The 123,284-nt window shown below is 42.2% G+C and overlaps 2 protein-coding genes across 3 annotated transcripts; both read right to left on the minus strand.

The window, feature by feature from the left end:
• Positions 1-11,219: 11,219 nt before the first annotated feature.
• Positions 11,220-58,565, minus strand: FAM83B (family with sequence similarity 83 member B). The gene is made up of 5 exons (XM_082218265.1): positions 58,405-58,565; positions 44,543-45,046; positions 19,076-19,240; positions 16,741-16,865; positions 11,220-13,975 (listed from the first exon to the last, which is right to left on the minus strand). The coding sequence occupies exons 2-5, from the start codon at positions 44,984-44,986 to the stop codon at positions 11,548-11,550; spliced, it is 3,162 nt and encodes a 1,053-aa protein (XP_082074391.1). The 5' UTR covers positions 44,987-45,046; positions 58,405-58,565; the 3' UTR covers positions 11,220-11,547.
• Positions 58,566-92,025: 33,460 nt separating this feature from the next.
• TINAG (tubulointerstitial nephritis antigen) lies at positions 92,026-118,155 on the minus strand. Of its 2 annotated transcripts, none has more exons than XM_082218341.1 (11): positions 117,701-118,155; positions 114,037-114,100; positions 111,914-111,993; positions 109,683-109,801; positions 108,485-108,608; positions 106,482-106,632; positions 97,789-97,966; positions 96,911-96,956; positions 96,190-96,313; positions 93,806-93,851; positions 92,026-92,448 (listed from the first exon to the last, which is right to left on the minus strand). In XM_082218341.1, exons 1-11 carry the CDS (start codon positions 118,029-118,031, stop codon positions 92,332-92,334), a joined length of 1,380 nt encoding a protein of 459 aa, XP_082074467.1. In that variant the 5' UTR covers positions 118,032-118,155; the 3' UTR covers positions 92,026-92,331. The 2 variants fall into 2 exon arrangements, with proteins under 2 accessions (XP_082074467.1, XP_082074466.1); XM_082218340.1 differs by having other exon boundaries at positions 92,137-92,448; positions 109,683-109,797; positions 111,904-111,993.
• Between the last annotated feature and the right edge of the window lie 5,129 nt (positions 118,156-123,284).

Here is a 123,284-nt window from a genome sequence, read left to right on the forward strand (position 1 = left end):
CTTCAGGCATGCTCTATATGCAAAGAATCAGAGTTGCAATAATAAAGCAATATCCATGTCTTTTGCTTCAGCTGACTAAACTGACTAAATTATTTGCATTTCTAATTACTAAGCTAAATATAGGAAGCTTAGTAATTGCTCACCTAGGACCTTGGAGGCAAAGGTTCAAATCCACACTCAGCCATGAAGCTCACTGGGAGACTTTTGGACCAGTCACTCTCTCTCAGCCTAACCTTTCTCACAAGGTCGTTGTGAGGATAAAATACAGGGGAAGGGTGGGGGAGAGCTATATATACCACCTTGAGCTCTTTGGAAGAAAGGTGGGATATAATATATAAGGAGAAACAAAGAAAAATGAATTCTGAGGTTGTGGAGAGCTCTATAATGTTATGTGGGGTTGTAGGGGTAAAGGTAAAGGGACCCCTAACCATTAGGTCCAGTTGTGGCTGACTCTGGGTTTGCAGTGCTCATCTCGCTTTATTGACCAAGGGAGCTGGCGTACAGCTTCCGGGTCATGTGGTCAGCATGACTAAGCCGCTTCTGGTGAACCAGAGAAGCGCATGGAAACGCCGTTTACCCTCCCGCCGGAGTGGTACCTATTTATCTGCTTGCACTTTGACGTGCTTTCAAACTGCTAGGTTGGCAGGAGCAGAGACTGAGCAACGGGAGCTCACCCAGTCGCGGGGATTCGAACCGCCAACCTTCTGATCGGCAACTCCTAGCACCACCCACGTCCCATGGGGTTGTAGATGAAATCGCCTCAAATTGCCTCCCCTCTGGTAGGAACCTTTGCTAGATCTTGGTCCCTCCTGTGAACAAAATGAAATGGGCTACTGGCTCCAATCCAATATTTTTATTGTGTTGCCTCAACAAACTCATGTTCCCAGAAGGCATTTGCTAATGGAATGAGAACATGGGGGCAGAGAAAGGAAGGGGTGAATTGCCTTGTAACATGTAATTCTGCCATTAAGTGTTGCAAGGTCTGAAAACTTTAAAGATCGTAGTGCCCGTATCAGGAAAGAATGTCATTCTGAAGCGTTCTGCGTCTTGTACTGATGTGTTCAGTACGAAGGTTAAACTAAAAGTATGCTCCCGGGATTACTCTAATCTATACCTGTTGTCCAGACATAGTTGTGCAACTTCCTTGCGCTTCCCTGTGGGATGAGAAAAGGGAAGCTTAGCTTGTACTGTAGGACCAGTTAACATTCTGGGGAGCCCAAGCAAACTCTTGGGATTTTGCAAGTTGCGTTTTCCGATGACTCAGCAGGGAGTTTCCTCAGCTTTATGTAGTCATGCCTGTAAACAGGAGCCTTGGTTCATTGGAGTCTTAGCTGCAAAGGGTGTGGTGTTACAAAAGCCCTTTTGAACAGGGTGGGGATAATGTGGCTTTATATTTCACCACCTTGCAGAGGATACTAACTCTTTTTACGGTATTTGGTCAGTCACGCACAATAGTGCTGGAAAGCTGACTTTAGCTTTTAGGGAACAATCCTAACTCCCACCCACCCCTGCCAGAAACCACATTCCCTCTCTGCCCTTGGACTTTGTGCTGTTCCCTACCAACAACAAATACTGTCGGGGGAAGGACTCCTCCACCTAATCCAACACACACACACCAACGCTGAATAAGCAAGGTTTGATTGTTCTGCCTGTCTCTGCCTGTATCTCTATGTGTATTTGTACTATTATTAATTATTACTGGTTTTCTATCCAACAGCAGATGTCTGTCCCACCCTTCTTCCTGTAGGAGCCCAGGCTGGCACACAGCAGTTACAAAACACAAGCGCAATTAAATGACCGTTAAAATAGTAACTAAAACCTGTATAAAAACTCAAAAACATGTAGTACCATGCACACAGTAATACTTGAGAAGGTTAGGTAAAGGTAAAGGGACCCCTGACTATTAGGTCCAGTCGTGGCCGACTCTGGGGTTGTGGCGCTCATCTCGCTTTATTGGCCGAGGGAGCCGGCGTACAGCTTCCAGGTCATGTGGCCAGCATGACTAAGCTGCTTCTGGTGAACGAGAGCATTGCACGGAAATGCCATTTACCTTCCTGCCAGAGCAGTACCTATTTATCTACTTGCACTTTGCCGTGCTTTCGAACTACTAGGTTGGCAGGAGCAGGGACCGAGTAACGGGAGCTCACCCCGTCACGGGATTCGAACCGCCAACCTCCTGAATGGCAAGTCCTAGGCTCTGTGGTTTAACCCACAGCGTCAACCATGTCCCTTTGAGAAGGTTAAAGGTAAAGGTAAAGGTACCCCTGCCTGTACGGGCCAGTCTTGACAGACTCTAGGGTTGTGCGCCCATCTCACTCAAGAGGCCGGGGGCCAGCGCTGTCCGGAGACACTTCCGGGTCACGTGGCCAGCGTGACATCGCTGCTCTGGCGAGCCAGAGCCGCACACGGAAACGCCGTTTACCTTCCCGCTAGTAAGCGGTCCCTATTTATCTACTTGCACCCGGGAGTGCTTTCGAACTGCTAGGTTGGCAGGCGCTGGGACCGAACGACGGGAGCACACCCCGCCGCGGGGATTCGAACCGCCGACCTTTCGATCGGCAAGCCCTAGGCGCTGAGGCTTTTACCCACAGCGCCACCCGCGTTAGAGCAGGCTAAAAGGTGCACCATCCCATGTGAAAATTTATTCAGCCAATCCCAATACTAGTCAGTAATACATCTACATGAAAATGGGTGAAAATCTACGATCCTGCACAAATGTAACTCTACTTGCACAGAGATCACGTTGAAATGGAGAACTGTAGGATGTGAAATGAGCCTCAGTCGATACACCTGCAATTTCCCAGCAGGAATTTCATTGGGTTGCAGGCTGGTAGTAAGAGGAGTTCTGCTCATGCTGGAGGAATTTTTTGGCAATTTCCCCCCTGTGATCCATTGAAAAGCAGCAGTGGAGAGTTTGGGGACACCCCACAGCAGCACAGGATGTTGCACTGTAGGATGGAGAGGGGTGGGAATGGGAATCAGTAAACATTACCTACCCCACCACTTCTTCCAGTGGGAAACATCTGCTGGATCCTGGATCCCTGTGCAAATGGAAGGATCCCTTCTAGAGCCATCTTGTTATATAGAACAGATGAAAAAAACAGGTTGGAGCAATCCTGGATATAACTGCTGTTTCCCTGGAGAATGTGTGTGTTATACACCATGAAACTGATCGACATCACATTAAGGACAGGGAAGCAAAAATTTCATACAAGGCCTAATGAAACGTATGGGATTCGGTGCTGCTGGCTACTACTACTACTAATAATAATAATAATAATTTATCATTTATACCCTGCCCATCTGGCTTGGTTTCCCCAGCTACTGTGGGCGGCTTCCAACGAAGTATTAAAATACAGTGGTCTGTTAAACATTAAAAGCTTCCCTAAACAGGCTGCCTTCAGATAACTTAGATACTCTGATGGTCTCTAGCTTATGTGGCTTTGAAGCAGGATTAGATTACATCAGTGGAGGATAAGTCTGTCTGTGAACAAATGTGAAATAAAATGGGAACCTACTGTTTCAGAGGCAGTTTGCCAATGAACACCAGTTGTGGGGAGCATAAGGCTACCTCTGGCTACTAACCATGATGGTTATGTTCTGCTTCCACTGTCATAGACAATAGCCTTCTCAATCCAAGTTGCTGGAGACCACAGTAGAGGCAAATGCTGTTGCACTCATGCTTCTGTTTTCAGGCTTCCCATGAGCATCTGGCTGGTCACTGTGAGAACAGGAAGCTTGACTAGATGGGCCCTTGGTCTAATCCAGCAGGGCTCTTCTTATGTTCTTGTGACTATCAGGGAAAACAGTAGCCTTCATGCTCTACTTGTGGGCTTCCTGGCCACCATGTGAAAGAAGATAGTTGCCTTTGGCCTAATTCCAAAGGTCTGTGCTTCTGTTCTTACGGTATATTTCGCTGCACAAGGGCAGTCATTAGACCCATCTCCTGGAGCTCTTTTCCAACATCTGAACCCATCTTAGGAAAACAGGCAAAATTTCCACATGAATAGCTAAAGGCTCACCTAACCCAAACTGGAATAAACAAATACCGTAAGTACTTTCCTGGGCCTCCCATAGTGACTCTGTACTTGAGAGGGAAGATTGCACATGAAGGCATTGAGAAAGATTCTCATTTGCACAAATAGCCTCCGAGATTATTTTGGGTGTTTACGCTAAGGACCTAAAGCCGACTTTTATAACTAGTAAATTGGTATTATTAAGTTGCTGTTGTATGTATAGGGAGGGCTTGCCTACTCCAAGGATTAGAGTTGTCTGAATTGGAGGCAGCCTTGAGATGTCTTTATTTATTTGCATTTCTATCTCACCTTTTCCTCCAAGTACACGGAGCTGGAGCACGTGGCCTCCCTTTTCTCATTTAATCCCGACAACAACCCTCAAAGTAGGCTAGGCTGGATGACCAAGATTACCCAGCGAGCTTCGTGGCTGAATAGGTATTTGAACTGGGGTCTCCCAGGTCCTCGTCCATCACTCGAACCACTATCCCACATGGGGTCCCTTTCACTTGCTTCACAGCCACTGCCAGGATTTTGTGGGCAGTTGGTGGCGGCGGCAGCAACTCTTCAGGACATAACATCACTTTAAAAAATACTTTTATTACATTTATGCCCTGGATTTCTTCTGCAATGGAACCCAAGGCAGCATACATGTGGTTCCTAGGCAGTCACCCGTCTACAGAACCAAACCTGCTTAGCTTCAGCAAGGTGGTGGCCTCATATGACCCACATAGAGGATGTCCTGGGAGAGCTGGAGGCTGGCAGTCACTGCACAGTAGCTGTTGAGAAGAGTTGCTGCCACCATCTGTGAACCATTTCCCCAATTTCCCCAAAAGAATCCGAGCCACCCAGTGGCAGGGGTGGATGGCAGTCTTTTCCTCGACAAGACAGAAAGCTGCCTTATACCAGGTCAATTTACTTGTACAGTGGTACCTCGGGTTACATACGCTTCAGGTTACATACGCTTCAGGTTACAGACTCCACTAACCCAGAAATAGTACCTCGGGTTAAGAACTTTGCTTCAGGATGAGAACAGAAATCGTGTGGCGGTGGCACGGCAGCAGCGGGAGGCCCCATTAACTAAAGTGATGCTTCAGGTTAAGAACAGTTTGAGGTTAAGAACGGACCTCCGGAACGAATTAAGTTCGTAACCAGAGGTACCACTGTATATCTAGGCCAGCACTGTCTACTCTGACTTGCAAGGGGTCTCCAGAGCCTTGAGTGGAGCTCTTATCCATCACCTGCAACCTGATTACTTTAGCTGGAGATGCCCAGGGATTGAACCTGAGACCTTCTGCATGCAAAAACATTTGTTCAACTACTAAACTGTGGTCTCTCCTCTAACAGGGTCAGATCTATATCTATAAGAACCTGGTTCTGCTGCATCATATCTAGTCACTCATGGCCCTTAGACACTTCCTACTAGAGGTCAAGGTTGCCACCATTCAAGATGGCAGGTGGCATGTCCCCTGTACAAGTAGGGCGGAATGAGTAGTGGAACAACAGGCTGGTTGTGAACACCTCCTAATCATGGATATCTGATCTTTGTTTTAATAGTTTCATTTGGAGTTGGAAAACAGTTTCGGTCATCATTAGAGTCATGCCTTGCATTGCATAGGATGCATGTTTTAAGAGCGGATATGACAGATGCAAACACAAATCCCCAGGGACTTGGAAGGGGAGGAGCAAGACAATTAGCTGATAATGATACACAAGAGAACCAGAGATAAAGACCTCAAGAAAAGGCAACCAGCCTTGCAAGCTCCCCTCCAGCTTCCTGCAAAGAAGCCTTCTTCCAGAAGTCAGAGCCTGGTTTACTCTTTGCTACTTTTTATATGATGGATACAGTGCCGGGGGAGAGAACATCTTTCAGCCTGATGGCTGTATTCCCTCATGAGCAACCATTCCAGTGATGGGTAGGACAAGAGGCAAAAGTAGGCATGGTCAGATGCAGAAGGGGACACGGCTACAAATGGAACTCTTAACTTTGTACAGTTGGCTACCTTCCAGCCATGCAAAATCCAGAGTTTTCTGTACCCCTGAATCTCTCCATCCAGGCAAGCAAAAGGCATTGTCACTGTCCACCCAGGGCTTTGGAGCAGGGGCAATGAGGAATGTGACCTGGGGAAGAGTCTGGAGGACTGAACAGAGAGGGCTGGATGGCTGCTTTCAGCCCCTATGGTTTGAGTTTCCTGGCACTTGGTGTAATGTGTAGCAAGGCTCTGGGGTATAAAATCCATGATTTGATTAGTGAAACAGTGAATCATTTTCTTGCTTTTGATCTGGAGAGCTCTGGATTTGTTTACTGTTTTCTTTCACAGCCCACTTCCCTGCTTCAGCAGCAGGCATTGAAAGAAACACGGCATCCAATAGGGAGAGGGAAAACAAAAGCATGAAGTTGAATTTACATCCTTGCTCTCCTGTGCTCCTGTGTTGCAGAGGGTTGGACCAGATGACCTTTGGGATCCTTTCCAATTCTATGAATTCAGTGAGGATCTACATCACTGGAAGCTGCTTCAACCCTCAGTTAAATCACAGGCCTCACCCTTGCAAATTTTCATATTGTCTGCATCTTTAAGTTAGTATACTAACAGCGCATTAGAGAGGCAAGATGAAGAGTAAATCTGTTCAGTGTTACATTTTCTTTAGTCTATAAACTGGACCAATGTGCTCAAAGAACCTAGTAGAGTGTGTGTGCATTTATTTCTTTTTAAAAAATTGAAGTGAATGCACCTTCTCCTATTTATTTGCAATCCATGTATATTAGAAACAAACAATGAATGGGCAAACCAGCACTGGGAAAAATCATAACGCCATGTGGAAGGAAAACTCCAGAGCTCTAAACAGCAGAGCTATAAGCAGAGTCTCCACTGTGAACACTGAAGAAAAACGGCAAATTAGAGGGTTAAAAGAGAGAAATGAATTGAATATGACAACAATGAAAATTAAACGTCAGGCTGTCAGAAGCGAAACGGCAAATGGAATGATTTTCTTTTCAATTGTACATCTCTATAATCTAGAGTTTATTGGTCCTAGTTTGGAAAAAGCCATTAGCACTTAAGTCCTATTGAAACATATCAAAGGGAAAATTAGTCACAACTAACTGAAGTCCGATTGATTTACACAGCATGATCAATTTGAGAGATTGTTTAGTTGGAACATTAGACTTTGCTTTGTTTGAATTTCATTAAAATTGTGTTGTATGCTTTTATGATTTTATGTAGGCTGCTTTGTGAAGTGTTTTTGCCTTGAAAACTAGCTTACAACTGAATAATGAATAAACAAATGGATGTGATCCAAGCATAACTAACTTTCCATTTTCTTTACAATATCCATGCCATCTCTTTGGCTGTATACGCACCATACATTTAAAGCACCCCCTCAAGAATCCTGGGAATTGTAGTTTGTTAAGGCTGGCAGGAACAGTGGGGACAAACTACAGTTCCCATGATTCTTTGGTGGTGTGCTTCAAATACATGGCACGTACAAAACCTATAAGGTTTGTTGAAGGAATGAATTTTTAACTCAATTAACGGTACAGTACAAATCACAAATTTGAACTCTTGCCCAATCATGAAGCTCACATCTGGACTGGGCAACACACTGCAAACGTCTGCGGTTAGTGATATGCAGAAAACCTTTCCTGAACACTTGGGATTTAGATGTGGAAGACATTGAATAAGTTGATAGCAATGTAACCTTTTATTTTGATCTACTACTTCAGGGATAGCTCTTTCAAATGAATAATAAAATGGACTGCTCCTGGGTCTAAGCAATTAGACTTAGCTTGCAAACTTGCTTTTAACCACCTGGAATAATTTCGCTCATTTATTTTCATTACGATTGGCCTTTGGAATGTTTTGATTACACATTTCAATCGAGATGCTTAATTATGGAGAGTTGTTTTGATTGGTTCTTTTAAAATGTGACATTTAAAGGATGGAACACACTCCTTCAGAACGGCAACAGAACAGTTTGTGAGTCACCCACCAAACCTCATGCAGCTCACCAGGATGGCCTGTCAATTACGGGATACACCAAATGACCAGCAAAAACAGGAACTGCAATGATAGGGCTGCATCTAGTCTATTCATCAGACAAATTAATTGAAAGCCTTTTTATTAATTAAAAAGTGGTCTTAATTAATTGGGTAACAGTTTTTTTAAAAAAATGGGGGGATGAGAAAAATGGTTTTTTTAAAAAAAAATAGAAGTGGCAAGTGACATCTTAGGAGAAACATATCCCTTTTTTCTTATACAGAAAATAAAATTCCCTTAGGGCTCAGATTCATGGCATGCAGTCACAAGGAGTTGTGATCCAGTACTGGTGACCCAATTTTGTGGCACCCATTCCTGTTGAACGTCTTGTATTTAACTGAATTCTATTTCATTCCAGCACAACTTTTAATCAAATTCTGGTTTTATAGTTTTAACTCATTTTCAGTTTTGCTAAACTATACCGGGTCACCTGCACACTGCTTAGAAATGCCCCTGATTATCTATATCTATATATATGGGCTGAAATAAAGATGAAATGAAATATATAACATGGTACCCACTCTCTAAAAACAAAGAATGATCTCCCTTCCTTAGTGGCTTTCATCGTTTCTCTGGAAATGCCATCCTTTGTCTCCCCTCATTTTACAGACATCCCAACAACATTGTTGTCATTCCAATGCATCCTCCATGTTCATAGAATCATAAAGTTGGAAGGGGTGGGGGGCATCTGGTCCAACCCCCCTATACTTTTCTATACCTGAGTTATATCTTTGTGTAACATACAGGGTGTCTAGCGTAATCAGGCAAAGCACTGTTTGAGCTCTTAAGGGCTTTAAGTTAAACACACCCTGTGAGCAAATTCAGCCACTGAGTGGCTTCTTGATTAGTGTGTGGAATCAAAGAAGTGGCAAGCAGGAAAAGGTTAAACACAGAGAAACACCACATCTCTGCTTCACACACACACACCCGGAGAATTTTCCCCACTTGGGAAAGGCAGGTGCTCATTTTTTGTTGCATACATTTGTGTGCAATGGGTAGTTAAGCCCTGATAACTACGGAGCTCTCCTCCTCTCTACCCTGTCTGGAGCCAGCCATGACCAATCACTTTGTCCACATAAGCTGAAAATTGGTCTTTGTGACACTAAACCATGGTGCATGAGCCTAAACAAACTCTGGTAGGTTTCAGAAGAAGCCAACTTCTAATCATGAGCTGTTGGTGCTGGCTTGTTAACCAGAGTTTGTTCTAAACCAGGATCCCTAGTTTGAACATAACACCAAGTTGGGGTTCTTCTAAAGTGAAGCTATGCTGTACCAAAATCCTCCCAGTCACATAGTGGGAGGAGAGCAGGAAGGAGTATGCAATCCCAAGTCCCTCATAGTTTAATGCTAAACTATGGTTATGCCAAACTATGGTTTAGCACTGTGTGTGAGCATGACCATTATTGCTTACCCCGTGGAGGGAAACAAGGAAGAGCCACTAATTAGTGTGCACATTATGGGATGCTAGCACATGTTCATCACACACTAACAGTCAAAGCTAGAAAGTATTAAAATCATTTAATAAAAAGCTTCTAAGCCTCTTTGTCACTATGCAATCTAAATTGTCATGTCTAGGAGATGGATGTCGGCTTTCTATTATCTAACAAAACTCAGAAATAAAGTTCACTTTATAAAGCACAAAAATACTTTGATGTCTCATTCATAATGTAAGGCTCCCCTTCCCTCCTTTTTGGAGCTGAAAAATCACAAGTGGATTAAGGATGTAAACCAAATGATTGCTACTAAAACCTTTATATCACCGAACTATGAACAAAACTTCACTTTAATGGCATGGCTTTAAAATTTATTGCTGCATAGTTATGCAAGATGTTAATGGTCTTATTTTTCACATCTCTTTAAAAAAAAATGCTGAAGGCCATAAAATACAATTTTATGACAAAGCAAGTTGGGGCTTTTTAAGGCCAGCAAGCTCTTGCCTATAAATTCTCATTCTCTAAAGTCTGCCTCCCCTCATCTTTAGATATATACAGCAAACAGTAATAACTTAATGGTTTGTTAAACATAAGAATACAGTATAATAAAGCAAGTATGAGAATGGGCAGACTGAAATACAGTTGTTCTCTGCTTCCATAAATGAGCACAATCATCATTTTGAAGCAGCTACTATATTAAAAAAGACAGTGATATGTGGGTTTTCTGATCCAGAGACTGTTGCCTGAAGCAAGATCCGAACACGCTAATAATGTATGTGAGCATCTCCTGCACTGAATAGATAGTGGTTGCAATTGTCTTTGAAGGTGAGGCGTATGGCTTAGGAAAAAGATCCAAAGGCCAATCAGAGAAGCCTGCATTTGGCCCTTAGAGCTGAGGTTCCCCTCTCCTGTGTTATGGATGTTTATACTCTCTGACTCTCTAATTTCCTGTTTCTTTCCCTTAGCCACATTTTGATGCGATGTCTCAACTGGCCAGCCATAGCTAATGACTTGCCTTTAAACTGTATTTTGAAACCATGGTTTGAATTGGGTGGGATCAAACAGTAACAGGGAGTTTGTTTTTATATATTTCATAAAAATCATAATGCTTGATTGTTTTTTTGCTTTTAAAAAAACAAAAAACCTCCTCATACCGGCTTACATAACAATAAAACAATAGTTGCCAATTGGGATGTGATGACAAAATATGGTTAGAGAAAACTTGGGGGGGGGGGCGCTCATGTGTGAGAAAGGAGGAATGGTGAATTTACCACATTTTTGCGAGCTTCAAGGCACTGTTGGAAAAATCAGGTTTGCGATATTTCAACTGTGCCAATAAAGCATATTTACATCCTATTGATTTTGATCCAGATTTACCTATCCGCTAGATTGGTCATGTTAACTTAAGCTCATTCTTTTGCACTTTTTAAAGGATAGGCTTTTAGATTAATAGCGCCAACTCAAATACTGCACTTGTGTTATGGACAACTGCAATTGCAGTCTTCTCCAGTCACGTGTTACTTTGGCGTATGCATATTACTATCACTGAATGTGACAATATACCTGTACATGTAGCTGCTGCTGAAAATGGAAGCCTAGTAGATATTGTAATGGAGGGGAGCAGCATTGCTTCTTTTGTTTACAAAAATATAGCAAGTCCAGCATTCAGAAAACAGTATATTCCCCCAACAGAAGCACAACCTTGAGAGTAGACATGCAGACTGCATGTAAAAAGATTAGTAACCAATGAGCATTTATTGTGCATGAAAGCAATTTTATGGAAAGAGTGGCTCCACCTTGCATGTTTTGGCAGGGTTTATAAAAGAATGTTTATTGCCAGCACTGAGGTGAGTTACACCTCAAACGACATAAAAACACAAATACGTATCAACAAGTCGGATTCCGAAACCTATGCTGAACCAAAGTTATATACATGTATAGCAGTGTTCTAACTCCTGTAGTGATTTGAGTTAAGCTTTACAAAAGCTGTCCAGCAGTCTGTACTTAAGTATTTACAGCAGGTATGTTTTAAAAAATAAAATAAAAAAATTCCATAAGTAGGTTTCATTTATTTTTGTATATAAAATTCCCAAACTTTTGCATAATTCCTCGCAACTTGTTTTCATTGGGGTGCAATGGGTGGTAGACACCAGGGTTGTAATTCGCCACCTGGTTGCTCCTTCCATAATTATTCCTAGAAGCCTTGCTATTTGTCTCTGGATAGTGAGAGCTGTTTTTCTGGGTGCTGCTTGCTTGCTGAGTTCCTGTTGGCTGAGCAGAGCTTTCCACTTTGCAAAACGGCTCAAAGCGACTGTAAATACGCCTATCGCTCAAGCGAGGTCTTATTAGCTCATCGTTTGGCTTGGTGCTCGATAGACGAGGTGCCGCTGCACTGACCCTGTGCGGAGGAATAGCGGCAGCAGATTGTGGGGGGACCCGATCCCGGCCTGCATTTCCACGCAGCTCCCTGACATCCTGGTACTGAATTTGCTCGGTGTTGAATCTGGGAGCAGATGGGTCGCCTGGAGGTACTTCCAAGAGCATATTTTCTATTGGTTTCACAACAGGCCCCCTTTTCATGTTTTCTTCTGATGGAGGTTTCAGAGATTTTTGAGACTTTGGTGATTTTGGAGACTTGGGGGACTTGGGAGATTTTGGAGATTTGGGGGACTTTGGGCTGACAGTAATGTCCTCTTTACTCTTATGTAGGCTCCCCTGTGAATTAGATGAGGAGTTTCTTTTTTTCCTGGGAGAACATTCCACCTTTATTTCTGCCACTTTGGGTCTTTGATTTTCTTCACCTTCTGACACCAGAGTGTCAGAACTGCTACACATTCTGTAAAAAGCAGGCGCTTTGTTTTTGGACAGGCTCTCTTTCTTCTCCGGTGTGAGGTTCAGCAACGACCTCAGTTTCTGCGACCCCTTCTTCAGGAAACTTGGGGAATTCTTGTTCTCTTTCTTCGGCGAGGCATCTTTCCCAGGGTCATCTTTGATCGATTCAGCTAGTGCAGCCACAGAAATGGACTTCGGGGTGGTGGGAGACCTGGCCTGTTCACTTTTCAGCTTATTACTGTCAGGTGATAGATGATTGGCAACATCGTACAAGCTTTTAGAGTTTTGTAGGTCCTCCTCTAGCGGTGGCTTTAGAGCAGCCGGTTGTCTAAGTCTATTCCTATTTAGTGTGCTGTAGACGTAGCTGGCTGCCTCTTTGTTATTCCCAAGATCCAAAGCAGATTTTGAATTGTCAAACATTGGAAAACTTCGCCTTTTCAGTATGCTTTCATTCTTGAGAAATTCTACTGGTCTGCTTGTGCTCAGAGTTGAATATAGGTAGGTAGGCTTCTCTTGACTAACTGGCGGAGTTACACTAGGTTTCTTATCTTCTGAAATCGGCAGGTTGTTGTTTTTGACTACCTCAGGTTCCAGTGGGACGTGTGTGCTTGATTCTGCCTCAATGTCATCAGCTCCATCTTCTGGCTTGGGAACATGGTTGGGCGTTCCTTTGGGCGTCACACTGCCATCTGAACCAATGATAGTCGAATTAGAAGAACTGGCACAGCTGTTTACTTCTTTCTGCTCTGGCAAAGTTGGCTTAAAGACAAAGGAGGAGCGCAGGCGAGAGTGAGCATAAAGGGCATGGGCCTTGATATTTTCCGCTGCATCAAAGCCCTCACACCTATCACCTATCCCTGAGCTATTTGAGTCTGCTGGAAAATCCGACTGGTCATTTAAATACGATTCAATGCGCCAGTTGCGCAGGAAAGATTTTGTGGTACGTTCAAGGGTCGGCATTCTCTGCTGTAGGTAGCGGATGTGACTGTCAGTTCCATTGAAAGATCTCCGTACAATTGAGTTCCTGTCTGCAATATTCAGCTTCGGCTGTGGAAGCCGATCAACCAGACTCTGTTGAGGCACATTGAGGTTTTTGTAACTTCCGTGCAACGAAGATACAACGCTGAGACTGTCAGATGGCACCTGCCAACCATGCGGTTGATTATTTGCCCGGTTCATTGCCCTGTTGAGCATCATGTATGGAGTCCTTTCTGGTTTCTCCCCTGCATAGCTGTGCCTTTTCCAATGTTCATTTACTTCGTTGGGCTGGTACTGCTGGATTCTACTCTGCATATGAAAACCTGGTGCAAACTGTGGTTTCTGAAAGATGTGGTTTCTAGGATTGAATGTGTCATTGTCATTTATTCCATATCTGCCTTGTTTCTTCAGAAAGCTGGTGTCTAAGTTGTGGGTTTTGTTGGCCCTCCCAAAAGGGTTACGCAGGCTAGAAGCTGAAGCTAAGGAAGACTGTGAATGCTGGTAGGTATCGTTCTCCCAGAGTGTTCGGCGGCTATTAATTCTAACTAATTCTGGAGCAAATGAGCTGGGAACAGAAGAACGGGCATACAGTGTCCTAAACTCTTCATCAAAAGATTCAACCAGTTGTCCTGTGATAACCTGGACCATGCTGAGGTTTGCTTTCTCAAAGGACCACATAAAGCTGAAAGATGAAGAAATGACAATTAGTAATCCAAACCAGGAACAGGCAAACACTTGTTAACTAGTGGTCAAGTTACATAGTGACAGGTTTCTGTATAAGAAAAGAAATCTGTTCTCCTCAGAAATGTGCACAGGGACCGTATGATCAATCAGATTTTTTTTAGTGATGAGTCGCTGATGATTAAAGCTGGAGAAGCATATTGAGAATGATACCTATTTTTACCAACACAAGCTATAAGTAGAGGTAGGTAGCACCTGCTATCATCTCTGACAACTGGCCATTCTGGCTAAGGCTTAAAGGAGGTGGAGTGCAAAACATTTGAAGGCCACCGTGTTGGGGAAGGCAGACACACACACACACACACACACACACACACACACACACACAGTGTTAGCTAATAGCAGGCATGGAACCACTTTTTCACTAGTGGGGTGTGTGTGTGTGTGTGTGTGTGTGTGTGTAACACGTGTTGACAATTGTAAGCATTCTATCTTGCAGACATGTGTCTTTCTGCTTGATAAGGAGCACCACACAGGAGGCAAAAGCCCTAAACTGAGGGTTATGAAGTAGCTCCCCAAATAACTCAATGGAAAATTTCTTCAAGGAGAGTCCCAGTAGCCAAACACAATCCCTGATAAATTGAGAGAAGCTGAAATGAATTTTAGACACAATATCATCATGAGTAAATAATTTCATGAATGGGAAAAAAGTAATTTTCAATCACACAGTTAACCAGAATAGTATTTTATATTTGTATACTTACAGGTGTACCATAAACTGAAACCATGCAAATGTATTTTACATTAATTTTCATAGTTATTTGCCATGAGCCTGTAGGATAGGTATTTACAGATATCAACACCACCTTACTAATATTTTCACATAGCCATGCTGCTCAAACATAGCAGTTCTGACTATCATGTTTTAAAATATTGTGTTTTGCTGGGATGCGTCTAACCAAAGACAATCCCTTGCATTCACATAATTTAACAAATACATATATTGGTCAAGCACTTCTAGAAACAACTTATTTGGAAAACACATCCCTAGAAATCACTGCTTTGCCAGGAATCTTCAGTAAAGTATGCATTGCATCCCCAAATGGTCATCTGTTTACAATCCATCTTATGCCAAAGTACAATCTGCAGAAGAATCTGAGGGTAAGAAAACGTAATTTACCTTACCTCCTCTGTCACATCTGAATGTAACAAAAAGAAGAAGCAAATTAAGAATCATGGATCTCAAGGGCTATTGCGAATATAATGATGTAAGACATTATTTTTTTAAAAAAAATCTGTCCATTAAGTAATTATTCCAACAATAAACTAGATTCAGTGAGAATGAACTATTCTTATAAACCATGGGATGGCACTGAATATCATTATTTTCAATAACAACTATTATTATTATTTCTTCCAAAATCACTCCAGATGGCAGGCATGGGATTATCCAATAGGTCTGGTGAATGAGCTGGGAGCACCCAATGCTACAATGCTGTTTAGGCAAAGCAGATGTGGACTTAATCCAATTCTGCGTAACAGACTATGGTAAGTTCTAGGTTAGCCACTATGAGTTTTCTTAGAAGATGCTGCTGCTACTGATATTTGGTTCTCATAATAATCATGCATGCTCCCCCAAAGAACCCATGTTGACAGTATATTGTAAGCTGGAGCCAAAAGGAAAAAGAGGGACTGAAATCTTTCTGTGAAGACATAAATTTCTCTGGCTACTTCATCCAAGCACTCTATGGTTTAAGAGCTCGGTCTTAAAGTGACAGATACCAATGGGTTGCTTCAAATGTCTCCTCCTCTCAGTGTGCTATAAAAAATGCTTCTGTTTCTGGTGCTCCCGCGTAGAAGCTGTAAGTTCAGAAACCACCGTCCCAATTATGCACATGGATACCCTTATGAGTTACACATTTCACACAAAGTACCCATGGCAACAAAATGTACCATCCTTCTAACAATGTACATCAGAGCCTTTGGTCTGCTCTGACAACATTCCTCTTGTTCTTAGGCTAACGGGACCCGAAGGGCTTCTTTTCCCACAAAACAAAAAACCACAGATTTCCAAAGGTAAATCAGCCCCTGTATTGAGGTTGTTCTTGGGATTCATAGATTCCTCCAGGAAAACAGCCTTTGTTCTTGCTCCATTTGAGCTATGTAAAAATCTGTGCCTTAACGTCTTTTTTTAAAAAAACCCTGACTTCTCTCCCTTCTTTTAGATTACCTATGTTTTCTCTCAGCCAAATGTTAGTTCCTCTTATCTGCCACACACAACCTTCATCTCTTCATATTTGTAACCCAATATGTACTCTCCAGCTTTCTTACATAGGGCAAGGACATTGATTATGCTTGACCAGGCATAGGCAAATTCGGCCCTCCAGATGTTTTGGGACTACAACTCCCATCATCCCTGACCACTGGTCCTGTTAGCTAGGGATGATAGGAGTTGTAGTCCCAAAACACCTGGAGGGCCACGTTTGCCTTTGCCTGTGCTTGACTCATCTATCTCCATCCCCTCTATAGAGTTGGTCTCACAGTTGCTGGTCTCTGTAAATAATCTTTCACTCCTGTAATAACCCTGAACCTGGCTCTTCATTCCATTGCTAACCCCCTTACTGGAAAGGTTCAGTTGTCCCCATGGCACACCATGTCTCTTGGCCCAAGACCTCCCTAGCACATGTTCCTCCTGTGGACAAGAACACACAGCAACATTACACTGAAGATATATAAATTATATCTAACATGTGCATAGCTTCTTACCTATAGGTACCGTACATGACTTTCTTACAGTCAACGAGAAGAAATTTTTGTTCCATTTTCCCATGGAATTTCGCCCCTGACTTGGAGTAATAATCTTGTCCTTTTACTGTACGCACCCTCATGTTCTGGGAAAAAAAAATAGAGAAATTGTATGAAAAAGTCGGAATGCATTAATATAAACAAATACAGAACAATTTACAAGCCGGTCTTATGCCTATTTTCCAGTTTTGAGTAAAATCAAAAGGAGGTTTAGCCCCAAGCAAGGGTACAGAGAAATGCAGCTTTAAACACTGCCTGTGCTGAGAAATCCAAAGCATGTTAATGCAGGGGGGGAAACCTAGTTTGTTTAATTGGATTAACTATCTAGTAATTGGATTTAAAACACTTCACAGTTCTTATTACATGTAGAAGGAACCCTAATCTCTTTAATCCAGACAACAACACAGAAAGAGGTTTCCATATCCATATTAGTTAAGATGGGACCATAAAATAGTGTCTGAGAGAGAAAGATTGGGAGAGAGAAAGTGAGAGAGTGTGTCTGTCTACCCAGCGATTTTTTTTTTGGGGGGGGGTACGCAGGGGTACGCATATCCCTAAACATTTTGTGAATCTTTGTAGTTTTGTCCATTAACTGTATTTATTCCCCCGAACTATAAAATGGTGGTTTTCTTGAGTCAAAATGAGAGTACCCCTAAACATTTTTTTTAGAAAAAACCCACTGTGCTTTTCCTGGTTAATCACCTCATTATACAGCATATTTTTGATAGGCAAAACATATTTGCTCTTTTGGTTACCATAGTCTTTTGATAAAATGAAGGGATCTTGCTGATGGAAGAGGACTTGCCACTTTTGCCAATTCCTTCCTTCCTCAGCAGCTCCAGATAGCACCTCTGACGCGGTCCCAGAGAGTTTCTTAACCTTCTGAGATAGATTTTCAGAGAGTGCAAAAGGATGATAATCCCCCCCCCTTTTCTATTTTTATTTTCTTTGTAAACCACCCTGGAACTGTGGTATGTAATTTTTTGCAGCATAAAATAAAAATGAAAATATTATTTTACTAAGGTTTGCATCATTGCTAAGGAGCTTCACACAGTAGCTGGCGTTGCTTCATGGGTTCCACCCAAATAATTGGTCAACTACAAGCCAGCCTAAGTCACCCTGATACATTATAATTGCGTACAATTTGCTACAAGAGGCGCAACACAAGTGGCTTATAGGAGTAAAACCAACACAGCAGTGTGTGTGGGGAAAACAGGAACCTATTAAAAAAAACAAAACAGGAACACCCTCAGTTAAGGGCAGTTGGGTCAGATCAGTGCAATGATACCATAATAGCCAATTAAAATTTGCAGGCATAGAGATACAGCCTGTTTATCGTTTTGCCAGTATAAAACCTGTATTTGTGAAATGTCCTTGTGGCAGCTTGAAGCTGGAATCCTAGGGATTCCTCCATTTGAAGATCGTAAAACATTTCTTTTTTAAAATCAGAGAGCCAATAGAACATGCAATTGCTGTTCTAAAAACACAGCACTGGATTCTGGTTGCCAAAGTTCTTTAAGGAAGGAAATACCTTCTGCGTGTCTTCAAAAGAATGGATGCAAATGGATGGAAGGGGGCAAAAAAAACCCCCACCTCCCGTTCTCCTTGCTATTCTCACCCACGCTATTGACTCCAGCTTTTGTTTGGCTCTTGGGCAAGATATCTTTAGGATGGTAGCCCTAGCTCTACTTCATTGCTGTTTCTCCTGCCCAATCATTTGCTGTTTCCCTCTGGGCTAAACACACACTACTTCCAGGAGGAGATGAAAGCCCGTGGTTCCTTCTTTTTGCTCCCATCATTGATCACTTCCTTGCATCAACAGTTTTAAGCAGCTCGCTCCCTGGAGATCCTGGGGTGCACTGTCTGCACGTCCCAGATAAAGCCCATCAGATTGCACGCAATTACAGCTGCACACCTTTATCCTGCCCATGCTTGCTCAGAAAGAAATCCAATTAATTTCAATGGAATTTACTAATGAGCACTTGAGAAAGGGTGTCAGGTCACACTCCTTAACCCACTTATTGGAGGGTAAAGCTCCAGTGTGACTTACTCCCAAGTAAACACAGATAGGATTGTGCTATTAGAAAAATCTCACTCTCAGGTCAGTATCACTGCAAAGGCAGCTTTTAAGGTGCAGTAGGATATTTGCAAGACCATAGAAAGATTTTCCTTACAGACATTGCTCAATGTTCATACACTGCTGCTATATTCAGTTTTTGCAACTAACATGTCAATTTATTATTTTGGAGCACTTGAGTGCTAAATATTTTCCACTCTCACTGAACAAATGACTTACCCTGAGCCTTTGAACTTGACAGCCTTGTTTCTCTGTCATCTTCAGAAAGTGGTTGAAGTTAGATTCATCAAGTAGAAGGTACACTGAAATTCCCCTAGTAGATGCTTCTACAATTTCTTTAAAAATATCCACATCTGTAAACATATCCATAACGATGGCAACAACCTGCGGATAGCAAAAAGTGTTGCTAGTATTTAATGTACTGATGATGATAGCCGTTATGAAACATTACAGAATTTAAAATGTCTACCCTACACATAGTGTTGCTGATGACATCTGCAATGAACCATAAGCTCTATGTACTGAACATTTCTTTCTTCCTCATACAGGAAAATGGAAACTGGTTATTTTATAAATTCTTGTGCTTAAATGTCATTCACAAGCAGTGCTTTTTTTCAGCCGGAACTTGCTGGAACTCAGTTCTTGCACCTCTCAGGTGGGTGCCATTGCCATTATAAGAGAACAAGGGAGGCATTTGTGGTGAGTTCTGGCACCTCTTTTCTAGAAAAATAGCACCGTAAAGTATACGTTTAATTAAGTCATAGGACTTTAAACCCCCTCATACTTATTCCAAGCAAGTCCCACAGAACTCAGAAGGGCTGACTTATAAAGAAAGACATAAGCATTGCACTGCACACCTAACTGGTGAGTTGATGTATTGTGGCACCTTAAAACATTAGCACATTTATTGTGGCAACTGTAGTTTTAAGGTTTCACAAGACTCTCTTTTTGTTTTGTTTTGCTGCAATAAAATAGTGCAGCCAATCTTCTGAAGCAAATTGTACTGGTGTTGTAAAATTTTCTTTGGAAGACTGAGCTGAGAAAACTTGACATTAGGGAGTTTTTGCTGTTCACAGCCACCAGGTGGTGATGATTGTGGGGAAATGGTCAATGCAGGAGTTTACAGAAAGAAGCACTAGTGAATTCTCTCTCACACATACAACAATAATACACAGTATAGTTGCTATGGAGAGGGTGGAAGATTTGGAGTGGAGGTCAGTTTTCCACTTACTGCAAGATACACAACCCAAAGAAGGCAAGAAGGTAGATTGCTCCTAAAACCATTAGTTTCTATTTAAAAAAGGACTAACGTTGGCAAAAGCCAAGGACTTTGGCTGTGAACAAATCTTATTCAAGGTATTTTTTTCAGGAACTGAGTGGGCAACCCACTTTAGCAAAGGTTGGGTGACGCACCTCTCAAAGTTAGATAAAAATTAGATGTCTAGACTTGGTTGTGTCTAAGGATGTAGATTACTGTATTGAGGTTGGAACAATGGGGCTTGGCAACAAATATGGGTGAGGATCATGACAATAAGTTGGGGGTCCTGCAAAGAATTTGACATTGGTTGCCTATAATGGTACATTTAAAGTGTCCCTCCCACCCCCCAAAACCCAACAACCCTAGGAATTGTAGTTTGTAGCTCTGTGAAGGTTAATTACACTTGCCAAGATTCTTGGGGTATGTTGTTGTTTAGTCGTTTAGTCATGTCCGACTCTTCGTGACCCCATGGACCAGAGCACGCCAGGCACTCCTGTCTTCATTCTTGGGGTATGGTGGTGTGCTTTTGATACGCTTAAAATGTATAGCATGTACACACAGTGGCACCTCTGGTTAAGATTTGTTCTGGAAGTCCGTTCTTAACCTGAAACTGTTCTTAACCTGAGGTACCATTTTAGCAAATGGGGCCTCCCGCTGCCGCAATGAACCAATGCCGCCACCTTGCGATTTCTGTTCTCATCCTGAAGCAAAGTTTTTAACCTGAGGTACTATTTCTGGGTTAGTGAAGTCTGTAACCTGAAGCGTCTGTAACCCAGGGTACCACTGTACAATACACTGTCAACACATTCAATGCCCAAATTTTGACCAATGAAAACAGGTTCCGTTTGCCTTTGGCTTTCTTGGAAGAGTGCTATGCACACTATTTTCCTTTCTCTGCACCCACTCACACCACAACACATAAATATGAGAGAGAAGCTCTACTGGGTACAGGAGGCAGAAGATATTCAGTAAGTGAGGCAGAGAAATCTGCTATTAATTTATTAATCCATATGGTATTGCCCACTAACCCCGCTCTGTCTGCTAGCCAGGCCTTTCAGATAGACCAATCATAATCATGGACCAAGTAGGAACAGACAATCTAGAAATCCTCTGAAAAAGAATACTTCAGTGGCTCGCAACTTGTTTGTGCAGACATAGACAAAATACTTTGGCAGAGGACGCTGAGCAGACCATCCTGCCAAATGGAGAGCCCTACTGCTGTCCTGGCTCTAGCTGTGCTTTGACGCCACTGAGTCACCTGGCTGAAGTAGCAACTTTATTGCTTTGCTGAGGAATGCTTTTTGAAAATCCACTGCAAGGCCAGTTTATCGGTAAGCTTATCTCATTTCAAAGGTATTTTTCAGATAAGCGGCCTGGAAACCTTGTGTGCCTCAGTCTGTTTGGCCTAGTCGATGTCAGCCTGGGAGCCTCTCCCAGCTTATGCTGTGCTTGCCAGCTGCTGTAAACTGAGAGGAGACGGGTTGGAGGAGGAGAGATGAGGAACCTGGAAGCCCTGAAGGAAGAGTTGGGGCCTGTCCTGTGATATTTTTCTAAACTGAGAGAGAATGGGCAGTGACTCATCACTGTAAGAACATAGCAGAACCAAGGCTCAGCAAGATGACCCTCATGGGCGTTGCATAAATACATGCCAGATGGCAGAGGTGAACAATAGCCCGGGATAGAACAAGCACAAGTCAGGGTCTGTGTCTGACACAATGATACAGGGATGTTTTTAGTCAGGAAGGGGAAGGAGTGGTTACCTTGCTCTTTCTTTACTCAGATGTATGCCCTCCACCACAGAGCCTATAAATATCCAAAGAATAATACCACATGATGTCTGGAGCTACCCTGATGGCAGTCAATACTGAAAGACTGCACTGTGGGCCCAAGTGACTGCAGCATAAAATGAACAGGCATATCCCACCAGCAGAGTTGTATTTAACAGGCAATCTTGGTGAAAACTGGAAAAGCGAAGTGTTTGAGAGGTATCAATTTTGGCAGCACTAATTTGATGAATCAGCAGGAATAGGTAAGATAGCTTTCAGGATGATCCAATGGCCCTTGTATTGGTGTGTCGCTGAGTTTCGATCTTCATTGCTGCAAGGGCCACTGGATTGTCTTATTTGTTACTGCATAGTCAATAAGAACGACTGACTCCTGTGTAGAAACCGCCACTGATACAGGGTGCAAGCAAGGAGCAAAGAACACTTTGTGTTAATTTGGCTTTGGGTTTTTTTCAATGTGGGGCGATGGATGGGGAATTTGTGAAGCTGGAAAATCCACTTTAAAAACTCTGTTGAAGCCTCTCTGGAACTAATGGAGCTTGTTCTTAATCATTTGAAAATCACAACCAGCTAACACAGCATAGATTATTAGTCCGACTTCTGACTGGTTGTTTGTAAACAGCAGGAAGCATATCTGAATGGTCCCCTTCTGCATGAGTTTGCAATATAAGTCTGCGTGGAGGAGTGAGAGAGCAATAAAGCAAAAGATTCAAGCGCTATTCATTTATTTGTGTAATTATATCCCTCCAAGGATTAGAGCAAGATTTTAGCTTCATGTCAACCTGAGGTATAAACTGAGAAAATGACTTGGGTGAAGCAGTTCAGCAAACCCCATTCTTCAAATATGATCAGCAACCTTGCACCATATAGATAGATTATAGATAGATAGATGATAGTGCATCTCAGGAAACATGTCATGACAAACCAGGAAGGAAACAAATGAGAGATTAGGGATAATTAAGACTACACTGAATGATTTGCAGAGTAACAACATCTCAGCACCCTAGATTTGTCTCTTCATAGCTCCTTGTGGAAATATGTAAAAATAAACAAAACAAAAACCAATGCTATTGCTTTGAGTCTGGGTGAACAAAATGTTTATGCATCAAGCTCTAAAATATACAAAGTATTTTGTTAAAAGTTTTTAAGATGAACATTTTTCATTACACCCCCCTCCCGAGTAGAAACACCAGAACATTCATTGACAGTAATAGTTATATCTTAAGGAACTTAAACAAGAAAAATATATACAGCGACTTCTGTTCATAGAGTTCAGCTCTGGTTCGTATAGGATAGTTCCATTTTACTCATATCTTTGTCATACACAAACAACAAACCACTTTATATTCCTCCTGTACCAGGTGTGGGAAGCCTTTGGTCCTCCAGATGTTGCTGAACTATAATATCAAGCATGGCCAATGGCCAGGGATGATGGGAGTTATGGTTCAGCAACATCTGGAAGGTCCAGTGTTCCTCACCCCTGGCCTATACAGTGAACACACAAAGTACAATGACATTTGGTCCCAGGGAAGCAGCAGATCAGACCCAGGAAAGATGCATCCATTTTTGTCACATTATGGACTCACCAACCGAAGCTTCCATATATGATGGCAATCATTCTCAATGGGAGGTAAGGTCATTTGGTGTCCTATTTTCATCATTCGATGATACTGAGTGTCAGAACATTGGTTTATTGATCCCAGTATTGCCTACCCCAACTGGCAGCAATTGTCTGTGGTCTCAGATAGGCTTCTTGGGAGCCAGTCCTTGGAAATGCCAGGGACTGAACTTGAGAACTTGCACATGTAAAGCTTCTCCTGGACTTTTCCTCCATGATATTTATTTTGAGAAGGGTCTGATACAAGGTAGAATGGACCTTCCTACAGCTTTAACACCTTTGGTCATGATCAGCTGATTGCAAATAATAACCACGGCACATGTGTAAGAGGTTGGAATTCTTTGCCTGTGTGTGTCTATAACTATGCAGCATCAATGTAATTGTTCTTGTACTAGCAATAATTCTTGCCGTTACTGTGCTTAGCTGTAGAGCAGCCTTCTTTCCCCTCTTTGACATTACAGACATTACAACAATAAGGTGTGATTTGCAATTACCAACTGTAGGTTCTAACCACATTCATTTGCTTCTTATTTTCGGGAAACCAGCAGGAAAAAGACTTGTAAACAAAACTTGTAAACAGCTGCAACATTTAACAGGAAAGACTGTAACCTCGAAACACGAAAATAATCTTCTGTCAAACGGCAAAAAAGTTCTGGTGTTTCTGCCCTCTAAAAGCAGAACACAATTCTGCAGTGTGGTTCTGCCAAATACAATGACAGACCCTCCCCCAAGTGTCCCTATTTTCCAGGGAAAGTCCTGGGTTCACAGAAGCCATACCAGTTTCTTGTTTGATCGCTGAATGTCCTGCTTTTCCTTAGGACGTCCCTATTTTCATTAGAGAAATGTTGGTGGGTATGGAGTCATGCAACCCCTGAGCCAAGGAGATATATAACTATACAGTGGTACCTCGGGTTAAGTACTTAATTCGTTCCGGAGGTCCGTTCTTAACCTGAAACTGTTCTTAACCTGAACCACCACTTTAGCTAATGGGGCCTCCTGCTGCCGCTGCACCGCCGGAGCACGATTTCTGTTCTCATCCTGAAGCAAAGTTCTTAACCCGAGGTACTATTTCTGGGTTAGTGGAGTTTGTAACCTGAAGCGTATGTAACCTGAAGCATATGTAACCTGAGGTACCACTGTACAACCTTTAGAAGACATCTGAAGGCAGTGCTGTACCTATAGGGAAGTTTAAAAAAATGTATATATATATATGTATGCAGGTTTTGGTGTCTTCGGGTGTCTTCCCGTGTAAGAGTCGGGGTGTCTGTGCGACGTTTCGACGAGGTCTCACTCGTCATCTTCAGGCTGGTGCTTTCGGCTTCTTGTTACTGGAACAGAGCAGAGTCTGGTGTTTGAGTTCCTATAAATACTGTTGAGGGGTGTGGTGTATAGCCTCCAACGTTCTGGGCAAAGAGGAAGTTCCTAGATTAGTGTGCCTTTTCTTCTTTTGTTCCTTAATTACTTGAGGGATATCTTGGGTGATTTCATGAGTGATATTCAGAATATCACTGGGTGGGTCATTAAGTGTAGATTAGTTGCTAAAGCTTTCGTGTCTTGACCTCTTGAGCTTGTGAAGAGTTTTTCTGAGAAGATGGCTGTGCTGCATTTAGTTGTGCTCTGGCTTGGCTTCGTGTATAGGGGCGAGCTATGGTTTTGTGCCTTGTGCCAGCCAGATCTGTGTAGGGATTGCAGGGGGGTGCAGCATCCGGAGGTGCCACTATAGTTTGGCTACTGGATGGAGTCTGTAATATGTCTGTGGAGAGGGTCTGGGTTTGGGTCTGGTGTGGTTGATTGGTGACGGCGTTCTGTGTGCCTCTGGTTCTGGTGTCGGTTTTTGTGGGGAGGGCTAATTTCCAGATGTCTGGCAGGCGGGACGTGTCGTCACGCTTGTTCATGTTGTGAGGGTGTTTCTCTATCTCGATGGCTTCCATGATTATTCTCTTGTGGTGATGTTCCATGTTAAAGAGCAATTTGGAATCTGCAAAATTAATTTCATGTCCTGTTTCTTTCATGTGTTGGAAAAGAGAGGAAGTTTTTTCTTCTTTTTTGACGGCATTCTTGTGTTCTGCGATACGTGCATTTATTCGTCTGTTTGTTTGTCCAATGTACGTGGCTGGGCAGACTTTGCAGGGTATTTCATAGACCCCTTGGTTTTCCAGCTGGATTTTGTCTTTTGGGTTTCTGAGGATATTGGCTATTTTTTGGTTGGTGTAGAAGGCTGTTTTGATATTGTGTTTATGGAGGATTTTGCTGATTTTGTCTGTAGTGCCCTTGATATAAGGAAGGAGGGCCATGCCATTGTTTTCTTCTGTGTCTTGGTTTTTGGGGGGTGTTTCTTTTTGGATTAGCTTCGTAACCCTGTTTTTCTGGTATCCATTGGCGATTAACACATTTGAGAGATTCTGTAACTCAGTTGTCAAGTGGTCTGCCAGACTCTGCTCTGTTCCAGTAACAAGAAACCGAAAGCACCAGCCTGAAGATGACGAGTGAGACCTCGTCGAAACGTCGCACAGACACCCCGACTCTTACACGGGAAGACACCCGAAGACACCAAAACCTGCATTCCTGTACCCGTGAAAATCTACGAAAGCAAATATATATGTATGTATATACACACACACATGTTGGAAGCCACCCAGAGTAGCTGGGACAACCCAGTCAGATGGGATATAAATAATAAAATTACTACTGCTGCTGCTGCTGCTACTACTACTACTACTACGGAAGGAATAGTACATCCTTGTTTTCATCAGAGAAATGTTGGAGGGTATGCAATGCCTTCTGCTATATCACTTCCATTGAGGGTTTAAGTCCTGCTTGCTACTTCATTAGACTTCTATTTAGTTTGGAGGGATAGTTTGAATACAAGGTACAGAGCAGTGAGTCAGGTCACCTGTATTGCTCCCTGGGTTTGCCACCATGTCCCCCACAGACCCCTCCTTAAGGGGTGCAGGAGATTGTGATCCTCAGGAGATCCACAGCCCACCAGTTCTGGATCCCTGGTTGAATGTAAATTATCATTGCTTTCCATTTTGGACTATAAATGTACTATTACTCTAGTAACAGACTGCAAGGGAACTGCAGAGAGCTGCTTTACTTAGATCCTTGGAACACAGCAGAAAAAGTGTTTAGTGCCAGCGGGAAAGATATGCATCAAAATGAAAAGGGGCACCAGGAGTGCCAGTCAAGTTACTTAAAACAAAAACAAACAAACAAACAAACAAACAAACAAACAAACCAATAAAGGAATCCTGAACCTCAACACACAGTTATTTATGCTGATGGGAACTCTGTTGTTACAGATGATTTTAAAACTCAACACTTTCTAAAATAGGCATTAGGCTTACTGAAATAGGCATTGCTTGTTACATTGCTATTACCAGTGCCCCCCCCCCCCGCCTAGAAAAAGAGAACTCACTATATTCTCTTAGAATGGCAACAGCGCCCACCTGAGAGGTGGTTCCGGCTGAAAAAAAAGCCCTGGCTATTGCCCTGTGCTAGCCGTGATTTTATAAACATTTTGCCAATCCACCCCACCTTCACTGTTGCACCTTTAGAGCTGCAGGCTTCCTATGACTCACTTATTTTACAAGAGATATAAATACAATTCCTGACATCCGTATCAACTTTTGCTTAAAAAGTCCCCCACCCACCCTTACATTTCTACAGTACCGTATGTTGTCACTACTGCTCCCCACCCCCCATGGGTTGCCTCCTCTTCACAAGAAGACTGATGCTTTCAGGGTCTGGGGATGAAGGTGGGATCACCCTTAGAAACCAGTTCTCTGCCCTAAGTACAGTGGTACCACAGGTTACATACACTTCAGGTTACATACGCTTCAGGTTACAGACTCTGCTAACTCAGAAATATTACCTCGGGTTAAGAACTTTGCTTCAGGATGAGAACAGAAATCGCGAGGTGGCAGCAGGAGGCCCCATTAGCTAAAGTGGTACTTCAGGTTAAGAACAGTTTCAGGTTAAGAACAGACCTCCGGAACGAATTAAGTTCTTAACCCGAGGTACCACTGTATTCTAAACACAGTTTGGGGCGAGGGATATACTTTTTCATAAGCAAAACAAATACCCTGTCCAATTAAAAACAAACAAACCAGTAATGTTTTGTCATTATTGCTAGTAAATACAAACGGGCTTCTTTGGGAGAAAGGGTGGAATATTGAACGAATATTAAGACAAACAATAAATGTTTAATTTATTGAAGAAAAGGGGAGGAGAAATCCACAAGTCCACATCCTGATTCTCCCCAATTGTAAACAAATCATGCCCACCCCAACAGCCTTCTATTGTAAAGCAAGGGAAAAGAAAGTGCTGTAAAGTAAGTGTTCAATCACTTTTAACTAATTAATGGTGTTCTGGGCACTGTACAGATTTAACATGTAAGTTTTATTTATATTTCTATTTTATTGGGAAAAAAATCAGTAGAGAAATCAGGTGGAAAAGGTGAAGAAAAATCAAAAAGAAACAAAAAGAAAAATGTGTTTGAAACTGATACAGTACAAAATATGGGTACTGTATATAAGTAGCATGATTATTCTAGCGGGTATAACATTATTAACAAGTCATTGTGCTTTTTATAAATGAATTCCAAATATCATTATATTTAGCCAGGGGTAGTCAACCTTTTTATACCTACCGCCCACTAATGCATCTTTCTTGATGGTAAAATTTCCTTACCGCCCACCAGTGCTCAATGGAAGGAGGATTCAGTTTGTGCCGTAGAACCCCCTATTGCCCACCTAGAATCCTGAAACGCCCACTAGTGGGCGGTAGGGACCAGGTTGACAACCCCTGATATTTAGCCATATACAATCTACACCTAAAAGCAATCCGTCTGTATGCTGCAAGAGTTGTCACATCTTCTACCCATCGTTCAAAGGGGGCCATGGTGTTATTTTTAAATATCAGTCTTTTGGCAGAAGTAGGGGCACAAAGAGACCATTTATATTGACCCTCTGTCAAACCACATATAGTTGGTATGTGGTGTAGGATAATATTATCATCTGACAATTTAATCTCCCGCAACGTACAGTGGTACCTCTAGTTACCATTTCGGGGTGACATTCTCACCCCAAAAAGTGCAAAACTAGAGCACCTCTTCTGCACATGTGTGTGGCGTGATCGAGTGCTTCTGTGCATGCATGAAGTGTGCAGATCGCTACTGCACAAGTGGCAAACCCGGAAGTAACCCGCGTTCGTACCTTGAAAGTCCGTAACTAGAGCAGAACGCAACACGAGGTATGACTGTAGTATTTCTACATCTTAATACATTCCTCCAAAAATCTGTGAGCATCGGACATTGCATAAACTTATGTTTCAAAGAAGCATTTTCTGTGTACATAAAGGGAAAAAAGATAAGTATAGTATAGGGGGGAAAACTTATTTATAGAACAGGACAGGACATTCACGGAAAAGAGATCTGAATGCAGCAGCTCAGTATTATTGAAAAATGAAAAAGAAAACCTTGGCATGTATGAGTGAACTTTTGCCACTATTCAAAAAGAAATCCAGCATTTTCGAACACTGCAATCTTTCTTTTAAAAAATAAAATAAAATAACTTGAACACAATATTGTGTATACACTGTTCAGAAAAGTTCCAAAGTTCATAGAAGGCATCAAGTGAAAAAACATAAAATTCCTGTCTTTTACTTTTATTGGCATTCTGGTGTAGGCTTTGCATTGTCTAGAACTGTGCACATCACACAACAGAAAGTTTAAAAAGAAACCCTATGATCACTTATGCCTTATTCAAAACAAACTGTGAAATTTCATTAAATGCCCTAAATGTGTTAGCATCCCTACATATGATGAGTCAGTAGCGGTTGCTGCATGGCTCCGCCCTTACTGTGAATGTACTATCTGTAGATCTAGGGCAACCAGGAAGGCCTCACTGAGATAGAGAGCATTCACAGTGTGTGTTTTTCCTATGAAGTCACCTTCACAGTGCTCTGACCCAGGAAGAAGCCAAGCTGCAAAGGTAAAAACAGTGGTTGCCGCCAGAGCCAATCCCATCAGTAGGAGCAGATTTAGCACATGATTTAGCACATTGCCAATGATACGCAATGGCAGTCCTTGTCCAGCAACATGGGGTGGGGCAGAGGTACCCCACACATTTTTTTTGGGGGGGAGTGCTACTCCATACTGTGAAACAGTCCTGCAGAGCTACTACCTACCAGGCTGGGGCAGAGATACTTCTCCTCTCCAAGGAGTGGAGTACAGGAGAAAGGAATGCTTCCTAGGGACCCAGACACAGAGCCAGGCACGCTACCACGTTCAACACATCTTGGTATTTAATATGCAAAGAAATGCAAAAGAGGAAATGCAAAGAGTAGCAGTTGAATTGCCTGCCAGTTATCAGGATAAGAGCAGGAAGTGGGCAGGTGGGTTAACTTTTCCTCTCCTGGAACTATTTCATTGGGAAATGTCTGGGCATTGTGATTATTTTATAATTAAGAAGTAAAAGTTGATTGTTCACTGTATTAATGCATACTGCCCTTCTGGCAACATACTCAAGGTGGCTTACAATTTTTAGGTTGTGAACTGCCCTGAGATCTTTGGGTGAAGGGTAGTATATAAATTTAAGAAATAATAATAATAATGAATAATATTACCCTTCATTGGTGCCAGTGAGAGACTTCTTCCAATGTAAATAGGCTCTGCAAGGGAGCAATATTCATAAGGGCCACAGGAGCGGCGAAGGGATTAAACTCGCCCCCCCCAACTGGCTGCAATCCAAATATACCCACTCCCCAGCAGCTATTTGTATTTTTTAAAATATGTTAATTTTAAATACAAAGAAACATTTAACACTGTTTTTAAAGGTAAAGGTAAACCATTAGGTCCAGTCATGGCCAACTCTGGGGTTGCGGCGCTCATCTCGCTTTATTGGCCAAGGGAGCCGGCATACAGTTTCCGGGTCATGTGGCCAGCATGACTAAGCTGCTTCTGGCGAACCAGAGTAGCGCACGGAAAGCCGTTTACCTTCACGCTGGAGTGGTACCTATTTATCTACTTGCACTTTGACGTGCTTTCGAACTGCTAGGTTGGCAGGAGCAGGAACCAAGCCACAGGAGCTCACCCCGTTGCAGGGATTTGAACCGCCGACCTTCTGATCAGCAAGTCCTAGGCTCTGTGGTTTAACCCACAGCACCACCGTTTGGCCCTAATCTATATCACTGGATACGAATCTGATAGCAGTCAAATTTGCTCCTATGAAGTCTTGCCATTATGGTTTAGCTGCCTTAGCTCATGCAGCTAAACCTGGTCAATTTGCTGTCTATCATGCACAGACCAAGGGGACAGAACGGAAACCAATGCCACTTATTTGCAACAACAACAATAATAAGAAAACATTACTGCAAGGTACAAATTTGCTTATGCTCGCAGCTCCTTGGCAAGGTATAATCTATACAAATCACCAGTCATCTCCAAAACGGAAACCAAGGGCCATTTTTTTCAAGATGGTGTCATGAATATGCATGGTGGTTACTAAACTAGCAGGTATTCAATGCCACCTCACCCCTGGCTGGCTTTAAGGAAAAGTACAGTGCATTTCTCAAAGTATTTTCAACAAAGACTAGCTACCAAGCTTAAAGAGAAGCTGCCAGAAAGCGTTTCCCTCCCTAAATAAATATGTGTCCTCAGAGGGACTATATTGCCAGAGGGGAGAGGAAATTGAGTGGATAGGAGCATACGTGCTTAAAATGAAAAACATTTCTGGAAACAATTCACAAAGGTGACAGAAACTGGATTAGGAAAACACACACAGATGCTAAATTGCATGGGTTGGAAATGGGCTGTGCTATTTGAAAAACAGCCAGGGCATGTATCGTCTGTAAATGGAGTACAGGGGCCACCGGCCTGGACTTAATTATTGAAATTCAATAACTCATGGCGTTTTATTCCCCACTGAGCATAAATTACTGCTAACATGAAATCTCAGTGTTTGATACTCATAGGTCACAGAGTTGCAGTGTGGAACTGCTTGGATTGTTATTAGTTTTTAAAAGAAAATGTTCATGGATTACAAAGTAAGATCAAAGTCTTACATTTCTGGACAGTGTATCTGGAAAACAAACAGACTATAATGGTAACAGCATGACAGGTAAGTACGAAATAAAATGTAACTTTTTTTTTAATCAGCATTTTTACTGCCTACTTGTATGTACAGTGGTACATACAAGGGTAAAGGTAAAGGGACCCCTGACCATTAGGTCCAGTCGTGGCTGACTCTGGGGTTGCGGCGCTCATCTCGCTTTATTGGCCGAGGGAGCCGGCGTACATCTTCTGGGTCATGTGGCCAGCATGACTAAGCCACTTCTGGCGAACCAGAGCAGAGCACGGAGATGCCGTTTACCTTCCTGCCGGAGCGGTACCTATTTATCTACTTGCACGTTGACATGCTTTCGAGCTGCTAGGTTGGCAGGAGCAGGGACCGAGCAACAGGAGCTCACCCCGTTGCGGGGATTTGAACCGTCGACCTTCTGATCAGCAAGTCCTAGGCTCTGTGGTTTAACCCACAGTGCCACCCGTGTCCCAACAGTGCCACCCGTGTCCCATAGTGCAACCCGCATCCCACAGCGCCACCCACATCCCATGAACTTAATCCGTTCCGAAAGTCCGTTCTTAAACCAAAACCGTTCTCAAACCGAGGTGCACTTTCCCTAATGAGGCCTCCCGCCGCCAGTGCCCTTCCACCATTCAGATTCCATTCTTAGACTGAGTTCGTAAACCAAATTGTTCTTAAATCGGACTGTTCTTAAACCAAGGTACCACTGTATAGTCAGAAGGTGCCTTGAGTACAGGTCTTGTAATCTACTCAGCCAGAAGAATAGGTGGCTAACTAGAAGTCTAGCCGACCAATCCTAAGTGACATTGCTTTCCACTTATTGTCATTAAAAAATGAACTGGTGCAATCTTTTTTAAAAAAGCATATCTAGGAATTTAAAATCATCAACAGCTGAACAAAACACAATTGGCTAAACAGTGATACCAGGCTTTAGGGGTAATCACAGCAACATGGAACCATCACTGATCAATAGACTGAAGAACTGGGCCCCCGTCAAGCAGTGACAATTAAACTTTTTCCATTTGTTAGTAGCTTAGCTTTGTGTTTAGGCAAGATTTAAGTGACTGGTCCGGTCGTATGTAAGCTGAACACTTGCATATTCTTAAAGTGATGCAAGCTGATCCAAAAACTAACAGAGGATGACTCCTTGGACAATAAGACTGCATAGGTTATCGGTTGTTCAAATCTCGCAGCATTCTTTCCTTGTGTTATCAACACAATCACTGACAAACTCCTGGGAGTGCAGATACATCATTCTCTATGGAATGATGCATTGAAATGGGCTCATTTGCTTTATAAATGTATGTATGTGTATATATTATAAATGCACACGCACACACACACACACACAATTATAAATGTATATATGAAAAGAAAGTAACTTGTATAAATCTCAAAACTTAAAGCAATATAACTCTTTAATTTGAAGTTAATTTGTAAACATTTGGAAACACCCCCCCAAATTATATTGGGGGGCGAAAAACCTTGCAATGAAGGAGAGTCCATTACCTCCCAAGCAAATCCATTCCACTGTTTGCAGGGGGGGGCACTTAAAATACTTCACTAATTTATTTTCAAATATGAAATAACTACACTAGATGAAGACATGTGCCATATTGCTGAACTTGTTCAATTATGTTTATTACTGGTGCATAGAGCAAACGCTAAATTAAATCCCAGAATGCACAAGCACATAATTTTCATATAGTGCGTGAAGAATATTTTGAATTCTGACTATAATTTTAGCATACTCAGATGTCTTCAGTACCGAGGAGGCTCATCTAATTGCAATTTTTATTTTATTTTTTAAAGAGCTAAGCACAGGCTCACTTGAACCTAACCAAGAATGTAACCACCAGCTCCTATCTATTATTCTTGTCTATGGGGATTGTCTAATCTGTTCCCTATGTGTGACAGATGCACATGTTCAGTCCTGTGGATATACAAAGCACTGTACATGCAGGAGCAAGGCCTTTGGCAGCTCTGCGTGCAGAGTAGCATGGACAGGAGGACAAGAGAAGGATACAATGAGGTATTAGCATGGACACCTGCAGGATTTTTTTTCCCAGGGGGGAGGGGTAAATACTGCAAACATGCATCACTAGCATCAGAGAACTGGCCTACCACTGCTGGAAGAAGTGATGACTGAGCTGCAGTGAGGTCTGAGTAGACCTGACCTCTGAGAAACTAGTATTCCAGGTTAGCCCCATCTCCCAGTCTTTTGTTGTTTTTCATTGGGTAGAACTGCTATTCATCTATGGATTGACCTACCTCCTGACACCCTCCAGTCCTTAATTAATTGCCCTGCTGCTAAAATAAACTTAACACCCACAGTGCATTTACCCAGCATCCACACACACCCCAAGATAAACAACGCTGGACTATACTTCATTGTTGACATACACTATTTAAATTCCCCCCTCCACCCAGTTAAATACTCCACAGGGCTGATATAACCTCTCTCAGCCACAAGCCTATCCCTTGCAATATGAGATAATAATGATGGACTTTATCCGCATTGGTGCCAGCAAAGCAATTTTTTAAAATGTTTATGAAGTTGGAGAAATAACCTTTGGGGGGGGGACGTGAAAGAAGATTTGACTTGGAAAGGTAATGAACTCCCACTATTACTGCTACCTTTCAGTTTTGGGAGAGTCACCCACCAGCTCCTTGCTTACCACATTACCAGCAGAATATGGACTCAGCTATACAGCTGCAAATAGAACGTTTTAAGTGCGTTTTAAGTGCACTAGACAAATGTGACTCTAGATGGTGATGGTGAGCTTATGGCAAATTCAATATATCTTTAAAACTTTTTTAAAAGCATTTTCACAGCGGGTTTTTTATATATGTGTCTAGATTCCACATTTGTGTTTGCTTGTTGGGGGGTGGGGGGAGGTCCTCCAGACCAAATCTTTCTGCAGACTCTTTTCTCTCACACATATGAGGGCATCAGTAAATAAACTAGGCTAAGGTGTGTTCTCACAGTTTTGGGTCTACACTTAAGTGATATTCAAGAGAGTTGGCAAAGAATCCTGTTGAGATGATGAAAAAAGTAATTTCTCAATCCAGTCTTCCACACCCATCTCCTGTAATACATTTCCTTCTACATACAAAACATTTCCTTTTGATACAGATGCAGAAATTTACAATGCTTAAATTAAAACCGTATATTTAGTATACACCAGACTTCAGAAAGTTGAATGGCTAGGTCTTGGAAATGCAAAAGGAAATAAGTCCCCCCCCCCAAAAAAAAAAACCCAAGCAGGTTTTGTTTTACTGGCTTGTTATGCTGAAACTTAGATCTGGCTAATTAAATCCAGCTAAATTAAGGCACGCATAAGTAGCTGTGTTTTTGCAAGGGCTTGCATTTCTTTCAAGTCATATCAAACTGACAGTACACAAGTTCTGTCATGACTCCAAAAGCACACATACACATTTATTTTTACAGACAAGTTCAATGCAGGTCCAGCCTATTCACAATCTTCACTAGCAATCAGTGAGATTCTTAGCTGATCAGAGAAAATTTGACCTAGCCTGCTTTTCTCAGCAGCTCGGTGTGTAGAAATAAACAGATGAAAGTTTTCACAGAATGGAGGTAAATGCCGATCTCAGTGTCACTGTTTAAAAAGGATAGCTAAAGGCCAGATAAAATGTTAGCAACCCATTAGCAATTTCATCATGCACAACTGCATTTGAAACAAGAAACAGTATTTTCAGATACTGTTAAGCTGGCTGTCTAATTTAGGCTACAATCCTACACACTTACCCTGGAGTTAAATCCCACTGAACCTAATGGAACTTGCTCTGAAAAAACATTCATAGGATGAAGCAGACCTTGCCAACTTGGGAGATGTATCAATATATCATCCAAACCTGGTTTGAAGTCCATAGAGCGATATCATTTTCATAATTTTTGACCTGGTAATGTATCGTGAATCATGATGTGTGTTAGGACTGGGTGATATATACAAAAATCATGATGTATGAAAAACTGCGAAGCCAGCCAATGCCTCTATCCTTATTTCAGACATCGTGGCATATCATTATATCGTGACGTTTAGCTGGTGACATGCCGCGATGTTGAAAAGTAGATATCGCTCAGCCCTACTGGTGACCTTCAGCTGCTTTGGAATACAACTCCCATCAGTCCCAGGCAGCACAGCAGGAGGGCAGGAGGTTGATTAAGGCTAGGATCATAAGAAAGGTTAGGCTTGGCAGAACTTAAGAGCTTTTCCCATCCGAAGAGGGAAAAACAATGGAGAAAGCAGTTGGGTATCTTTAGGATTTGTGGTCTCTATCTCAAGGAGAATAAAAAAGCTTCTAGCAAAGTAGGGTATGTGAGTGGAGATATGAAGGCTGGATCTGGTCCTTGAGATAGTTTTTTCCTGAGTGCCCAGAGAACCAGGCCTACTTTTAATCAAGATATGGTGAAATGTTTTCACCCAGTTTTCGACTCCTAAGGAGCAGATGGGATATTTAAGTGCGTAAGAGGAACCCTACTAGATCAAGCCAGCATCTAGTCCACCATCCTTCTTTCCCACAGTGGCCAACCTTATACCTCTTAGAAGTCCACAAGACAGATACAAAAATAATAGCCCTTTCTCAGTGTGGTTCCCCAGCTACTAGTATTCAGAAGCATACTGAATATGAATGTTCCCTATGCTCATAATGTCTGATGCTCACTGATAAGCTTATCCTCCAAGGATAGACCCAATCTCTAATAAGCGGCTAAGGAATATTTAACTATTTAATGTTGCATGTCTCTTTGAAGGCTTGTAGGCAAGATGTACATGTGTGTAGGTATGCTATGCCCGAATGGAGGAGCTGCATCATTCCTGGCATGCTGTTATTGCTAAATGGTGCCAATTTTCATCACATGTGAGGTGGCCAGTTTGCAAAGCAGAATTCACTTCCATAGCAGAGCACAGAAGACTGAGAACTTCTGCTGTCCTTGTACCAATCACTGTCTATCACTCAGAGGGAGAGAGAGGGCCAGGGATTCACACTGAAAATTGAAGTTGTCTGGAGGGATCAAGAAAGCTAAACTGATGTGCCTTTGGAAATACTACGTGGTCTGCAAGCCAAATGTGCTGTAACCTTGTAGCAGATATTAAAAGAGACCTCAAGAAGAGAGTCTTTAGGGCAGGCACAGAATCATGAGCAATTTTACAACATTTGTTCTCAAACAAATAGAAGAGAAAATCCCAGTTAGAAGACACAGTGACCTTATTCCAGAATCTGAATTACCGGTACTACAGAGGGGAGCAACAGCAGATGTTTGTACACTTTGTCATAATTACTCCAAGGGGGGGGGGCAGAATTAAAGTTGCAAAGCAAGTGCATCCAGTATTGCACTCCATTGCATGTCTCTTTGAAGGCTTGTAGGCAAGATGTACATGTGTGTAGGTATGCTATGCCCGAATGGAGGAGCCCCAAGGGGCTTGTGAAAATGTGGAGTCAATTTTATAAAGATGACAATACCTGCAATACTACTTCATCTCAGGAGCTGAGTCGAGTCAAGGGCTTATATTGACTTTCATTTTTGTTCTATTGGAACAATTTTCCAGCCACAGTCTCTCATTTATTGGGTATGATTATTATGTCCAGTGGTGCTTTTTAAACATCTTGACATAAAGGGAACACTAGTAAAGGTAAAGGTAAAGGTACCCCTGCCCGAACGGGCCAGTCTTGACAGACTGTGGGGTTTGTGCGCCCATCTCACATTTATTGGCCGGGGGCCAGCGCTGTCCGGGGACACTTCCGGGTCACGTGGCCAGCGTGACATCGCTGCTCTGGCGAGCCAGAGCCGCACACGGAACGCCGTTTACCTTCCCGCTGGTAAGCGGTACCTATTTATCTACTTGCCCCCGGGGGTGCTTTCGAACTGCTAGGTGGGCAGGCGCTGGGACCGAACAGCGGGAGCGCACCCCGCCGCGGGGATTCGAACCGCCGACCTTTCGATCGGCAAGCCCTAGGCGTTGAGGCTTTAGCCCACAGCGCCACCCGCGTCCCCTAAAGGGAACACTACTTATCATTAATTACACACATGCTCTCAAAACCTGCTCTACTGTTTTCTTCCTATAATAGAACATATTTATCATTAGTTGGAAGTTGATTAATGCTTTTTTCCGATCTGAAAGCAGATTTTTATTAAGCTTTGTTGTAATAAAAATAAAGGGGGGGGACAGCCTCTGGTTTTTGAATTAAAAAGAAACATTAGTCCTCCTAAAAACCACTGTATCACCCTACTAACTCTCTGTAATAGCACCCATCTATACCAGACTACAAACTTAATAACTTATCATAGAAGGCATACAGAGGAAATATGGGGGAAACTTGCAACAAACCAAAAGAAACCAACAGAACTCTCTCTTGCTTGGAATTGTCATGGACTCACAAAACAATGTTTGATAGGTGAAAATCTATTGGATACATTCAGGACTTGAGATTCCTACTCTTCAAGCAATAGTTTAAGCACATACCACATTTATTTAGTTGCCATTTTGGTGTTAAGTGTTTTCACTTAGGAGTAAAGAATTCCCCACTCAGAGCTTCCAGTATTTTGTTTAACTTTCATAGCTGCATCAATAGTAACAGCGGCCAAAGCCATCACAAGTTCCTTAAATGATATTGGTCTTAAAAAAAGAGAGAGTCATCTTGTAAAAAAAGAAAACCAGAACAGTTTTTGTGAGCTTGGAGTCACACTGTTCCTTTATATCAGCAGTTTGTGTTGTTCACAGTATGCCTTCATCATATTCCCCATTAGAATATTAATTACTGAACAAACTGGATATAACAGCCCTGATCATGAACGCTGCCATGCTACTACTCATTGTCCACCCACTGTTTTCAGACTTCTCATTAGCTCTAATTCGATTATATGGTGGAAAGACGGCTCAGCCCAACACCTCTCTTTTCACAGTGTGACATGTCTCCATTTTCAAATGATTAATAGATGCCACAATGCTTTTCAGCAAACATACCCACATTCTGAAGATAGGATCTGAATGATTTGTGCATTTGGTGTGACCACAAGCAGAAAGACAGCAGCTTTTGTGAAATTGCAATCAGATATAGTTTTCATAGTCCTATGAATTCAACCTTTATGAGAAGGAATGGTAACCTGTGTTGACCCCCCTGATGTTCTGGGACCCCAACTCTCATCAGCCCCAGTCAAAAATACATTTACAGAACAAGCTAGCATGTTTCAGTAGATGCTCCATGGCTGGGGAATGATCTTCTTAGGTGTGCCTTGAACCCACAGAATATTCACTTCAACAGGTGAAGACACCTCTTACATTAGGCCTTTAGAGATGGAGAGCTGTGATAGGTGAAGTCAGTTTTATGTATGATGCAACTTACTCTGTTATTACTTGACAATTTCATGTGAATCTTTTTTTTAAAATGTTTTGCTGTGTTTTATTTTGTTGTACTCTACCATGTGACTGTTTTTTAAAACTGCTTTTTTATTAAAGGTTTTCTGGGGTTACAAAAGTACATACATAGCCACTATTTTCAGATTGTAAAGTCCTTTCTACAGATCAGTTATATTCAATATGAGACTTTGATGTTTTATACAGTATAAGGTTGGGGGAGAAGAGAGTTGGGGAGACAGCGTGGTGTGGGGAGAGAGAAGGGGGTAGTAAACTTTCATTCTTTTACATGGGATATGTGCCAGGTTTTTGTGTCGGTGTCATGTGGGAAAGGTTCCCTTTCTATTCTTTATTAGTTATCATTGCAACTGAGAGGAGGGGTAGCTGCTTCTGACAGCAGAGAGACTTGGCTTGGGGATAGTATCTACAATATAAAAAACACTGCTCCAGAATCCCACCAAACCTCTCATCTCAATCTAAAAACAATAGGAGCATAGCATAGGCTACAAAATAAACCCTACCCAATGGAACTATGTTCTAAACCTCCCTTTAAACCCACCTCAACCAAAAGAAGGGAATTCACCATGAAACTTATCTTTGGATGGTACCTAACATCCTGTGACTGTTGTGAAGGGTGATATAAAAATATATTTATAAAATAAGTAGTCATCAGTGATAATAGGACTTGTAGTTCAGAAACATTTGTAGGGCCAGTTTTACAATATGCCTATGATGTCCATGTAAGAAGCCAAATATTGCTGCTCTAACCTTCATTAAATTTGCTTTTCTGTCATAAAAAATTTTTTTTGGGGTGTTGTCCAGTGGAATCCTGGTCAATAGTTGCATCCTTTGATGTTACTTTATTGAAAACATGTTGCAATACATTTCACTCGTCCAACATCAAGAGGACCCCATTTGTGAATCATTACCACTATGGAGTTCCAACATGGATAGGCAACAAAGAGAAGCACTGATGGCAACATATTGTCTAATTCTCCTTGAAAATATATTTCAATAAATTCAGTCAAGAACTCTTGAGAATGTATATCTCCTCCACAATCCCTTAGATCTGTGCCATGATATAAGCAATGCACCAAAAAACCCAACAACCTTTGTAGTATAAAACTCTCCACCAGTCAGTACAATATTTTAGTAGCTGCCATCTTCATGGCATTTCCAAGCAAAGGGGTGGTGAAAATGCCTGCACTGGTATAAATTGTTATTTTCCCAGATCAGCAATTAACACTGCTGTTGAAAAGGTTTAAGGAAAGGTTTACCTTGAGGCAGACAGTACTGGCCTTTTCAGAGTGGTCTCTGGTATAACTGTGCTCATTGGTTTTCAATTTATTTGTTATATTGTTTCAAGGTCAGTTTTTCAACTTATTATTTGTTATTGTGTGTCCTTTTCCAAACATGAAAGAACAAAAGTATGCAATTTGTTTCAAGTTAGGAAGTCTAAAATTCTAAACTTGCTTTTTTATACAAAGTACCCTGAGGAGACTGCTGTATATTAATCCCCCCTTTTTTTTCTTGATAGGTGCCATCTCTTTTGGTCAACATTTATATGGAGAAAAGTATCCAATTTAAACTAAAGTCTCTCATAGCTTCATCAAAGGACATGGAGGGGTTCAAGCTTTTCTTGAATACCTTAGGGTTTTTTTAAATCAAAAATGCTATATGCATATACACAATAGGAATGAGACTTGGAGGAAAACTGGGAAAAGAAAATGCAATGATACACAATGGGGGAATAGAATAAATGAAGAGGGGAGAAAGGGTCTTAAAATAAGCCTTTAGGTTGCTGAAGAGAGAAGAATTAAAGGCCTCCTAAGAGCAGGCCTGCATGCTGCTGCTGCTGCTGTGTCAGCTGAAAGAAAACAGAGCAGGATGGTGCTTGCCCTGCTCCTTTAGGTATGTGGGTGAAGACACAAATTCCCCTTAAGGAAATGAGTTCTTTACACAAAATTCAACGGCTTTAGCTTCAGAAAGTTCCAAACATGCCTCTGTGCTGGCACAAAGCCTGTGTTTATAGAATGGGTCAAGAAACTGATATCTGCATTTTAAAGATTTTTTTTTAAAAAAACAGTACTTAAAAGATTTCTAGGGCAGTCTATAGGTCAATGAGCAGCAAGGATGGAATACCAGAACATGATAGGCCAGCATAAAATAACCTCATATGAAAAAACAAACAAACTTAAAGCCAGCAGATTAAAGCCTATATTCCAAAACAGCCGTGACCTAGAAATTACCTCACGTAAAAGCCAACTGTAACAAGTGTAAGTTCAAGGCATTTTTAAAGGTCAGTACTGTATTGATCGCCGAAGGCTGATCGCCGAAGAATTGATGCTTTTGAATTATGGTGCTGGAGGAGACTCTTGAGAGTCCCATGGACTGCAAGAAGATCAAATCTATCCATTCTTAAGGAAATCAGCCCTGAGTGCTCACTGGAAGGACAGATCCTGAAGCAGAGACTCCCATACTTTGGCCACCCCATGAGAAGAAAAGACTCCCTTTGAAAAGACCCTGATGTTGGGAAAGATGGAGGGCAACATGAGGCTGCCAACATGAGTCTGACCAAACTGCAGGAGGCAGTGGAAGACAGGAGTGCCTGGCGTGCTCTGGTCCATGGGGTCACGAAGAGTCGGACACAACTAAACGACTAAACAACAACAAATGTATTGATGGACATCTTAAGGTATAGATCTTGGGGCCACGTAGAAGCTCTAACAGCGTCAATAAAGCAAGGTCGGCCCAAGACATTTTGGCACCTGAGGTAACCCCCAAAATGGTTCCCCTCTCCCTGTCAGGGAGGAAGGGGTAAGTGAAGCTCTACATCATGAACAAGTGGTACTGGGAAAGAGGATAATTGTGTGATTGTACTCAAGCTGATGTTTATTATTGCTTTTACAAAAAGCTTTCTAAATTTTAAATGAAATGCCAATAGCAGCTTCTGAGGAGCAATTTTACTTGAAACCCTGGCAGGGTAAGAGTTAAAATTCCCTCTCCATTATCTTGAGGCAACTCAGCCTTCCCTGCAGTAGCTATTTACAAAACACATAGTTGCATAAATGTAATCCTACATGTATCTAATTCAGCCCAAGTTACAGTTTCTTAAATCATTGAATAAAGCTAGAATGTAGAATGTAGAATAGTGATTGGAGGGGGCTGATCTTATTCCAGTTCTCATTTAAGGTGACACATGAGCTCTTCTGAGCTGGGTTACAAAAAACAGACTTCACTGTTTTAGTTCACCTATAACCATTCACTCATTTGAAGTTCTTCAAAGGGAAGTTTTCTTTACACAGTTTATAACCTGTACAGACACAGTACCCAAAAGAAACTGTAAATCAGAGCAACTGATAATTTCATAGGAAAGTTCTATAATACAAGACTCAAATAAGCCTCTTTCTCCACTTTCAAGTCTGAGCGATTAACTCAGTTGGTCAATCCATCCACACAACATTGACAATGGTCTTAAAGACAATGTTTTTCACTTTGTGTTGTAGTGACTGAGGTATACTGTAGTAGCCAAACAACCTTTGTGCTGTCTCATCTGTAGTCACTTGTCAGCTAGTAATGAGGTCATTAAATAAATTGTCCTCTTAAATCCTACAGAAGCGGCTTAATAAAACAAAGACTTAATCCCGATTTCCATCTGAGTTCAAAAACGTTGCAAGTGCCATTTATTTCACAGGAAAGATCTACCCAGTGGTTCCCACAGTGGGTGGTAGTACCTTCTCAGAGGCACTGGGGTTACTTGGCATTCCACTAAGAGGGAAGGAGGCAGGAGGGGAGTAATGGGGTGTCAATGGCTATCAAACTTTGAAAAGCTGGTATCACTGGATCAAGTGAATCAATGTTGTTGAATTTATTAAGCTAAATGGTTTCAACTGGATTTTGAATAAATGTGGCAATTAATTGCTGTTTTAAAAATGGCTATTGTGTTACCTTAGTGGGTTGGGAAACCTGCTATTCTTAATAATGCTTTTTACAGAATAGAATATGGGGCACCAGGCATTAGTATATGGAACAAAGGTGGTTGTGCCTGAAAATGTTTGGGAACCACTGATCTAACCCATGGTTTGCATCCCAAGGTATCTGGCACAAGCAGAAAATCACTTCTTCACCTCTCCTGGAACAAATAAAAGTTCCCTAGAAGGCACAGGAATGCTAAATAGGCACAAAGCAGCAGAGAAGGAATGAATATGCCCTTAAATTTTAAATCGCCAGGAGGAAAAAGGGAGGTAGCAACAAAAATGCAAAAAGATGACATACAGTGGGGAGGGGAACACACATAAATTTTGCACACATCTGTCAATACTTTGGGTGTTTATGGTGGGAAGAAGCTATAAATGAGTGCGAGTGAGTTAGTAATACCTTTGAGAGAGACATTACACTTTTAGCTAGTTATATTCTGGTATTTCAAGTTTATGTTGCAAAGCCAAACCTGGACAGCCATTGCCTGCAAGGTTATCTGCTACTAATACTACTGCAGAGGGGAGGCTGGTCTAAATACACAAACATTCGTCTCTTCCAAAATTAGTTCACACTGAATTTAAACATACCACAATCAAGGAACAAAAATGTAGATGATTACAAATATGCATGAGCCGTATTGCTTTCCTGCTTCGTACAACTGGTGGTTCTCATGTTCCAAACTTCTGCAACCCATCCAAAGGAAATCACAATTAAATCCCATTGATTTTGCTACAGAAGTGGTAAACATCCTTCACTGAAATCCACCAGCATTAAAAATATGTTTAATAGTTTGAGAAAATAAAGAAACTGGGGCCAAATGCCAAGCTATACTGGAGATCCATTTCTGGAGCTCTGCAACTATTTTTCTCTTTCTAAAGGCACCGATGGGCCCCTCATGTTAGACTGGGGGCACAGTACATGGGACAGTCTAACCATTCCTCTGCTATGTTATCTAGATAGTCTGCAACCACATTGAGCTGCAGTTAGTCACAGCTTACCTATGGAGGGGGAAACTTGTGGGCTTAAACATTTAGATCACACACACCCCAATCTATATCAGAAGCTGCCTTTTCAAAAAGGAAATCGTTTTGAAAGTTTTAACACCAGAGTTGGTGATGTCTTGCCCTAGAGTTTATTTTTCTGCTTGCTTCTCTGTTTCTTGGTTTGCTATATATTTACTACTACATTCCTAATTTATTTTATTGATTTCAACTATTCGTGTGCTGCTTAATCATTGTCATCTCAAAGCAATGTACAGGAGGTCCAGTACAATAACAATAAAATGAATTTCAACTATTAAATCAGAATTAAATTTAAAAGCCCGGCTGAAATTGCAATAAATAAATAAATAAATAAATAAATAAATAAATAAGAGTCTCAATGACCATGTGGCCATGATGGCTACATTCTTATGATTCTTTCACAGAAGTTCAAAATCTGAGTGGAAGCACTTTAAGTAATCTGGCAGATAAAAGTGTCCCTTTGCATTGTTATGAACTTCAGTTTCACATTGATATGAATAATGAAATAAAAATGTCACTTATCTATTATAAATTAGATGCTTAAAAGAGAAACTATAAAAGTTTACCTTTCTTGCTTCTTTTACCATCTTCCTAATAGTTTCCTTTATTGTAAAAGGTTGTATTCGAGGGGGATGGAAGAGCAACTCAATATTTGTACCACCATTAATTCCAGGCATTACATAAGGCCAACCCAAATCAAGATTAGGAGCTTCCACATCTGATTCCATCGGCCAATAAGTTCCTGAGGAAGAGGTATCATCAGCAGCATTGTCAGTAGCACAAACTGTGTTTTGAGGGATTTTCTGAACTGTGTTCAGTATATAATTGATTTCATCATCTGCTAGAAACTCTGCACATCTCTCCTTGGAAAGAAATTCTTGGTAAGCCTCTGAACCACTTTCAATTAACACATCAATGGCAAGCCTGTAACATTCCTTGTAGTGCGGTTCAAGGTAGTTGTCTGATCTACAATCATCATGTAAGGATGACAGCAGAGATGAGGTTTCCATTTTCACAGTAATTTAGGAGCAAGGCTTCTTAAATGCCCATTCATGCACTGTGGGATGTATCTGAGAACAAAACAGAAACAAACAACAGTCAATAGTGTGTGCATCAATATTTACATTATTATAAGCACTGTGCAGATACAATATGAAGTCAAGCGAGAGAAAAGACCTCCCTTGTTTTATCATCACATTTCTTTTTCTTTTTAAATGTTTTTATTAGCAATTTCAACATACCAAAATATCAAAACATATCATATTCATTATTTCCCCCCTTCCCCGCCCATCAAACCCTCCCCCTGAGACTTCCCTCAGCTCCTCTCTCTGATTTTTCAGCACATATTATTCTCTGCTGTTATAAAATTACACAGATCCTTACATTATTTATCTACCATGTTATCAACCAATAAATTTGTGTATGTTTATTCAAAACCTGCCAAGGAGTCCAATTCATTTTGTCTTTTTAAATAATTTATGAAAAGTTTCCATTCTTCCTTAAAGTCACAGTTGTCCTTGTCTCACTGTTTATATGTCAATTTAGCCAGTTCTGCATAGTTCATCAAATTCTCTTGCCACTGTTCTTTGGTCGGGGTTTCCTCATTCTTCCATCCTTGTGCTATTAAGACTCTTGCTGCTGTTGTAGCATACATAAATAAGTTCTTTGTTTTCCTTGGCAGGTCTTGTCCTACAATCCCTAACAAAAATGCTTCTGGTGTTGTTGTTTTTTACAAATGTCATTTTAAACGTTTTCTTCTTTGCACAGTGACTGAGAGGATATCATGGACAGACTGACCATTTTAGTCTCTCACTGATGGCGTTTTTAACACATGCACATTGCAACCATCATTGTTGTCTTATTACGAGTTTATCATCATTTGATTATAATGTTCATCAAGGCCACTTCACAGATCTAAGTTGGTTCCATTACTGTCCTGTCCAGCCTCATCTCCCATCACCCTAAGCACCTGCTTCTTAGAAGACTCGCTTGAAGGCATTCAAACAGTTAGCAATGGCTGCAAGTAATAGTAGATGGCATCCAGTTAATGTCTAGAACTGCAGTGGCACTTGATGCCCATCTGATGAGGCAGGACACAAAATAGACAAGGTGTTTAAGAAATGGTTAATGGAGACAGAGATACAGTGGTGCCTCGCAAGACGAAATTAATTCGTTCCGCGAGTTTTGTTGTCTTGCGATTTTTTTTGTCTTGCGAAGCACAGTGTCGGGAAAGTTTTGGGAAAGCTTCAAAAATCACCAAAGTCTTTAAAAACCTCGAAAAAGGCTACCACACCGCGTTCTATGAGTTGCTCCTCGAAGTCAAGTCGCAACTGTATTAGCGGTGTTAAGAAAAAGGAAACAAACTTGAAAGAAGTTTCCGTCTTGCGAAGCAAGCCCATAGGGAAAATCGTCTTGTGAAGCAACTCAAAAAACAAAAAACCCTTTCGTCTAGCGAGTTTTTTGTCTTGCGAGGCATTCGTCTTGCGAGGTACCACTGTACTTTATTACAAGAGAATGGGTAGGATGGCTGGGAACAAGGAGAACTATATTGCCACCTGCGAGTCTGCAGAATGAGCAATTGCCTTCCAGCTACTGACACACCCAGGTCTCATCAAACTTTCCAGACCTCTACCAGCCTGGTTTGGGGAGTGGTGTGGTCTGAGATGGCGGTGGCTGTCAATCTTAACCTAGAGACTGATAAGGAAGTATAACTGTACCCTTTTGACCCAGTTGTGGCATTTAATGTGGCTGAAATGTTCATGACAGTGTCATGAGACTTCACAGGTATATTGAGAAACATTTGGTGCAGAGATTCCAGAAAATGAAGACAGGGAGGTGCTTGTCGTTAATCCATGATATTCCCTGTGAAGCCCCTCAGGGTTATTGCTGGTCCCTAAACAAAAGGGACGCGGGTGGCGCTGTGGGTTAAAGCCTCAGCGCCTAGGGCTTGCCGATCGAAAGGTCGGCAGTTCGAATCCCCGCGGCGGGGTGCGCTCCCGTCGTTCGGTCCCAGCGCCTGCCAACCTAGCAGTTCGAAAGCACCCCCGGGTGCAAGTAGATAAATAGGTACCGCTTACCAGCGGGAAGGTAAACGGCGTTCCGTGTGCTGCGCTGGCTCGCCAGATGCAGCTTTGTCACGCTGGCCACGTGACCCGGAAGTGTCTCCGGACAGCGCTGGCCCCCGGCCAATAGATGTGAGATGGGCGCACAAACCCCAGAGTCTGTCAAGACTGGCCCGTTCGGGCAGGGGTACCTTTACCTTTACCTTTAAACATTAGATATAGACAGGGCCAGCCAGGACATTTTGCCGTTTGACACCACCAATAAAAGAAGACCAGAGAGCTACAAGTGATATACTCCTCAGTCACCACATCTGCAGCTTGAGGTGACTGACTCATCTTGCCTTATGGGCTGGATTTAAGAGCACCTGAATGTATACTTCTATGTGATTTTATACATAATTGGCTGTTTTTTTAAACAACAACACATATTACTGTTGTTGAATGACACGAACAGTGAGAAGGTAAACCTTCAATGGTTGCAGCTCTACACACATTTATCTGAGAGCAATTCACTGAACTCAACAGAACTTCTACATACAGTACATTTGCACAGAATAGCATTGTAAAAACCCATCCTTGCCTTCTCCTTTTCAAACACTTTCCACCTCTCATGCCTCCTGTACACAGTTTATAGAAAAGAGATACAACTCATCCGCTGCTCCCTAGAACGTGCCCTTGAGTTTACTACATTCCTCTTTCTTTTCCCATGCTGATCTAATCCATTTTCTGCTTGCCTCCACAACAAACCTACATCTCGTCCATGACTAATTAGCAGAGAAACGCTTAAGAACTGCTTTTCTCCCACACCTTGTATCAGACACTGAATCAGCAAGGTGGTTATAGGTATCCACCCTGATTGCTCTCGAAAGCAGCAACATATATATCTGTAGCGATATCAAAACTTGTTCATTAAGTCTTGCATTACAAGCAAAAGCCGCTCAGTATTGCCACAGGAAGAGATACCAATTAGGGTTAAATGTAAAACCTACATTCGTTGCTAATCTTTTATAGAGTTTAAGAAATAGTCTACATTCGTGTGATTTGCCTTTGCAGCAGGGAGAGGAAGTTCTGTTGAACAAGTGCCAACAGGACAACTTTGTTGGCTACAACTTTCCCTCTCTCTCTCTCTCTCTCTCTCTCTCTCCCCCCACACATACCCACACCCACACCCACCCCTTATGATTATGATGACGATACACTTGATATATTAATTGCTGAGAAAGAGAAATGCATAGAAAATAACACTGTGCTACATTTGTTACTAAACATATACAAATCGCTGAACACGCTGCTCTCTTTTGATTTATTTCCTGTATAAATCTTGTATATACCTTTCCGCCAAGGAGTTCAAGGTAGTGTACATGGTTCAGCCCCTCCCCATTTTATCCTCACAACAATCCTTTGAGGTAGGTTTGGCTGAGCTTTTAAATCCAACTGCTAATGATCTGGCACATTAGTAAATGCAGACCTTGGCCATTGGGCATTATCTGATTGGCTACTCTTGTGCACCCATTGAGAATGAGATCCAGCGCTTGTGGAAGACCAATTACCGTAGCTTTGGTAATTTAACAGAGCTGCCATCTTTCAGTGGAATACCAAGATACAGTGGTACCTCGGGTTAAGGACTTAATTCATTCTGGAGGTCCGTTCTTAACCTGAAACTGTTCTTAACCTGAGGTACCACTTTAGCTAATGGGGTCTCCCGCTGCCGCTGCTCAATTTCTGTTCTCATCCTGAAGCAAAGTTCTTAACCTGAGGTACTATTTCTGGGTTAGCGGAGTCTGTAACCTGAAGCGTCTGTAATCCGAGGTACTACTGTATATGCAGGACACTCTCAAGATAGCACTTCCTTCTACCAACATACAAGTAGCCAAGAAGGACTGCTCAAGTCCAATAGTCACTGCAGCAACCACTGGCTTAGAACATTTTCCCCGTGAAGCACCCATGGGACCCAAGAGCAAGCTTTGACTGATTCAAATACTAGGAACTGTTTTGCATATATATAACTCAATCTATAATCTTCGTATTCCCATATTGAAAGGCCCCAGCAGAATTCCCTTATGATTCATTCTCTTATGAACCCTCTTGCCCTGAAAGCATCTTCTTAACGACCATCACTTTCCTCCCTTCTGAGATACATGCAGCCTGCAGTCAAAGCCTAGCCAAACCCTACTCATGTAGAGAATCTCTGTACCACTTGATCAAAGGGTCACTCCAAGAAGGGCACAAATAAAACTGTAAAGAAATTCCACAATCCAATAAAAAGCAAATATCCAATAATATATGTGTCTGGGTAGACTTGGCGGAACAAAAATAAATAAAAAAGAGTGTTCAACAGGCACCTAAAACAATATAGCCAGGATTTCTGGCTGATTTAAATTAGTAGGGAGTTCCAGAACATAGCAATAGATTCCTCAGAAATAGACCTTATGTGGGGTACTTGCAGAAGTGCAAGTTCTGCAGGTTGAAGAAACCAAATTGTTACATGCATGGCAAGCTGAGTGCTTAAATACTAAAGACCCTCTTGTAGAAGACATGGGGTAAAGGTATTTTTTATTAATATGCATTGCCTGGTTAGAATGATCTGAGCACATTGTATTGTATATGACAACTGCTTTTTTTTTTTACTTATTACTATAATTATGCAGGTTGAGTTTTATTTTAATCAACTGCTTGTTCATTCAGCTTTTGAAATTTATTATTATTGTTATTTGCTTTTAGCCTTTATATTGTTTGACATCTTGGGTGGGCTAGGTTCAGAATGGCAGTTTATGAAGATAACTCACCCAGGGAAAAGCTTTAGCTGTAGATTTAAGATCTGCATCCCAATTAACCGGAGAGACTAGCAACAAGCTAAGACTTCAGCACTTTCAATTACAGAAGTGCTGGTTTCTGTAAAGGCCACACAAGATGAGCCATCTCTTCTCCCCAAGCCAAATTTGATGGAGTTTAATGATTCTCTCTCTCTTCCATCTTGTTGTTTTTTTGTTTTTTTTTACAAAGCTGGGAAATATTTTCTACTTAACATGAAACTCTTCTAAAGTCTCTTCTAGCAATAAAACCCAAAAGCAAATGAAGATATTTCTTCCTCAAAGCCAATGTCAGCACATATTTTACACTAATGTCATCTTAAAATGTGTTTAGTATTGGGTACTTAATTTCACTGTTGATATATTAAAACAGGCACCCCCAAACTTCAGATGTTTTTGGGACTACAACTCCCATCATCCCTAGCTAACAGGACCAGTGGTCAGGGATGATGGGAATTGTAGTTGCAAAACATCTGGAGGGCCAAGTTTGGGGATGCCGGTATTAAATAGTGCCTTTCTTTAAAGGCATGTGCAACAACTTTTTAATTGTTACATCAGGAGTTCTTACATATAAGACAAACTGTTTCATTCTATCAGGATCTTCAAAAGATTTGTAATACATAACTAGAAATGTAAAAAATAATTATTATTCAGTTAATTGCTTAAAAACTAGCCTTTCTGGGCCATAAAACTGGCCACAGATGCCCTGCTCACCAGCTCACCATTACAACCCAGTAGGTTTGAGGGGTGAAGTACAAGAGATTGGGCTTTTCAGTAATGGCCCCATCCTTGTGGAATTCTATTGTGTGGCTCCTTCCGTGATTATCTTTCAATGGACCTTGTTTACCTGGCTGTTCCAAGTTGCTTCTAACTGAATAAAACTGGTGCTTTCATTACGGCGTTATGTGGCATGGTTAATTGCTTTATGTTTTAACTTTTTATTATTTAAATTACCCTGAGAGTACCTTTGGCTTTGAAAGACAGTACAAAGATATCTTAAATAAACACAGCCTAACATGGCAGGCACTGTAGTATCACATCATCAGTTTTCTCTGGATTAATTTTCAATTTGTTCACCAGCCACAAAACCTCTAACCACAGTGAGACAGTCCTTTTTCAAAAACAAAATACAAAACATCAAACTGAGAGTTTCTTTTGGTCATTATTCCAGTTCTTTACAGATTCCGTGAGGACACTTGTAGATTAGTTGGAATTTACCTTTTCCCCAATCCTGCTCCCACCTACCAACATGTTTATCTATTAATAATCTGGGAATCACAAGTGGGAATAGTGCTGTTGGACTCAGGTCTTCCCAGCTGGCCTCTCATAGGCATTTGTTTGGCCAATGCGAGAACAGGATGCTAGACTGGATGAACCACTGGCCTGATCTAGTAGGCTCTTCTTATGTTCTTGGTCAATGGCGCAATCAACTATAAGAACACTCAGCTCAGTTTAGTACAGATCCATCTACAACCATGAGTAATAATCTGTGCCCCCCCCCCCCAGGTGCTGCTGGGCTCCAAATCTCATCAGCCTCAGCCAACATGGCCAGTGGGTCAAGGAGGATGGGAAGCGAGCTTGGCAACATTTGGCAGGCCACAGGTACCCCCACCACTGTCCTTAAGAGTGTGCATTTGTAGGAGAGAAGAGCTACTAGTAGTCTCTATGATAGAACTAGGACTGGGCGATATTCTGGTTTTCAACATCACAATATATCACCAGCTAAACATTGCGATATATATCACAATGTCTGAAATATGGATGGAGCTATGTAGAGGCATTGATTGGCTTCACGTTTTTTCTCACATTGTGATTTTTACATAACACACACACACACACACACACAAACTAACTAACATCATGAAACCAATTATCATGATATGGGCTTGAAACCAGATTTGGACGATAATATCACCCAGCTGAAATACACATCATTATTTGCGATGTATTGCCAGGTCCAAAACTCCAAAACCAGTAACACCATATGGACTTCAAACCAGTTTTGGATGATATATTGATATATTGCCCAGCCCTAGACAGAACCTAGTGAGAAAGTGTAGGAAAATAGAATTATTACTTTACCCAGGCTGAAAATTCAGATTTAATACCAGTGTGGTTTTTCAGTGGTTAGAGAGAGTGTAACATAGGGCCTAGACAGATGTGCACTAGGTGGAACTAATTTAAATCTCTGCTCAGCCATGAAGCTTGCTAAAGTAATCCTTGGCCAGTTACACACATTCAAGACTATCCTACTTCAAGGGGGAAATGCCACTCTTATCTTATTGGGGGAAAGTTGTGCTATAAGTGTGAGAAGTAAATGTTTCTTACACAGAATACAGTTCTAGCAAACTTAAATTTCACCTCACTTTGGTTTGGTATAGACTCTATAGAGACCATTACTGACATCAAACAGATCCTCAAAAACATCAGCTTATCTATTAGCAATTGAATACACAAATGTTTTAGCTTATGAACAGATCTGTGCAAACCGATGGCTGTATTTTATGCCTCACACCCCATAATAAGCAATGTGCACAGAATACAAAAAGCAAGCAGATATTAATATAGATGTAAATGAATCACATTTGTATACGTTTAAGGCAGCAATCCCACAAACATTATCTGGTAGGCAGATGTGTTACCCACATTATACTGCATGTGGTTAAAAACTGGGATGTGAAGAAAAATTAATTACATGACAGTTATTAAAATCATGGAATTAAATCCAACAGTTTCCTCATGGATTGGTGTTGGTTATTTATGGATAATTAACTAAATTAGCTGAAGTTTCTACTGCCCAAAACAGTATACAGTACAACAAAAATCCAACAAAATCAAGTTATGCTTAGACCCAATCTACCAGTCATTTCTAAGGCACTCATCAGTACAGGCTCCAGAAGTGTCAATAATGAATGAAATGGAAACTACAGAGCACAGCTGCATTATAAAACAGTTCAATAAAAACATTTGCCACCTCTTTGGGTTCTGGGAGGTGTGTGGAACAGCTGGAAGCAACAGCTAATCAGTGGCCTTAGGCAAGTTACTAGGTCTCAGGCTAGTATCCCATCTGCTTTACGGGAATAATAATAATTAAACCCATACACACACAAACACAAATCCTCTATAGAAAATCAAAATGTTAAATTGCAGTGTCTTTTAACTTTTGGCATTGTAGCTGATCCCTGGAAGAAGCTGAAAGGAACCAATAAGTACTTTTATAGCTGGATCAATGGTCATAGTAAATAAACTTGGACTTTTTCACAGGGTCAGAGACCAACACCATTGTTTTGATCAGAAAACAAATGTATGCATCCCTGTTAAAACTGATTTACAGCACACCTGTTTTGTTCCAAAACCCACACCTTGGAAAATCCCCTCCTATTCTTCACGAAAGACCAAACAAGAAAAGCAGCAGTTGTAAGTGATCCACGCAGATTAGCATGTTCTCAAATCCCCTTCTGAAACATAATACCCCACCCAATTAGGACATTATGAGTCTTGCTAAAACAATGCTTCATTAAGCAACAATAACTGTTCCAGACACTGTTGCACAAGAATGCCATTAATAACACAACAAATAAATGTCTACTAAGACCTACCCACACCTATGGCACTGCTGAGTTAATTACTATATAACACCAATACTAATGTACCACAACTATTAAGTGTTATTTCATCCCTACTGTCTTTCTTCATAATTTGTTATTTAAAAAAGAGAAACAGTTCTTTATAATATAGGTCATTAAAAAATATCTCTAAAACAAAACAAACAGATTAGTAATATCTGTTTAAAGCAGAAGTTTAACTTTTTGAGTCCACGGCTCCCTTGACCAAGTACATTCTTTCTGTGCCCCCCTTGTGGGGCTCAGGAGCCCAATTATGTCACCCCTTGCATGCAAAGCTGCCAGCCTCTCACCCTTTTTCAGACACCCTCCCTTGTGGAGTGTTTCCTCAGCCTCCTCCTCTCTCCTCTCCCCTCTCCTTGGGAGTCCTCTGGGCAGCTGCTGCTGCTGCCCCTGGTCTCTTAGTTGCCCCCCTTTCACCCCAAAGAGAGGTGCCTTCTCACACTGCCCCACAAGGGCCTGGGACTTGTGTGTCCGTTCCCAACAGCAAGAGCTGGCTGGCTGGGCTCCTTCGCCTGCTTGCTTAATAATAATAATAATAATAATAATAATAATAATAATAATAATAATAATAATTTATTATTTGTACCCCGCCCATCTGGCTGGGCTTCCCCAGCCACTCTAGGCGGCTTCCATAGAAACCAAAAAACACTAACATATCATACATTAAAAACTTCCCTGAACCTTAAGATGTCTTCTGAATGTCAGGTAGTTGTTTATCGTTTTGACATCTGATGGGAGGGCGTTCCACAGGGCGGGCGCCACTACCGAAAAGGCCCTCTGCCTGGTTCCCTGTAGCTTTGCTTCTCGCAATGAGGGAACTGCCAGAAGGCCCTCGGCGCTGGACCTCAGCGTCCGGGCAGAACGATGAGGGTTTAGACGCTCCTTCAGGTATACTGGGCCGAGGCCGTTTAGGGCTTTAAAGGTCAACACCAGCACTTTGAATTGTGCTTGGAAACGTACTGGGAGCCAATGTAGGTCTTTCAAGACCGGTGTTATGTGGTCTCAGCAGCCGCCCCCAGTCACCAGTCTAGCTGCCGCATTCTGGATTAGCTGTAGTTTCCGAGTCACCTTCAAAGGTAGCCCCACATAGAGCACATTGCAGTAGTCCAAGCGGGAGATAACTAGAGCATGCACCACTCTGGCGAGACAGTCCGTGGGCAGGTAGGGTCTCAGCCTGCGTACCAGGTGGAGTTGGTAGACAGCTGCCCTGGATACAGAATTGACCTGCGCCTCCATGGACAGCTGTGAGTCCAAAATGACTCCCAGGCTACGCACCTGGTCCTTCAGGGGCACAGTTACCCTATTCAGGACCAGGGAGTCCTCCACACCAGCCCGCCCCCTGTCCCCCAAAAACAGTACTTCTGTCTTGTCAGGATTCAACTTCAATCCATTAGCCGCCATCCATCCTCCAACCGCCTCCAGGCACTCACACAGGACCTTCACCGCCTTCACTGGTTCTGATTTGAAAGAGAGGTAGAGCTGGGTATCATCCGCATACTGATGGACACCCAGTCCAAACCCCCTGATGATCTCTCCCAGCGGCTTCATATAGATGTTAAAAAGCATGGGGGAGAGGACGGAACCCTGAGGCACCCCACAAGTGAGGGCCCAAGGGTCTGAATACTCATCCCCCACCACCACTTTCTGAACATGGCCCAGGAGGAAGGAGCAAAACCACTGTATAACAGTGCCCCCAGCTTCCTTGCTTATTCTGAGGATGCCTCAGCTTATGGCAACCAGCACCCCCTGACCAGCCCCAGAGGCACCATTCGCCTGGGGAGCTTGGAACCAGGGCTGCTGCAACACACAGTCATGCAAGCCTCTGGCATACAGAGTTGTGAGAGGGCAACAGAGGAGAGAGGGAAGGAAAGAGGGACACAGGCCTGTGTTGCCCGCGGGACCCCTGACCATCATTCAAGGCGCCCCAGGGTGCCACGGCACAGTGTTGAAAACCACTGGTTTAAAGCAAGGAAAGTATCAAAAACTCTGATGCAAAAGACCTACTGCCCTATATTTAAACATGTATATTAATACAATATCTACCATTTATACAAAAAGGGAGAACACATGTAATCAGATTTTGTTAGGGACAGGTATCCATATACGTTAAAAGCTTAAAATATTATGGCTTCAATTCTAAGGAGACTTGCTTGAGAATAAACACAGTGGATACAGAGGGACTTCTTTATAAACATGCACAAGAACATGCTTTAAGGCTCCAGTAGGAAGTGGGGCCTACTGAAATCAGTATGACCCACTTCCAAGTAAGCATGCAGAACAGGCTACTGCCTGGTGATCAAGCTGCAAAGACCACTTATAGCAGATGGGAACAAATTCAAAGAAAGAACTGAAATTTAATACGCAACGTTGTTTTATTTGAAGCTTAGGTGTCTAATGGGAATGTATTCTTGAATCAAACTGCTCATGGAGAAGTTGCTCAAGGCATTTGAATTTAATGGAGATCACACTAAGATCACTGTCTTAAACATCCCCCCCCCCCACTGAAGCCATATTAACTTACCTTTTGAATCAGGGATTTCATCTCATTAATACATATAGTTCTTTGATATGAATAATAGAAATTCATTGTTACGGGCTCGATTAGCTACAGGTTAAAAGTGCAAGCAAATATTGTATATGGGAAATATTAAAAGAACCCAGGAGCAAAAAAAGCACAGCACCCAACACTCCCCTAGTTTTTGTGTCTTGCTCAGTGTGGTATAATGTAACACCCAAAAGAGGGTATTTTGGGTACATACTGATGTCCTCCGAACAATTTTTTTTAAAATTTAAATAAATCAGGCCCTTTTGTATAACCATAACAGTGTCATATTGCCTCTGTTCTCTAGGAGGCACTAGACTTAATTGTGCTGGGGTAGAGTCGGGTGGAAAAGAAACAGGATGGAGGTAGAGTTGGGTGTTTCCTGTGGCTGTGTTGTTTTTTGTGTTTGAGAAAAATAACACAGTTCTTGTTTAGCTTCCAGATGACTGTGTCCTCCAAGCATCCATGACATTTGGGACATGTGATTTAAAAGTATGCATGTACATAAATGCCCACGTAAGATGTACAGCCGCCTTGAGAAATGGCTTAAAAGGAGGTATGCAAAACATAAGGCACCTTGAGAAAAAATAAGTGGACTGCAAGTTTGAATGAACAGTATGCCTCTCATCAGCCAGCCTTCGTTTTACATTACTGCTATTTTTCTAAAAACTTTAAGGACACCAGCCCCCCCCCAATTCTAAGCATTCTATTGCTCTACCCATTTGACCTTAAGGGTTTTACTATTGAAGTTAATTTATCCACTATCACACAATATGAAAACAAATTATTATTATTATTATTTCTTTCATCTGTATACCGCCCATCATCTGAAGATCCAGGGTGGTTCACAAAATAAAAATACAAAACAAGAACACAAAATCCATAATAAAACAAAAACAAAGCAATTACACCCCCCCCCCAAAAAAATAGCCCAACACATTTAAGAGGTCATGCAATGTTAATCCGCCAAAGCCTGGTTATAGATGAACAAATGATGTGTTGCAAAATTAGATGGCTGTTAGCATGCTAGCAACCAAGTAAAGATTTTTTGGGTTGATTAATTGTGTGGTTTTTAATTATCTAAACCTCAATAAAAGTGCCTTCGTGAGACTATTGATTTAACAGAGGTTGAACTCTGCGACTAATTCTGCTTCTGCTCCTGTCGTGCGGCTGGTGGATGAATCTGATTTTAAGAGCAAAACAAATGCACTGTAATACCAGTTCCTAAGAATCGCAGGTGGGCAGTGTTATTGCGCTCGGGTTGGGCCTGCCTGCTTTCCAAAGACATCTGTTTGGCCATTGTGAGAACAGGACGCTGGACTAGGCGGGCCATTGGCCTCATCCACTGCGCTCTCATTTTTGATGTACAGGCGAGGGTGGCTTTCCACCAGTCCAGTCTTTCTACTAATACTGCTTGAAAGCTAGACTCAGATGCTGAAAGCAAGCCCACCATGTTTGAATGACTTACTCCCAAGTAGCCTTACAACCTGAATGTACACCATTTGCCTTCCAGATCAGTTAAACAAAAAACAAAAAAAAGACAAATGTTAGCCTCACAGGTGAAAATAGCCTGGAATTCTTAACCCTGTTCTCTTCCACATGAAACGCATCTGTGGCACTTGAAACAGGAATGATTTTTATCTGGTGAGAAGGGAGACAACCAAATCGCACCAACTCTGCCCTTCCCATCATGTGGTAGCTCTTCACCTTATCCTTACTCCTGGGTCTCTCCAACCATTGGTGCCCAGATGATCTTGGACTATAACTCCAATTTTCCCCAGACAATTCAGCCAATGGTCAGGGATGATGGGAGTTGTAGTACACCAACACCTGAGAACTTAAGGTTGAAGAACACAGCCCTAGTCAAAACTTTGTTGGATAGCTCTTATTTTCCTGTCCTGCCAAGTCCCTCTAAGATATACAACCGGGTGTCCTTTCCTTACAAAGCAACGTCCTTCCCTTTTACAAGACCATTAACTCCAGGGCTTGTGCCGCGTCCGTTATGGGCTGGAGTGAGAAAAGCCTCCTTGGAGTCCTCGGTTTTATTTTCTCCTCACGTCGGAAGAGCAGCCCCATCCATTTTAAACTAGGAGCCATGAGAATGTCTACACACTTGGGCAAACAAAAAAGCACTAGAAACCGGAGTCAGACCTTTCCCCCCTGTCGACAGAAAGAGGGCGTCAGTGGAGAGGAATGTGAGATGACCAGGCGCGCATCGGCTTCTGTTCAAAAAGAGAACGGGAAAAAAGTGGGGGGGGGGGGACGACTAGGCTGGTGTCTTGCCAAATTGGAAACTCCCTCCGTTGCCTGCCGTGCACCTTCAAGAGAAACTCGCCCAAACTGAGAGGGCGGAGGGGAAGGCTGGAAAAGAAACTCGGGACCACTTACTTTGCTGCGTCCCCGCGCGCTTGGCCGTCCGTCCCCTCGGAAGCTTCGCCTAGCATGGGAATTGGCGCGGAGGCAACTGCGCGCACCGGGGGAAAAGTGGCGAGCTTCAAGTTGCAACACGGCTCCCCTCCTCGCAGGTATTTCCCGTCCTCCTCGCGCTCGCTCTCAGGAGCGTTGTGGGCAGGGATGGGCGTGGAAACCAGTTCCAACATGCTCGAGAAGCGCAAACCCAGCCCTGGCGGCCGCCGCCAAAAAGGAAAGAAAAGAAAAGCAGCAGCAGCAGAAGTGGAGCAAGAGCTTGGTTGAACCCAAAAGACCCAACCTTTTCCCGAGCAAAGTACATGCCTCCTTTCCATTGTCAGCTCAGCAGCTGCTGCGGCTTCCGAGGGGCGGGTGCTGGAAGGGCGCCGAGGGCAAGAAGGTGGCTTCAGAGGAAGTGGGAGACTTCTTAGGGTCTCACCAGGGCCGTCCCCTCTGTAAGGCCCAACGAGGCAGCTGCCTCAGGCGGCGGCCCCCTCCCACAGAGAAGCCAGCTCTCACAAGAATTGGCATTCATCTCATTTTTTTAAGGCACCACGATACCTGTCTCCTGCCAGGGTTGCCATATTTCCGGACATATGGCAACCCTCCTAGTGCCCCCTTCACTGGAGAAGTTCTAGGTTCTGGTCACCTGCAGGTGCTTCTCCTTGTCTCTCTGGTGAGGGTGGGTGGGCAGGAGGCACCTATTGTGGTGCCAGAGAAGTCCTCTACTGCCTCTGCCTCCACAACAACAATTTATTTATGCCCCACCCATCTGGCTGGGTTTCCCCAACCAATTTGGGTGGCTCCCAATAGAATATTAAAAACACAACAAACATCAAACATGAAAAACTTCCCTAAACAGCCTTCAGATGTCTTCTAAAAGTCTGGTAGTTGTTTTTCTCTTTGACATCTGGTGGGAGGGTGTTCCACAGGGTGGGTGCCACTACCGAGAAGGCCCTCTGCCTGCTTCCCTGTAACCTTGCTTCTCACAGGAAGGTAACCACCAGAAGACCCTCGGAGCTGGATCTCAGTGTCCAGGCAGAAAGATGGGGGTGGAGATGCTCCTTGCTACCATAAGAGAAGCGTCATAAGAGAAGTGAGGAGAAGCTACTATCACTCCTCCTGTGTTGGTGGTGTCTTCACTGCTGGAAGCTGTGCAACCAGTGCTATTTTTCTATATATAAAAAAGAGATGCCAGAACTCACCATGAACTCCTGCCTTCTTCTCTTATAATGGCTAGGGCGCCCACCTGAAAGGTGCCAGAACCAGGTTCCTGCGAGTTCCGGCTGAAAAACAAGTCCTGTGCACAGACTTGGGTTCAGGGGTCAGGGAATGGCAGAGGTGGCAGTTGCCAGGTGAGACAGCACCTTCCTGTTTTGCTTCAGGTGGTAAAATGGGTCAGGCCACCACTGGTCACTTCAGGGTGATCTGTAAATTCCGCTGGTTTATATCGATTCAGTTCAAATGGTAATTTATTTGCCAATGGCAAAATAAAGCCACCTCTGCTGCTTCATCATCTGGTGTCTCCAAGACTTGTGGTGAAAGAGACTGATAACAAAGAGTGAGCAAAGTGAATGGTGACTGCACTGCCTGCCTCCTGCCTCTGAGGTGGAGTGAAGACTAACTAGCTGTGAGGGCCCAAATCTCCCAATGGGTTCTCTCACACTAGCAATGGTGCATTTTTCAGTTACAACTAGTCATAAGTTGGCAGTTGTGGGTCCTCTCAAGGCACTGGGGCCTTGGCACTGGCTCATCTGTGATCATGGTTTTGGCAATGATTGCACCAAGCTTGAGTTCTCGTATATTTGCATACAAGAATGAATGAAGTCTCACAAGAGTTCTTTCATGTCTACTAACAATGGAGAAACATGCACAAGTTGTCTTCCCAGGTTATGTTTGTGCTCATGATGCACACATGTAAGTACTGCTCAAAAACCTCTTTCATGTGAAAATCCTGAAATGTGTACACAAAACGTGAAAGTGATTTGCACACCCAGAGTTAAAGTTTATGCAAAAAAGCCACCTTAGAAAGCACTTTGTTGGTATGTGGATTTTAACTGTCTGAAATTTAGGCTGCTCATATTATTTCTATTTATTAGAGAACTGTAACCACTTGTGGCTATTATTATTATTATTATTATTATTTCCATTTTACAAAAGGGAAACTGAAGCTGAAAGATAATGACATTCCTAAAACCATATATCAAGGGAAATGGACTCTCAATAGAAGCTTTTATGTTTTGGATTAAGGAAGTCAGAGACACTTCCATCAAACTGATTTATTTTAAAGGACTTCCTTCTTACTCTAGAACAGTAACATTCTACAAGCGTACTTGATGCCTCTCTCACCAGAAAAAGAAGTGAAAGCTAACAATGGGTAGGTGGGGGAATAAGAAGAGGGAGAGGAAATAGGGAAAATATTTAATTTGATTTTTTTAAAAGTTTATTTGGTTGAAGAGTTCAGTAGTTTTGAGGATGTTGAAATGAAAAGCAACTTTCTACTAACAGTCTGATTCTTATGTGTAGAGGAACATTTAATCTATAGCAATCCAATTAAAAACACTAGCACCATTTAATTAAATTAAATGCATATGTAACATTTCCAATGCCAATTTCAGGAAGTGGTGCTTAACAATTCAATGAGCAGGAGGCAAGGCAGTCATTCTCAGGTTTTCAGCTGTGTTACTGGTTTTCTAGGAAGCTTCTTGCAGATGATTTTTTAACAGTTTTAAGGGATGAATATTCAGAATTTTGCAGTGGCAGGTAAAAACTATGGATATGCTTCTGAAGGATTTCTGTTTATAAAACCCTTTGTGAGATACAGTTTACCTGGTTATCTGATCAACATTCTTCTGCTCTGCTTTAGGAAGGATGGCCAGCACACAAAGGGATTGTTTATTCTTCAACTAGCAGCAGAGTTCTATTATGTTATTTGCTCTACAAAGAGTCTTTCAAAACACAGTGGACTAATAAGCTTACTTTCCTGAACACCTGTTATATTCCATCTCCTCCTTTTTCTAATGATATATGCCTTCTCTCTTTGTTCTGTGTTCAGCTTACACGCCACAGAAGATGACACACAAATCATAAATTACAGTTTCTATGTTTCTTGGTCCATGATGAGCAAACGCTTCTCTTAATTAAAAAAACAAGCAAACGAGAATTTGTAACGGTTCACTGCTATGCATTCATTCAGGAGCAAATCCCTTTTAGTTTAGTAAGGCTTCTTCTCAGGAACATGGGTATAAAATTGTAGCCTCAAAGAGAGCAATCCTAGGGTATGGTAGAAGTCTGTGTTATCAACAACCTCAAAAGCCCATTTCACAGTCAGCGAAGGAAACACCAAGCTAAAGAGTACAGTGGTACCTCAGGTTACATACGCTTCAGATTACATACGCTTCAGGTTACACACTCTGCTAACCCAGAAATAGTGCTTCAGGTTAAGAACTTTGCTTCAGGATAAGAACAGAAATTGGGCTCCGGCGGCGCGGCAGCAGCTGGAGGCCCCATTAGCTAAAGTGGTGTTTCAGGTTAAGAACAGTTTCAGGTTAAGAACGGACCTCCGGAACGAATTAAATACTTAACCTGAGGTACCACTGTAACAGTAATGAACAGACCACATTTTAGAGAATGAAGCACATGGCAAAGGCATGACAAATGGAAAAGAAAGCAGATAAAAAAGACATTACAAAGCCATATAAATAACAATATTCCCACCAATAGTGGCATCTCGGCTAAGTCGGCAGCAGCCTAGACTGACAGGTTCCTCCCCCTTCACTGGAACCTTCAAACATGTGTGCAAGACACAGTAAATATTAAAGGCTAAAATGTAAATCACATAACGTGAATTTAGGAAGAATATCTGAAGAAAAATGTTTTCAAAGCATTTTACAAAGTAAAATTGGACGACAATATAAAACAGCCTATGTAGGGGCTCAAGGTCTGTTAGTTCTAGCATACCATCTATCAAAAGCTCATAATATCAGGATATATTGCTATTGGCAAATGTCATCATAAACTTATAGAGGTATGGGCAACTAGAGGTCTCTGCAGGCACAGCATGGCCAATTCCAAAATGGGCACAATAGGATCCCTCCATTCTGCTTAATCTCTAGGCTAGGTAAAGGTAAAGGTACCCCTGCCCGAGCGGGCCAGTCTTGACAGACTCTGGGGTTTGTGCGCCCATCTCACATCTATAGGCCGGGGGCCAGCGCTGTCCGGAGACACTTCCGGGTCACGTGGCCAACGTGACAAAGCTGCATCTGGCGAGCCAGCGCAGCACACGGAACGCCGTTTACCTTCCCGCTGGTAAGCGGTACCTATTTATCTACTTGCACCCGGGGGTGCTTTCGAACTGCTAGGTTGGCAGGCGCTGGGACCGAGCAGCGGGAGCGCACCCCGCCGCGGGGATTCGAACCGCTGACCTTTCGATCGGCAAGCCCTAGGCGCTGAGGCTTTTACCCACAGCGCCACCCGCGTCACAATTAGTAGTCTCCTTCAGATCGGTTTTGTATGGGAACGTTCTTATTTTAGCAGTTATCCTTTGATAGAAAATGTTGTTTCCTGACCCTTTAGTGCCTCCTAAAATCTTGCACTTTAAGCAGGGTGTGCCCAGGGTATGCCTTGGGGATTCAAAGAAATACAAGAATTTAAAGAAACATAAAACATGTGTAAATGGGAAGTGTGATTTGTGAGGTTTGGGGCTGTGCACACACTCACAAACTGACACACAGTACCTGATGACATCTAAACATACATAGAAGCCGTTTTCTCCAACTCAGGAAGCCTTGTTTTTAACCGTCACGCCAAAGTCATATTTGATCTCCCATCTTAAGTTAAATTGGTGTCTGGTGGCCAAACATAGACAAAGATCTCCACCGCCATCTTGGGAACTCTCATACACTGAAATATGCCACAACTAACAGGGCAGGGAATATTTTTTTTAAAAAAAAGCCATTCTAAATGAATCACCAAATGTAATATGTGTTAGAAGACATCTGAAGGCAGCCCTGTTTAGGGAAGCTTTTAATGTTTGACAGACTATTGTATTTAAATATTTTGCTAGAAGCCGCCCAGATGGGTGGGGTATAAAATAATTTATTATTATTATTATGAGCTGGGAGCTTGTTACAGAATACTACAAGCGATGACATTTCAATTGGTTTCTAGTTAAATTCAGATATTTTAAACTATAGAGTCTCTTGCTTGTGGATGACATCTGTTTCCCCCTCATTTCTTGATATTTTTATTGTTTCTGTAGGGCTTCACTCTTCATTGATGAGATCACTGTGTGCTAGTTTAGGCTAATGATAGGAATATGCATATAAGATGGTTGCTTGCCTCCCAGTGAGGTCAGGTTTATATAGGATTGTCATATTTCAAAAAGTAAAATTCCTGACACCCCCAAAACAGTGATTCTGAGCTTTGGGAACTGTTTCCGCTGCGTTTCCCCTCATGTTGCCATAGATCTGGGTTTCCCCTGACATTTTGCAGATTCAGCTGAAAACCAGGACATGTCAGGAATTTTCCTGACGTACAGCAAGCCTGCCTAGGTTCAGAATTCGGTGCCATTATCATCATTCAGGGCATGGCAGTTTTGTTTGATCTTTTGCAAACAAACCTCTCCAAAGTGTTTTTTAAAACCTTCGGAATTCTGAAACCTCCCTGTATTTAAAAAATGCCTTTAGGCTGCATAAAATTTCATAATCCATTCTTGTTCAGCAGTTGCTGAGAAAGCTGCCTTTTCACTTCTATTTTAAACACAGTTAATGAAGTTGAAGGTTTCTTCAGGTTACATTCAGGGTTGTTTTTCTGCTGTCCTCATAGGCGGCATAATTAGTTTTGCTTGGCTTTCTTCACTTACATATACCTCCTTCTTGACAACACAATATATTGGCCCAGACATGTTTTACTAAATTCCAAACATTTTACAATTCCTTTTTACTTTTGCCTGAAGCTGAGTTAATGAATTTCTATAATGTGTCAGAGAAACGAAGTACTCCTCCCATATTCTGAGTATGGATTTGCCATTTATGCTTATTTATTTATTTCGTCAGGCGGACGTAGCTATAGGGGTCTGAAACTGCTAACCCATGGGTAGGCAAACTAAGGCTCGGGGGCCGGATCCAGCACAATCACCTTCTCAATCCAGCCCACGGACAGTCTGGGAATCTGTGTGTTTTTACATGAGTAGAATGTGTGCTTTTATTTAAAATGCATCTCTGGGTTATTTGTGGGGCATAGGAGTTCGTTCTTTCCCCCCCTCCCAAAATATAGCCCGGCCCCCCACAAGGTCTGAGGGACAGTGGACCGGCCCCCTGCTGGAAAAGTTTGCTGACCCCTATGCTAATCTATACATGCAACAGTTTGTTTTTCTTAGATACAACATTTACAACCCCATGCATCTGAAGAATAATTCGCCATATAGTCAGTTTTTACATACCAAGCATTTATAAAGATGCCTGTACTCCTCATGAAGTTGTTACAGTAAGTGCCACACTTTTAAAATTGGGGGGGTGGGGGAGAGAGAAAGAGGTGCCAGTACTGCATACCCTTGAAAAGCACTGATCAAGATGATCATCAAAGAATCAAAACTGTTACCACAAAGTTTTTATAACAGAGTTTGAGTTGTACAATCCACAGTGAATAAGGCCAATAGCGATGGATGTCTGATTTTATTGCCTCCCCAAGAAAGAACTAAAATTAATATAATATCATGCATTCAAGCAGGGGTGCCAACTTGAATAAAATATTTGTGGTGGGGGGGGGGAGGTAAGCCCTGCCCTCCCTAGTTGATCACATGATGCAGTGCATACACACCATGGAATGGCAATGCCCATCAACTTTAGGCTGGGTGACCCCCTCAAATGTTTTCGGGGGGGGGGAGCCGAAGACCCCTTGGGCCCTAGGAGTTGGTTCCTATGTATTCAAGGATAGCTCAGTCGTTAGAGCATGAGACTTAATCTCATGGTCTTGGCTTCCAGCCCCATGTTGGTTAAAATACCCCATTGGACAGGGTTGGACTAGATAGCCCTCGTGGTCCAACTCTACAATTCCACCATTTAGTTCAATCACTAAAAAAAACTACAAAAAGACGTATGATCTAATTGACATCTGGGACAACAGAAGAACATAATAGCAGTCCTTCTGGATCAGGCCAGTGGCCCAACTAACCCAGTATCCGGTTCTCAGCGGCCAACCAGATGCCTATGGGAAGCTTGCAAGCAGGACTGGAGCACAACAGCACTACCCTCTCCTGTAGTTTCTGGCAACTGGTATTCAGAAGCATGCTGCCTGTAACCATGAAGGCAAAGTATAGGTTCTAAAGTCATCCAAGTCGGTGCTTGTCATTGCCTCCTGTGCAAATATGTTCCATAATTTATGCGCTCTGTGAATAAGTATTTTCGTTTGTCTGTCCCGAATCTTCCGGCATGCAGCTTCCTTGGAGGTGCATTAGCTCCTACAGTTATGAGAGATGGAGGAAAACGTTCTTTTTTCGTGCCATGAATAATTTTGTACCCATCACCACTTACCTTTTCTCTAAACTAGCCCTAAGGAAGCCAGACTTTCCTCCACCAGGGCCAGGGCCAGGGCTTTTTCAGTGACGGCTCCAACCTGGTGGAATGCTCTGTCCCCTGAGACTAGGGCCCTGCAGGACTTGATCTCCTTCCTCAGGGCCTGTAAGACAGAGCTATTCTGCCTGGCCTTCAATTTGAATTAGCCTGATCCTCTATTCCCTTTTCCTTTTCCTCTTCTATGAAGAAACCCTTTCTGGGACCCCACATTTAAATTCTTATTCACATACCTCCTCGCTGGCCCTAGTAGGACCAACTGGGCCAGTTAGCCCTGGTGATCATTCAATGTCTACTGACTGGGGTTTTTTTCCTTTCAAAAAATGACCCCTGAATTTTTGAATTTATTGATATTGATGCTGCATTTTATGTTGTATTCTATGCTGTTTTTAAGTCACATTTTAATCAGTGTTTTATATTTGCTGTTAGCCGCCCTGAGCCCAGTTTTTAAACTGGGAAGGGCGGGATGTAACTTATTTATTAATTATTATTATTATTATTATTATTAAACTAAAAAGCCCTAAATGATTTAAGTGGCTCTGAGACACTACACAGGGGCACTTTATGAGCCTGCAATGTTTACACTGGTCCTTGGAAAAGACAAAAAAAACAACAACAAAAAAAACCCTTCACTGGATCAACATCCTGTTCATTCAGAAAACTATATTGGTATGTTCCACCAGTTATTTAATGCATGGTAAATAAGTGGTCACAGAGAAACAGGATAATAAGTGAATCATAAGATCCAGTTGTTGGGTTTTTTTAATAAGACAGATAAGCAAAGAAACAGACATTTTAAAAGGGGTATTATACAATGCAGCAGCTACAGCTCTGCTGCAGGGCTTAAACAGTGTTACATCAATAAATCTAGAACACCAAGACCATACGAAAATGTCAAGTTGGTAGAAAGGATTTAAATACCATGCAACTGTATCTTTCAAAACTGCCTGAAAATCGAAGGCCATTAAAATAAGCAAGATATAGAATCGACTGAATGAAAAACATGTTGGACTATTCATCTGAAATAAAACCGTAACTGTTCCTAGATTTTTATTAATCTGTAAGCATGAAGATTTTGTATTTCATCATGGTGGGTTTTTTGGTAAGTTCCCTGGAAGTTTTTTCTGAAAGGTGGTACATAAATCCTTTAAATAAATGAGTGAATTCTGGAGAACAACCTTACAGCTGACTTTCAGCTGCCTAGGAAGCTGTGCAAGTGTTACTTCTCCTGTGGAGAAGGAGTGGTGCCACCAGAACATCACTTATGGTGCCAGAAGAACCTTACACACCAGTAAGAAGCTCCACTGCCACCGTGTCCTGCTGGCAATGTTCTGTTGTAAGCAGAGACTGAAATGGCGGCATTATGGATCCAGGACATAGCTGTCAACTTTCCCCCTTTTTAAAGGGAAATTCCCTTATTCTGAATAGGATTCCTCGCAAGAAAAGGGAAAAGCTGATAGCTATGAGCCAGGATCCAGAGGATCCCAAGCCTTTTTGCTCCCCTGATGTGCCTCTGAAAGGGGCCCAGAATCCTGGGTCAAGAGGGCAGTAATATACCTCCCACTGGAAGGATATTTTTTAAAAAAACAGGAAAACCTTCCACTTCACTTCATACATCAGCCACAGCTATTTCCATTGGGAGATGGCAAGTACGCCATAGGGTCGCCTCCCCAAAGACTATTGTTCTATTGGTTGATTAGCAAGGCAATCATTTAACAACCAATGTAATGAAGATTTGGATAGATTATGCATCGGGAATAAAATCCCATTGGAATGTGAAATCAAAGGAGAACCTATACAAAGGGAAGCTATTAGAATGATCACAAGGCTTATTTGTGGTAGCATTGTTTGATTGGAGCAAAAATAGGTAGATAGCTGTAACTGCATTGCATATATTATAAAGTCTTTTGCCCAGCACCTACACTGATAATTCAGTTTTTTTAAAAATACACATAATACACACAAAACTATTGCAAATGCACACCCTATCCTAACTGATAAAATAGTCTTAATAACATATAATTAATGGGTGCTACTTGCTTAATTTGCATTTATATTATTTTAATTTGTTTTTTATAAAGATTAATGCAGGCAAGATGACGCACCGGCATAATCTAAGATATTAGATGAATAAGGCGAATACTCTGTACTTATTAACACCCATGCTGTATTGTTTCATGTAACAAATGCATGGCATCCACAATTGCTTAACTCATTTTATATCTTTCATCCCCTTCCTTTTACTGCAGGTGTTGTTGAACTCAGCCCCAGCCAGTATTGGTAATGGTCAGAGATGATGGGAGTGCTCATTCAGCAACATATCTCATATCTACACCATAATTTTAAATTATCCAGCTTCCCCAAATAACCCTGGAAACTGTAGTTTTAAGTGTGCTGGGAATTGTTTCCAAGATTCTTTGGTGCAAGTAATGACTTCGTTCCTTACATTATTTCCTTATTACATGAGCTCTGTTTTTAAACAAATGGTGGTATTTAACTATAAGATAAGTGAACATGTAATGGAAGGAAATCAGTAATTTAATTTCCCAGTCTATTTAGCACACAATGGAATAAAGTGGACTGTCTTATAAACAGGAATCTTTCAATGAAAGGCACAGGGGCATTTTGCCTGCTATTACTGGAGATAAATGTGCTGCAAATGCATTTTTTTTTTAATGCCACCAATTTGGGAATAAATTAGTAACAACTTGCATATTTGTTTTCTAAAATGTGGGTTTTATCTAGATTTCCATAATTTTGTAATGACTACATGCTTTTGAAATCTGTTGATGTCACTGCCATTTTCTTGTGAATATTTCATGTAAACTACCGCTGATCAGGACCAGGGGGAGGGGAGAGTCAAAGTCCCCTAACTCCACAGTAGTATTTTGATCTTGATAGGGGCCCACACTGAGAATTAGGGTACACAAATAGGTAGCTAACACACCATCTCATTGGGCCCTGAATCAGGATGATTATGAGAGTGACACAAATCATATGTTGTTTTCTCAGCATAAAAAAGTGAGGAAAGAGATAATATCTGACTTCAGGCCAAATGTAGAAGCTAATACAAGAGAGGCAACCAGTTCATTGTTTACTTATCCTTGCTCTCCTATGATTGATCTGGAAATGTAGCAGAACATATATTTTTATTTTTAAGAACCACCACTGAAAGACTGTTTCAGATGTATCCTATAAGGATTTTCTGAGCCACTGGAAATTCAGGTTAAAAGAAATACCAGTGCCTGTTTTCATTTCTGTTTTTATGTAAGCTCAAGCTGTCTTATCTCTATTTTGCAAAATTCTCCTCCTTAGGCAAACAGAGGAAAGTTGATAAATGCAAATATTAACCAGTTTTATGCCAGCTTTATTCTAAACATTCATGTACAGACATGCTTGCTAGTATTATTGGTACTTGTGATCACCGAAAGACTTCAATCCTTTTTGTCGTTGCTGCTTTTTTCATTAAAAAAACTAATGAAAAGCAGAAATTCTTGCCTCACAGTCAGAATCCCAAAGAGAACACGATTCCCTAATTTAGGAGTGAAGTTCAAGAAATTCTGTGATGCGAAAGCAACTTTTAAAAATATATATATATATAACAAGCAGCAACAGAAGTAGTAACAATCAAAAAGAAAATGTGTGGTTACTTCCATCACATACATACTTCTTGTAAATATGATCAAGAAGTAAAGGACAAAAATATTAATTTGGAATGATAAACCAATTGTGATAGTTTGGAGTGATCTATTGCATGATTTCAACATATTGTATAACATCCGTTCAAAACATTTGAAAAAAGATATGTGGGCTGCAATCCAGTACCCAATTGCCTGGCCATAAAGCTTATTGAGAGGCCAGCGTGGTGTAGCAGTTGCAATTTTGGACTAGGATCTGCATAACACAGGTTCTATTCTTTGCACAGCTATGAAGCTCATTGAATGGCATTGGGCCAGTCATCATCTGTCCATCCAACTTCGCAGAGGTTGACAAAATATTGCAGGGGGTGGGGTGCAGGATGTAAAGAAAAGTTACAAAAATGAATTTTATTTTATAAAATTACTCTTATTTACCATATATAAAAACCACTGTAAATAGACACAAAAGGCGTTCTTCACCATTTCCAAACCATTAAAAAACACCACCACCTGAGTTGCTGCAATTGTAAAAGAACAACAGAATTTCCCCAAGACAATAGCCAATTTCCCTGCTTAGTCATTTGAACATGTCTTTCCTGGATTCCTAAATTTTGTCATGGGCTGAAGATGGATTGAGAAACAGGAAGAAAATGTTTGTTTTTTAAAAACTTGATTATGCAGTTGTTAAAGAAAAACAGAAAATAATTCCTGATCATCTGCTGTTCACATCATTAGATATATTGTGTCATATTGATTGGATTTTAAATTGCTTTATATTACCAAGTGGTTCATTCCCTGCTGGAAGTTATGATATTTCATGTTGCGATGGAAGTGGATCATTTGTTTTTCTAGAACTCCAATAATATTATTCTGATGCTCCGTGCCTGTCAGTTTCACTACTGGTCAGATGACTTCATCAATATTTCTACATCGTCTCACACAATAGTTCCCCATTCCTGACCCCAATAACAAAATATTAGACACCATCACTCTTGTCCAGCAAGAATGACCCAAGCACTGAATTAGGTCACCTGCCATAATGGAAACTCAACACGTGTCTGTTATTCTTATTGGCTGAATCTCCACATCCTTTACCTCAGCCAAAAGTGGGCCATATCTGCTTTGTGACAGCGTTTGCTACCTTTGCTACTCCCTTCCTTTCCAACAGGTGCCCGGCAATAGCAAAGCAAACAGCACTCATCGTGTGTGTGTGTGTGTGTGTGTGTGTGTGTGTGTGTACACAGACCCATGTACACAGGAAGTGGCTACACATAGGGAGTTTTTCCATTGGTGCCCGTCTAGATCACACAATTTGCTTCTTTTCATTTTCTCTCGTCTACAGATCCAAACGCTGTTATAGCCACCAAATGAATAAAATAATAGAATCAGAAAACAGAAATTAAGTCCATACCTGGGATACGGCTATTTAATAACATAATACACTGCAGGATAAAACAGTTGTCTACCACAAAGCAAAAAAAGTTCCCTTTATGTCCAGAACATGTAATCACCTGAGCTGGAGTCTGTTGGCACTAAAGGAGGGACTTTGTGAAATACTGAATACGTTGAAGCGATAGATTAAAGGGTGTGTCTGATTTTCATGGATTGGCTTCATTTCAAGTCATCCTTGCCAGCTTTTATTTAACAGCAAGACTTCCTGGTTGAAATTATCAAATCAGCTAGCCGGAATCATTTTCTGTTCATTATATCTTTTAAAAACAACAAGAAAAGCTTTCAGACTTTATATATTTTATAAGAATTATTCTACCACAGCCAATACTGAACTATAGATTAGTAACTCCTGGGAAAAGGAAATATGCCTGCAGTCTATTTCAGGTAGTAAAAGACAAAGTTACAGTAACCCAACTGACAATGAAGTGTTTCCAGAAATAATGATTCTTTAAACAAAAAAAGGCTACACGTGTAAGAATATATATAGGTATACATGTATAAGATACAAAACTACAATACACAAATACAAGTTCTCCAAACTTTCTTAGATAACATACTGTATATATATAAAAATCAAATTCAAACCTGTACTCCAAAAGTGAACCATTTCTGAATTGTAGGCAAGGAGCAAATACTCCTTGTTCATACTAATATTCATGTACTGCTCTTAACACAATGACATTTGGCTGAGCTCTTATATAGGGGATCAGTTGCCAATCCATGTATCTTCAACAGCTGTTATTCCCATAAATGGCTCCTACACATGAGTAAACCAACTGCTCTAAAGCTGAACTATTTAAAGGAAACCTGTCTTAACATTTACTATCCCTAAAGAGACAGATAACAGCAATGTAAAATCATTTCCAAAAAATGCAGACCAATCTATTTTACCAACCAGAGATAAGGTGTTCAAAGTATATATCCAGTCTACTGCAGAACATAAATTCCCTTTGTCCGTTCATGAGAATGATTTGAGAGGGAAATGAGAACTTGATCTATGTCTAGATGGGAAGCCCTGGGAGCTTGTCTAAATTGCTCTGAACTTTCCAAAGAAAGAGCAGTATTTGCAGGAGGAACAAATAATAAACACACACACGTCGTAACAAGTGGGACCTCCAACAGAATGTTGCAGCATAGAATGTTCCTGTTCAGCACTGAAGCCGGTCGTGGCTTCTTTCAGGATATTCCACTACATATCAAAGAGCTCCCCCTTTGTAAGGTGAGAAAATAAAGATTCTCAGAGTCTCTTAAAAAATCACATCTGCTCTCGTATCTATGAGCAGGATGATGAAGGCAGGAAATTAACTCCACACAGGGAGAAAATCCATTGAGACAGTTTTCATTGCCTCTAAAATTAATGCTAAACAGAATTGAATGCATCAATTAAAAAAATTAACATAATTAAGGCCACATGAGTTGCAGGTAGTAAAAATCCTTTGTGGTGCAAAAGAACAAAGAATTTCACTAGGTGCATAGTAGAATATTATTATTTTTAAAGCCCCCACAGACCTGGGACTGCCTGTTTCTGTGGGTTTTCATTCACTAAGCTGTTGGAAAAGTTATCTGCAAAGTAACGTCTGTGATTTCTGGACTAATATTTCATCAGCACTTGTCTTTCTCCCAGTTAAGCTGAATTATACAGCAATGAATAGGGTGTGTGGATATGGGACTGAAACACTATTTCTCAATCGCCCTCGCTGTTAGCACAGTCTCAAACTCTTAACGTGGAAGGTTAACACTGAATCCAAACGACTCCTTGATGCTGAGGTCCCATCTTGCCAGATGAATCTCAGCAGCATGGGAAAACAGACAGGTTTGACTCGTTTGGCTGCTGTCTCCATATCCTTGAGGTAAGGCTAGGTACCATTGGGCTTGTCCTGCTTTAGTTTCATTGCAGTTTCAAAAGACTGGCATTCTCTTCTGGAAAAAAGAACGAGCCTCCTCGTTCCTGCTAACCATAAGAGAGACGCCTCCAGCAATCCCAGTCTAATTCAGATCACATGTGAAGTATTTTGAAGTAACCCCCCCCCAATTTCCCTAAAGTGATTGCAATGCAATTTTTTATATATTTCGTTTTATATAAAATGAAAGCAGTTATCAGTTATTTATTCCGATGAAGTTACAGCTGTTGATTTATATATGTAAGCCAGGCATGAGAGGATCCAACCCCCCCCCCCCAGTAGGTTGCCAGGAACGGATAAGACAAGGAAAGTTCTTACCAATGCTATTTATTCAATATTCACAGAGAGAAGCTTAGAAATGCAGCCTCTTGGAGTAATGGTGTTGCTTTGAGTGAGTCTCCACCCCTCCCTCTCTCCTCTCATGTGTCATCACTACGGGTGCTGAGATGTGCCTTCTACCTCTGAGCTCTCTGCTCTCCTACTTTCAATGCCTGCCGGGTTCTGGGAGAGGGGGAGTTTGAAATGCTTTCTAAAGACACTGTGTCCATCAGCTGTCCCCCCTCTGGTGCTTCTTCTTCCTCCTCTCCCATTATTTCCCAGCTTTTCCCCTCATCTGCATCTGAGCTGTGATTTCCCTCAAACTCCTGTTGTGGTTCTGAACTGTCTTCTTCTTCTGTGGAAGGGTTGGGCTGAAGAGGCCATCTCCACTATTCCTCCTCTGCCCAGTCCCTGACACTGTATTTATTCCAAACATGCCAAACCCAGAAGTTCCCTTATACTGAGTGAGACCAGCAGTCTTGGTCAGTGATATGTACACTAACTAGTGGTGGGACACTTTAGGGTTTTCTACCTGGAGATGTCAGTGACTGAACTTTCGACTTGCTCTATTGAGCTACAGAGCTTTCCCCAATATATACATGCCATATTCCATCTAAGATTAAGGATTGATCTAGGACTAATCTATACTGGTTGACTTAAAACATTATAAATGCGTTATAAGCCTGTGACACTAGAGGGCGCTGTAGAGCAGTGTAAAATCAGAAAGGTAAAATTGCACGAATGTTTCTTTTTTAAATGTTTTTATAATTAGTATAGATCCAGCCCTATACTGAATTGGAAAATGCTATTTTTAAAAACGCGATATATATATACACACACACACACACACACACACACACACACACACACACAGTGGTACCTCAGGTTACATACACTTCAGACTGCATACGCTTCAGGTTACAGACTCCGCTAACCCAGAAATAGTGCTTCAGGTTAAGAACTTTGCTTCAGGATGAGAACAGAAATTGTGCTCCGGCGGCACATCAGCAGCGGGAGGCCCCATTAGCTAAAGTGGTGCTTCAGGTTAAGTACAGTTTCAGGTTAAGAACCGACCTCTGGAACAAATTAAGTACTTAACCTGAGGTACCACTGTGTGTGTGTGTGTGTGTGTGTGTATACACACACACACACACACACACTCATGGGGACATATTGCAGCTCTTCAGCGCTCTCTGGTGTCACATGTTTATAACACACATATAACGTTTTAATTAGTTCAGTGTAGCTGGATCCTAAGGCACTCTGGGAAATGAACATTAACAATTGTTTTAAAAAATAAATCACATAATAAATGTTACAAGTGTAAGCCATGGCAGCAAGGAATCAACAAGAGATTTGCTCAACAGCAACAGAGCTAGGAGAAACCATTTAAGAATTGTCCCATTGGACCAGAGGTACATTAGCACAATACGGTCATCTCAGCGTTATCTGGAAGGTGGCTGATCTCATGATGCAAGTTGTTTCACAACCTTGGAGAGGACTCTCTTCTGTGTTCTAGTCAGTCCCATATCTGATAGTGGCAGGATATGGGGTAAAGTCTCTCCCTAGGCAGGCAGTATCATCTTGGAAGAGAGGGCCATTCAACTAATCTGCTCCCAAGCTACTCATTGCTTTGGTTGAGTACGGAATTAAAGTGTTATTGCTTCAGAGCCCTGACTTCCAGCTTCTGACACATTTGATTTGTTGCAAGTGAGCCAGCAACAAATTTAGGAACATAAGGGACCATTGCTTCACCTAGTTCAGTACAGTGGTATTGTCTGCACTGACTAACAGCAGTTGCCGAGGCTTCAGAGAGGAATCTTTCCTTCCAGACTCTGGCCTGCACATTCCAGGGATTAATTCTGGGACATTCTGAATGCAAAGCAAGCAACCTACACCCTGAGCAGCAGCCCTTTGTGAAACGCCAGAGAAAGCTTTAAAGTCTTAAACTTTAAGACCTGCAGCTGTCAGACATCAGCACCACCTCCATCATAAATAAAGGGAAGCAAACCCTCGTATCTGAAGAAAGATGATAAGTAATAAGAAGCAGTATATTTAAGCATAGTTTGAATTCCCAATTGCAACTCCTTTGGAGAGTATGACATCTAGCAGGAAAAAATCAAAGGCATAATATTCCTGCTTCTTAATCTGGAAAAAATATAATGGAAGTGAAGCACAAAATATTTTAGGGCAATTATCTGATAGCTGAGAAGGGCTGGTTTTCTCTCTGCAAAACTTTGCGCAATCCCAGATAAGGTATGTTTAAATTTGTAATGGAGTGTTTGCATCAGCTCTCTTCAGCATCCTGATTAGGAATTGAATTGACACTCAAAGCGGCAGTAGTGGGGAGGGGACTTGGGGGAGAAGCACATTATCCATGCCCTTGCCTCTCTCTCAGCCGGCTGCTTCCACTGGCGTTCCTAACCTGAACTTGTGAAGTGAGGAGCTGCACTTATGGAGACTCTCAATGAGATTTTAGAACCCTGATTTTCCAGGATTCTAGGAAGTGTCATTGTTTAAGAGGGCTGAGAGTTGCTAGGAGCCCCCCCCCCATTCCCCTGACAGAGCTACAATTCCTAGGGATTGGTTGTTAAACTACTCTGGGAATTGTAGCTCTGTGAGGGAAGCAGCTGTCTCCTAACAACTCTTAGCAAACTAGAGTTCCCAGGATTCTTTGGGGGAAGCAGTGACTGCTTAAAGCAGTATGATATGGCTTTAAATGTATGGTGCAGATGGAGCCTCAGTCATTGTTTTCCGATTTCCTTGATGATTTTCTACCCCTCACATTTTTGCCCAATACAGTGGTACCTCGGGTTAAGTACTTAATTCGTTCTGGAGGTCCGTTCTTAACCTGAAACTGTTCTTAACCTGAAGCACCACTTTAGCTAATGGGGCCTCTTGCTGCTGCCGTGCCGCCGGAGCACGATTTCTGTTCTCATCCTGAAGCAAAGTTCTTAACCTGAGGTACTATTTCTGGGTTAGCAGAGTATGTAACATGAAGCGTATGTAACCTGAGGTACCACTGTATATGATCTGAACTGAAGTGATCCTGGCAAACTTTCTGAACAAAATTGTCAATGGACGATAAATCGTAACAATTAATAGTGTTGGAGGGTCTGTTATTGTTTAGAACTGGTAAAACTTCTCTTTGCCAGAGACTTTTCTGCCTGGTTAAGCAATGTGAAAGAGGCAGGCCTCTAGATACACCCAGGGCACTCCCTGCAGGTCAGGACTGAGATGTTTTCGTCACACAGCAGCAAGTAACTTGTGATGGCTTATCTTGGTTGTAAAATGAGTTGCTTTGAGATTCAGTTTCTGTGCAGTCCCTGTTTTACTTCTTGAAGACTGGTTTCCCAGACTTGACAAACATTTTCCTTTTCCTTCGTGCTCAAAACAGGCTTTCAAGAAGTGAACACAAAATCAGTCTGATGGTTGCTGCTTACTTCAAACACTTCATGGAGGAACGATCTGTCAACACTATTAGGTATGCTAGCTAAGATGGAGCTTCCTTGTCCAGAAACAATATACAGTGGTACCTCGAGGTTTATGAACTTAATTCATTCTGGAAGTCCGTTCTTAAACCAAAGCCATTCTTAAACCGAGGCTCGCTTTCCCTAATGAGGCCTCCCGCTTCCGGTGCCCTTCCACCATTCGGTTTTCGTTCGTAGACCAAGGTAAAGTTTGCAAACCAGATGACTACTTCTGGTTTTGCAGAGTTCGTATACTGAAAAGTTCGTAAACAGGGCTGTTCTTAAACAAGAGGTACCACTGTATCTCAGGATACCATTTGCATGAGGGAGAACAGGGGTTGCCCATGGCCTTCATCATGCTTTGCTTCCTGGAGGCTTCCAGTCAGCTGCAGCAAAAAAACGGAAGTTAAACAAGATGGCCTTGGGGTCTGGTGGGCAAGCATTTTTTCTTACAGAAATGTTTGCAAAATTCCCCTTGGCATGGATGAATATAGTGCATTGTTGAAATGCTCTGACTCTGTGGTCTTTTATTGATTTTTGTTTGTTGCACTGCTGCTTTTACCACTCTTTTCTCCTTTCACCCACATTGTGGGAGTGTTCAGTATAGTGGGATTATGAAACACTTGCTTTCTAGGTAGCAAGAAGCCAGATTGCAGCCTGCAGGACAAATTCAGCAACACTAATCCCACGTGGCTCTTTTAACTGTACAGCCCTCTAGTGACCACAAACATACTTACACTAATACACCACAAAGTAGTTCCTGTTTATGACACAGTGACTATTCAGTGTTGACAATCCCAGGTTAGTGCCACGAATCCCAGAAAACATAGACCTGTTTCATCCAGAACTCACTAGAACTCAGTTCTGGCACCTCTCAGGTGGACGTCATTGCCATTCTCTGGACTCAGCTAGATTGGTAAAGAGAAAGTGTTTTATATGCATTGTATATGTGATATAACACTGTGACACCAGATGGCATTGTGGAGTTCCGTCTTTCCCTACTGGATTTCCCTGTATGAGTTGATGACGTGTTTAACTGAATAGCTTCTTTGAAGTGTCTAGATCTAGCCTAAGAGAACAAGGTAAGCTCTGGCATGTCTCCCCTAGATCAAGTAAAAAAAGAAGAAGAAATACTTAACTAACTGACCAATCACGTCAGTTCTCCCCCCTACCAAAAGCCCTGCCCCCCTAACAAAGTCTTGCCCCCCCCTAACAAAAGTCCTGGCTACACCCATGAGTTCCGGCATCTCTTTTTCTTTTTCTAGAAAAATAGCACTGGCTTTAATCACATCCCAACACATTAGTAATCAGTAAGGGTGAGGAGAGAGATCAAAGAAAAACTGCAGCAAATTGAACATGTGCAGCAGTCTGAGTAGCATCTGGAAATACTGAACAACAACAACAACAACAACTATTATTATTTATACCCTGCCCGTCTGACTGGGTTTCCCCAGCCACTCTGGGCAGCTACCAACAGAACACTAAAAACAGAATAAAACTTCAAACATTAAAAACTTCCCTAAACAGGGCTGCCTTCAGATGTCTTCTAAAAGTCAGATAATTGCTTATTTCCTTGACATCTGATGGGAGGGCGTTCCACAGGGCAGGTGCCACTGCCAAGAAGGCCCTGTGCCTGGTTCCCTGTAACTTTGTTTCTCGTATTGAAGGAACCAGCAGAAGATCCTCGGAGGAAGACCTCAGTGTCTGGGTTGAGTGATGGGGGTGGAGATGCTCCTTCAGGTGGTCACTTAGGTATTGATATCACTGGTGTGGGGATCAGGAAATTCAGAACCATTACACACAACCCCAAACCAGGGAGTAATTTGGATGGGAGAATTTCTCTACCGTCACCATTCAGCTACTAAGTGTCTAGACACACTCCCATTTACTCTGCAACTATTGCTCTCCCACCACTGGTGGTTTGGTAACTGGTCTACACGTGATGTTAACCATAATCCATATCTATTCTGTATCTGTCATGTCGTTCCTTATAAAATAGTGTGTTTTGATGTGTTTCCCTCTACAAAACCAGCTTCGATTCAAATTGAGAAAAAGAACGATGTGGCTGAATTTTAAGTCGGTAATGTGTACCCAGCCTAATTCAAATGAATCGCAGTGCAATCTTATACATGTCTTCTCAGAAGTACACTTCCTTATATTCAATGGGGCTTACTTCCAGATACATAATATTGGATAATAGCCTTAATCTATGATGAACTCAACTCCCGCCCCCTCTTTAGTTGCTCCCTGACTTCTTTTTTCATCAAGACACTGAAGAAAGCATGAAAAATTGCAATAAAATAGCCAATCACAAAACATGTCAAAAAAGGCTACAACAGATCTAGCAAACATAAAGGAAACAGATGAAAAACAGCCCTTTTAACAACCACTTTACGATTCAGTTAGTGTTTTGACAAGCTCCTGAGATGTCATGCTTAGAGTTTATAAAATGACATTTGCCTTTTATTTCTCTCACTGCTGTTTTGATATCTAGCGCAGGCTTTTTTATTATTATTTAGCGACACTGATGGGACTGTGAATTGGTTGTTGTTTTTGCTGTGAAAGCAGGTGTCAAGGCATAAACACTCAAAACAACTTCACTAGCCTTTTGAAATGACCCCAGAGGAGTGTTTTCTAACGGGGAAATTATTTGCATTGTTTTGTACTTCAAAGACAGAGACAATGTGTGGCATACAGGCATACAGTGAAACTTCAAGTGTATCCTTGGAAAAGACAATTAAGGTTGATATAGGTGTTCCTGTGTCTAATTTTGTGACATATATTTTTATTAGTAGTATTTATTAAATTTATCTACCGTGTTAACTCTGGAAGTGTATACTTGATTCTGACCAAACTAATCATCCTTATGTATAATTTGCTCTAGAAGACTTAGTTTGGTCAGACTATGCTAAACTAAAATACAGTGGTACCTCGGGTTAAGAACTTAATTCATTCTGGGGTCTGTTCTTAACCTGAAACTGTTCTTAACCTGAGGTACCACTTTAGCTAATGGGGCCTTCCGCTGCCACCGCGCCACTGCCACACAATTTCTGTTCTCATCCTGAAGCAAAGTTCTTAACCCGAGGTACTATTTCCGTGTTAGCGGAGTTGGTAGCCTTGAAGCATCTGTAACCTGAAGCATCTGTAACCCAAGGTACCAATGTACATAACCAGCACTGCGCCAAACTGTCTCCCCTTCCCTGCCAAACTCAAAAAATTTCAGAATCATTGGACTTCCGGGTTAGCGCCATTGGCTAATGGCGGAGTTCCTCCGACTGGAGGAACTGGCTCCGTGGAAACTGGGTCTTCCTGCCGCGGCGAAGGTGGGGACCCGCTAGAAATCCCAGGCGGAGGAAGCCTGGGAACGTGGGGTTCAGCAGGGCACCAGGAGCGCCCCCCTACGCACCGGGAACCCCATTTTGGGGCTCCGGAGTGAAGTGGGGTGAGCGGCGCGGTGCTGCGAACTGATTGCTACTTTCACGGAGTGAAGCTGCACAGCCATTGCCGGAGAGCGCTGACTTTTTCCTGTGGACAATTGGATTTAAAACAAGCACCCGTGAGTAGAAACGGAAAATTGGATCAAGAAATATCTTAATTTGGCACCGAAGCGGGAAGGTTCAAAACAGGAAGTCCGTCTTCCACTTTTTGTACATAGACTGAAGCAAAAACCTTGTAAGCTAAAGCCTGGAAAGTCGTTTAAAAAGTTTAAATTTCCTTCATTTATAATTACTGAAACCCCCTTGGAAGCAGGAGAAAAGGGGGGGGGCTTTGTTTAACGCCTGCAGGAGAGGGAGTGGAGAAAGATAAGTTTCCACCGTCTCTAACCTGGGAACGGGGTGTCAGAGACAGAAATTCTTGGAGAGGTTCATTGACTGTGAATGGAATACTTTGACAGATAGCTAAAGAAGAGAAATAAATTGATTCCAATGTTGCCTTCTGCATTCTAAAGAAACAAAATATCTGAAAAATGAAAGTAATTCTCCTTTGTTGGACTTGCCTTAAAAAAATGGATACAAATAGAAATTGTCTCCTCTAGAGGGAGCTTGCTAAACTGTTGCTGCAGTCTACTTGAGGACTCTACAGCTGTCAGATTAAGATCGTGGGACCAGTCCTTTTTGACCTTGACTAAATATGAGCTGGGAGGAAGTTTTGGTACTTGCTTTATGCAAGACAAGTGCCTTGCTGGAACAGATGAATGAGAAGATGGATTTGATGGATGAGAAAATGGATTTGATGACTGTTATGGTTAATAACTGTGGACAAACAGGGAATATTGATACAGAAACTATTCAGGGACCAACTCAGGAACCTGTACTGATTGGGCAAGTGCAGAAGATAATGGAGGAGGTTGCGGTTGCACCTCAAATAATACAAATGGAGAGACCTGAGGCCCTACAGGAGCATAAGCCGCTGTCTTTGAAGATTGAAGTTGGAGTCGGCCAGGGGGAGTCTGGAGCTGAGGAGGTTCTTAACTTTGGAGAGACCTCGAAATATGTTTTTAAATATTTTTTGGATTACATTGATGACTGTGGGGAGTGGAGCTCTGGGGAATGGGCTGGTTGGATGAAGGGAGACGAAGATAATTTTGGGTTGGAATCCCCCAGAGACCTACTCCCCAACGAGAAAGGAAAGAAACTAAGAAAGAGACCAACAAAAGACAAGGAAAAGTGCAAGTATAAACAAGAAGAAGAAGATCTGCAGGAGGGACATGGAAGAGACTTAAGGGCCTCGGACATTAGATTACCAGGTTGATGGACTAGATGGAATGGACAGTAAGGACTGACACGACCCGAGACCAGGAAGAAGAGACGTTGGATGAAGATTGGAAGAAAATTTATAAAGAATTTTTTTTCTCTCTAGGGAATTAGTCTAAAATTAATGAACATTAGGGAAAATGTTGGAATGAAACTGACTCTAGTAGAAAAGATATCAGGAGTTATGTATAATCGAGTATTAAGCGTTAAGCTCTAAAGTATTTTTTGGTAAGATAAGGTTAAATAATTTAAGGTAATTTGAATAACAGAATATGGGGAAAGGATGGAAAGGATTTGTTGAGTTAATTAATAGGTTAAATTGTTAAGATAAATTATTTAGTAAAAATTGAGAAAGATGGAAAGAATTTGCTGAAATAATCAATCAAACAAGAATACAAAAAGGGAGGTGTGAGGAGGTCAATGAAACAAGCATATGGAAGTTAAAGATATGTAATATGGGATTTGTGTCTCCCCCCTTCTTTTTTTATCTTTTTGATGTATTGTTGCATTGGTTTTTATGTCTTTTTTTCTTGGTTCCCCCCCCCCTTCTCTATGTATTTTAGTGTTGTTTTTAAAAAATTTTCTTTCTTTTCTGTAATTTTGAAATTATTAATAAATAGTAAAAAAAATTCAGAATCATTATTACATTTCTGTGATTCTTGAAAATAGTAGAAATAATGGGGTAATAACACAAGTAGCATTTGAAAATGTCATTAAAAAGGAAAAAGAATTACACACGTCAAACACTTTATCATTGTGCTTGTTATTGTGAAAAGCTCACCCGTTTGTTACAGCAGACTGTATTTCTTAGAAAAAGCAAAGTGTTTCACTCTCAATGTACTGGAATACAGACTGATCAATCTCCTGCAAAGTGAATTCAGGAGTTACATTGCTATGTGCAATCAGTGTGTTTCCTAACTTCAAGTTTAACTACAGTTTTTCCCACTCACACAGTAGCCAAAAGGAGTTGGGCAACAGCCAGTATGATGTTATCCTTTTCAAATTACCCTGGAGACATGTAGTATAGTGCAAAATTACAGACTGGCTTACACGGTGAAAGAAAATAATGAATGGTTTCCCAGCAAAACAGATTAAACTATCATTAAAGTTGCTCTTGTGCTTAGAGCAATGAGACAGATCAAAGGCAGCTTAATTCAGCTATCAATATTACCCCAGATGCTAATTTTAGTGCTTAAATAAGACATATGATCAAAAAGCTTTGGTAACAAGCACATCAAACAGAACATTTTGGGTAAATGCTACCATGCCATGGCGCATCATTTGATTGCAACCCTATAACTTTATGAAGATAACAATGGCCAGGCAAATTTCAGTGCACAACATACAAGCCCAGTGTATGAAGTCTGTCTTTAGCAATGCATTTTAGGCAATTGAGATTAAAATCAAGAGTAGTTCCATCTTATGACAGTCTATTGAGAACGAGCCTGCTGGATCAGGCCAATGGCCCACCAAGTCCATCATCCTGTTCTCACAGTGGCCTACAGGAAATCCACAAGCAGGATTTGACCCCAAGGGCACTCTGCCCTCCTCTGGTTTCCAGCAACTGGTATTCATTATTGCCTTCAAGGATGGATGCAGAGCATAGCCATCAGGGTTAGTAGCCATTGAGAGCCCTCTCCTACTCCATGAATTTGTCAAATCCTCTTTTAAAGCCATCTAGATTGGCCGCCATCACTACTGCCTATGGGAGAGAGCTCCATCATTTAACTATTTGCTGCATCAAGAAGCACTTACTTTTCTCCACCTCAAATCCCCCAACAAACATTCACCTTTACTGGCTGTCCACTGTGTTTGCTGGAACCTACTCCCAGGTAAGTATGTAAAGGACTGGAACCTAAAACCACAATGTGTTTGGGAGACATAACATTCTGTTTGAACAACCAATACCACCACAATCTGTGTGCTTTTTTTAATGTGCTTCATCCATTAATGACATGTATGAATTGTATGTAAGACTGCTTTGTAAACATGAATCAGCCAAAATCGAATCAGTGGAGAAATGGCTAAATAGCAGCCAAATTACTGGCAATCCATATTTGAATAGGGAATAACTCCAGGGACAATATCTGGGCCGTTGGTGGATATCTTTCTGGGGGTAGACTTTACTGCATGGCAGTAAAGATGCATCCTTGCTCATCTGCCGTCAGAGCTATTTGTTAATGCACAAACTAGAACATCGTTTTCCAGCTACATATTGATGCACGAATGCATATATACCCTTTCAAAAATTCCCAGGCAGGAAGCAGGGGGTTTTCTGAGACCCTAGTGGGCTGCACTCAGGTAGGTAGGATTGCCAATTATGCAGATGCAGACTAATTTGATTGATCTTTTGGGTTTGTTTGTTTGTTTGTTTTATTGCATTTTGCACTTGATTGCATCATAAAATACCAAAAACTGAAATTTCATTGTGAGCCCAGTTGATGCTCCTAGTGTTACGAGCATGCCAATTTTTTAAAAGAAAAACACATTATGGTGACATGGTTCAACCCCTCAAGGACCCTTCGCAGAGATGGACCTGAAAATGTGAGAGCAGGTACCAAAAGGTCAATAGGAAAGAAAGAAATAAACAATGGTCTTATCGTCTTAGGCTGGTTGGAACAGATCTTCCCCGTGCCATTGGTGTAGAGGAAATGTGGGAGAACAAAGTGGCGTTGGATAATTTATATTCCACTTAATACTCAGATGCCTCCTAAGCAATTTACAAAGCATTTTAAAAAACCAATTGCACGACATTGTTAAAACACAGAATAATTTAAAAATGCACTATAATTAAAATAAACAATAAAGCAATCTCATTAAAACATAAACAGCCATGATTAAAATGTGCAGAGGAACAATCCTGCTAAACAACATGGCAATTAAGGCAGGAGACAGTGGCTCAAGAGATCACAGGAATGCCTGTGTAAACAAGAGATCACAGGAATGCCTGTGTAAACAGCCAGCGGGATGCAGGAAGAGGCTGGCCCTTCTCTCCTCCCACTCTCTGGTTCTGACGCCTCTAGGAGGTGGAAAGGGTGAAGCAGCAGCTCCTCTCCTGCCCCTGCTCCACTGCTCTCATTCACTGTGCCCCACGGATACTTAGATCCATGAACTACTTCCAGAAGACATAGTGACTGCCTCTTGAGAAGCGAGAAGGGGAAGGCAATGGAAGGCGAATGTGCTAATGCTTTGTTGATGGTGTGTTTTTACTCCGGATATTCCTAGCATTGACCCCCTTTGTCAATGCACAAGTAGCGGAGGGCAGTAAAAACACCCACAAAGCTTGTGGTCTCTGCAGTGCTGGATTTACGTATAAGTTAAACAAGCTATAGCTTAGGGCCCCACTCTCTTGGGGCCTCCCAAAAATTGTGTTTCTAAAGGAACTTTTGTTATTGCCAAATGCCAATGTGTTTGCATTATTAAGTTTGTTATGAATAAAAAATCATTTTAAGTTAGAGCTTAATAATTAAAGGTAAAGGTACACCTGACCGTTAGGTCCAGTCACAGATGACTCTGGGGTTGTGCGCTCACAAGGGAGCTGGCGTTTGTCCACAGACAGCTTCCGGGTCATGTGGCCAGCATGACTAAGCCGCTTCTGGTGGATCAGAGCAGCGCACGGAAACACCATTTACTTTCCCGCCGGAGTGGTACCTATTTCTCTACTTGTACTTGACATACTTTCGAACTGCTAGGTGGGCAGGAGCTAGGACTGAGCAACGGGAGCTCACCCCGTCGTGGGGATTTGAACTGCCAACCTTCAGATTGGCAAGCCCTAGGCTCTGTGGTTTAGACCACAGCGCCACCCGCATCCCTAGCTTAATAATTATTTCACTATTAATATACTTCTTAATTGTATTTCACTATTAATATACTTAATTGTATTTCACTATTAATATACTTCTTCGTAATTTCAGTTCAACAATTACTTTGATAAAATACATATTTTGTTATGTGCAAATGGCTTTAGATACCTATTAGGTCCATAAATTACCATATAGCATATATTCAACACAAAAAACAGCGACAATTTGTTGTTGACAAAGGACAGCTCGACATATAAAGGGCCCCATTATTTTCAGTAGCTTAGGGCCTCATCAAAACTAAATCCGGCCCTGGGTCTCTGGCATGGCAAGTGAACATGTGTACAGGTGGGTTGACGGAATAAACCTTTATCCCAGGAGTGGAGACCTTCAGGGACCAGACAGCCTTCCAGGCCTCTCTCCTGCCCCATCTCACAACATGCCTATCACCAGCTCTCCTCTGTCTCCTCCTCAAGTGCTTTTGCTTGGCTGGAATGTTGTGCTTTGTTGTGCAAGAATGCAAAAACCAGAGTAATTGTATAACCTTAACTTGCTGATGTGTGGTTGAATCCCACATGCAAATTAGCGACATTCTGGAAGTTAGCTTGGAATTTTGAAACCTGTCTCATCTTCTGCCACCCAATGCTGCATTCCTTAGTATCTTGTGTGGGAACTATCCCATTCAAGATGATGCCCAAATAAGCAACCCAAGATCATAATAACCTGTACAAATACAGTAATTTGAGTTTCCTCTTCAGTGAAGCACGATGAGGCCCACATCATGTAAATCTATAAATTTAGGGCAGGGGTGTATTTTCAGTTGGCCCAAGATATCTTTCAGAATTAATTAGCTAGTGTCTGTGTACCCATAGATAAGGCATTTTTATAAGACTCTCATATCAACTGTGCCATAAGCTAATCAAAGTTTCAGTGCGTGGTTGATGTAGCTTCTCCTGGAATCAATGGAAACTTTGGAGTATGATTATGATGATTTATTCAGTTGGTATGCTGCCCCTCATCCAAGGATCACAGGGTAGTTCACAACATAAAAATACAGTACAAAATGAGAACACAGCATGCATAATAAAACCAGAACCAGAACAAACCAATAATCCCCTCCCACAAATGCATTTAAAAGGCCATAGAATGTTCAACCAGCCCAAAGCCTGATTCTAGAGAAACATTTCCATGTGGCACCTGTCAGAGCTGCTTCCAGATCCTAGCTCACAGAGGATCACGCTAGCCAGCGATCATTTAGTAAAAGTCTTTATTGAGTTACATTTTCCATTCTCAAGCTGCTGCGTGCAACTCTACGTCTAATGGCTAGATCGGCGAAGTCCCGTCTGAGTCTCCGCCCCTTGCGCACCAACTTAATACCCTAGCCCTGCTCCACATTTTCCGCCTGACTGTTCTCCTCTGGGTCCCTCTGCCCCCCGGGGTCTCTTCCTTCCTGGATTCTTCTGACGCCGACCCCCCGGACTCTCCTGTCTCCTTGCGCCGGGCTTTAGGACCTGGCTCTCTTTCAGGGCTGCCTACTGCGTCACTTCCCTGTGCATTTGAACTTGGTGCGCGCGCCCAACTTTCCACTTTCCGTCTGACCGTTTCTTCGCTCCCCGATGGAGGTGTGGCCACTCCTGACTCATGCCCTCCCCCCTGTTGTGAGCTGCCAGCGCTTGATCCCTGGCTCTCTTCCTTTTCCCTGCTCTCTGGCGGTGACGCTGGTCCCGATTTCCAACTGCTCTCCTCTGAGTCCCCTCTGGCTCTATCTCCCTGGGGTGTCCCCCTAGGCTCCCCCCTTGCCCTGGCCACTGGTGCTCCTTTCTGTGAATCTTCTGATTCACTGGAAAGACTCGGAGATCTCGGGTCGTCGTCATCACTCATCTTTTCCTCTGCCTCCTCCCCCTCGCTCTCTGTTTCCTCCCTTGCCCTTGCCTCTGCTCCTGAACCCCTGACAGCACCTATTTAATGAAGGTCCCCGGTTAGCCTGCCTGGGGAGAGATTTCACAAATGTGTAGCCACTGCAGGAAAGGACCATTCTCGTGTTGCCGCCCTCCAGGCCTCTTACAGAGGGGGCACATGAAGAAGGGCCGCAGATAATGTCTCAGAATGTGTTGAAGAAATGTTTGACTCCTCCTGCTCAGATTGCAAAGTTACTGTATAAAAGGGGTTTCAAACATTAAGGACTGGAAATGTCCTTAATGTTTTTACACATCTGCCCTTGAGCCAGCCATTCATCCCACACTTTTCAATGCATCTCCCTGCAACTTTCCAAATTGCTGTGTGTGTGTGTGTGTGTGTGTGCACATGCACATTTGTTGTGCTAGGCAACAGAGGGCTTTAATCCACTCTAACTGTCCAAACCCAATGTTCTAGTATGCAAATTAAATACTCCCACAGAATATTAGCAATCTGGAGGTGCTCTCAATCAGGGGTGAATGTGGGGGGAATACATAATTTCCATGTTCTTCTCTCATACCATAAGCTTCCCTATGATATTCACATGACGGCAGGTGCTGTCTGTAAATGTCACAGCACAGCTATTCATCATCTCTTTTCTGTAATTATTGTTTCCAGCAGTACCTGTCTCTCGCATTGACTTGCATAGGCACTAATTGCTATGCTTTTTGCATAAGTGTTCACAAACACAGACACACACTTTTCTTTACTTAGCAATCAAAGGAACATCAAAATTGGCTCCAGGAAGGTGCCTGCTTATTTATTCATTTGTATGTATGCTTTTGACAAAATGTCCGTCATTTAGTCCATCTCACAGGGCACAGTTCACTGCAGTGACTCATCACAGCCACCTGCTTAAAAAGAGAAAGTACTAGGTACAGAAATATGTAATACATTTGTACTTCATTGTTGAATTTTAATAGGCAGCACTGCTTAACATAAGGCAAAGGTGAGGGACTGTAGCCTTCTAGATTCTATTGCACTGCAACACCCATCATCCCTTATTTTTGGTCATGCTGACTGGGAGTGATGGGAGACAGAGCACAACTCCTTCTCAGACACCACCAGTTCTCCACCCCTTGATCAATGGTCGTGATCTTCAGCCTGCTTGTACTTAATGGAGACATTGAAACTCGTTGAGAAACTAAATGTGCTAGAGGCAATCATGTTTCTTGTTGATGTGGGGAGGCATTTGATTTTCCACCCAAAGAGGTGCCAAATTCACCCCCTTCCCTTGCTTCTTCTCTGTGCCCCATTTCTTCCAGTCCAGCTCTCAGGCAAGGGTTCTCTTAGTCACCCATTTATTTGTTATAAAAATTAGATACCAAGCCTTAAATGGCTCAGAACTGCAATACCTCAGGGAGCTTAGGGTTGCCGTATTTCAAAAAGTAAAAACCAGGACACCCCGAAAGTTGCTGAACATTTTTTAGGAAGACCTCAAAATTGTTGAGATTTTTCCTTTTTTTAACGCCGCCTTTAGGAAATTCCCCTCGGACATCAATTTCGCCTTTGAAATCCCAGACATATGGCAGCCCTGATTAAATCCTGTGGAGGCTCCTAGCCAGACAAAATCTTGGGGGGCGGGACAGGGAACGGGGACGATTTGTGCATGCGCTCTAGTGGGATAATAATGAACGAAGAAAGCTCGATTGTAATTTTCTTTCAAGATCAAATCAATATTATTTTGATCATTGTCTCAGGGCCCTTCAAAGGCTGGTGCTCTGCCTATGTGGTGATGTGGCACTGTCAAGCACTATCTCACACCACATGAACTGACCCACATAATCTGAGGCCCTTCTCCGTGTGCCTCCTCCATGACAGCTCTGGAGGGCAGCAACACGAGAATGGGCCTTTCCTCTGGTGGTTCCCTGCTTGTTGAATGCACTCCCCAAGGAGGCTTGCCTGGCACCTTCATTGCATTTCTTTAGGTAACAGTCAAAAGTGTTTCTCTTCAACCAGGCCTCTGGCTGACTAACATTCTATGGACTTGTAAACTATTGTGTGTGGAATTATTGTTTTTGTTTGTTGCTATGGTGTGCATTTTTGTGTTTGTATATTGTAAACCACCCCGTGATCTTTGGAGGAAGGATAGTATAGATTTAATAAATAATAATAATAGTTAGATGACGATTTCTGCTTTATGATTGGGGTAGATATGCGAATAAACAAACAGGGCTTCCTATAACATTCATTCTGGCACTCGGGAAGTTTGCAACTTTAATCTTGCAACTATTTGTAACAGACAGTTTTATTGATCAATTTAACACCCACCTCTGAGTGATAGAGTTTTCCATTTTCTTGAAATGATGAGCTAGTCTTATTTCTTTACTTTCCAAGTGTGCAGTTCCATTTATTCCCTCCCCCCTCACTTGGCAGACTTTTGTATTATAGTGATGTTTCTGGCCATTCAGCCTTCAAATATATCAGTAAAAGCTTAGGGGAAGGTTATATAAGCAGAGGTTTAACTCAGGCATATTCCCAAATAAAGCATATGAATGCAATTGGATTTGAAAACATCTGAAGGAAATGAGCCTATTTGGTTTCAAGCAGTTGAGAAGCTTGAAGAGGTAAAACTCAAACTGACATATGCAATTATTCCAAAGGTTGCCTCACACTGACAACAGCCAATTTTCACTTCATGATGCCTGAAATGCGATTTAAGAATGATTGGTAAAGAAGTATCCTGATAATGTCTAGACTCTAGAGCAACTTGATTCAAGTCAATATGGCATGCATTTGGGTCCACAAACGGCAAGATTTGTTGTTGCTCCTTATCTGTTTGTTTCGAAGGGAAAGGCTGTTTTGAGAGAGATAGTGTGTAAGGTAATAGTTAGGAAAAGGTGCTGGGATCAGAAATCCCTGATTCAAAATACAAGGTTCTTTCTAAACCTATCATTCTCCACTGTTTATTATAAGTGTGCCATTGGCATGCACAATAACAACTCTATCACACTGAATCAGCATTTGCAAGTGGTTCTTATAAAAATTATGATGCCATTATGTGCAAAGAAAGAAAACAAACCAGAAGTTTGGCCATTATGGCCACTCCTCAAAAGATGGTAAGATTAAGGCCAAAATCCACCCCACTAGGTGGGGAAATTCACAGGAAATTCAACAACAGCCTCTTATGCACCTGCTTCTGATGACCTAGTAAGTCATTTGAATAGGCTTGCAGCCACAAAAGTGTGGCAAGGATTTTGCACCCTGGAATGGACTGGATACTTCCTTCTTACTGGCTTGGAATTTGAACAGTACTTCTGGAAGTAAGATAGAGGGTTTTTGTTCCAACTTAAGGTAATAATTATATGACTATACTGCAGTTTTGTAACTGTTAACTGTGTGTGTCGCAAGGCCTGATAATCAGTGTGTTCATTTGTGTGTGTGAAAACACACCTGTTTTCCAGAATGTCTACTTCAAGAAAATAATTGCTCTCACCCAGAGACATGTAATGTGAACAGATTAGTTCTTGCATAAAAGCATCTGTAGTTATCAATACCATTTTGGCAAGATGCTATTGGAACATTGTAGATTCTTTTGCAGACCCAGAGAATTAGGCGACAATCATAAGCACACTTATTTGGGGGTGTTACTGAATGCAACAGGACTTACTTCTGCACAAGCCCCTATATGCATGTGCTGCTAATATGGCATATGGAGAACAGAGAGTGGAATCATTTGATTACATGTACCCTGCCTTTCCAAGAGAGGGCCATGCAAAGTAGCTTTCTGCAAGCGTAGAGGATTTAGAATCACAGCTACATTTGCATTGGGATGCTCATTGGGTCAGAAAGAGCAGACTGGCTGCGTTTGTTTGTTTTTTAAGTAGATATATCTAGAACCACCACTCCTTACAACCAGTTGCTTTCAAGAGCTGGATGGGAGCCAGTGGTCACAATTCAGGAGAAAAAATAGACATGTTTGATTTTTTTCATCCCATTGAAATCTATGGGATTTACATAGGAGCCAATTCCTAGGAGCCAAGTTCCCTTGGGCCCCCAAGTAAAATATTTGAGGGGGCCAGGCCCCACCAAAATTTGACAAGCATTGTCATTCAAATAGTATTCATGTGCAGGATCTTATGATCAGTTATGGAGGGGACTGGCTTACCTGGGCCCCACAATATTTTATTCAAGTTGGCACCCCAGTGCAATCATATACACGTCTACTCATAAATAACCACTGGGTTCAATGAGACTTACTCTCCAGTAAGGGACACGCGTGGCACTGTTGTCTAAACCACTGAGCCTCTTGGGCTTGCCTATTGGAAGGTGGGCAGTTTGAATCCGTACGCCGGTGGTGAGCTCCCGTTGCTCTGTCCCAGCTTCTGCCAACCTAGAAGTTCAGAAGCACACCACTGCAAGTAGATAAATAGGTACCATTGTGACAGGAAGGTAAACAGCATTTCCGTGCGCTCTGGCACTCATCATGGTGTCCCATTTTACCAGAAGCGGCTTAGTCATGCTGGCCACATGACCCAGAAAGCTGTCTGCGGACAAACGCTGTCTCCCTCAGCCTGAAAAGTGAGATGAGTGTTGTACCCCTAGTCGCCTTTGACTGTACTTAACCATCCAGGGGTCCTTTACCTTTACCTTTTACCTTATTCTCAGGTAGGAGTGCATAGGATTACAGCCTTAATTGGGTACCATGTAGACAAGCAGCGGGTATATTGGCATATATATGCCATGCGCAGCCTGAGGTATCACAGTCATTATTGGCACCCATTGAGTAATGACATCTGCTACAGAAGGAGAAGGTCATGAGAACTGGCTGTTATACACATATGCTACCTTTCATTTGTGCCATTAATGAAGAAAAAGATAGACAGACCGCCAATATCCCTGGAGCTGGAAGCAAAGCAAGTAACAGAATTTGATCATGCTGGATGTACAGCCATGTTTTAATTCACACAGAAATGCAGTACATTTAAGTGAAGGTAAAACAGTCACACAAATAAAACATAAGGATGCACAAAGACATTATAGATGGTACATTCTGGGTATATAAAAAGCTTTTGGAGTGTAATAATGATATAAATGAAAAATCAACTAAAGGTGACACTTAGTAGCTATAATCAGCTTTTCAATATCACATTCGTTTTCTCCACGTAAAATCCTGAAATAGCCATTTTCTCCCCAGGAGCTCCCCCAGGAATTTGCAGCAATCTACAGGAGGGGAAAGAAATAACTTTTTATTACTGTGAATGGCCAGATCGTAGTGAAGCAGGGATGTAGTGAAAGGAGAAAAGGAGTCATATCGCCAGTGGCAATAATAGTACTGTCCTCTTCCAAAAGGTCTGCCACTTGCCCCCATATCTTATAAAGAACTACTTTATATGGAGTGAAACTTGTAGTATATATAGCCCATTAGCATACACTGACAGCACCCAGACATTACAAGAGTAGACATTACAAGAGTAAATGCTATAAAAGTCATGAGCTGAAGTTGTTCTGTATCTCCTTCTTGTAACCTAATACTCCCTGCTCTGGGTGGTTTCTTGTCCACTGTCCAATGGGGCTGTCAATGGTTATTTTGAGCTGGGGAATGGCTGGAGGGAGGGCTTAAGCAGCTTCTCTCTATCCAATCCAACTTGCAGTCTTTCCCGGCTAACCTCCAACACACACACACACCCTGAACTCTCTTTGACATGTGGTAGTCTAAGGCTGTGTACACACTGCATCCAGTGCACTCCCACAGCTGGTTTGGGAAGCAGTTCGCTTACAATGTTATCCATATCTATCCTGTTGCTTTTTGAGAAAGGTATTACGAGGCATCTTGTTTATGCTGGCTAAGGGAATTGATATTATTAAAAAACACTGATGTTTTAGACCTTGAAGGTCATGACAATAGGTATGGTTGTGGTATATTTGTGGTATGAGAAGGTTAAAGCAGCTGATCTCTTAGTTTGCCATATCTCAAACCGGAATCAGGCCAGTGGCCCATCTAGTCCAGCATCCTGTTCTCACAGTGGTCCACCAGATGCCTGTGAGATTAGAGCACAAGAATTCTCTCCCTTCTTGTGGTTTACAGCAATTGGTATTCAGAAGCATTTGTGCCTCCAGCTGTAGAGGAAGAATTTAGGCCTTGTGACTAGCAGCCATTGATAGTCACTGGAAACAGTCAGCAGAACTTTCACTCATTCTGCCACTAATATAAGGTGAGAAGGCAGAAGGGAAACCACGACATTTTGCTAGGAACAACTGGCATTGTGGGCAACCCAACCACAATGTGAGCCCCCAGTTTTGGTAGCCATGGAAGATCACATGGACTTGATGCCACCAATGAATATGAAACAGTAAAATGGGAGGAGGGAAAGGCAAATTTAGATAACTTACATGAGCAAAGAAGGCTACGACCCCAATCTAGAGAAAGATAGTCATGCTCGAGTAAGTTCCACTGAAAGGGATGGTTAGTTAATTTGCAAGTTGACCCATTCATTTTCAGTGGGACTTAAGCACAAGCAACTTTTTCTGGTTGGGGGTCCTCTGTCTTTGCGCTATCTTACTGCCCAAGTACACTTACCCAGAATTTCTGCTTTTGTCCATCTGCATCTGGCAGTGTACCCCACCTATCCAAAGAGATGGCATTCATCAGATATGCTATATATTTTTTCTCCACCTCCCCCGTACATCAGGGTGGGGGTGATGAAATAATCAAAGGAGGAGCTTTTGACTGTGTACATCTTTGTATACAAGCTTTGAAGCACTGCAGTTTGGTGTTTTCTAAATCACTTTTGCAGACATCATTTTGCAACTGTCTACACCTGCACACTATGCAGGCAGCATGAGAAGCTGTTGAAACACAGTCATCTGTACACACAGAAGGTGTGTCTAGCACAGATTGGTTTCTTTGCTCCCTCCCCTTTCAACACCCACTGACACTCCTTTTAAAGAAAAGTTGTCCAGAAGACTGCCAACCCAAGAGAAGGCACTCTCAGTTTCCACAAGTACTTCAGAATGCATTGCAAAATTATAGCAAAAGACACATTAGAAACACCAAAGCCAACAATATGAAGACTACAACGTGTGAACTCTGGCCAAAAAAAATGTGTCTCCACAAGGCAGAGAAGGCACTTTACTGCTGTGTGTGTCTGTATACACCCTCTGATATGTTTTTTTAAATGGTGAGCAATCAATATAAATCATAACAGAAGAGTGAATCTGAAAGTATATTGCTCATTGCTATGCTGATGGGAAGTGTATTTTCAGTGTCAACATGGAAATTGCAGGCAATGTTAGAGCTTAGACTTCTTGTCAGTGAAATAGCTTCTTATTTTCTTTAATGGGCTTTCTTCTGTGGGGAAGTTGCCAGCTCACTGAACCAAAGTTAAACAGAACGAGAGTAAGTAAATGTGAAGACATTTCCCCTGAGTTTCTGCCCTCTGCATGTCTATTTCAGTTCCAAAGCTACCCATTCCTTGGCTCTGGATAAAATTAGCAGAACTGGGACTACAGACCTTTACAGATACTGATTAGACTACAGAATGGATTATCACCAGCATCTAACTATAAAGGAGCGACTGTTAGGGGAACAAAGGATTAAATAACCAGCTATGCAGGTATCTTGGTACCTTCTGCTGTCATTGACCAGATGAATCCCTCTTGAAATTGGTTGCATGAAGGGTTCCAGTTCAAAAGACTCCATAATTTCAGCAAAGCTCAGTTTCCTGATTTTCCTGACTACAGTGTCCATAGCAGCCAGTTTGTGACAACCCCCTTTAGAAAATCTAGTTTCACTAAGGTCCAGACTTAGATGCTTGCTGAGTTATGTAAAACACTAGCAACCTGGCAGCCACATCCAAGCAGCATCTGTGCAACTCCCATCACAAACCACCGTGGGCTTCAGAAGGGATGGAGGTTGACCGGAGTGGCCTGGCCTCCAACAATCTTATCTCAAGATGTGTTGGGATAACTCCCCCTAGTGCTGGAACAAGTTGGCCCCAGAGAAATAGTGGCAAGAAAGTTGTGGGAATTCATAAAAACTACCAGGGAGGCAAGGCACGGCTGTGAAGTTCTTGCCCTCACAGAAGATGCTGTTTTAGCTGCTGTAGCAGCACAAAGCCTCTCTTGGCCTTCTGGCAGCTAAAAAAGACAGAGAAGACAATTTCTTGGGAAGCTGATACCCACTCATACATAAGATCATGAAACATCACTTATTAAAATGCAAGTGTGTAGAAACTTAAGGCGCTGGAAATGTATTTTAATTGCAAGCTTGTAGCGTTAACGATCCACTCAGTGATCCGTAAACCTCCACTTCTACCGCATATCAATAATGGCGAGAAGCAATTACTTTTAAAGTAGAGTTTTATACATTTAATTTATTCACTGGAAGACTCTCAAGTCCTAAGAGTAAGCATCAACCAGGGCAATAGAAGTTGTTGTGCAAAATAATGGAAAGGAGGAGATGTTGAAGAATCATACCGCACCATACATTTAAAGCTCTCTTATAGCACTTTAACAGTTGCGGCTTCCCCCAAAGAATGCTAGGAACTGTAGCATGTTAAGGATGATGAGAGTGGTTAGGAAACCCCTCACAGAGCTACAATACCTAGCACCCTTAAAAACTACAATTCCCATGTGTGTGTTTTTTTGGGGGTGGGAGTCATAGCTATTAAAGTAGTGTAAGAGTAAAAACTAATTTAAAATATTTTAAAAATAAGTGCTTTAAATATATGGTGTGGATTGGCCTATGTCTATGCCCAGCCACTGTGTCCATTTTATGGGCTATAGCTCTGAAGCGGAAGGGGAAGCAAAACGAGGTGTGTATATTATATTCCCCACCCCTGTGCTTCAAAAGCCAAAATGTCTTCAACTATAAGTCTGCCATTTAGTGTCCATGGTCCCATGCAACAGGACACTCTTCCAGCAGAGGTTCAGCAGGGATCCATGTTTTCAGACATCACTTACCCAACAATCTTGACAGAATGGGTTCTCCTGTGATTCTCATGTTGCAGCTGCCCACCTGTCCTCCAAATGTGCTTATAGATCCCGCTCTTGTAAAGGAAGAAATCACGATACACGTGCATGACAGCTGGATTTAAAAAAGGAACCAGCAAGTAAAGTCAATGTTCATTTTCCTTATTCTTCCAATTTTACCTCTGGCTCGTCACTGACAGGTCATAGACTAACAAGGAACCCAGCTTATGTCCAAAGTATGAAACATAAGCAAATAAGGTAAGTGTAAAACATTGGTGTAAGTGGAAGCAAAGCAGTTCTGTCTTCCCATTCCTGGTGTTTCCTGCAGCTTCATTCATTTCCCCATTCCTACCCTCTCCAGATAGGGTCGAGAAAGATGCCTTTTCTGAAATCCTGGTTGACAGCTGCCAATCAGTGTAGACAATGAGTTCGATGGACTAACGACCTGACTGTCTGAGACACCTCCCTATGTTCCTAAGGACCAGGGGAAGGAAGACAACATATGCAGGGAAGACATTGCCATTATAGTACTGGTGGGGATGTTATCTAAACAGAGGTAAGCAGCCCTATCAGTGATACAGACATCTGTTTGATGCTTGGTGTGACGTGTGGTGTTGGCACAAAGGACCTTACACAGGGCTTGCTTTTATGTGTGGGCAGGATGCAATAATTTGGTTTTGGTGTTGCAATCAAGAGCATTTGTTTTCTTTACCTTGCACTGGCCCGTTCTCCTTAATTTCTTTCATTATGTCCGTCTCCTAAAAGTGGAGGGAAGAGACATATACTATTTTTGCATATATTTCCCCAAATTTAACATTTCAGAATGAGTTGGATATAAAGCTTTTACAACGGGCTGAATTTAACGAGTGTGATAAATTGTCTGATCTTCCGGCTGCACAGGCTAATGTGAATGACTAGCTTCCACTTAATGCTTTTTCAATTTCCATGCTTATTGGTGCATTAGTAAATTTGTAAGTGCCTCAACTGTTGTTTCAAACTAAAGATTTTATCTCTAGAATTTCATTGGGTTTTGTTTATTGTCGTGTTTTAAAGGAAATTTACCTGAATGCTTCCTCTCAGGGGACACAAAGTTTACTTTCACAGTGATGATATAATAACAAACTTTTATCCAGTGCTGTAAAGTTTTGAAAGAACTTTCACATATATTATAGCAGTCCTGTAATGCAGTAATGCATTTTATTATCATATATCTGTTTTTAACTTTATGGTTCATTCCATAGTTCAAGAAAGGTACCAGACACCTAGGTGGAATCTAGACACATATAAAAACCACTTTGAAAACACTTTTATTTTTTTAAAAAAGCGTTTTAAAAAATACATTGAATTTTCCATGGCTCACCATCGCCATCTAGTGTCACATTGTATATTGCACTTAAAATACACTTAAAATGTTTTATTTGCAGCGTGTGGTTATTTGTAAGTGTGGTGTAGTGGTTAAGAGCGGTGTACTCGTAATCTGGTGAACTGGGTTCGCTTCCCCGCTCCTCCACATGCAGCTGCTGGGTGACCTTGGGCCAGTCACTCTTCTCTGAAGTATCTCAGCCCCACTCACCTGTTGTCTGCACTTACCTGTGAGGAGATTCTGTAGGGAGAACCGCACTGATAAATGCGGTTGGATGGTTCTAAGGCATTTGGACATGGTCGCGTAGCCTGCCTTTTCCCAGCAGCATCAGCCACACTTGAAACCCCACAAGCAGCCGGGTCAGATTGATTCCAGAATAATGGGTAGCAAGCATGAGACACCAGCCTATTGGGATCAGACGACACATTATTTATTATTATTATTTTTGAATTCTGTGTTTTAATTTTTAAGTCCTCTTGAACCTACCAGAGCCAAATTTTGGGAGTTCATGGGGAGAGGGGGAAATCCCCTGTTGCACAAGTAGAAATCCTTGCACAGGGTTTGGGTTGATGGGAGTCATTAGTTGAATCCTGCCCATAGTTTGGAAGCAATTGCTTTGGAGTAATGATGGAGAATCTATGACCCTTCAGATGTTTTTGTGCTATAACTAACATCATCCCTGACTGTTGGCCATATTGGCTATGGCAAAGGAGAGTTGAAAGGCAACATCTAAAGGGTCTAAAGATGTGTGAATGTGCCATCATGTGACTGCACCTTAGTCCACTTGCACTTTTATCCACCATTTTCCATTCCACTGCAATTGGCTTATTTTGCACAGGTCTTCCTGAAGGAGCGTCTCCACCTCCATCGTTCTGCCTGGACACTGAGGTCCAGCGCTGAGGGCCTTCTGGTGGTTCCCTCACTGCGAGAAGCCAAGTTACAGGGAGCCAGGCAGAGGGCCTTCTCGGTAGTGGCACCTGCCCTGTGGAACACCCTCCCACCAGTGTGGTGTAGTGGTTAAGAGCGGTGTACTCGTAATCTGGTGAACTGGGTTCGCTTCCCCGCTCCTCCACATGCAGCTGCTGGGTAACCTTGGGCCAGTCACACTTCTCTGAAGTCTCTCAGCCTCACTCACCTCACAGAGTGTTTGTTGTGGGGGAGGAAGGCAAAAGAGAATGTTAGCCGCTTTGAAACTCCTTCGGGTAGTGATAAAGCAGGATATCAAATCCAAACTCCTCCTCCTTCTCCAGATGTCAAAGAGAAAAACAACTACCAGACTTTTAGAAGACATTTGAAGGCAGCCCTCTTTAGGGAAGCTTTTAATGTTTAACAGACTACTGTATTTTAATACTTTGTTGGAAGCCGCCCAGAGTGACTGGGGAACCCAGCCAGATGGGCAGGGTATAAATAATAAATTCTATTCTATTCTATTTTGTCATCCGCCAATACAGAAACATATGTTTTTTAAAACATATATCGAGCCAACGATAGATACACATATCTCAGCCATCAACCATTTACAAATATTCCCTGTGTGTTGCCTTTCCAGAGGGGAAGCCCCATTGCAGCAACACCAACAAAGAGCCTTGTGGCACAATAAAGACAGAGTTATCGAAGTAGATATGAAGCAGTAATGAAGTAATGGTGATGAACTGCTGATAGCTCAGTCGGTAGAGCATGAGACTCTTAATCTCAGGGTTGTGGGTTTGAGACCCACATTGGGCAAAAGATTCTTGCATTGCAGGGGGTTGGACTAGATGATCCTCGTGGTCCCTTCCGACTCTACAGTTCTATGATTCTGAGTGGCAATCAATCAATCAATCAATAAAAAGAAATCCAGGTAAGTAGGGTTAGGATTATTCCCACCTTGGTCAATCAGATGCTTTTAGGACAGGGTTGGCGAACCTTTTCAGTCTGAGGTCCACATCCCCTTCTGCACGACCTTCTGAGGGTTGCTATTTTTCACCATCTTGATTTTACAATTCCGTATATACTCATCAGCCTGTTTTGTTCCCCTCCGTGAGTCATCCAGGAAGGACCACTTAGCATCCTGTTGACATTTTGCTCTGAATTCCCACATTATAGTAAACATTTTATAAGCATGCTCTGTTGCCCTTTAATCACTTAGAAGTCCATTTTATGGCAAAATAATATATATATATAAAGTTATGTGTGTGCATCTGCTGAAGTAATGCTTAAGGTCATTTATGTGTTAAATGCTTGTAGGAAACATGGTCTTGTATTTAATTCTTTTTTGTGTCAATTAATTTCTGCCATGTGAAAAGAGCAGTAAAGAATAATTTGTTCCATTGGTTTTCAAATGCGCTGTAGAAAAGAGATATAGGCTGCCTCTAGCAATAATGAACAACAAATTATACACATTCAAGGTCAATATAGACTTTTACTGAATAAATTCTGATTGATTTGGAAAGTTCGCTTCCTTCCTGCTCACGCACAGGAACACATCAGGCATGGAAAGGGAAACCTATGCACACTTCCTATTGGGTATGGATGAATCCAGATGTTGTTGGACTCCAACTCTCCTTGGCCCCAGCCAGCATGGCAAATGGTCAGGGATCTAATGGGACTTGTAGCAGTAGCGTAGCATTGGTTGCCAGCACACAGCTGTACTGAGGTAGCACCAGGTGCTGAAATGTTGTATCCCTAACAATTTTGCACCTGGAGCAATCACCCCTGTGTCCCCCGCACTACACCACTGACTTGTGGTCCAACTGGTCTCCCATCCCTGCCAGAGTGGCATGCAACATCCTCACAAACAGGCTGTTTGTAATATGAACAGCCTACTTGCAGCAGATGACACCAGTGGATGCTACTAAGAACTATGAGATGAACACATGAGACTCCCATTGCCGCTGGTAATGGCAGGTGGGCTGTAATGCTGTTTGAGGTGGTGGTGGTGGTGGTGGTGAGTTTAAAGATTCAGTTGGAGCCTGTGGGCATCTATTACTGGACATACACCTCTTTGATCTTCCTTATATTGGTTTACAGGGGTTTTTTTTTAGGCCAAGCAGCCTCCTGGCAATTCAGGTTTATTCTGTATATCCCTTTGCTACAGCTGGATCTTTCTTTTTCATTTGACACATGGACAGACTGCACATCATTTTATTTCTATGCAAGGCATTTGTGTGTTAATTCCTTGGCATGTCATTGACGATAATTGGTAAATGAGTGTGGGGTGGGGTAGGGAGAGCAAAAGGCGGCAGAAAAGATTAAAGTGCCAAAGGCAGGGTAGAAGATGCCCGGTGCAAAGCAGGAGGAGGGAGGCTCATTTATTATTTTAGAGTTGCTGAAGAATACCTGCATAATACATTAAATCAAATAATAAGGCACGGTAAGGACATTAGATCCTTTCAGGGCAAAAGAAGATTGTCAAATAATATGTCAAATCATTTTCTGTATTATGGCTTTCATCTAGTTAATTCGATTTAGAAATGCAGCTGGGACTGGAAGGCAAGTTATTGAATTCAAAAAAGACTAGAATCAGGGTGAAAAGATTGCATTCAGCTGGGCCCTATTCAAAGAAGACCCACTGAAATTAATGGACTGAAGTTAACCATGCCCATTATACTCTGAGTAGCTCTAACTTTGTATACAACCTGGAGCCTCATGAGTCGAGCTCAGTCTGATGACCTTCACCCATCTAGACACTGGTCTTGCACAATACTTTCATAGCCGCACCTGATTTAGGTATTTCAGGGAAAGAGCTGAGCATCATCAGCACAACAATCATGCAGTGCTCCAAAACCTCTAATAACAAAATACTACGCTGCAACAAAAAAAGCAGAGACATCACCTTGCCAACAAAGGCCCAGAACAGACATTAAGAAAGGTCAATTACTGATTCTTCTTTTCCAGGATTTGAGATATCTTCTAAGGCTTCCAGTGTGCTTCTAAAAGACTTTAAAGTATTAGTCAGCACAACTGTTCAGTTAGAAAGGCAGTATGCTTGAACTGCTCATTCTGTGCAGAAGTTCTCAATGACTGGAAGTCATTGAAAATAATGCTAGACAAGGTAGCATAGAAGGGGTGGAGAAAAAGAGCTCCATGTTGTGGCTTATCCACTCATTAAAATAGTACTTGTTTATACCGTTCCTCAAAAGAGCTCGGTGTGGCACACATGGTTCTCTGCCCCTTCCCCCTATGCATTTTATCCTCACAATAACCCTGTGTGGTAGGTTAGGGTAAGAGACAATGACTAGCACAAAGTCATCCATTGAGCTTCCTCAAGAATGTGGCATTGTACTCTTCTTCTCCCAGGTCCTAGTTTATTAATTCTCCCCGCTACACCACATGGGCTGGGACCAAAATTCAGCTGAGATCTATGGGATCAACAGGTATCTTAGAGTCCACCTTACATGCTGAATGAATTATGCAGGGCGTGGAAAATGCTCTCATAAGAAGCCATTGTAGGTGCATCCATGTTGTGTTAAGCAGTGTTAAGCAGTCTGCATCTCAGCAGGTTTACTGCCTTCTAAATCGGGTGGAGAACCTGTGGCCCTCAAGGTGTTACTCTCCAATTCCCATCAGCTCCAGCCAGCATGGTCAATGGTAAGTGATGATGGGAGCTGTAGTCCATCAACATCTCTAGGGCCCCAGGTTAGCCATGGAGGCCCTTCGTCTCTCTCAATAGGGTATCTCAACAGGCAGTTCTTGTCCAGGTCCCCATCCACGTCCCTGCTACTGAAACAGGAGAATAATGAGCTGTTGGGTGCCTTAAATCTAAACCATGGAGAGATGCCTTCCATTTAGTAGGATGGGCCTTCCGAAATGCTCAGCTCAACAGTGGTCCACTAGCTATGGTAATGTCCTAAGGTGCCAGATGGAACACCACTCTGACTTCTTAAGTGTGTAAGCTCTGCAGCCAAATCTGTACCTGCAGGATGGCAGACTTACAGCATAATCTTATACATATCTATTCAGAAGCAAGTCCCATTGAAGTCAATGAGGCTTATTCCCTTCCAGGTTTATTGGTATAGGATACCCACCACAGATAATTAAATATTGATATAGGGAGCTGCTTAGAGATGTTTAAATTTGTGTGTGAGCCTATTACATTTTCTTAAGAGCCTTGTCAAATCAATTTAGAAAGTTAGCATCCCACTGGCATAGAATAACTACAGTTAGTGCAATACTGACAAATGAGTCTTGCATCAGTCACATTTAAGTAAATAGGACGTTTAAACCGCAGTGAACAAGCAGGTAAAATTTTAGGTTTCTCCAGTGAAAGGGAGTCCTAATTTTCATCTCTGAGATCTGTCACATCGCCACAACATGCATAATTACTAGTGCTGATGAGGCTTTGTTACCAACACAGGATTACTTTACATTTAAATCCTACAAAAGTGACATTTCCCCCTCGAGATAAAAATAATGGGGCAGGGAGAACGGCCTAACGTGCTTCTTCTTTTAAAATGCACTTTCCTTCTAAATATTCTTTTAAGCATTCTGAACAAATTTCTAAAGGAGAATTATAGGGGATTACTTAACTCAGTAGGTAGAATTATTTTCTACTCTGAAGGACTGGTGGCAGGAAGGAATGGTAGAAGGAAGAGGTCATTTAGTGAAGCTAGAGAGGGGAAATTTAGAAGGTGCTTTTAATTACAAATGGAATATGGCATTCGCTTTAAAGTTCCTTAGTTCAGGGATAGTGAACCTGGTGCCCTCCCAGCGTTGCTGGGCTCCAGCTTCCATCGTGTTGGCCTTGTTGTCTGGGGCTGCTGGGAGCTGGTGTCCAATAAGATCTGGAGGCCACCATGTTGATTTGGAGGAAACACTGCAGCATGTGCCTAAATCTGTAGAACTCTGGGAGTAACCGAATGCTCAGCACATGTCCCTTAAATTGCTCAGACGCAGAACCACTTGCACAGACTTGTAGTACAAGACACATGATTCTACACATCTGTTTGGGGGCTGCTGAATGCAGGCTTCCACACCCATTCCACTTTCTACTAGTTGGTGTCTTGCCCTGCTATACCTGTGTATGGAGTGCAGTCTCTGAATCTTGCAGCATTATTATAGTTGGGTGGAAGTGAGAAAATAAGAGAAGTAGAGTTGCCGGAGCTATGAGGGCCTAAAGATAGGATCTGCTGGGCAGATGAGCTGTCTTTAAGAGAGGCCATGCCAGCTTCTTCCCTCCTCAAGTGCTATAATGGCAAGTGATGATTTGTATGTTCAGAAACATCCACTGCAGACTGAGCTTTCATTGTCTCATTTTCTCAAGGAGAATGACTTTTGGTGACTACGATCCACTCATATTGAGCTGTGAGTGAGCAAAGAACTTGCGCTTACGCAAATCCTTTATTTAAGAAAACCGGCAACACCCTTTTGGCTGTCATTTCGGGCTCATTAGGGAACAAGGAAGGTGTAGAATGAATGTTATTTGAGCTCTTACTTAGCCATCTTTAAGGATTTCAGATCCTGATCAGCGCCATCTACAGTGACTGACAGCAGCCCTACAGGGCTTAGATGAGGGTCTCTCCTACTCCTGCCTGGAGGTACCAGGGATTGTACCTGGAGTTTCTGTGTACAAATGAGATGCTCTGCCACTGAGCTATGGCTCTTCCCTTCAAGAGACTAGGGTGTGTCTTAGGAACATGAGAAGTTCATTACTGCACTGTGGTGCTGCCTCCAGAATGGAGATGCATAACCTCAAACTTGAAGGGAGCAAGCCTGGGCAGAGTAGGCTGAGAGGTGACAGACGCACCTAATGTAAAGAAGTCTCCACGGTAGACCCTGAGGGAACCATCACACCCTTCATTCCAAAAAGAATATGCTACAGGTAAAAGTCACTTTCGTGTGACATTCTGGTTTTGATGTATGAATCAGCAATGAGCCATTTATGAAACAATACATGTCTACACAGAAGTAAGTCTTGCTGAGGTCAACTGGGCTTTCTCCCAATTAGGTAAGTGTAGGATGCACTTAATCAAGGCATTAAGTTTCACTGAACCTCACAGGGCTTACTTCTGAATGGGGGCAGGGTATATAGGATTGTGCTTTAAGTTGCTAAGATAACAAAGAATCCAGTGGCATCTAAATAACTAACAAATTTATTCTGACAAAGCTTTTGTGGACTAGGGTATACATTGTTTAACAGCAGCAACAACACGCTCATCTGACTGGGTTGCCCCAGCCACTCTGGGTGGCTTCCAACAAAAATACAGGAAAAACAAAACAACAAACATTAAAAGCTCCCCAATGGGGAACATGCAGGAGAAATGATTTTGTGGAAATATGGAAGGTGTTTGTAGAATTTGTACTGTTGAAATGAAAAGGGTGGTGGAGTGCACATTTTTGTTCTTATTTATTTATGATCCTTACATTGTCAAAATAAAATCATCATCTAATAAAAAGAGAGAGAGAGCGCACTATGCTTGTCAGCTGTGATTATAAGTCATTTTATTTCTAAGTAGATGAGCCTATGTCTTGGACAGGCATATGTCTTATGGAATTATTTGGATGTATCATTTTGAACATTTTGGAACTGTTTTTGAAGAAGTTGAAGTTAGTAAAGCTTTGAACAACAACAACAATAAAAAAGCTTCCTGAAATAGGGCTGTCTTCAGATGGTTACAAACAGAGAGAGAGAGAGAGAGAGAGAGAGAGAGAGAAAGAAAGAAAGGGAGAAGAGTTGCTGTGTTTAACTCTTCAACATCTGTCAGGAGGGCATTCCACAAGGCAGGTGTGTCTACTGAAAAGGCCTTCTGCCTGGCTGCCTGTAGCTTCCGTTCTCACCATGAGGGAACTGCCAAAAGGCCCTCAGTATTGGACCGCTGTAGCTGACATATCCAATGAATCACAGAATCATAGAGTTGAGGTAAACTCTAGTAAATGAAAATGTATGTTGTAATATATTTGCTTGCCTTTAAGGTGCTACAGACCTCACTGTTGTTTCAGCAACTTACAGTACAATCAGGGCTGCCCCACCCATGAGGCAAGGTGAGGCAAACACTTTGGGCAGCAGGATCTACCGAGGCAGCAGATCCAGCCACCAAGGAATACATCACTTGCTGCCACTGCTGGCTGCAGCACACTACTTGCCTAACCAGAAGTTGTTTTTGTTGCAACAGGCCAGTACAGCTTCCCCTCTGGATTTAGCTACCACATTCAAATAAACAGACCCTGACAATCAAGGAATTGTTGGTCAAATGTCAAATCTGATTCAAAATTAGTTTGGAAATTTGCTTATGTCAGTTATTAGAGAGCTTGATGACCATGACACGTCCCAGGAATCAATCCTATTATATTTACACCAGTCCTATTTCTAAGGTGGCGTCAGTATTATAGCGTTCATCTTTGTAACAATCTAAGGAGGTTGCTACTTTTTAAATGTTACAGATGGCGCACTGTAACTGGTCCAAGAAACTGTGGGTGGATCTAAACACAGAAATCCCCCCCCCATAAATATGTCAGAAATTAGATCGTTTTAACAAAAGGGGAAAAATCTCTATGGAAAATCACTTTTTAAAATTTCCTGCTCTCTGGTGCCATCTGGTGTTGCATGTTTATAGCACATTCAGATCACTAGTTCTTTACTAATGTAGCTGGGTCCTAAGGCCATCCTTGAGTCAATGAGGGAAGTCATATTTGCACTCACATCTCCTGCGTACACTTTCTTGCATATGAATGGCATGGCTTAAGTATATGAATACATTAACATTGCACTCTCTGGACAATAGATCTGCAATTCATATGGCACTTCTCACTGATACTGAGAAAATTATTGGGAAATCTTATCAGATTTGCACTTATGCTTTGCATAAATTTAAAATATGTCAGTTTGGTGACTTTGTATTTGTTTTGCTTCAGGATGTTCACATATATAAGTTGCTTTTCTTAAACATTATTGCTGTTGATTATTTTAAGCTCTAAAAGCACAGTAAGTAAATGATTTATTTACCCATATTTTTTGAGGTAAGACCAAGCCCCATTTATGCTTCCTCCTCTGCATCCAAGCTGGTTTCTGGTGTCACAAGAGATCAAATTTTGAGGGGAAAGGTTGTCTGTGAAACGGCCTTTGGACCCAATTGCTATTCTGTCTGCCGCAACACCTGTTTTATGGGAAACAGTTGGATTACTAAGTAATTTATATTGTTTGGACGGTTAGAATTTTCTCCATGCCAGACATAATAAATCTGTGTCACAGAATATATATGGAACCACAGAGTGTCCTTTAATTCTAGCAAATTGCTATGAGGGAATGCCCTTAACTTTAAGGTTTCACATTCCCACACAATTGGAGATGCACTTCCTAGGACTTTGATAGGTTGCATCTTCAAATGTGATCAATCCCTTTGGCCAGCTGGAAGGCAAGTTGAGAAACTCAAGATGCCCCAATTTGCTTGCCTACAGGGTATATCCTACCTAAAGCGTACCTGAGAAGTCCCTGTATGGCTTGGGACCTGGGATTTCTTCCCACACAAACGTGTACATCCACTTCTGAGAGTGACACAGGAAGCTGCTCCATATCTAGTCGGACAATAGGTCCTTCTAGCTCAGATTTCCCCACATTAACCTGCAGCCACATTCCAGGGTTTCAGATATGAGGCATTCCCAGTCCTACCTGGAGATGCCAGGGATTGAAACTGGGACCTTCTGTTTACAAAGCAGATGCTCTACCACTGAGCTATGACCTTTCTCCTTCTCTGTATCCCACCACTGCCAGAGTTTCCACTGGTGACTTTGTGGGAGAAGCCCTTCTCTAGGTTAGTACCCAGGTTGTTTTGGATGGTGACTGGAGCCAAAGAGCAGATTCCAGTGCTGTCATTCCACTCCCATGACAACCTTTGATCCAGCAGATTCCTCCACTAATGGAAGAGGAGATGGGATTGCCCCCAATTCCGCCCTTCATCCTGGAGGCCCCCGAGCCAACTTCCATGGTGTTGTGGAGGGTCTGGGACAATTTTTGTGTGTGTGTGTGAGAGAGAGGAACAGGAGGCACTAGACGGAAGATGAAATGGTCAACACTCCTCTCTCTTCCTCCCATATTGCCAGAGCCATCTGCTGGTTCAAAAGCCATGAAGCAAGCGGAATGATGGATTCCACCCAGAGCATCCTGCCACTCCTTCCTGCTGCCAGAGGGCAACTAATCATAGCTACAGATAGGTTTTTCCTAGAGAAATAGATGGGAAGGAAAAGCAGACAACTCCAGTGCATGGTTGGTCCCCAGCCAATGGCTAGGGCCAAGCTGCTCTTCCACTTTCTGGTGCTGATGAGGGAAAGAGACCTCTGAGCATCTTTTCACCAAATTCTATCTTCCCACCCCCACCGATTTCTATATTGCTATGTTATCCAAATCAACCAGGCATTAGTTCATTGGTTTGCAAAAATCCACAACTTCCTGTAGATCAGAAGAGTAGTCCATTCTATTCCAACAAGGGTCACATGTATCCACAGAGCCTTTCCCTGGCACCCCCTCCACACTGAAATTAGGCTTGAAAGAAGTATCCTACTTTCTAAAGGGTTGACTGACCCCTGTCTTATACTGATCTCTTGCATGGGCGCCTGTGTACACAGAGAGTTCCCATCTAAGGGGATGCCTGGCTGCATATGATAGACATGCTGTTTACTCTATTGATGTGGTTAGGGAAGATTGCATTTGCATGTTACTCTGCACCCCAAAGTCCAGTCTGCGTCTATTTTTTATTCTAGCTTACAATCCACCTCCCCATTTAAGGGGCATTAGAGGGGAGGCAATAAATAAGAGAAGGATAATCCCAAAGGGAAAAAGACTACCCTAAACAGATAAAATAGTAAACCCTTTTGAAACTTTTGGAAAAGTAAAGAGATGCACAAACCTTCTCTAGCAAGCAGTGAACTACTAACTGAAATATTCTATTGCAAGCATGGACAGCCTCTCTCCTATGTTTAGGGTGCAAGAAAAAGAGGGGAGGGACACATTACTTGCAGTTGAAAAGGCCCAGGATGCTGCACAGTTTCTCTGATCCAGTGGGTCATGAATCCACCCAGGCCATTCATACGAGGCCACAAAAAAATCGGGGAAATCTGTTTCTGTGATCAGGTTTTCCTACAAGAAATCCAAGGCATTTGACTGGATAACTATATTCAAACATACATATTATGACCAATAGTGACTCCCTAGGGTTTCAGATGGCAGGATCTCCCAGACCAACCTAGATATGCTGGGGATTGTACCTGGGGACCTTCTGCATCCAAAAGAGATGCTTTGCCACTGAGCCACAGCCTTTCCCCATTTGACCCCATATGGGTGGATTTCTAAGGACCACTTTTTCCAAGTGTTATATGTTTTCTAATTGTTACATGTTATTTCAGACTAATGCTATTCTAGGCTGCATCAACAGAAGTCCAGTGTCAGATCAAGGGAAGTCATAGGACCACCCTTTTCTGCCTTGGACATACCACACCTGGAATATTATGTCCAGTTCTGGGTGCCACAGTTTAAGGACATGGACAAGCTGTGCAGAGGAGGGCAACTGAAATGATCAAGGGCCTGGAAACCAAGCCTTATGAGGAATGGTTGGGGGAGTTTGGTGTGCTTAGCCTAGAAAAGAGGAGATTTGGTAGCCAACTAAAGGGCTGTCACATGGAAGATGGAGCAAGCTTGTTTTCTTCTGTACTTCAGGGTATGATCTGAACAAATGGATTCAGGTTACAAGAAAGGAGATTCTGACTAAACATCAGGAAAAACTTTCTGATGGCAAGAGTTGTTCGACAACAGGACAGACCTTCCCTCAGAAGGTGGTGGACTCTCCTTCCTTGGAGGTTTTTAAGCAGAGGTTGGATGGTCATCTGTCATGGATGCTTTAGCTGAGATTCCTGCATTGCAGGGGGTTGGACTAGATGACCCTTGGGGTTCTTTCCAATTCTATAGTTTTATGATTCTGTGATTCTTTGTGCTAATCTGAGTGAGCAGCTTTCCATCAGAGGAAGATTTCATTTTCACATATAAGAGAATCACGATTTTCACCTGGTTAGCCAACTGCCTGTGCTTGACACATTCCCTCAGTGTCATGCCCAGGATGATGGACAAATCCATTTGAAGAATAGCTTGAGGATAACTGTGGGGAAAGGCTCCATTGAAGTTTGCTGTTTGAAGAGAGGAGAGAAAATGAAAACCTACCGTGATTTGTCTTGTGTCCAGCAGGGCAGCAGATGGGGGAAACGTGCCAAGACGATAATAGAAACCTTCTTTCAAACTCATTCCCCAGAACTGGCTGTAGTTCTTAGCTTTCCAGCTGCCTCAGTGATAAAAAAATAAAAAATAGTGTGTTAGTCACGCATGTTTAGCTCTATGGGCAGTTCATCATAGATGTTGCCATTTTAAAAAAGTTTTGAATGAAGCCTTCATAAGATTTTCCTCCATAGGAAACGATCTTCCACTGATGTGGGAAATGGGAGCATTTAAACTTGCCATTCAATGTCTGCATTCGTACAATAAAAAGGAATACATTGCCCATTCCTTTTAAGATAATACTTTGATAATTCTGGGCAATTTCCCTCCTTTCAACATAAATATGGTATTCCTGAGTTTCATCATTCACACAAATTCACATCATTCAGTGCACTATCATACTATAGCTTAGTCATATTGCTGATCAGCTAATACTATGTGCAAAATTGCAGTGAGTTAATCACAGAAGATAGAGCTTTGCTATAGATATGCACAACCACAAGATTTATTTCTGTGCATCCGGTCTCAAGATTTATCACTCAGATTTTATCTTGGTTTCTTTCACATTTGTTTGTTTGTTTGCTTGCTTGCTTGCTTGTTTAAAATGTCCCCCTTGCATCTACCATAGGTATTCTTTTCCCTGTAGTGTTGAAATGCCTGATCCATATGTGGTGATATCCAAGGTGAAATCAATGGGTTTCAATGGTCTACTCTACAGGTAACACTAGGTATCACCCACAGCAAACCCATTTCCAGGAACCATGATGATTTAGACTTCCAAGATCATGTTTATCACATGAACCTTTGCTGACACAAAAATGGTAGTGGAACAGTGATCATGGTAATCTCACCTACAGTTGAAATGCAAGGGGTTGTCTTTTGCTGCAACAGTACTTACACATACACACATACATAGTGTGAGACACACACATCCCTTTTTTGTCTTATCTACTGGGAGAGGGTGGCACTGTGGTCTAAAGCACCAACCCTGTTGGGGTTGCCCATTGGAAGGTCAGCAGTTCGAGTCAGTGTAACGGTGGTGAGCTCCCATTGCTCTGTCCCAGCTCCTACCAACCTAGCAGTTCGAAAGCACACCAGTGCAAGTTTTTGTGCGCTCTGGTATTCATCACTGTGTCCCATTGTGCCAGAAGTGGTTTAGAAGTGGTTTGTACTACATGACCTGGAAAGCTTTATGTGGACAAACGCTATCTCCCTCAACCTGAAGTGAGATGAGCGCCACACCCCATAGTCGCCTTTGACTGGACTTAACCATCCAGGGGTCCTCCTATCTTAAGAAATAGGATCCAATTTACTTAGGGTTTCACCCGGCGACTGCTCAAGAACATTACTTAAAATGCCCCACTAACAAACACAGTCATTTTACATTAACAAATGTTATTATGGGACAGGGTCTACTTTATGCATGGCTATCCTCCTGTAGTGTGTGTGTGTGATCATGGATACAAACATACATTTTTGGAGCAGGGGGAGTTATTACAAAATGAAACCAGGGTTTCAATTTAGTCACCTTTTAATTGTGACATTTCTGCTGCTTGTGATGTATAGACCTTCCAGGCCCAGGCAGCAAGATATGGGAATTGCAGCAGAAAGTAATACTGTTTCTGCATTTTGTCTCCCATGGGATCAGTTAAGATGAAAAAATCTTGGTGACATTTTGCTGTATCTTAGTGCACTTTGCTGGTTCAAGGATGCGCTGCACAGAGCAGAAATCCTTAGTGGATTAAGTGGCCTATATGTTCAATATAAAGAGTCATCAAATCATAAAGTTATAAAAATCAATGTGCTCCTTCTTGAAAATGGAAACTAACTTCATGGGGCACTCAGCATTCAATTTGTTTGTGTGAAGCTGTTACTCTCGATATCGAAATCGTCGGGGGAATAATGTTTGAAGCTTCGGAGAGAGGTTGCTTCTCTATGCTGTGTAGAGGAATAGCTGCATAGAGTTATTTCAAAAGAAGAAAATCACATATCTTGCGCTGTACTCACAGAGGAGGTGTAATAACAAATGCATGCACACACATCTGTGGGCATGGTGCTTGGGGGGAAAAAAGATATCAAGGCAATTGCGTAAGGCTCAAGTGATCTTTTTCTCTGTCAATAAAATGGGAGCTATTTCCATCTTAGTGCTGCAGAACAGGACTTTTCTCACCCATAGTTACCATCGTTGATTTGTTTAATTAAGTTGGGCTGCACGAGGCACGTTTCTTCTAGGCAGTTCCACTTGCTGCTCATGCATTTGCTGAAAGGAATAAAAGGAGAGAGTTAGACTTACATAGGAAAAGTTTGTGGAGAATAATTACAAACACATAGTACGTTGTCCTAAAACAATGATCTTATAATCCTCTTTTCATCTCTCCCTCTCTGTGTGTGTATCTGGTGAAGAACATTTGGGCTTCTGTCATATATTCCTTCTTTGTTTTATCTGCTTGGTGACAGGTTTTTTTTTAATCAATAATCAAGGTTAGTGGGTATTCAGTAACCCTTATGGGCCCCACAAAAGAATGGGTTCTTCTAAATCTTTATGATTTACAGTTGTCCCCCAGAATATAGCTGTTCTTTGGAACAGATCCCTGCCCTATCTCAGAAAAATCTTGCACACCATGTTCATCCGAGCTTCTTAATGTGGTCTGAACCCACCAAGCCTCTTGAGCTTGCTGAAGCAGTTCAAATCCGCACGAAGGGGTGAGCTCCTGTTGCTTTGTCTCAGCTCCTGCCAATCTAACAGTTTGAAAGCATACCAGCAGGAGTAGATAAATAGGTACCACTGTGGCAGGAAGATATACAGTGTTTCTGTGAGCTCTGGCTTCTGTCATGGTGTCCTGAGAGTGGAGATGAGCACCACACCCCATAGTCAAATTTGACTGGACCTAACCGTCCAGGGGTCCTTTACCATTTTCGCGTTTGTGACAATGTCCTTAAAGTGAAGAATCATAAACTGTCACATGCCTGCAGACCTGTTCCCCAGATAGAAATGGAATTCATTCTAGGGTTGTACATTCTGCTTTCCAGACCATTCACAGTCCAAATGCTGCTGCAGAATTGTTAGGATAGATTTGGGATTGGAATCTGGCCAAGACCAGCAGCTGGGTCCTCAGATACAACAGACCATTTTATCTAATCAAGAAATTAGTCATGTTAGTGCTTTGCTCTCTCTGTAATGCATGCAGTCATGCAATGAAAATTGCCCAATTAATATCCATTTGAAAGAGAGGTTAATGGGCTTGTTAATGCATTCAAAATAAGGTGTAGATGGCTCTCTCTCTTTCTCTCAATCCCTCCCTCTGTCCGTCCTGTATTGCTTGGAAAATGCTGTGGGATTTTAGTTTAAATATGCTTCTGCTGCCTCAGTCTGCAATCCTAAACCCACTCGCCTGGTAATAAGCCCCCACTGAACTCAAGAGGACTTACTTCTACATAGACATGGATAGGCTCACCCTGTTAGTTGCCCTAACTTAAGATGTAATCCAGAATTACATTTAAGGGGCAGGGAGGGGACAATATTTCAGTTCTCTTTCTTTTTTACTCCTCCTTTTTTACTCCTCTTCAATCACATTGATCTGTATAAGGTCAATGACTAAGAACTAAACAAGCTTTTAATTATGGATTTTAATGCACCAGCAGCTTTTCTGACAGAGATTCCAGTATTCTTTTCCCTTTCAAAAGAAACCTCCACAAGATCTAAATTCCTTAGCTGAATTTGAAAGAGCAACTGGAACCTGTGATCTCCTACTTCACAGTCTCTAATTAATAAATTTGGTGAATCACCTATCAGCCAAACAACATGGGTGCAGTAATAGCCAACTCCTATTTCAAATAGTCTCAGTATCTATAGGTAAAGGTAAAGGGACCCCTGATCATCAGATCCAGTCATGGCCGACTCTGGGGTTGCGGCGCTCATCTCGCTTTATTGGCCGAGGGACCCGGCGTACAGCTTCTGGGTTATGTGGCCAGCATGACTAAGCCGCTTCTGGCAAACCAGAGCAGCGCACAGAAATGCCGTTTATCTTCCCACCGGTGCGCTACCTAGTTATCTACTTGCACTTTGACGTGCTTTCGAACTGCTAGGTTGGCAGGACTCAGTATCTATACAGCGACTTAAAATGCATGAAGTGTTTCACATCCATTATCTTATTGGAATCCTTGCCACATATTCTGTCTATATTGCAGGTGGGAGATGAATGGGTTGCCTAAAACCAGCTAGTGAGTTTGTGAGATAGACAAGAGCTGGTTTCTTAAGGCTGATCTTAAGAGTGAAGACGCTTCATTTGTTTCTCTCAATTACCAGGAATTGCAGTTGTCTTGAATTGTTGCTCCTTCTTCATAGTACCGACCACCTTTGAAGCATCCTGCCAATGCAGTACATAGAAAAAAGGAGGCCATAATTAGCCAAATGCCAGCGAGGTAATTGATTGTACATAATTTGCCTAAAGACAGAGGATAGCATTCTGTCCCACCGCCCAGTTTCTGCCAAGTAGACATTTTAATTTTCTGCATCAGTGAACTCGATGAATAAGCGAATCATGCCCGTACAAATTGAGAAAAGATTTCATTATATATTCTTGTAATGCTGTTTACATATCCCTCTGCTTCCAGCATAATTATTCACATTCCTAAAAAGGTTTAATGATCATTCCTTTGTTTCCCCTGTCTGAAAAATTTATGCTGTGTACTCACTTTAAGCAGAGTACACAAGCATCATTAGATTCATATAAACATGGAATGAAACATGCATTTTCCTGTCAGCTAATTCTGAACACAGTATAGTTGAAAAACTAATGGGTCTGGAATGTCTCCAAAAAAGAAAGAAAAAGAAGTCATGAATATTAGGCAAAACCCTACTAAAGATAATTGTGTGATACAGTCCTGTTGAGAGCAACAGACTTACGCTAGTCACAACTAACACCCTCTATTTAATGTGTAGGCCAATCCTGTGCATGTTTACTCAGGAGCAAGTCTGCTTGATAGGGCTTATTCCCAGTGGCATATCTCTGATATTTCAGAGTCATCTTCTCTAACTCTGTGGCCACTTTTGGAAGTAACGCTAAGCCAAACCAGGGCTTGACTTGGCATTAACACACAAATACACAGGTTCCTGAGGAGAGGATCATGGCCATTGTGCTCCTCCCTGGTCTTTTTATAGTTCAGCTTGGTGCATCAGCTAAGCCACTGAGCTACAGCCCTTCTCACATGTAACCATGTTTACCCCAACTCCCATGTTTACCCCAAAACATGTTTCTACCACTCTTCCGTTGTTCCCCCAAGTTTTCATTTTAGATTGTAAGCTCATCAGGGCAGGGACCTGTCCTCTTGTATTCTCTAAAGTACCATATACAACCGATAGACACTGAATCAATAGAACTGCAGAGACTTGCAGCTTTAGATAATATTTATGAATCGAGGCCACTAATAGTTAATAAGGTGCCTCCAATCCACCAGGCGAAAAAATTATACAGACCTTTTTTGTGATCAGGAGACAATCACCCCTCTCTTTTCTAAGTAGGAGATAGATTTAGTATTATTTTTCAGTTCATAGAGGCAGAAATAGATGATAGATAGATAGATAGATAGATAGATAGATAGATAGATAGATGATAGATAGATAGATAGATAGATAGATAGATGATAGGTGATAGGTGATAGATGATAGATAGATAGATGATAGATAGATGATGATAGATAGATAGGTAGATAGATAGATAGATAGATAGATGATAGATAGATAGATAGATAGATGATAGATAGATAGATAGATAGATAGATAGATAGATAGATAGATAGATAGATGTATCTGTAACAGGCTTTAATGGGCTGATGTGCACAGCTCATTGCAGCAAAGAGAATCCTGCCTGAGGTGGGAAGATGCCAAGTGTCTTTCTCTTCCTCCAGCTTCCTGGAGGAACAAGCCTCACTGAATTCCACTCTTCACAGCTGCTTCACAGAAAGTCCTTCTGATCTGCGCTGCCTCAAATGAGGGAGCCTCTGTCATCATTAGCAGAGAATAGATATTCTCCTCCATGGGGTTTCCTTGGCAAATACAGCTCCACGCCAGGCTATCAGCTGGAAGAATTGTTTGCCGGCAATTTAACTGAAAGGAGCCAACTTGTTATTGGTATTCAGCAGAGATTCTCTTTTCTTTCAGAGGTGTGTGGAAATTGGAGGGCGAGAACGGAGCCCTGTCCCTTTCCGCATTTCCTTTTCATGCTTTTCTGCTGGAACTAGAGCCAGGTTAGTGCTTGCATTATTTCCGTGGATAGCCTTGCTTAATTCAGGGCTAGTGATGTTGTTGGACTCCAAGGTCCATCAGCCTCAGCCAGCGTGGTCAATTGTCAGGGATAATGGGAGTTGTAGTCCAGCAATACCAAGAGGGACATCAGTTCCCCCTCTCCCAACCTAGTTGGCAATGGATTCCATGAAGAACACATGCAATATCAGAAATTTGTAGACCTTTGGTCCCATGTGTAATCCATGTACTGGTGATACTCTTGCTACTATAGTCCTTAATATTATTTGAGTCTGGTTTGGTTTGGAGTAGGAGAGGAGAAGCAGCTGGTGTAAAATTGGTATAGCTCTCTTAAAGTCTACCAGTGATTTTGGGCCTTAGCTCAGTGGTAGAACATTGGCTTTGCATGCAGAAGGTCACAGGTTCAATTCCAAGCATCTCCAGATATCTGAAATCCTTGGAGTGATTCTGCAAGTCATTGTAAAAAAAAAGGTAAAGGTAACGGACCCCTGGATGGTTAAGTCCAGTCAAAGGTGACTATGGGGTTGTGGCGCTCATCTTGCTTTCAGGCCAAGGGAGCCGGTGTTTGTCCACAGACAGCTTTCTGGGTCATGTGACCCATGACTAAACCCCTTCTGGGGCAATGGAACACCATGACAGAATCCAGAGTGCATGGAAAAGCTGTTTACCTTCCTGCCACAGCAGTACCCATTTACCTACTTACACTGGTGTGCTTTCGAACTGCTAGGTTGGCAGGAGCTGGGACAGGGCAATGTGAGCTTACCGATTGTGAGGATTTGAACCCCCGACCTTCTGATCAGCAAGCCCAAGAGGCTCCGTGGTTTAGCCCAAGGCACCACCCGCGTCAGTGTATGCGGTATGCAGTGTGTGCAGTAGTTAACTTGATGGACCAATGGCCTGACTGACAGCTTCCTACATTGTTGTTCCCATGAATTACACAAGGGTTTTAGAATCTAGAAGCAAAAACACCAGGTCCAGAACCGAAAAGACAAATGAAAAAAAAGAGGATCAGATTCCATCTAAATAGGAACAAAGCCACTTGTTTGTTGCTGCTTTGCTGTACATTCCTGTCTATAGATCTAGAGCCCTGACTCATCTTCAGAGATGAGAGGGCGAATCCAGATTTGCCAGGGATGTTTTCCTTATTAGATCTCAGAGGATGCCTTTAAATATTTTTTTCTGAAACAGGTATCGACTTTCCAAACATTATTTGAATTCATCTTCAAAGCTATGACTAACTGAAGTCAATTGATTATGTTAGCCTCTACGATTACAGGTGGTAAAAGCATAACATAATTTTGCGTGCTAAATGACTTTACGGTATCTGTCGCAGTGCAGTGTGTGAAATCTAAGAGCATGTTTTGTTAATAACTTCCGGTGAAATTTGAGAAATGTCATTTGCGATACATTTTGATTTCTATTAAAATGTGTTTAAAATGAGCAATGCTACCAAATGTATTGCTTAATTTTGCAAGTTCACAGATTCTATCTGTGGGGAAGGTTCTTAGCTCAGTCATAGAGTGTCTGCTTTTGATGCAGAAGGTCCCAGATTCCATCTCTGTCATCTCCAAGTAGAGGACACACCTCCTAACTTGCCAATAACAGTTTCTAAAAAAATAAATAACGTTGTAGTATTTGGCCAGTATACATTCAGGGGGACACATAGGTTTTACACCAAATGCAGCTGGAGATATTCAACACTCACCCGCTAGCACTGATGAAGCTGTAATCGGGTGGCCCCGGCAAACAGTCCAGAAATCAGGGCAGCAGTCTACAGAGCCAGGAGGGCCTGAGGAACAGAAAGCATCACAGTAGCATGTGGCATTCCTGGCATAGTACAGAAAGGTGCAGCCATCATCTCTGCCTGGACAGCAGCCTCGTAGCCTACAGTAACTTCCCCTGGATAGTGTCCTTTTGGCTCTGTTTTCCGTCGAATGGTCTTTCAGCAGAATATTATTATTGGAGGCATATAGTCTGTCCATGCAAAGCATGACTGCAAAGCAACAAAAAACAAAAAGGCAGGTATAGATCTCCATTCTGGGGTGTTTGTTTCCCAATGGTAGATTTTCTAGGTCTCGCTGAGCAGGACTCTTTCAGAATGGTTCTCTACCAAGTGTGCAGGTCAAAACAAAGCCAAAAAAAAATGCTCATGATTCGAGCAAGAAGTCCAAACAGAAGCTTGGAAAATAATGTTCTTTGTGATGTGGAAAACATTTGTGATGTGGAAAACATTTGGACTTTAACCATTAGTCAGATGTTATAAAACGCCCTGTTTACACAAGATTTTTACACAAGCCGTTGAGTATCACATAAATACTCAAGTATCACATAAATACTCAAGGACACAAGGTCCGAAGAAATAAACAGAAATCCTTTCAGATAATTGGAACGATAAACAACTGGGCACGTCAAGAGAGCTGAGCTGTAAAATACTTTTCTAGAAAGCTACATCTGATCTCACCATTGTTATGTATAAAGTATCTTTGATAGTTTATGGGTCTATCTCTGGCAAGATTAAATGCTGCACTGATGCCATCACATCTTGAAATACATGAAAATACTCCTACTCAGTAGGCTAATTCAATACATTTTTTTATGCTTGAGGCAGGTTAGGAAATCTCTACACATATACAACAAATCAAGGTGGATACTACCCAAGGCTGACCTAAATGTTTTGACAGTTGAGGCAGAAAATCTCTCACACATACCCCTCCCCTCCCCGGGAGTAAAAATACAGCCAATTAAATAAATAATATCTTGCCCTTTTAGAACACCCCAGAATCAGTTGCCTGAGGCAACTTCAAATATAGCAGCAGGGAAACAGTCTTCGCTAGGCATGGAAAGATTCAATGGAAATTGAAATTTCACATGGCTGTATGAGTCAGAAAAACTGTGTGTGGGAAAGCACAGGAAACAAAAATTGATTGAAGAGGATTTCATCATGTCAGACAACATTATTTTTAGCCACCAAACCCAGATACTGTTGATTTTTCACAATAATGCTTTTTGCCCAAGAACATAGAAGTTACCAGTAACTGTTTTAGAGCTTAAAGTGAAGCTACATGAACATAGAATAAGATCTGCTACTAATATTTGGCAGTTCTGCATGTCCATCACCATTTTAATGCTGATCATTATTGCTATATTGGATTACCTGCCAAAGGGAGAGGAATACCTACCGTGAACCTATTGACTTTGAGGCACACTTCTCAGATTACTGTCACCCTCAAGGCAGGCAATTATAACCCAGTCTTAATCACAGTCAACATCAGTAGCACAATACATGCACTCTTATGTTGGATGGACCTGAGGTTCTAATGCCTACTATTCTTAGATACTGTCAGGGCTTTTTCTAGCCGGAACTCGCCGGAACCCAGTTCCAGCACCTCTCAGGTGGGCACCATTGCCATTCTAAGAGAATGAGGGAGGCGTTCATGGTGAGTTCCAGCACCTCTTTTTCTAGAAAAAAATAGCACTTGGTTAGTATACGTCTAGCTTAATATCCCACCAGTGTTACTTGTTGCTTACTGGCCAAACTACATGTTACACACAAATGCATGCAACTCTAGGCCCATAGCCATTCTGAGAGAGAGAAAGCCACATTTAGGGTGATAAAGTTGTGTCATCATGGGATCAGCTTCGAATCCTCATATTACAAACTCAAAATTTACCCAGTTTTTGTTCAAACTCTCATCAAGCAGCCAGAAGGGCCTCCCCTGGCAAATGGCTTCTTTTTCTCACAGCAGCAATGCAAGCCAAGAACATGTATGGGAACACCCCAAGCATATTTGCTGTCCCCGGGTGCATGCGGAAGGGCAGGTGAAGGAAACGTGAGCTCCTCTTTTGCAGAGCAAATACCTCAGGCTGGGGCAATCAAAACAGAGAAAACCTGCCCCTTATCTAGCCCATCCAGCAGTCTCCCACTTGGCATTTTCGCCTGTTTGGAGGGCCCTCAAGGAACTACTGTGCTGCCCAAGGTTAGTGCTGCAGTGGGGATGAGCAACCTGCCTCGTGTGTATACTACAAAGTCCACCATCCATTAACATTTGACCATGCTGCCTGGAAATGATGGGAGTTAGAGTCCAACAACATCTGGAGGTCCATCAGTTCCACATTCCTAACAGAGCATCTCATACCTTGTACAGCATTCCTTGACAATTCTGATATACCTGGCCATAGGCGCCGACTCCATGGGGCCTGAGGGGGCCCGAGCCCCCTCAAAAATTCGTTTGGGGGGCTCTGCCCCCCCAATAATTTAAGAAAATTATTAGTTATATTATCTTCGGCGCCTGCTGACATGGCGACCTACGCACCTCGCCCTGTCTCCGCCCGGAGAACCCGCCCCGGGCCAGCCCCCAGCGCCCCCCGCCGCTCGGAGGGGCGCGTAGGCGCTTCAGCCTAGGCCCAGGCCCGTCTACACGGGTGCTTCGCTCCTCCACTGGCGCCTTCTCGGCGACCGCTGATGCTGAGGAACCAAAAGGAGGGATGAAGGGGACAGCAGCCATATATAGATATAGATATACCTTATACGTTTTATGTTCTCTCTCTCTCTCTCTCTCTCTCTCGGAGAGGGGCGAGCGGAAGATCCCTCGGCCAGGCGGAGCCGCGAGCAGGAAGGATGGAGGTGAGCCCGAGACGCGGCCTAGTCAGCCACGGAAAGAGAGAGGCGAGGAGGGCTGGGCAAAAGCATCTCTCCCCCCCCCATGGGAGAAAAGAGGGGCGCGAGCCCCCTCCACCTCGCCCTACCCTTAAGGGGTCTCCTGTCACCCTCCACCCGTGGACTCTGGGGAAGGGGGGGACAAGGCAGGAGGGAAATGGGGGGCACTGAATGACACCCCCCAAGGGTGGCTTAGGAAGGGGAGCTCGTAACTGAATGGTAGGGTGTAGACAAATGGCCAGAGGGAACCAGTTTTGAACAAGGACGCCCACAGATGCCGCCTCTTTTCCTCTGCCCCCCCCAATATTTTTTATAAGTCGGTGCCCCTGTACCTGGCAACACTGAGTGGATAAGTGACAGGCAGCAAGAAATTATTCATTACCTCGTCTTGTGCTAATACCCTCTGGAAGAAGTTTTTCCTCTTCAAATAAGACTGTGAATGTGTGCCTACCTCATTCTGCACTGCATTTTGTTCTGTGAGCTGCCCAGGGAACTTATGTAATGCCACAGCTCCATAAATCCAGTAAAAGGAAAACAACCATAAATTTTATATCATACAAATGTTCTCGTGCAAATAAGGACTTTCAGATGTGCCAGCCAGCAGCCGAAAATCCAAGTCGTTGCAAACATTGTGCCACAACCTAATTAAGCATGCTAAATGCCCATTAAAATCACATGTAGTTTAATTGAAGCCTCGTTATTTTTACATTAGCTTTAGGAGTATATTACATGGATTCTCACTGAGACTTTACCGCTTAAGCAATTGCCATAAAATGTAATGACACATATTTCTACATTTTCATAATGAAGCACCTATTAGCTACTGAAGCACCTGCACATTGACACACCAAACATAACCCTTGCAATATTTCTCATTTCCAATGGTGCTTTGTTTCAGAATACTGACTTTTGGAGGGCTGTTTGCATAAATAATGACTCCTACAACTGGGCTAGAAAACCAACAATCGCACTGTCTCTGCTCTACATAAACACCATTCATTTAAAGCACATTTCCACCCCAAAGAATCTTGTAAACTGTAGTTTAAGGATGCTGGGGATTATAGCTTTGTGATGGGTAAACTACAGTCCCCAGCATTCTCTGGAAGGAGGAGGTGTGCTTTAAACGTGTGTCATGTACAGAGCCTGAATTCCACCAGTTTCTCTGAGCATACAATGGGTGTTAGGTTGATGAATGGCTACACATCTTATCACCTTTGACATTTTGCTCCCAGAATCTGTCTTGCACTGCTTACCTTATACATTCAATGAAAACAAGTGATAATGATTTTCCTAGGGAGAACTGTGTCAGGTACAGCTGGGGAAATTGATGTTTGAATACTACCCCATTAAATGTCTTTTTCTTTTTCTTTTGCAGGAGAAATACAAAACTGGCACAGTAAGGGTCAGCCAGTATTTTTCCATGTGCAGGAAGGTTTTTGCTTCCACCAATTCTCCACCTATCCTTGGGATACATTCAGAAATAGACCTGTAACCTGAACAGGTACAATTCAAGAAAATCTTGTTCATTGGGCCTAATGAAGCCTCTCTCAAATGACTGGGACATTCTAGATTGTGCCCAGTGATTACAACTAACCCAGATCCATTCATTTCAATGGGCATATGCTGAGTAGAATGTCAGCGAATGCAATCCTCTGTTTATCATTTTCCAACTGAGGTCAGACTACTACACATTTCTCATTTTCCATCATACAGTAGTTTTGACAATCACCTGTCTTGGGTTTGTCTTGTCTTGTACCATTTCATATTGTTCAGTCAGTTTTGTGTAGGCTTAGAGCTGTCTGGAAATTAAGAAATTATTTGTGACATACTGTAATAATCAGCTTCCAAAGGTATAGTCTGAAAGCAGGTGAGTGTAGCACTTTCCTGAATGTCAGTAAGTTAGTGCCTGGAACAACATGGGTGATGCCTTGGACCCCATGTCAGACAAAAGGTGCAGGGATATAAATGAACGAAAACAATAAAATTAAAGGCTTACATGTCTTTAGAAGCTTATCAAAACCAATTCTCTCTCTCTCTCTCTCTCTCTCTCTCCCCCCCCCCCCATTTTCTGATACTGTCAGGAAAAACAGTCCTTGAATAGAAAGAAGAAAAGGTTGGGCACCTGAATCTGCTTGTAGAAATTATTGTGTACAAACCTTGTCACCACCTGGATGTTTCTGAAGCAGCTAGGAGGCTGGCAACACAAGAAGGGGCCTTCTCTGCAGTGGCTCCCCACTTGCGGAATGCTCTCCCCACGGTGGCTTGCCTGGTACCTTCATTACATATCTTCAGGCACCAGGCAAAAATGTTTCTCAATAACTAGGCCTTTGGTTGATTGAACATTCTAAAGTTTTTAAATGTGTTTGTGGGAAAGGGGTTACCGGTTTTTGTTGTATTATGTATTTGGTTTTCTCATTTTGTATTTTTATGCTGTGAACCTACCTGAGATCTTTGGATGAAAGGCAGTACAGTTGTACCTCGGGTTAAGTACTTAATTCGTTCCGGAGGTCCGTTCTTAACCTGAAACTGTTCTTAACCTGAAGCACCACTTTAGCTAATGGGGCCTCCCGCTGCTGCTGCGCCGCCGTAGCACAATTTTTGTTCTCATTCTGAAGCAAAGTTCTTAACCTGA

This window comes from Podarcis vaucheri (assembly GCF_965113315.1).
Source record: "Podarcis vaucheri genome assembly, chromosome: 3".
Taxonomy (NCBI): domain Eukaryota; kingdom Metazoa; phylum Chordata; class Lepidosauria; order Squamata; family Lacertidae; genus Podarcis; species Podarcis vaucheri.

Bases quoted from the DNA above. Each gene is read 5' to 3' on its own strand.
- TINAG (XM_082218340.1), bottom strand. From the start codon at position 118,031: ATGGAGATCTATACCTGCCTTTTTGTTTTTTGTTGCTTTGCAGTCATG. The intron at 109,798-111,903 runs GTGAGAAAAGTC...TCACTGAGGCAG, and splicing joins ATCAACGATGGTAACTATGG to CTGGAAAGCTAAGAACTACA. The intron at 96,957-97,788 runs GTAAGTGCAGAC...CTCCACTTTTAG, and splicing joins CCTACAGAATCTCCTCACAG to GAGACGGACATAATGAAAGA.
- FAM83B (XM_082218265.1), bottom strand. From the start codon at position 44,986: ATGGAAACCTCATCTCTGCTGTCATCCTTACATGATGATTGTAGATCA. The intron at 19,241-44,542 runs GTAAACTTTTAT...TGCTATCCGCAG, and splicing joins TGGTAAAAGAAGCAAGAAAG to GTTGTTGCCATCGTTATGGA. The intron at 13,976-16,740 runs GTAAGAAGCTAT...TTCATCTTTCAG, and splicing joins GTCATGTACGGTACCTATAG to CTTTATGTGGTCCTTTGAGA.